Here is a 144,179-nt window from a genome sequence, read left to right on the forward strand (position 1 = left end):
ATCTTAGTGCCTGTGGTCATTGATGAAATCTAATCTGGAACCTTGCTGCAAGGAATTCTGGGAAATGTCATTCCCAGGCTCCAGCCTCTGTGATTTAGGGGAAAGCATGATATCTTCACCCTAGATGGGTGAGAATGGTGCCTACACTGACAGCAGACTCTCCTGCCCAGTCAACTCACTATGATTTTCAACTGATAAATGTAACTTGTGCAACAGTGGTATCCCTCCCCCACTATCCCAGCTAAGCACTCCGAGAGGCTCAGTTTAGCATCTCAAGTAGAGTGACAGCACTTTTATCTCCTAGGTCTCCTGAGTCTCAGTTGTCCTGAGGGAAGACAACAGATAGAATTCTCCCAGTGGCAGAACTTAGCTCCCTGTGGGAGTGGTCAGCTGGTGGGCTATTGACCCAGCACTGTTCCCACTCAGACAGGAGAGTTGACCAGCGCCTGAAAGAGGACACCCTACATTCAGGTTCTCTCCCTCTTCCTTGTAGCTCCATCACCCCATCCCATCCCACTTGACATCCCACACAGAAAGCCCTGGAGTTTAAGATCTCTCTCCATGGACCCTGATGGGCCATCAGAAAGGGGTTCAGTGGAGCATTAAAATAGATCTTCTAATTAGTAGAAATTAAAGCTCACTCCCTTCTCCTCAAGGACCCCATCTACACAAAACATTGTCTATTTCCATTCTCCTGGGGAGGTGTTTTCTATCAATCCCGGGAGAGATTACCTGCCTCTGTAGAATGACCTAAAATATCACTTCTTTCAGTTCCAAAAAGGAAGACAAAACAAGTTGAGTGTCCATGTAATTTTGTAAAGGTGCTGAGCCCCTGGTATGTGCACTACAATAGGGTTCCCAGGCACTGAGAGTGAGGGATGCAACAATTGTGCATTTGAGAACTCCCCAGATTAGGACTCTCCTGAGTTCTGACTGTTGGAAATTATGGTGAATTTTCAGGGATGCACAGTCAAAGACAGTCAGACCGTGATAAAATCACATGGTGTGAAATTTACATTTTACAGAGCACAGAATTGTTTTTATTTGTTCCAAGTAACTTGGAATGACTTTATCAGTAGACTGTGCAGATGAAATAAATCCAAACGCAATATGTCTTCTAAAAAGAAACTGAAATCGCAAACACACTTAGTTTGCAGAGCAAGTACTCAAAGCACACTTGTGTGGATGAAGCAAAAATGTATTCCTGTATAAAAACCAAATGTTCCATCTTCTCAAGTTAGGCCAGGAGAGTGTTTAATGTGACCTAGTATGAAGTCCATGATATGGCCTTTGGCCCTAAGAATACCTAAGGTTCTTAATCTTTTTGATCACAGACCCTTTTAACGTCTGGTGAATGGTGGCCTATGTTTGCTATAGTTTTACCTGCTCCGTGTGTTTACTCATCTCCCTTCTTCTGGGGCCTGTGCAGGACTCCTCTCCCACTCCACGTGGTTCTGTAAGACTGTCAATATCACTGTGGGGCCACAGGGTGCAGATGTGACCCAGGTAGATCAACAAGAGTGGCTCAATGCCCTAAACTCAGTGAATGGTGAAGGCAGGTCTGAGTGACCCAGGCAGGGAACTGAGAACCATTCTCTTTCTACTCGGTAGTACTAAGCTGGGAGGTGTGAGTGCAGGGTTGCTGGCAGCCTTTATGTTCACCAAGTGCAAAGAACCTTGAATCAGAATGAAGTGAGAGGCAAGCTGAGTTGAGGGGTGGAGAAAGTGAGAAACAGAACAACCATATTCAGCCATTCTGGAAGCTACTATTGTCCCGGGTATGAACCCATGGAAAATAAGCCAATAAATTACCTTTACGCTCAAAATTTCTCTCTTATCCAACTAAGAGTTCAGGATAAACAGATCCTCTGCCAACACACATACCTACAACCTGTGTGCATAAAATAATTCATATAATATCAGAGGCTGAAGTCCTTCCAAGGACTCTAGGTAAAGAGGCCCTGCCCATCCAGTTTTCTAGATGGTCTTAGAGTAGAGCTGATTTTACAGTCAAAACCATCTTCTTCCTACGCATCAATGTTCTGTTACACGTTAAAAGGTTAGCCCCTGGAAAGGTAAATACCACGAGCCATTACCAGTTGTAACAGCCATTAGCAAACAGTCCAAGGGTCATAACTATAATTCAGAACTACCTGCATAGGCTTATTTGGCCACAGATGACAGACAAGTGGCATTTTACTCTTAGGATTTGAGTTCAATCAACTCATTTTCCCCATTTGTGCAGTTTCCCTATTTGTATAATGAAAACTTTGGACATGTTTCCAAAGGTCCTTTCACTACCGGATCTGTTAAATTAACCACAAGTGCTTCTTCCATTTTTGATTATAATATCATCTAAAGCCAAGTCAAAAAAGGAAATATTTCTTCAGTGAGCACAGCACTTTGCTTTCCCCCATCTGTGAGTCCTGATGTTATACAGACTAGCTTTGGTTTCCTCTCTACCAGAGCTGTTTATTAGAATAGTATGCAGAGGAGGCTACAGATTAATAGAGACATCCCATTACCCTTTAATAGTTGCTCTTTTAGTTATTCCAGAAAGACTCCAAACTCAATTAAATTCTCTAGGTTCACAATCTCCTTGGGAAGGTTGGGAAATGAATGTGTTAAGAGTTATATTTATTCATAATATTTTAAAACAGATATATATGTATAATTAATATATATTGTAATTATATACATATTATATATAAATATATATTTTAAAATAAGTTCATATATGTGTGTGTATATATATATATATATATATATATATGAACAGAGCAAAACATTTTAAGATACAATGCCCAAATACATGGGATTATTCTCATTGGAGGAATAAAATTTAGATCTTGCAATTTGAAACATGGAAACACCTTTGTGCTAGAATCATCTCCAGAGGAGAATGTGTGAACGAATAACTATAGCCGAAATATAGTGTTTTTCTCTTTGAAATAATGTAATGGGGGTACCAGTCGGAGCCTCATCTATGCCCACCCTGAGGTTTATTCACAGCCTGCAATCATGGATGCACAGTGAGGTCCCAATGAGATTTATTTCAATAAGGGAGAGAGAGAAGAGTGCCCTGGTAGGGAAAAGCTTATGAGTGCCTTTATACAAGTTTGACCAGAGAGCAATGTGTCTGCACCTGTGGGGTGAGTCTGGGTACAGCTCACACTGTCAGTCAGAGATCCTTGAGGTCCTCTACACAGGATCTGAGCCTGATTTGTGATAAGGGGGCTACCATACAAAAGCAAATACAAGTTAGAAGAATGGGATACATTATGTGTAAGTTACCCGCAACCTTGAAGCCAGCAGCTGAGGCACCGTTGGATAAGGTGTGTTTGAGGTCAGTTTCAGTGGCCTTGAGCAGGCACTGGTAGGCACCAGCAGTCCTACTGAAAGCTTTGACAATCAATGTCCAGAAAACATATTGCGCTAGAAATCAAGACTGGGAGAGGAACGAAGCTAAAGCCACACAACTCGAAAAGGACAGGTTCCTAGAGGAGAGAAGATGGACCCACTTCTTGAGATTCTCAGAACCATATGGAAGGCTTTGGAGGATACTTGGAGGCTGGAGTTTCTCCCCATTCCACTCCCACCCTCCCCCTGACCCGTGCAGTAAGGCGGAGTTTCTTTATATTTTATGTTCTGCATTCTATGCAGAAAACCACCCTATCTCCCCTCAAGATGATATGGCCTGGGCAGCAGAAGTACCAATGAGGTAGGCCAAATGGAGCTTTGCCCTACAGTGGTCAGAAGATAATTAGAACATGGAAATTCTGGGCTGGGTTCTACCATTTCAGGCCCTCTGCCCAAGTCGACATTATAGATTCAAACTGAGACCAGCTGCCAGATTTCCAGTTCTCCTTTCTCTGGATTCCCTATTTGTAAAACAATGCTACACCATTTGGATACCTTTGAACGGAAATATCCAGTGATTGTCAAGGTGATGAAATGAGATTGGAATAGTCCAGAAACAAATCTATATAAATGACACTTGGAAATCTTGGGCCTGAAATGAGGAAAGAGTGGGCAGACCTGTTTAATGGTGACTGACTCTAAAAATCACAGTTCACTGTTCCCTGGTCTGTTATCCAAGAAACTATACTGTATACAACTCAACAACAAAATCGAAACAACATGGTTTAAAAAGGGGCAAAGGATATGAATTGACATTTTTCCAAAGAAGACACACAAATGGCCAAAAAGCACATGAAAAGATGCTTAACATCATTAATCACTATGGAAATGCAAATCAAAACTGCAATGAGATACCACTTTATAACAGATGGGTGGATAAACAAAATAGGGTATATCAATGGAATATCATTTGGCCAGAAAAAGGAATGAAATTCTGACACATAACAGGATGAGCCTTGAAGATATTATGCTTAGTGAAATAAATCAGATACAGAAGGACAAATATTGCATGATTCCACTTCTGTGAGGTCCCTAGAGTAGTCAAATTCATAAAGAGCAAAGTAGAGAGGTGGTTGCCAGAGGCTAGGAGGGCAGGAAAATGGAGAACTATTGTTTAATGGGAACAGAGTTTGCATTTGGGAAGCTGGGAAAGTTCTGAAGATGGATGGTGGTGATGGCTGAACAACAATATGAATATACTCAATGCCAATGAACTGTACACTTAAAAAATGATTAAAATGGGGCTTCCCTGGTGGCGCAGTGGTTGAGAGTCTGCCTGCCGATGCAGGGGACACGGGTTCGTGCCCCGGTCCAGGAGGATCCCACATGCCACGGAGCGGCTGGGCCAGTGAGCCATGGCCGCTGAGCCTGCGCGTCTGGAACCTGTGCTCCGCAACGGGAGAGGCCACAACAGTGACAGGCCCGCGCACCGAAAAAAAAAAAAAAAGATTAAAATGGTCAATTTTATGTTATGTATGTTTTACCACAATTTTTAAAAAAGAATCTGTACTTGCCACCCTTTCCACGTGCCTTTGAGCAACGATCACGTGTTCAGGTTGAGTGTCTCTGGCTCTCGCTGGCACCACACCATTTGCCAAGTTGGATGCCCTGTCACGAAAGGTGGCTTCAAGTACTCTGATGAACAAAGTTTACACTCCGAACACTCCCCTTTGCTGATGTGACTAAGTGATTCCACAAGATCCTGTGCAACCCAGGCTACCACCGTGTGGCAGAGAACAGGAAGGGACAAAGCAAAATCGGACATCAGTGTCAGAATGTCAAGCTCCTGCTGTCTCAAGTGGCTGGAGGAGCCCTTAGAGGCACCAAGCCCACTGCAGGGGGGCCGTGTGTCCTCAGTCCGCTCAGTCCCATCTCAGAGAGGCTGGCTTCATTTATGCAGTGCATGTGGTTTACAGAAAAGAGAAGCAGCAGCACCAAAACCACACCACTCCATATGCATATGAAGCCCTTGTTTAGAGAGGCTCAAAAGGGAAGTTCTTAGTCTATAATATCTCTTCCCTGAAAATTCCTTCCGGGCCTCCTCCGACCTCAGCACTATATAGAGATGTCAAGTGTTTATCCAAGTCGCCTCCTGCTTTCTGTGGCTCAGCCTATTCAGAAAGAATGTGGCTTCTCTGTTCCCTGCCCCTCTGAATCTTCTGGCTCCCCTTGGATTCCCATAGCTGATTTTCTAGCTTTCCTCTTGCTCACCCATTCTTCCGGTTTTCAAATTGACTTTTACTTCACTTGCTTGCGCAAAGGACCGGTGAAGCACATATATACATAAAGATTAGCAAAATGACACAATCAGGATTGAAGAAGAAAAGGAGAAAGAAAATACTTAAGCTGTAAAATTTAGCGTAGCTACTGTAGCTTCAGAGAGATGCATTGTTACACCAGCTCTCCGTGCCAAAACGAAGACGCCTAGAAGTTTCTAAGGGAAACAGTGCTTTTGAGGATAGTAAATTTTGAAATTTCTTACTTTATAAAAGGGACATTGACAGTGAGACATTGTCACACTTTCATGGGATATGAAAAATTTCATATGGCTTTGTCGTGTTCCCATTTTTACTGCTTCCGGATCGGTTAGACCGTTTTCTCTTGGGTTCTATTCTCTTTTCAGTGGCCAACTTGGAGATCAAGAGTTCTTCAAGTTACAAACTTTTCTATGCCATATTTCCTATTATGTGGGAAAACTCAGGTCCTATGGCAAAGCCAGTGAGGAGCTATGGTGTCAGCCTGCACCAGGAAGTCCTTCCTCCCCTATAGATTACTCTCTAAGTCAGCATATCTGACCATCAGATGCCTTTGACTACCTAACCCCTTACCCACTGCCCCGTCCCATTACTGTGTCTAAACAGTTGAAAAGTGGACAGAAGAGCTTTGTGGTGTAAATTTTCCAACATGGTTAATGGTGGATCAGTGACAGCAACTGGTCACAATGCTGCATCCTATCCCCTCCTCCTTGATGTGAAGGGAATAGGGGTCAATCTCTCATCCACCCTGTGTAAGACACAAAAGCAAGCACGCAAACTCATCTCCTTTAACTACTACAGGACAGAAAACAGGCCAGGACACCTGAGATTAATCCACAGAGGAAGAGAGAGAGAGGAGAGGAGAGCGCAAGCAAGAAGCATGCTTGAACAATGACCTTTAATATGGTAGACCCACCAATTACTAATTTAAGACAGTAGTCTTTTTTTTTTTTGCAGTTCGCGGGCCTCTCACTGTTGGGACCTCTCCCGTTATGGAGCCCAGGCTCCAGACGCGCAGGCTCAGCAGCCATGGCTCACGGGCCCAGCCACTCCGCGGCATGTGGGATCTTCCCGGACTGGGGCATGAACACATGTCCCCTGCATCGGCAGGAGGACTCTCAACCACTGCGCCACCAGGGAAGCCCAGTAGTCTATTTTTTAAAAAATAATTTCATTGAGTCAAGTGAGACTGTAAGGTGTATTACCCCCTGGATAGACCTGCTTGGCTATTTGTTAATTATTTCCCAGTGTGGCAGACACTGTTGGTTGGCTGTCATGTCTCAGTGGTCATTTCCAGACCCTACTACATTATCCATATTTTCTATATTGTTCTAAAAGTTAAAACTTGATCTCCTGGCCTGCCCTGAACTAGGGATGGCCTTGTGAGAGTCCAGTGGTGGCCAGTGAGAGAAAGGAAATAGCCCCTTGGGGAAGCTGTCTGTGGGAGGCAGAATAATGGTCCCCAAAGTTGTTCGTGTCCTAAACACTGGAACTTGTGGATGTTTCCTTCTCTGGCAAAAAAAAAAAAGACTTTGCAGATGGGATTAAGGCAAGGATCTTGAGATGGGGAGATTATTCTGGATGATTCAGGTGGGCCTAATGTTACCCCAAGGGTCCTTATAAGTGAAAGAGGGAGGCAGGAGAGCCAGAGAAGGAGATGTGACACGGAGCAGAGTGAGAGTGATGTGATGAGAGAGTCAACCAGCCACCGCTGGCTTTGAAGCTAGGAGGGCTTCACAAGCCAAGGAATGTGGGTAGCCTCTAGAAGCTGGAAAAATCCAGGAAACGGGTTCTCTCCTGAGAGTTTCCAGAAAAAAAAACAAACAAACAAGCAAACAACAACAAAAAAACGCAGCCCTGCCCACACTTTAACCTTAGCCCACTGTGAATCCTTTTCGACTTTTGACCTCTAAACTTGTGTTGTTTTTAGCCACTGCTGCTTCGGTGTTAAGTTTGTGGCAGTTTGTTACAGCAGTAATTAGGAACTATACAGTGTCTCTTCCCAAATGCTTCTCTCTTTTTCTCCTTCCCCCTTCTTGCTGAGTGGGATGTAGATACAGGGTCTGGAGGGATAACAGGTTTCTTGCAATCTTGCAGCAATACCCATGAGGATGAAGGACTCAGACTCAGGATAGCAGAGCAGAGTCTGGGTCTCCAAAGGCTTCACCAAGCCACCAGCCCTGGGCTGTCCATCCCTGAACTTCATGTCACATGAGACAAATAAAATGTGATATGTTTAAGTCACTATTGTAGGACTTTGTGCAGCGGTGTGCTGGAGCTGACTCAACCAGCCCCTGAGAGGGAATTATTAAATTTTCAGGAATTTTGTGAGCCAGTTTTTAAGTACAAACATTATTAAAACTTGTTATATAGTCTTACAATCAAATAAATTATGTTAAAAATAAAGGTAATACTCTTTGATTTCTAAAATATTTTACAAATTTTACTATTACCTATGCTCTTGAGACTATGTATCTCTATTGTATCTGAATGATGTTTTTATTTCCCAATTCTATATTATGTGCATAGTATATACTATACTAGATACTATATATCTTCACAATTCCATATCCCGTTCCATCACACTCATAGCTTAAAACCAGCCATGATGGGAGTATTTCCACTATGGAAATCAGCAAACACTACAAGTCAGGGTTTTATTTTTTTGAGCGTCAACTGTTAATCATTTACTTATCCGACATTGGTTTTGTATTTCTGCAGCCAAATACATTTCTAATTGATGCATCCCTAATGGTTTTTAATGCTACTTATAGTAAGAGAAGAGCCACAACTTGTCAGTTCAAATTATATTTGTAGGGAACTGGATTCTCCTTGTTTCTTTTAAATAAAGATTTAGGTACCAGGCACTGTCCTAGGCAGGTTCTTTCATATTCTACCTTATATAATCCTTCCCGTATCCCCAAAAGGTAGATATTATAACCCCATTTCACACATGAGGAGACCAAACCTCAAGGGAAGAAGGGATTTGCCAATGAACTGTGGCTCGTTAGAGGCCAAGAGAGGACTTGAACACCCTTTCGACTGAATCTGTGCTCATTCTTCCACAGTACGATGGGCTTTGAACATAGCAGGCACTGAATAGATATTTGTTGAGTTATTGAAACAAATATTAACTCTTCCTTCCAGATAGCTGGGAACCCAAGATGCTGGACTCATGTGCAAGGCGGCTTTCACACCATATGTGCAAAAGACATTGGCACCAAGCAACTTTTCCTGAACATCAAAGAGAGCCCTGAAACACTTATGGTTAGAAGATTGAGTTTCATGAAAGTATTAAATTTATGTTTTTTTGAAAAGCATCACTGGGGGAGGCACCGTGGTTACAACTCTCTCATCTTGAAATAGACACAGAGTAATTTCCTCCTTTGCTGGTTGTCAGCCTGGCTCCCAATCATTCCCCCCAGAGCTGGCAGAATTTCAATGACTCTAAAATTAATCTGTGGGGCAGAGAGTTTGTCCAGTGCCTTGAAACTCTGGGAGCTTTGCTGTGGTCTCAAAGTCAGTGCCTGGGATGGAAAGTCAGGAGGTCAAAGGTGAAATCCCAATTCTTGGCCCAACTGGAGACTTTGAACAATCCTGTGGACACACTTCTTCCCTAGTTTTATGACAGAAAGCCCCACGAATTATTCTGAACTAGAGTGATCTAGTAACGAATAGAATTGCTAGGCACATACATGGAATTTTTAACTTAATTTTTTCAACATTTATTTGAATTCCTAAGGAAGACAGGCATGTGAACAGTTAATGTGATGTGTGTAGTGAAAAAGACATGGACAGGCTGCTATGATTGCACAGAACTTCAGGGTGACTAAGTCCAGTGAGGTGGGGAGGGAGAGATCAGGAAAGGCTTTTTGAGATGATGATGCCTGAGGATAGGTTTAAAGAAAAAATGGAACTAGATAAGTGCGAAATTGGGGTGGGGATTACAAGCAACGGGAATCATGAACCTACGAAGCAATTAAGATGGCTAAACTACAAGCAGCTCAGTGTTATAAAGTAACACACAGAATGGCAGAGAAATAGTTACAGGAGTAAGCAAAGGTACGGACACATAGGGAACATGGATGTTACAGTAGAGTACCTGTGGTTTATCCGTTATGCAGTGAGAAGCCATCAGAAGTTTTAACCAGGAGTTGACACAGTCCTGTTTGTGTTTAGAAACTATCCTGAAGGCCCCAAGATCCATGAAAAAGTTCTTGCAAAAGAATAGGTAGGAGATGAGCACCAAGGATGGAACTGTGGTTAGAAGGTAGAAGGTCAACATACACATTCAGAAATATTCATTGAAAGAAGCATAAAACGTACAGATTGAGGTTAGAGCTAACCTAGGGTAATGCTGAGTTTCTGACTGGAGCAACTAGCCGGATGGTAATACCATGAACTAAGCATGGGCACTGGAACAGGTCTGGGTGAGAGAGAGTTATAGAATGAGTTCAATATGAGTTGTGCGTGTGTCATCCAAGTGGAGATGTCCAACAGCAAATGGACATATGAGTCTTCAGAAAACAGTGTGCTTTATTCATGTCTGAATCCAACTAGAGCAAATCCTGGCATACGCAAAGCTCTTGACATGTATTTGTAAATTGGAAGGATGGAAGCCTGAATCAAACTTAGGAGAAGGGTTCAAGGTAGGAACAGAGGTTTGATGGAGTGAGGTTAGCAACTTACTGAGTGTGGTTTAAACTGAGAAAGAATGAAACTCCAGAGAAAGAGAGAGTCTCTATAGTGAGTAGAGGGCCAAGAATGAGATCCTTGGGAGCACCAACAAGCAAGGGAGGGGCAAGACAGACCATGGAAGGAGATGGAGACTGGGGGCACAGAGAGATTGGACGGGGACAGAGACAGACATCCCAGAAGCCAAAGGAGTCAGGTGGAGAAGCAAGATACACCCTGAGAAAGGTCCATGGGAGTTCTGTGGGAGCTTTTGCAAAAGCAATTCCAGTGGAATGGAGGAGGTGGAAGCCAGAATACCCTGAGATGTAACACAGAGGTGAGGGAAGGAATATTAGATAGGGTAATAGCGGGACTCAAGGTCAAGGGGGTGATGTTTTAGGACAGGAGAGCCTTACACATGCTGGAAGTGTTAAAGGGCTGAAAATATGAAAAAGAGATGGGATTATCTACACTATAAGATCCCATAGGAGGTGCCCGGGTAGGAGACTGGCAATAAAAGTGGAGAGAAAGGGAGATGTGGATTTGTCTGAGACTGAGAAGATATAGGCTAGGCATGGAGATTCCTTTGAAAGTGCATCATTTACTTACATCATTTACAGAGGATGCAAAGTGCATCATTTACTGTAGCTAAAATGTTGGGGAAACCCTCTGTGTCCAAAAAAAGGGAAACGGTTGTATAATTATGATACACCTACCCAATGAAATATTTTACATTTATTAAAAGCAATAGTTATGAAACCATGTGGTCATATGAAAAAAGGAGTTATAAATGATGCTAAATGAAAAGGATGGAAGATTGCCAATTCAAGAGTTACAATTATTTTTAAAAGAAACTTCAGAAAAACTTCTGGAATATTAACACCAACTATGATCATGTTATAAAGATTTTGAAGGTGCTTCTTAGTACTTTGTGTTTGATTTTCTACAAATTTATTTAATTTATCTTGAAAATTAAAAAAATAAAGTTAAAGTAGGACTTACTTGATGATAGCCAAGTTTTTCCATTAGCAATAATTCTCATTCTTCTGCGTTAATCCAAGAATCAGAGCTCCAGATAGCATTTCCCTCTGCTAGAAACCTTTCCTCCATCTCAGCTGCCTCATAATTTATTCTTCATCTTTTCCTTCACAGCCCTTCCCCTGGAGAATCTGAAGAATACCACTGTCATGGACATAGGTTTTCAGTTGGAATGTCCAAAGAATTATGTCCAATCCACAGGACAGCATCTGTTCTCACCATAGGGCAGGTGGCCAGGGTGCCAGCCAGCCCTGAAGTTAGCATATGTTTCATTTGACACTTCACTTAAGGCCTCACCTAATTCTGAAAATGTAATTGAGACACAGAATTTAGGGGGAGAACTCAGGGGTTGGAATAAGACAGAACTGGGTTAGAATCTCCATGCCTTCTTCCTATTAGGGCAAAACAATTATGGAAATGGAGCTTCAGTCTCTACATTTGTAAAATGGGGGTAATGAAACCTACTTCACAGACTTTTGAGAATCATAAAAAAGGCATCACCTATGTGTGTGTACGTATATGTCTTATTATATCTATATAGGACAGTATCTATATCTATGTATCTATATTTAAATCTATATTAACTTTAGAATTTCTTAGGTTGGGTTTGTATTTCAGTGTGGTCACTTACAAACTATGTGAGCAGGTTACTTAACTACCAGTGATTGAGAATGAGACAGGATAATGGAGGAGGAGTATGGTAGTAAAGGTCAAATGGATCAGCCTCTAAAAAGCTTACAGAATTTGCTCATGACCCTGGGGAAAGATGGGACAGACCACTCAAGAGTAAATGGGACTTGAGACAAAAATTGAGTTCATTGTAGAAAAACAAAGGTATATTTCTTGCAGCCCTGAATTTGTGCAGTGAACATTACCTGGTAATTTGGGTGAAAAGGTAGTAGTGGAGATAACTGGCAAATGTGGAAGGAGATAACAAGACAAACTTTCTGTTCCATTCCTGGTCTAATAATCTCATTTTACAAACCAGTCAACGGAGGCCCAGAGAGATGAAACAAATTGTTCATAGCAAACTAGAACTCAGGTCTTCTGGCTCTCAGACCCATGCTGCCTCCCAAAATAGTTTTGTTATGGTTTTACCAAAAAATAAATTAATTAATTTAAAAAATTTTAAAAATAAAAAAAACCCACACAGAATAGGAAGGCCATGTGACCATGCTCTGGGTTAGAATGAACCAAAGCATTGAAGCTGAGCCATTTTCCCAAAGTGCAATTGCTCGAGGGAAGAGAGTCTTCATGGGAAAGGCAAAACCAAGTCTCTACATTTCATCTGATTCCTGAGTTATGTCTGATGACACATAACCAGTGCATCCTAACTGGTTGGCCTGAGAGATTTTCACCTATAGAGTACACTTATATCAGGTTTGGCTCAAGCCATGATGGCCCAGGCTGATGACTATCAACTAATTGCTTCAGCTCTGGGGCCACTCCAAAATCTTCCAACAGGGTACATTCTTAAGTTCAGATTGCCTGTGAGAATCTGTCAATTAGCCTATCTTGAACTGATCCAAGTGACATGGGGTCATTTTCTAATCTAAATTATTGTGTTGCATAAGACTCCTTTGGCTGCATGTGACTGAAACCTGCTTTGAACTAACTTAGGTAAGTGTGCGAGTTTCTTATAAGGATGCTGGGTCTCACTCAGGGACAGTATTGGGACTCCAGGACATATTGGAACCAGGGGCTTGAATGCCCTCAAAATATCTGCCTCCATCTTTTATTCCTGAGCCACTGTGTCCTTCCTAAATTGAGGAATCCTAAAGAAGGAACTCACTGGCCTGTTTGGGTCAGGAACTCACTGCTGATCAGATCAACTTGGCTAGAGAAGGTGAGTCACAATAGTGTCTCCGTCTCAGCTTCTATGTAAGAGTGAGGTGGGAATAGATAGGCACCAAGTGTTAATTTTAGTATTTACTAAGTGTAGGGCTCTATACTAGGTTCTAGGAAACAGGAAGCAAGGGCAACCAAAAGTTGGAGAAGAATCAGATTCCCCCTCAAGGACCCTCCCACCCTGGAAGAGAAAATGACGTAATACAGCCTAGGCACTGCCCCCACCATGTTGGGTAGAGAGAATAAAATTCCATCTTATACAGGGCTTGGATTCCAAAATTAACAAGCAAAACAAAAGAGGTCTATAGTTAAACGCATTTGCCCTAAATACTTGAATCACACCCCACACAAGATTCCCGCGGCACGAGAGACAAGCAGAGCCAACACTGACTTAGACAACTCAGGTCCACATCTCCCACCTCTCACTCCAGGGTACGTGCTCACTGAATAGATGGGCAGGCAAAATCACCCCCACTGTTAATAATCATCTCTCTTCTTCTCGTGCTCTTTTACCAAGCTTGCGGAGTTAAATCTATGGAAGTTAAACACACATAGGATGTGACTCATTAACTTACCAAAGCCACACAGCACCAAGTTTGAGAACCAGGATCCAAGTCCAGGGTTACCTGACTTTTCAGTCCATGATCACACCCTTACACTGGGAAGGCTGCTAGAATTACTTCATGCTGATTCTCTGAGCCTTTTAAAGATGGAGGTCCCCACCTTCTCCTCCTTGGAAATCCCTGGCCCCCAGGATGGAGCAGCACAGAGCTCTGCTTAGGTGGGTCCACATGTGTAGGATTGGGCTGGGCTAGGCTGGGCTGGGCTGGGGCAAGCTGAATTGGGAGGTCATCTGGACAAGCACAGGGGCACAATGATTCTAGGGCAGCTGGTGGGAAGCCATTCATTTTCCTACATTGTATATGCTATAAAGGGCTTATCAAGGAGATGTTTACAAATGGGGAGCCTTGCTGTTTTTAACAGATTAACTGTAACATATTGATTCAGTGACCTGACAACCCATTTCCATGAACTGCTGGTTTACATTTGACTCTTTTCCTGGTCGGTAGGCAGATAAAGAGGCCACCAGGTTGACAGGGAAGAGGCTGGCCATGCCCAGAGTTTCCATTAAGCAACTAAGCCTGGGCTCTGCAGGCTCTGATACACCCTAGGATCCAGCCAGAACTCACACCTCACTCTTTCCTACATGGTCACCGAAACCTTCCACCCAACCCTGCCTAGGGCGACGTTGTGACCAACTCTGTGCGAAGCCTCTGCTCCAAACAACACAGAGGAACGTTGCTGTTGTTGCTTTAGTCAATCAATCAGGTTGCAACCACGTTGGACAGGCCAAAAGGCCTCCAGGGCAGGTCCAATTATATTTTCTGGTCTGGAACAGGAAAATCTGACCTCTAGGGACATTAACTTGCATGTACTGAGCCCTAATCCGTGTCAGCTGTTGTCACTGCTTTGATCTCATTTAACCTCAGAACTACCCCAAGAGGTAGGTAGTATTCTCTTCATTGTTTGGGTAAGAAAACTAAGACCCAGAGAGATTAGGTTAACCAAACTGATGCAATTTACAGGTGGTAGAACTGGAGTTCCCACTCAGGTCTGTCAGATTTTAATGTATTTTTTTTCACAATACCATGTGGCCTAATCCAGATACCCTTCCTGTACCTGTACTGGCAGATGCATTTGGATAACTACTACACTGCCCTTTCTAGAACTTCAGTTGGCTCAGATGTCCTATAGCCATGTTTTTCACTGAAGACTAGGATGCTCCCCACCCCAAGGAGGGTCTAAACCAATGATTCTCAACCCTAGATGCTCATCAGAGCTCTTTGGAGTGTACACACACACACACACACACACACACACACACACACACGTGTGTGTGTGTGTGCACAACAGGGCCCCAACTGAGCCCAGTTAAATCAATCTCTAAGGGTAGAACCTAGACATCTGTATGTATTTTAAAGACTCCCCAGTTCAATCTCAGCCAGAGTTGAGAATCACTGGCCCTAATCATTTCCCTTACCACTGGTCTGGGATGAGCATCTGATAAAAATTCTGGCCAACAAAAGGGGTGGGAAGTCTTCTGGACCCCTGGGCTTTGAGTAAATTATTCTTCTTTATTTAAAAGAGGCATGGGTTGGAATGGGCCCCCTTTTCTTTTTCTGACCTTTGGATTTCCTGCTGTAAAGATGTGAGGCCTGGGGTTATTGCAGCCATCCTGAGACCACAAGAGAGCCAATCTAACAGCCAATAGGCTGAGGATGGCAAAGAAGAAAGGTAAGAATCTAGGAACTTGGTAGCATTTTTGAGCAGCTTAACCCCAGAATCACCTTACCCTGAGAATACTTGTTGTGAGAGGTGACCGATATTAATTTTTAAGACCCTTTAAGTTGGATATTCTGTGGCTTGCAGCCAAAATGATCTCAACAGATAACACCCCCTAGTGAGCTTCACCTGCCTACTGCCTGGGCTATTTCTAATAGGGGCAGAAGTACATCAGCAGCTGGGGCCCACTAGACAGTAGGGCCTAAACTCAGTCTTGCTGCCCAAAGGACTAATAACTAAAGCGAGCCCTGGGTGTGTCATTAAACAACTAGTTACCATGAGAGCCATTCCAATAATAACCATGACATTTATTATGCACTTACTTCATGCCAGGAACTGTGTGAAGCAAAGTGCTATAAGTATGTCATCTCATTCCATCCTTATAAGTACCCAGTGAGATAAGTATTGTTATCTACATTTTACACATTAGGAAACAGAGACCCAGAGAAGCTAAGGAATTTGACCAAGTTTGCATAGCTAAAGAGTGACAGAGACAGGATGCGAACCCCAATCTGTCAAACTCTCAAGATTTTTCTTAGTTCCAGGAGACCATGTTGTTTCATTTCCCTGTGACTTATGATGTTCTGTGTGCTCACACATTCACTGAAGTGCTTAACGATGCGAATAAAAGGCATTCATCATTGTAATCCCTAATGGAGATAACAGAAATATTAGCAAAGGCTGAAGTGAAAACAGTTCAAGTGAGGCCTAATTTTTCCAAGGCCAAGGGATAATTTACTTTATCACAGCAAAGAATTTTATTTGACAAATGCACACTTTATCATCTCTGGTCTGCTGAAAACGTAAGTTTACATTTTTCCTAGCCATAAAATTAAAATAATTTTGGCTCCAAAAACGTAGAAGAAATCCCATTCTAGGTTCAAGCATTTGCCTGGAAATTTAAATGCTAAATATGGAGCTTGAATAAACACCATTCCCGTCAGGAAGTGCAGACTCCTGAGTCAATCAGAGCAGGGTTCAAATCCTAGTCCTGCCTCCTGCTGACCAGGTGACATTGGACAAGACGTTTCACTTCTCCATCTCAGCTTCCTGATCTGGAAGATGAGAATCACAACTCCCACTGCAGGCCTGGGATGAGGGTTAAACTAGATGCCCTACGTAAACTGTATGGCAAAGGAGATGTGCTATAAAGCTTGGCTATTATGAAAAATATGTACAAAGTGCCTAGAATGGGACCTGGTGCAGAGTAGCTCCTCAAGAAATCTTTGATGCCTTCCCTCTCTCTTCCCTCTCTTGTTCCTCATCATCAACAGTCTTCAGGGGTGGGCCTTCAAAGAGAGCACCAAAAACAAACTAGACCAGGTCCCCTCTGTTCCTGGTTGTGGGAGGAGTAACGAGACAGCACCCACATCTTGGTTCACTCAGCTTCTTGTCAACTTTTACAGCATCATCCCTACACCTCACCCAAACACAGGGCAGCCAGCCAATCTGTGAGTGGGCCACCTGCCAACTTGGAAGACAAATTTGAGAAAGTGTCAGAGGATTGGGATAAGGGACAGAACAGGCGGTAGAGGTGGGGTGAGAGGAAATGGTTAAGCTGGCTCAAGAGCCAAGAGTTTTGGGGAAGCTGGAAAGAGAAGGTCCCCCACTCTCAAGTTAGAAACAAATGAGGGGATTTCAAGAGAATCTGGACTGCTAGTGGGACAAGCAAAACATGCAGCCTCAGCAGGGCATTATCTAACATGGGGGGCTCTATTGCTGCTCTGTAAGGGTTGGTTAGCCAAAACTGGACTCCAAATCACACTGAGAAAAGCAGACAGAAAAGGCCAATAGTTCATGTACATGTTTAGAATTGTTATAAGTTTTTAAGGTCCTCCCCAACCATGATTAGAGTTTCAGTTCAGCCCCATGGAGTTCTCAGGGCAGTCACCATAGTTATCATCCCCATTTTACAGATTTGTAAACTGAAGCTTCAAAGCTGGCAATATGCTCTTTGTCATATAAAGGAGAAGTAGATACACAGAGAAATGAGCTTGTCTGGCGGTTCCCAAACAGAATCCAGGACCCTAGATCTGGGGTGGAGCCCCAGAATCAGTATTTTTTTTAAGCTTCCCAGGTGATTCTGATCATAACCAGGTTTGGGAACCACTGATAGCATCTAACAAACTCACTGCAGATAAAGAAATGGAGCCTGACAGAAGTGGAGGAATTTGCCCACATTCACATAGCTGGTTAGTGGCTAAGACAAGGTCAGTAGTCTCTTAGCCGACAGTCTCCAGGACAGAGCTCCTCCCAGCTCACCCACTGGGCTGCTTAGTTGCTTATGACAGCCTACAATACAGATGGGTTTTATTCATTCAATAAACCTTTATTGAGTGCTTCCTCAGTGCCAGGCGCCAGGGAGATACAAACAATAGGGTTGTTGGCCTTAGAACCCTGGGTGTCCTGGTGGTGCCATAAGCTCAGGGCTAGTGCTTCTAGCTCAGGGCCTCTGGTGAGGCTGTGGTGAGATGAAAAGCTGGAGGATTCACTTCCTTGTACAAGCAAAGGGCACAAGAAAGCTTGGTAACTTCTGTTTGGGGGGGTGGAGGGTGGGCAGGGAGACTTATAGGGAGGATTGAGGCTTCAGAGGAAGGGAGAGAAAAATAAGGAAAACAGAGGCTCCTTATATGGAAGGTGGGTTACTTTTGTTTTAATAAGCCACTTGTGTGCTGTGACTTTATACAATTCAAGTTAGAATAAACAATTCTGAACTAAAGCTTTCTAAGGATATTTACTGGGTATAAGAAACAATTTGACATTACTGAAATATGTTAAGACCAAAATAGAGGCACCAGGAAAACATCCCTGTAGGCATGAGTCTTCACTACCACACAGAGATCATATCTGCCTTTGCTCACGGTTGCTGGTGAAAGTCAGTCCACACCAGTGCCATGTAGAGGACTATACAGGTCAGGGAACCCACTACATTTGCATGAGGAATTTATCGTCTCTAATGCTGCCAAGGTCATGCGGAGGTGGGCATTTTCATTTGCCATGAGCAGGATAAGTTGTACAACATTTCTGAAGTGCAGTTTGGCAAATTTTATAAAAATATAAAATATTTTCAAAATACCCTTTGAACCCAGCAATTCTGCTTTTAGGAATTTATCTCAAGGATAAATATATAAAGGAAAACATAGAAAGAGATACATAGGATGTTCAACAAAGCATACTTTATAATAATAGTGAAAACTCGAGGGGAAAACAAATGTCCATAGATTGCAGAATGACTAAATTATCCTGTTACACACTTGAAAACCATGAAACCATTAAAAATGGTGATGTGTATTTATGTTTATGGATGTGGAAAATGTCTATAACATCACTTTTATTGACAAAAGCAAATTTCAAAATGAGTTATTTAATATAATGCAATTTATTATATGTATAGCTTCTGGAAATATGCATTTATGCATATTTGGAAGATGGCTTTTCACCAAAATGTCAACAATAATGAGCAGGGGAGGGGTGATTTTAATGTCTTTATTTTTCTCTGTATTAAGTATTTTACAGTACTTCTATAGTCAGAACAAATGATAGAGTTATTTTCATTTGGAGATTAAAATGTTTAAAGAAACTAGGTTAATTCCAACCTGATTTAATAGAGACTGCTAATATTCATTCATTCTTTATTTTTACAGGCTCCCCTTGTAAATATATATTCATGTAATTCATTTATATATTCAGTCATGAAAACAGTTGTTCATTCATTTGAAGTTGTTTAATAAGCACCTACTGTGAATGAGTCACAGGAATGATAATAAGTAAGTATAACATGATAGCTAAGAGGTCAGGCTTCTGAGCCAGGCAGACCTGGGTTTGGATCCCTGTTCCACCACTCCCCAATTATACAACCTCAGACAGGTTATCAAACTGCCCTGAGCCTCAGTTTCCCTATCAGAGATAATACAAGTACTCATTGTATTAGCCACCTATTGCTGTGAAGCAAATTACCCCAAGATTTAGTGGCTTAAAACAATAATAATGATTTATTATCTCTCATAGTTTCTGTGGATCAGGAATTTGGGGGTACCTCACCTGGGTTCTTCTACCTGGAGGTCTCTTGGTGAAGTTGCAGTCAGATGAAAAGCCAGAGGGTTCACTTCCAAGCTGGCTGCATCAGAGGGCTGGCAAATTGATAGCAAGAATCATAGGGGTCATCTTAAAGGCTAACACATATATCAAATGAGAGGAGGTTTATAAAGGGCTCAGTATATCTGCACTGCATCCATTGTAAGCCATGGTGATGATAAAGAGCACATAGAACCTTATTCACAAATGAGCCTCAGGAAACAGCCCAGAGACATTAAGTGGTTTGACCAGTCACACAGTCAATTGATTCTTGAGCCGGGAGAAGAAGCACATTTTCTAACTTGTCTCTGCAGGGTCCCTTTTTCCCTGCAGGAAATCCCAGTGGAGACACAGAGGTGAGGAACCACTTGCTAGAACAAAGTAGTCACCAGAGTTGAAGATAAACAGATGTTTCAGAAGGAAGGATGGGGAAGCTGTCAGAGGATTCTGAATGTCAGGCTGAGGAAGTCATTTTCCTTTGAAGGAAAAGGGCATGAGGAACCATGGGGGGTTTGGAACAAGAGTGACTTAATTCAAACCTGTGCGTCAAATTCAGCAGGCTGTTGGAGCAACCCAGGCATCAGGGGATGAGGGCAGCAGCAGTGGAAAAGGAGGGGCCCGTGGCTGAGTCCTATCCGTGTGCAACCTGCGGATCTAGGTTAACTAAGGATTAAGGAGGCTGGGTCACAAGGCTTCCATGAGAATAGCTAGCTGAGCTGGTACGTGTACAGCACTGACGATACTTGCCTCCCTCGGCCCGAACACCAGCCCTGAGTCTCTTTCAATCTACAGTGTAAGAGACCTAAGAACATTCAATATGACTTGGAAGCAGGGCTTTAAAACAAATAGCCTGCCTTTCCTCTCACTTCCAGCTCTCCAGTGTGGAAAACTGATGAAATGAAGGGCGAGACAGAATGGAATGTATGTGGTCTGAGCTCAGCCCAAAGGCCCTGCTCTACTGAAAGGCTCAATTCCTGGGGATGAAGGTGCTGGGAGGGTTGTCTCACTCAAGGCTGTCAGGCCAAGCCTCACTTCCCGTCAAATCGGTTCTGACCACTCCTTCACCCCTGTCTGGAGGCACTGAGCTGCTCTCAGCATGCTGCCCACCATTTTACCAGGATGGATTCTCTCCTGATACCTAGGATGCCAGGATGCCCTGCTAACTTGAGGGCAGAGACTGTGTCTCTAGGCACATCATGTCCCAAGGGCTTAGCCTGAACACTATGATTCCGCTCTCCAGATGAGTTTGACAAATAATTTTCTCTCCTAATTTCATCAGCTTTACATCCAGACACTGCGGTTGCGAACTAAAGCGCTGAATTCATCCCATCAATAGGGTTGCCATTCATATCACAGGTCTTATAGATTCAATCACCCATTTTCCAGGATAATTAAGTGACCGGCTCTAACAAAACAGTGTGACAATTTTCTAGAAGAGGGAAATAAAGCAATGTGAGAAAGGAACGTGTTTTTTTTTTTTTCTAATTGGCACAACGATTCTAATATAGGGCTTAGCAGTAGCCTTATCCATACAGATTTTATTTGGCCAATATAACTTTAAAACTTGGATTGGAATGGCTTTAGACAGGCAAATGCTCTCCAAATCACTGCCCACCCCCTACTGTCTTATGCTCTTTAACTGCTTTGTAGTCATTCATTTACCTACCTAGCCCCTGATGCCATATGAGTTTGCAACCCTGCAACATGACCCAACACTTCATAAAGCATAAAGCAGGGGTTTGCAAGGTTCTTTCTTAGGCTGGAACAAAATCTTCTTTGTATAGCTTCTATCTATCCCTCCTATTTCTGGAGTTCTATAGGTTCTATATTGGAAGTTTAACCTTTTTCTAAAGCGTGGTCTTTCACCTATTTGGAGATGACCAACAGAGTATCTCTCAGGCCCTCCCTTTTCCATCTTAAGCATACTGCCTTCCTTCAACTATTTCTTATGACACTGGATCCCCTCACCATAATCAGAACGTGCCCTCTTAAAGAGGGGCATCCATAAGAGGAAAGATAATGCAGGCATGGTCTAATCTCTTCTAATTCAAAGTGTAATCCAAAAGCCAGCAGCATTAGTATCACTTGGTAGCTTGTTATAAACGCAGAGCCTCAGGCTTTCCTGGTGGCGCAGTGGTTGAGAGTCCTCCTGCCGATGCAGGGGACACGGCTTCATGCCCCAGTCCGGGAAGATCCCACACGCCGCGGAGCGGCTGGGCCCGTGAGCCATGGCCGCTGAGCCTGCACGTCCGGAGCCTGTGCTCCGCAACGGGAGAGGCCACAACAGTGAGAGGCCCGCATACCACCAAAAAATAAATACATAAATAAATAAATAAAATAAATGCAGAGCCTCAAACCCCACCCTAGAGCTACTAAATCAAGATTCTCCAGGTGATTCCTATACACAAAACAACTCAGAGAACAGAGACTCTTTTGGTATTAACATAGCCTAAGATTACGAGTCAGTCTTTTAAGAGGCAATTATATTGTTGACCCTGATTCCTGTTATCTGAAATCCCTGTTTTTTCACTCACTGCTAAGCCACATCTTCCTATACGATATTAGGGTTTTATTGAAGCATTTAACAGTCTGATTACAGAGTCTGGTACCTCTGTTTGATGAGTTATACATGTACCTAGACTAAGATTTTAAGGATAAAACACAGATCACATTCATCTCTTTGATGCCAAGCAAAGGCCCTGATACATGACAGTTGCTTATGTAAGAAGTAACAAAAAAATAAACTAACACTTGCCAAAATGATAAAGGAAACTGAGTCACGCTGTTAAACGATTCGTGGCATGGCGTGATCTGGGGCTCAGTGTTGGAGACTGGGATTCTCCCCACTTCTCACCTCTGCTCCCTCGGGGTCAGCTCTGTACTTGGGCAGGGTCGCCCTTTGTGTCCTCAAGACGGCTGCCAGTGTTGCTCAGAGCTACAGCCTTCTCAACCTATTTCAGCGGGCAGAGTCATTTGGAAACTTGAGGGGGTGGGAACTTTCTTCTTTTCTCTTTTCTTTTTCAGAAACCTCAGCAAATGTACCCTCCAGTTTCATTAGCTCGGATGGAATTAACCACTCATTTCTGAGCCAATCCCTGAGGCCAAGAGGAATTAATATCCTAATAGGTTTAAGCCAATGAGAATCTACCCCTAGAGCCGTGAGAGGCTGAAAATGGAGGAGGGCTCCATCAGGAAATCAGGAAACTGTTGCTGGGAGAAGTGGTGACATGATGTTGGAGAGGAGGCCGACAGATGTCTGCCACAATGCTCAAAAGGTCTGCATTTCCATTTCCTCTGAATCTTGCGACTGTTTTTCAGGATGTCCAACATTATAGCAATCACCAGAATGGGTTATGGCCAGAAAACTTTTCTATTTTTAAACGGCACACAAATTATTATGCCCCATCACATTGTTTCAGTGATCGACTTTAAAGGGCCCTGGCTTACCTCCTCCTGGAATAATAAAGCAGTCACAGGAGGAGTTCTTTGGGCCACTCCAAAAACCACTCCAGAGTGGTTTGCCACACATAATAGAGGGTGCATTTGAAAGGCAGCATCCAATGACCAGTTCTGGCTGAAAACTTTTGTGTTTTCAAAAGTTCAATAAGCAGAAGTGACCACAATGTGTTTGAAACTTTATAGCATGCGTCTTCAGGAGACAAAGTGCCTAAAACTAGATGGAAAGACTTGTAATTTTTTAAATTAAAAACTGTAGACAGGAGAGGTAACAGTCAAAGTAAAATAAGCATGAATCCTACGTTTTTGTTTCAAAAATAAAACCCGAGGTATGGGGAAAATTGTAATATGGAATTCAGAAATCTGCTTTGGCCATATGCTCTATTGCATGTTCACTGTGCTTGCTTTCCTTGAGCCAAAGGCTCTCAATGACTGGTCAAGCTTAGAAGGGAGAGACATAAAACCAATGAGACCAAAGGCAGGGGGGGTATTTTTCTGTCCTTACCTCAGCGATCAGAGGGCAAATTTACAACCACTAGCCTCTCTGGACACACAGCTTGCTGGTCTAGATGGTCGGTGTGAGAAAGTGGTGATGGCCAGCACTGGCCATCACCACTTCTCAAAAGAACAACATAACACCCAGGCCTGGTCAACCCCCAGGAAGGTCAGTTGTGATCTTCACAATGGAAGGCAACCTAATTCGGTACCCAGCCTAGGCCATCCCATCTCAGAAACGGTTTGTGTGGACCCTGGCTTTACCACGTACTCGAAGAGGGACTTGGTGGAATCACTCACTCCCACTTCGATGTCCTCATGTGCATGACAGGAACAGTGATAGCCTTCTCATAGATAGGGGTGAAAATATAATAGCTCATGTGATAAGGGCCTGGAAATGTCCCAGGCAGAGCAGGCCCACAAAGGCCACTCTCTTGCCTGCCCCGTTCAGGCCCATTCGGTGCTCTGACTTTATAAACACGTAACTAAAGTATTTTGGTCTGATCATAGACCCTATATAATTTCTCTCAGCCTTCTCCAGATGCCTGTACAATCATATATATGTGTTAAGTTATACCTTTTAGTTCTGCAATAATTGGGACTGAAAAAAAAGAACTTTTGAAAACTCTTCAAATTTTCACATACATATATAAATGACATGAAATGATCAAAAGGGCATGGCCTCACCCCTTACTGAATGTAAAGCCTTGGGTAAGTTTAGTTCAGTAGTAGACTTCAATCAGTCACAGCTTTAAAACAGCAGCAACAATAACAAACATCTCTCCCACTAGACTGTAGGGTCCTTGAGGGTTGAAATCTTTTACTCAACTTTATATTCTGCTAAAGGCCCTAGCAGACTGACCAGCATATATTAGAAAGATGTTGAAAGGAAGGATAAACTGAACTATCTTGAAGGGCATGCCACCTTGAAAGGCTTAAAAAGGCTGCTTAGTTGCTATAAAATGAAAAATACAGAAATCAAAGTAATGAAAGACTGGACTCAATGTCTAACAAGTACAGCAGTCACGATTTTTTTTTTTTTTTTTCAGTACGCGGGCCTCTCACTGCTGTGGCCTCTCCCGTTGCGGAGCACAGGCTCCGGATGCGCAGGCTCAGCGGCCATGGCTCACGGGCCCAGCCGCTCCGCGGCATGTGGGATCTTCCCGGACCGGGGCACGAACCCGTGTCCCCTGCATTGGCAGGCGGACTCTCAACCACTGCGCCACCAGGGAAGCCCCACAATTTTAAAATTTCAAACCACTCTTGAAAAAGTGTCACCCTGGCTGAGGGACAGAAGATCTCCTATGGGGTCTACCTCTGTGATTCCATGACCTCTTGCAAGTTCCTTTATTTCTCTCTCTTTTTTTTTTTAATATGATTATACCAGAGCAGCTCACGGCCCTGCCTGCCCCTGCCCAGGTCCTGGGACAGCAGGGAGAACCAGAAGCAGTCCTGCTCACCCAGCACCAGAACCACCAGGGGCTTTCCCACCTCTGGCAAGTTCCTTTTTCCCTCCAGACTTCGGTTTCGTTAGCCACACAAGATGTGAAATAACAAGTTTTCTAAAATCCCTTATGGCTGTAAGATTAAATGTCCAAAATTTCTACACACACCTCTGGCAAGTCTCCTATGAGGAACGCACCCTGATAGGCACTCCTAAAGGACATGAGAAAAAAGAGACCCAGGACTGTCCTTCAATAAGCTCATGGTCTATGAACAATAAAACACAAAGACACAAATAACTGTGATGCAAGGCTGGAAGGTGTAATGGCCATCCAAGAGGTGCTCATGTGGAATTTGCAGCTGTGGAGACAGGAGTGGTTTTGCAGAGGAGAAGCATTCATCCCATTTCGATGTGGCCAATACAGAGCACCCATATGCCAGCCTGGCACTGTGCCTGCACACAAAAAACGCAACACAACTGTTACCAAGACAGAGAGAGCCCTGCCCTCATGGTGTCTAAAGGCTGACTGAAAGAAGGCAGACATTTAGAGAGGGGGAAGGAATTCCAGGCAGAGGGACCTGTGCAGCAAAGACAGGAAGGCAGAGCATCAGAAAGCATCAGTCACACAGGAGTGAGCCGTGGCTCCACTGGCACAGAGGCAGGCAGTACACAGAAGAGCAGCATGAGAAAAGGTAGGCGGGTAAGATGCAGCTGATATGGAGCTCCTGAAATGCCAGGCTATGGGGTCTGATTTTAACTAGTCCAACAAATACCCTAACAACTCTAAGGGACTGAATGTTTATTAAACTTCACATGATCAGTGATTTGTATCCAAAAACACTTTGTTTTTCTGTAACTAAAGGGAAGATGGCTGAAAGAAAATTCTCCCCCCAAAGTAATTTAAATAAATTTATTTGCAGGAGAAAAACATCTGAACATCAGGTACAGTCTGATCCACGATGATCCAACAATAGTCATAATTCATTCTGGAAGTACTCTTACACAGTTGGCAGGAGAAAGTCCACATGGAGCATCAGCTGAACGTTTATCAGAATTCACAAAGCCATCTAACCTGAGTATTACACAACACGTAGTAATGATCATGATACAATAATAAAAATACAATATCCAATACTCACTACTTTGTGAGCTACAGCTAAAATATAAAGTATTTAGGCTCGTTTTAAAAAAATGAAAAAAATATTTCTATTATAGCTTTATTTCAAGCATTTTCAGTTAGATACAGCTTTATATATTTTCACTCACGATAGACAGCAAAAGAATGCCTTCTTAAGTATCTGTAGATAAAATATATTACTCGTTTAAATGTTTGTACTCTGAAGCATACTTTGCCAGGTATGAGTTCAGATAAGAGTATGGAACGGTGCTGTGGCAAAATCCTGGCTGATGATCAAGACTTAGATAGTTTTCTTATTTGTTTAAAACAACTTACATCAGGGAAAAAAGAAGTGAGGACATAAAGAGAACCAACATTATTCTTTTTCAGTGAAGCAGTCTAATTCCAGAGAACGGGCTTTCCATTTTGAATTCAAAGTGTGTGGTCCCAAAGTTGAATTTTTTCCAGTCCAAGGAGCTGCCTGCGGCTGAGGCAACAGGCAATGATGAAGCGAGTTGAGAGGAAAGCGTTAACTGAACTACAGAGATGGTCACTGATAAAACAAGTTTCTACAGGTCCTCGAGCCCACACAGAGGCGAAGGGGAGCCAGAACTATCAATACAGAAGAAAAATGTGCTCACTGAACTGCACACACAGAGCTTCTAGGAGGGTTAACAGTTCTTGACATAGGTTCCTGGTTGTAGTTTACAATATCTGCCTTCACCACCCTCTGTCATAAAAGAAAACAAAGTTATTATCAGGACATCAGAACATTTAGAAGGAGCTCCTTAAAGTATATTTTTATTTTCTGAACTTTGGTGAACTCCTGATGATAGACATCATAAATGAAGCAGGAGCTGATATTAAAAGAACCAGCCAGGACCAACTAAGGTCAAGCTGGGATATATTTTGGTGGAGGGTGAGGGAGTAGCAGGGCAGGGGTAATTCTGTTAAGGATGTAATAGCATTACTTTTACTGAGTCTTCTCTGGTTTTATGACAATAATAACTTGAGGTTACCAAAAGTCTAATAAAAAATTGGCAAATCAATATGAAAAATTAAGCCCTGGTTATAATTTAAAGCAAAGGAATTAAAATTAATCATTTATATATCTCAATAGATAAGATCTCACCATTTCAAAGAATATCATTATTAATATTTCCATAAATCATTATATCCAGTCATAACTTTTTAAAGAATGTTTATCAATTTGTGAGTTAGTGAAGAGATAAAATGTCAGAGAAGTTATATATAAGAAGAAATGTTTTAAGCAACCCAATTTTTAAAACTGTTCTCCCAAATCCCTAACTTACTTACAAATAGCTCACTATTGGTTATGAATAATGACGCTAACAAAATATAGAATAATGAGAAAGTTAGAAAATTACCTCATATTCATGTTTTTAAAATAATTTAAACCAAAAGACACTTTTAACTCTTCCTTCCTTCCCTCTAACACACACTTCAAGGAATATCTTAAACAATGAATTTAGCAATATGCCCTAACATTCATCTCTAAGTAATTATTTAAAGTAAAACACATCCTTTATTGTTTTCAACTCTTTTACTAACTCTGCACACACAAGCAGACAAAGAAGGGTAACTCAAGGCAAATTTTAAAAATACTCTTTCAATTACCAGGCTATTTCAGGAAAAAATGGTAAGGAATGAATAATGAAATAACTGCCTCAATTCTCCACTTCACTGCACATGTAATAAACACAACCATAAAGACAAATACGTTTGAAAGTAACTGAAATATTATTTTAATTTTTTCCCAATTCCTTGTGTAAGTAATAAGTCTCCCAGCAAAGGATCAGTTTTTCAAAGTTCTAAACCAGGACTTATGCAATATTAATTCCCAGTAATGTACAATAATCATTTGAACTTCTCTATTCATAAAGAATAAAGAACAAGACAGCATTCACTAGTTCTCCCCACCCTCCTCCCCCAAACTGCAACAGTTTATCAATTAATACCTGCACTACTGTACTGAACAGATTCTACTCTGAGCAGAGTTGGTATGTTGATTATCTTCTTCCGGGTACTTCACTATTTCTGCCCTGACAATATGCTGTCAATTCCATACAACATAAGATGCAGAAGAAAGAGGAAAAAAAGAAAGAAAAATGGAAAGTTTACTCAATGACTGAAAATAGAAGGGAACAAACACCAAAGGAGAAAAAGAAATACACACATAAATTTAAACATGTCACAAAAGAAACAGCAAAATATATGCATATAAAAGTAAAGAAAATGAAAAAAGATCCAAGAAACATTGTTCTCTACAATTCTATTTAATTACTGAAATAGACATGTCTACTGAACCTCTCAGAGAAGCTGTGGGTTCTATTTTTGATATCACAATTACACATAATATATATAACGCCCAATATTTCAGAGGGCAACTAAGAATTTGGGGGCTTTTCTATGCTAAAGTGCAGCCAAGGTACCAATTCAATTTCTTTTTACAAACATTACTGAGGATCTGCTATGTGCCAGTTGCTCTACACTAGGAACAAATGATGAATTACACAGGATTTGTTCATAAGTTGCTATGGACCTAACGGGAAGAGAACATGTACACAGCTAGTTGTCATACCAGATAAGTGCTTTACTAGTGGACTTAAAAATATGTTGTGGGAACAAAGAAGGAGTGATTCATTTTCTTTGAAGGTGGGGAGAGGATGCATAAATCAGAGGAAGCTATATGTCATTTACAATTTTGACATTTAATAATATTTATTACTTTTCAAAGACTTTCTTTTGAAGCTCATTCCCCCACCCCTCACACAGCCCTAACCTCCATGTTTCCAAATTCCATACAGAAATAAATAAGTTCAAAACACACTTTTCTATCATTTAAAACAAAAATTCTGACATACAATATTTAAGCACAACAGCTGTTGTTTTCAAATATCTAAGAGTTTCGCTAAATAAAGAATCAAAACTAGTTAGGTTTTTTGATTGCTATAACCCTTAAGATGAAAAGACCACATATGACAAATATGATAGAGATAACACGCTCCCCCAGTTTTTTGGACTTGAAACTATCCTTGCTTTTAATGAGTTCAAATATTTATTTCAGAAATATCTTCCTTCATAATAGCATCTATTAATTAGCACATACAGAAAAAAACATGTTAATCAGGTTGCTGCTTGTGATAATGTTTATAAAGACAGGATAAACAACTGAGAGTGAATGAACAGGACACTACAGTATATTAGCCTTGGATGGGCTCTGCTTCAGTTCTCTAGCAGGCAGTATTAACTTCTGGATAAGACTCATGATTTACTAGGCACTCAGCCTGATGCTATCAACAGAAGCATTACCAACTGCTACATGACGTATGAGGGGGGGTCCATCAGTGAAACGCTGAACACCAGCACCTGGCCTCCCCAAAACTAATTGTTTCACATCAAACTATGGGTTACAATAAAGAGAAGGGATTTTCATAATCAGTAAGCAACTCATTAATCCTCCAAAATGATGGTTTAAACCCTATCCTATAAACACAACCGGGTTACTGACCTGTGGTCAAGACATTCTGGTCAAAGTTATTGACTAACATAAATGACTTGGATTTTCACCATTAATTCTCATCAAATTAATGAAGAACTAACAAGGCAACATCTTTCTTGGGGGCCTTGGCTGTTTGACATAAAGCTTTGCACAAAGTTCCTGAACTGGAAGCCAGAACCAAAGCTCTGCATATTCAGAGCTTTGCTTTCTATGAGTAAAAAAAGCATAATTTCCATGTCATAAACTTCATGAGAGGTGATTTCACAGTAGTCGGCTTGTTTACAAGTCATTCATTCATTGACATTTTCAGAGAAAATGTTTCCTACAAAACACCCACCTTTATTTTTGGAGCCACAAAGTACACTCAATTACTCTCTGCTATTAGTCAGTTGAGTGAAAATAATGCAGTGGCCCTAAGAGGAAGGGAGCTGTGTGGCTGAACACCAGCTTAACCCTTGTTTTGTCAAAGAGTTGTGAGCGGATACTGGAAATGGTAGCTCTCCATAAGGGTAAGAAAGCAAGCAACCTAGGAGTTGAGGTAAGGTATAAGCAGTAGAGACTGACTCTTCGGAAGACACTAAAGATAAATTTGGTCAATTCTACAACTGTGTTTTAGTCCAGATAGTAGTAACAAATTTACCTTTGCGAAAGTAATAGTTTATCATGCTCAGGATATGGAGTAAACATACTTTGACAGCTGAAACACCTGTCACTATCACTCATTCAAAGCAAACCACTATTCTAGGTATTGGAAATATTCATATAAATAATACATGATCTCTGTTTTTTGAGACGCATAAGAGTCTAGCATGGAAAACAGATGTGTAAACTATTAAAGAATATTAAATAAATTAAAGAATACTATGATTGATACAAATTCAAAGTGCAGAGATTATAGGTTACCATTTAAAAGCATGGATATAACATTTTGAAAAGCATACTTTACACACAGTGGGAGCTTTTTTTTCTGTATAATGTGCCATTATAGGCTGCCAGTAACATTCACAACTTTGGGCAAGTTACTTCACCTCTTTGGTCTTCACCATCTCCTAATCTGTAAAACGCAAGGTTTATTTACATGGTTTTATCCCATCTGGTTTTTAAACTATATGAAAAAATAAATTTTAAAAGTGAATAGTGAAAGAAAAAAATGGAATATGATCTATAGGTCTTAGCAATATTTTATTGGAACTGTCTCCTCAGGCAAGGGAAGTAAAAGCAAAATAAATAAATGGAACCTACTCAAACTTAAAAGCTTATGCAGAGAAGCACAGGGAGATCAGCTCAGTGCTTTGTGACCACCTAGAGGGGTGGGATAGGGAGGGTGGGAGGAAGACGCAAGAGGGAGGGGATATGCGGATATATGTATACGTATAACTGATTCACTTTGTTGTACAGCAGAAACTAACACTACATTGTAAAGCAATTATACTCCAATAAAGATGTTAAAAAAAGAAAAAAAAAAGCTTATGCAGAGAGAAGGAAAGCATCAACAAAAGGCCACATTAAATAAGCATTAAATAATGAAAAGGCCGCCTAATGAATGGGAGAAAATATTTGCAAATGATATATCTGATAAAGAGTTAATATCCAAAATATAGAAAAAGCTCATACAACTCAGTATAAAAAAACAAAAAAACAAAAAAAAACAGATTTAAAAATGTTCAGAGGACCTGAATAGACATTTTTCCACACAGAACATACAGATGGCCAAGACACATGAAAATATGCTCAACAATGCTAATCATCAAGAAAATGCAAATCAGAACCTCAATGAGATTATCACCTCACACCTGTCAGAATTACTACTGTCAAAAGGACAAGAAATAACAAGTTGGCAAGAATGTGTAAAAAAGAGAATCCTAGTATACTGTTGGTGGGAATGTAAATTGGTGCAGCCACGATGGAAAACACTATGGAGGTTCCCCAAAAAACTAAAAATAAAAATACCGTATGATCCAGTAATTCCATTCTTGGGTATATATCTGTAGAAAATGAAGACATTATTTGAAAAGATATATGCACCCCAATGTTCATAGCAGCATTATTTACAATAACCAAGACATGGAAGTCATGTAAGTGTCCATCAACACATGAATGGATAAAGAAGATGTGCCACACACAAACATACACACATACAGACACACAATGGGATATTACTCAGCCATAAAGAGAATGCAATTTTGCCATCTGCAACAACATGGATGGACTTGGAGGCTATTATGTTTGGTGAAATAAGTCAGATAGAGAAAAACAAATATTATGTGCTTTCACTTATTTGTGGAATCTAAAAAATAAAACAAACAAACTAATATAACAAGATGGAAATAGACTCACAGATATGGAGAACAAACTAGTGGTTACCAGTGGGGAGAGAGAAGAGGGAAGGGGCAGGATAGGGGAAGGGGACTAAGAGGTACAAACTCCTAGGTGTAAAATAAATAAAATACAAGGATGTAATGTACAGCACAGGAAATACAGCCAATATTTTTAAATAACTTTATATGGAGTGTAATCTGTAAAAATAACAAATCACTATGTTGTACACCTGGAACCAATATAATATTTTAAGTCAACTATAATTCAATAAAAAAGAAAAGAAACTAATGCATACCTAGTTCAAACCAAACAAAGTCATAGTTTATTAACTGGCCAGTGAAAATGCCACTAATTGGGAATTGTAAAAAATGCATCTAGAGCATACTTAACATATTTGTCTGCCTTCATGTATTCTGGGAGTCCTTGAGGACAAGGACTTTAACTTATTCATCTTTGTATCCCAGATTCTAGTGTTCTGGCACAAAGTAGACTCTCAAAAATTGTTTGCTGTATTAATAAGCTGAATTCCCTTTCTTTTCTCCCTCTTTCTTTCCTTGAAAAGCTTGTAAAGTGTGTTGATAACTCATTTTATATGACTCCTAAACAGGAATAATCTAGGTTAGAATTAAAATAGCAGAATCTCTTTAAATAATCAGTGAATGGAACTAAGACTAAAACCTTATTATAAACATTTGTCACAAATGAAATTACTATAGTGTCAACTTGTGTGTAACTGGTGAGTCTATAGTATAGCTCCTTCTGTATAAAATAATACAAAACACTTTATCACTTTGTGACACCGAATTCCCTCAGGAATCTTTCAAATGACATAAAAACTACAGAAAACAGGTGCATAAGCTCTCTCTCTCTCTCTCCCTCCCTTTCCTCCCTACTCCCCCACTCTCTATAGATATAAAATCTGAACTTCTTTGGTTTTAAATGGACTTTCAGAAGACATCAAATGGCCAACAGGTACATGAAAAGATGCTCAATATCACTAATCTTCAAATTAAAACTACAATGAGATAGCACCTCACACCTGTTAGAATGGCTGTCATCAAGAATATAACCCTGGTGGCACAGTGGTTGACAGTCCGCCTGCCGATGCAGGGGACATGGGTTCGTGTCCCGGTCCGGGAAGATCCCACATGCCGCAGAGCGGCTGGGCCCGTGAGCCATGGCTGCTGAGCCTGTGTGTCAGGAGCCTGTGCTCCGCAACAGGAGAGGCCACAACAGTGAGAGGCCCGCATACCGCAAAAAAAAAAAAAAAAAAAGAATATAAGAGAGAGGTGCTGGTGAGGATGTGGAGAAAAGGAAACCCTTATGCACTATGGGTGGGAATGTAAATTGGTGCAGCTACTGGAAAACAATACGGAGTTTCCTCAAAAAGTTAAGAATACAACTACCATACCATCCAGCAGTTCCACCTCTGGGTATTTATCCGAAGAAAATGAAACAATAACTCAAAAAGGTATATGCACCCCCATGTTCATTACAGTATTATTTATAATAAGTAAAATATAGAAACAACTTAAGTGTCCATTGATAGGTGAATAAAGAAAATGTGGTGTGTGTGTGTGTGTGTATATATATATATATATATATATATATATATATATACACACACACACAATGTAATATTATTCAGCCAGGAGAAAGGAGGACTCTCGTTTGTGAAAACATGAAGAGACTTTGTGCATATTGTGCAAAATGAGATAAGTCAGACAGAGAAAGACAAGTACTGTAGGATATTACTCATATGTGGAATTTTAAAAAGCCAAACTTGTAAAAACAAAGAATAAAATGGTGGTTTCCAGGAGATGGGGGGGACAAGAAAGATGTTGTCCTGTCAAATGTTGTGTCAAATACATTTCAATTAAAAAAAAAACTGTGCTTAACACAGCTTGCAAGTATGTTCTTAGAAACATCTTTTAAAAATAATGAACTTTAAAAAGAAATAAAAAATAAATAAATAAAATTTAAAAAAAATAATGAACTTTCAAAAATGTTTCCACTGTGAAATAAATAATTTAACTGGCAAAAACACCAAATTCATTGATCTCAGGAATGGAGAATGAGGTTTTCCTATACAAAGGATTCTGACAAACACAATAAAGGAGGGCTCTAGCAGCTTGAATTCATCTTCAAATGAATGAATTCAAAGTCAACACCAACAAACTGAAGACAGAATTAAACTTCATAGCATAATAAAGAAGATGGGGTACACTAACAAACAAGGTGGGGTGTATAGGGAGGCTGGGGCACTATGTAGTTAACACATCTGATGCTGCTTTTGTTAAAATATGCCTAGATGTTAAGTCCATCTCTAAAGTCCAAACAGTAACTCTTTGGCTCTTGTGACTAAGAGTGAGCTACAAATATTAATAAAGTTCCCCTAGAACTCTGTCTTTCAAAAGTATCCCAATTACTCTCCATCTCTCTGGAGTTGTCACTGAACCTAAGCACTGCTTTGGGGCTCAAGCGATGTACACTCCCTTCTCAGTGAAGCCTTCTGTGCCACACCAGTACACCTTCTCCTCCAGGGGGGCCTCATCACTGGGTCTCCCCTGTTCTCCATTCCTCAGGTGAGAAACCTCAACGTGATCTTGGACTTCTCCCTTTTATCCAGTCATTCCACAAGTCCTATTGATTCTTCTGTGAAATGTCTCTTACATCCATTCTTTCCCTTCCACCCCAATTCTGGTCCTTATCACATGAGGACAGTAACCCAGTCTCCTTGCTTTCAATCTCTTTCACATCCATACACACACACACAAATCCCATTAGATTAATCCTATCTAAAAACTGCTTTCATTTATTTCCCTACTTAAAATTATTTTCCACTGTCAATACATGAGATAAAACTTATCAACTTGGCATTCATAAATCTCCATAATCTTTTTCTCAAATTCCCTGCACACTCCAACACAAATGGTCATTTATTTTAACCAAACTACTCTTCTGTTTCCAAAATACAACCTAAGCTTTCAACTGTTTCATGCCAGCTTCTTTTTCAACTCCCTACTACAAACTACGCAGTAAATCTTCCCCTAATATGGCAGAATGGAAACATTAGGGGCCCTGCTATCAGACAGGCCTGAGTTCAAATCCTGGCTCCACCACTGCCTAGCTGTAGATTAATAGATCAAGTTACTTAACGTCTCCACAGTCTCAGTTTTCTACCCATAAAATGATGAAGTGCCACCTGCCCCACAGAGTTATTATAAGGGCAAAATGAGATAACACAGTGCCTAGCACATATTAATTTTCTTCACTGAAAGCAGGGACCGCATCTTTTTTTTTTTTTTTTTGCGGTACGCGGGCCTCTCACTGTTGTGGCCTCTCCTGTTGTGGAGCACAGGCTCCTGACGCGCAGGCTCAGTGGCCATGGCTCACGGGCCCAGCCGCTCTGCGGCATGTGGGATCTTCCCGGACCGGGGCACGAACCCGTATCCCCTGCATCGGCAGGCGGACTCTCAACCACTGCACCACCAGGGAAGCCCGGGACTGCATCTTAAACTCTTTTAATTCTCCTCTGAATCCACCACTAAGCCACACTTATATGACCAATAAATCATTTATGATTGTTTGATAATCATTCATAGACTATCTAACCAGGGAGAAACATCATTTAGGAAGTGAAGCTAAAAAGCAGAGGAATCACTTGACCTCTGGGGTCTGCCAAGGTCAGTACTATCAAGCAAATCATGGTAATTTCTCTTTCTTGTATCCATCCTCCTAGGCCAAAACGAAGTAGCTATTTTTGTGTCTGGGAGCAATTTATATGGCACAAATATCGGAACACTGTGCCTGGCCACAGTAAGTGCTGAAATGTCTTTTGAATAATGAGAAATAAAAGTAGCAGATTTCCAGAGTTCCAAATATTTTAATGAAATTCTAGAAACAGCCATATCAGCATAACAATTTTCTTTTGTTTCTTTTATTTTTATTTTATTTTTACATCTTTATTGGAGTATTATTGCTTTACAATGGTGTGTTAGTTTCTGCTTTATAACAAAGTGAATCAGTTATACATATACATGTGTTTCCATATCTCTTCCCTCTTGCGTCTCCCTCCCTCCCACCCTCCCTAAACAATTTTCAATTGATATCTGCTCAAGTTATTTAAACACACACACACATGCACACACAAAGAGCGACCATGACAGAACTAACTCTAAAAGAATTAAAGAAAAATTTAACGATGGGGAAAGATTGTTATACCTTTTTTAGCTTCACAGAGCAGGGAAAGAGTGGAGGGGATTAAGGGAAAGTGTAATTTATATGTTGCTTCTAAGCAAATCACTTCCGAAGCCTGACTTTAAACTACAGACTCTTGCTCTGATTTTTCATTCAATCAAACATGTGAATTGGTATGCTATTGTAGCGGTATTTTTAAATGCTTGATTATTGGTATTCATATTTATTTCTTAGTCTAAGAGAACTGTCTACAAATAGTGAAAGAATTCAGAAATCCTCAATAATTAATACCATTATTAAATTAACAATAAAATAACATGAAGAATTAATATCATTACAAGGCAGGACCTTTTAGAGAAGAACAGAGAGCAAGACTTTAGAAAAATTAATGTTTTACCAAAGCAAATGTGGAAGATGCCAAATGGGGTAAATTCTTACTAGTTAAGACTAACCTTTGATAAATATTATAGTTGGGATTTTGTATAAAATATAAAAAGGATATTGTACAGTAATCATGGAAGAAGAACTTTAATAAAGAAGTACAAAATAATACAGTCAGTTCCTTAACCCATTATTTAACCACTGATGAAATTTTTATTGCATTAATCTCATTTTTCCAACAAAAAGGACAAAATGAGGATTCAATGAGGTTCCATCATTTGGCAAAAAGTTAACATCCTCCATCTTCTGCAATAAACACTGATTCATACACACAGTCTATTTTTAAGGCTTTTAGGAATATGTACATAGGATGCATGAATGTAAAAGGATTCAGGGTGAAAATTAATGTCTTTTAAGAAATAAATTATTTTTTAAAATATACAGTTCAATATAATCACCTGTGACTGTTCTATTTCTGCTTTGTTTAACTTGATTCCAAGGATTTCAGCAGCAACTTTCTGAAAACACAGGAAGACCTACATAACAAAAACAGGTTTAAATGATTTAAAACAGGCATGTTTAAGTTACTTTCAAATAAATTGAACTTTCTAAAAAGTGATAAACAGCAAAAACTGCAAAAAATATGATGTACCAGGTTATTCCAAAAATAGCTTTATTTGTCAAATACGGCAACATTTTAAGTATAATAATTTTTTAAATGATTAAACCATAATTTGAAAAGCCATACACTTCACTGAACTGGTCTAAATATACATTTATCCCTAAAAACTTATGCTTTTAAAGATTTAACATAAGATAATTAATTACAGCTACCAAATTAAAAAAAAAAACTACTAGCATAATAACAAACTCCTATAAGTCCTGAAGAAAATGAAAATAAATTAGTCTATACTTTACTACCTGGGTAAAGTTTCTCGCTGCCAGTTCTACAATAGTCTTTTGATCTGGCATTAGCCTATCTTCAAAGGTCTTACTTTACAACTCTTTAATAATCTTTGTGGTTCTCATCAATTTTAATAAATTCTCCATATCTCTTGAGCAAAAAACTTATAATCTTTACTGTATTTTATCAAACAGAAAATGAGCAGTATACTCCATTATCATTAAACAAAAATCTATAGACACGAATCAGTCACCGACTCTAATGCATAACTTGTCTTTGTTCTGTAAGTGCTCTATCATATTCTTATCCCTACTTATCTCATGATTACTTACTGAATATTTATCACAACTTTACTAATTTAACTTCGATCCCTAATCAAAAACAGATACATATCCCCAAAAGGTTTATGTCATTTGTACCCCAAAGAGCATTATATATTATAGTTCACTGATGGTCAATGTTCAAGGAGAAATAAGAAAGCTAGTGCGGTGGAATGGAGAGAAAAAGGGGATTGTAAGAAGAAAACTAGCAGAGAGATTAAGAGTGTACAAATCATGTAAGATCTGGTAAACTATGTGAAGAACTTTGGCTTTCACTCTGAGTGAAATGGAGGGTGGATTGATGTGACTTCTATTTAACAAGGTCAACCTGGTTGTTGTATTGAGTATTCACTATAGAAGATCAAGGGTAAAAAAGAGAAATCATCAAGGACTCTAATGTAAGAGATGATGGAGGCTTGAAACTAAGTGGTAGCAGTGGAGATGGTAAGAAACAGTCACCAGATTATGGATATATTTTGAAAGTAGAACCAACAGGACTTGGTGATAGATGTGGTATGTCAAAGAAAGACAGGAGTCAAAGATGACTCCAAAATTTTCTTGGTCTTAGCAACTGGTAGAAGATCTGCCATTTATTTAAGTGGGGAAGACTGTGAGAGATCTGAAGAGGGAATACCAAGAGCTCAGTTCTGGACCTGAATTAAATTGAGACTGGCTGTTAGACACCTAAGCAGGAGTGCTGGGGTATATGAATCTGGAGTTCAGGGAAGAGGTCTGGCCAAAGCCATGAGACTAGATGAGGTCACTAAGAGACTAAGTTTAAAAAAGAGAGATATCCAAGGATTGAGCCTAGGGCACTTCAATATTTAGAAGTTGGAGAGATAAGAAATTAGCAAAGGCGACTAAGAGAGTAGTTAGCAAGGTAGGAGGGAAACCAGGAGGTGTAGTACTCTAGAATCTAAGTGAAGAAGGTATTTCAAAGAGCAGAGAGTGATCAACTATTTTATATGCTGCAACTAAATCAAGTAAGATAAGGACTAAGAACTGACCACTGAATTTAGCAAAAAGGAGGTCACTGGTAGACCTTAATAGGAGCATTTTGGGGTGAAATATTGGGGGCAAAAGTCTGACTAGAACTGCTCAAGACAAACTGGGAGGAGAGAACTGGAGACAACTCTTTCAAAACATTCCACTGGTAACTGGGGGGGAAGTAAGCAATAGCTAAAGATGTGGGATCAAGAGTTTTCTTGTATTTAAGATAAGTCATAATATTTTGTGTGCTGATAGAATAATCCAGTAGATAGAAAAAAAATGATGCAGGAGTGAGAATTGCTAAGCAATGTTTGTTAGGCAAAGAGAAACGGGACTAATGCACAGTGGAGGAGTTGACCCTAGCTAGGAGTATAGATCCATAGTAACCTTGGAGGAGACAGAAGATACGGGAAGGGATATGGGGTGGGAAGGAGAGTTGGGGTAGATGTGGTGGCAGGAGTTATGTGAAAGTTGTCTTCTGTTTGTTGCAAATATTTTATAAAATAAGAAACAAGGGCATCAGCTGAGAGAATGGACAAGGAAGTTTTGAAGATCTGAGGAGAGAAGAGAAGCTACGAAACAGTGGTATAGGTGAGGGGGAGAGATAATGGCCTAAGGACATGCATAATTACTGAGCAGCATTAAGGGCCCACTTGAGGTTAGCTACTGTGAAATGTAAGTGAAACCTCCAGCATGCCTCTGGGTTTTTTTCTCTGACCACGTTCAAATACAAGAGTGTAACCATATAAAGGCAGGGGCTTGGTTAAGGTTTATCCAAATGAGTCAGATAAAGTGAATGAGCAGAAAGGGACTTGACAGTATATGCATGGTAGTGACTTGATTGGCCATGAGATTAAGTTACAAAGAAAGGAAAATGAGGACATGAAAGGAGGACATTGAAAAAGTGTTAGGATCAATGTCTTGTAGGTCCTGCTGGGGTTGCAGACTGATTGGGTTAGGGCATTCAAGGGTGTGAGCCAGAAAGACAAGATGGTCAGTGATTAGGATGCCTGATATTGCAATATGGGATAACAGAAGGGCTGCAGTAATTTGTAATGACAATGCATGGGAGTTTGTGGCTGAGGTGGGGTGGAAAACAAAGATACTGAAATCACTAAGAATTATGACAAAGGTAGTATTAGAGAAAGTACAGTAAGCCAGGAGCTCAACTCCCTAAGCAATGAAGCGAAGTAAACTGGGATTGGAGATGACTGCAAGTCTTAAAGTGACTTCACAAGAACAAACCATTTCAAAGTTGAATTTAAGGGCTTCCCTGGTGGCGCAGTGGTTGAGAGTCTGCCTGCCGATGCAGGGGACACGGGTTCGTGCCCCGGTCTGGGAAGATCCCACATGCCGCGGAGCGGCTGGGCCCGTGAGCCATGGCCGCTGAGCCTGTGCGTCCGGAGCCTGTGCTCCGCAACGGGAGAGGCCACAACAGTAAGAGGCCCGCATTTAAACACAAGCTAAAATACTGGAAGTTAAAATAATTCTAAAATGACAAAAGACCCCCAGGAAGATACATGAGGGTGAAAGCCTAATCCATGTATGGATTTATCAAGGAATATTGATATTATATATTTTTTAAATGACACATGTGGGTATGTGCCCGTGTTTGCATTATCCTGGGGAAAGGGTTCCAAAATGTCACATTTTTAGATGAGTCTGACCCCCCCAAAAGATTAAATACCCTTTAAAATATTTAATATTTACCCTAAGCATAAAAACCATCAGTGAAATCATACAGGAAGAACATCAAAAAGATTAAACCACAGAAAAAAATTCAAACTTCCTTTGGTTGAAAATGTCAAGAAAATTAACGGTCAAACAAACACCTGGGCAGTGGAAAATATTTGCAAAAATTATGACAAATGGCTGTTATCCCTAACATAAAAATGGTCATAGGAAATTTTAAAAAGCAATAGAAAATTATAAACAGATAATAAGCAGAAAATTAATAGGTAATGAAATTTTTAAAATTTCAACCTCAACAGCAAAGAAATTCAAATTTAAATAGCAAAATACCTTTTTTTCCTTGTCTACCAAATTGACAAAGAGTTAAAAATAAATAAATAAATTCTGAATGTTAAAAAGAGTACAGTGATATGGCACTCATACAATGCTGGTGGTAGTATAAATTAACGTAGGCTTCCTGGTGGTAATTTGGCAATAGGTCTCAATTCCCTTTCAAGGAAATAATCAGAACATCACAGCTTATGGACAAAATTTTACATTAGAAATTTTACAAAATTTTACAATGTGCTGAACTTAGAAATAATCTATATACCCAACGATAGGGACGTGGTTGGATAAATTTTTGAACATTTATTTAACGGATTATTAACTCTAATGGATTATTAAATCTATTTAGTAATATTAAGTGACATAAAATTTTCTACAGATTAATATATTAAATTAAAAAAACAAAATTATTTCTATATTATGATCTCAATTTTCTTTTTAATAAACATTTAGCATGATTAATATGGTGAACCCTGGAATGTCAATCCTTAGGTTTACAAATCCTATCTCCACCACTTATTCTGTGTACCCTGGACCCCCACTACATAACCTCTCTAAGACTATTCTATAAAATAGAGATAATCAGTTAGGATTGCTGGAAAATAAATCTAAATTATATGTGAAGATATTTTGGACTATTTCAAAAATATTTTAACATCATTCTAAGTTTCTTGTTTAAATGGTTATGGCGATTTACACAATAAACATCCAGTCAAATATGAAAAAATAAATTAATTTAATTAAATAGAGATAATCAGAGTAGTACAGTGCCCATCACAAAGTAGGCACTCAGTAAATGCAATTCACTAGCACTAGTGGCAGAAGCACTAATATTTGTGAGCATCAGAAAAATAAGACTAGAAGGAATCATATGAGGTTATGAATGGTCATCTCTGGATGCTGAGATTATGAGTGATTTATATTATTTTTAACTTTTGTATTTTTTAATTCCCTAAAATAACCATGAAATTATGTTATATGAATTATAAGAGGACCATAAATAGAATAAACATGTTATATCTAACCTGATATTTTATGTCTTTAACAGGAATTAATTTGTTCCAAAAGTTAAGTAATAGAAGTATACTTCCTATGAAAATAAAAGTAAAACATCACTTGTAATATTCAGTATTCATTATTTTACTTACAGAGTCTCCCGTCTTTGCTGAGACAAAGTGGCTACTAAAACCATTTTCCTGGCAAAACCTTAAGTGTTTTTCAGGTTTTACTGTTCGCATATGCTCCAAATCAACTAGAAAAGTGAACAAAAACAGAGAACAAAATTCAATATTAGTTAATCAATACATTTTTAACATGTTTAAATTTGACTTATTTTCTAGTACTGTACCCCAGCTTAGATATGAGCTGTGTAATTCTGGGCAATTTCTTCAACCTCTTTATGCCTCAGTCCCTAAATCTAAAAGCTGGGAATAACAAATGTATCTATCATATATAGAGTTCTTTGAGAATTAATCCATGTTTACTGAATAAGGACCAGCACACGATAAGTGCTCAAAAAACTGAAGGCTATCATTCCTATTATCTATATAGCTTCAGGCACATTGATGATACTCAAAAAAGATCTACTTAGTATAATGTGTTTAAACATAGTGATTAATTGCAACATGCACTTACTCAAGCATATCTGGTTTGATAGTTTAATTACTTTAATAATTACAATAGTTCTGTAATCTCTGTAAACGTTAATGTTAACACAAATGCATGACTAATTTTCTGCTAAAAGATACCTATATTTCATTGTATATTTAGTTTATTTACAGCCATGGTTTAATTTCACAAAGATACAGCTCATTTGCTTTCCAAAACTAAAAGTATCCATTTTGAAAGTAGTAATGGGCCAGGATATATTTTCTTGAATAGTTGTAGGTGCTTTAAAGCAAAGCACAGTACTCATATCCAATACTGGTTTTATCCAGCACAGTCTAATTTTTTCAAATGTGATCTTTTATTGAACAGTTTCTCTTTTTACAGCACTACAGACCCTATAAGCGTGTTCACTCAATGCTGTCAAATTATAAGGCAAATATATTCACAGGATTTAAGGACAACTAGGCTCTTTGAGTCAATATAGGAAAAAAAAACTTAAACTGACTTCCTGAGGAAGGGACCCAACCAACTTGTAAAAACTTGTAAATTTGCAAATCTAGTAAGCCTACATAATAGTGGCAATTGATTATCAACTAAAAATTGCTCTCATACTACATAAAAGGCTTTATTTAAAATTATATTGAAGGTCTTTAGTTTGTAAGCTCAAGAGATCTTTCTCTAGGAAATTTTTGATCTAGTGGGGGATTCCTTAGCCCCATTTATATTGCTTAGCTTGGATAATATGCAGCTTTTTTTCTTTTCTGGCCACAAGTTGCTATTCCTTAAACATCACTGAGACTTTATTTACAAGAAGAGGCCAAAAAATGTCCAGATACCACAGGCATCAATTTGTAGAAGACTAAAATACTAAGCTATTAGCTCTGACATTTATACATCTAGTTTATCATAATATTGAAGTTAAAATACTTTCCTAATTCAACAAGAGTAAGAACAAATCATGTCACTAGGAAAATTCCCCAATGAAATTACTGTCCAGTTAAAAAAAATAAAGTCTGTCATTCAACATGTATGTGTATTTGTCTTTTCTAATGGAAGAGTCTATCATTGTGTCTTTTCTTCCTTTTTTCTTCTCTCCCTCCCCCTCAGCCCCACCCCACAACTCCTCAACTACTTATATAGATAAACTACTATAAGCATTGGGGGATTTACTAGCCAAGCAAAAGTTTTTCTCCTAACAAAGATAACCATGAGAGACTAATACGAACACTGATCAATTGATAAAAAATTATTCAATAAACATTTATTGAGTACCTATTATATACCAAGCACTGTGGTAGGCAGTAAGAACCCAAAGATGAAAAAGATACAATCCAGGTCCTAAAAAAATCATCACCAGTATTATGAACATAAAAGACCATTAAGGATCATAAAAGTTATTTTAAATAACCAAGACTCTGAGAATTAGCAGATATAGGAAAAGCCCTCACAGAGCTTGAGTATAAAGTTTTCCTCTATTGTGTTAGAATTTAGTGAGCAACATTTAAGAGGACTTAGTTACTAGAGTACTTCACTCTAATGCAGAAACGTAAATTCTGAAGATGAAATTACAGTGAGATACTGGTAAATCCTTTCATTTCTTCTATTTTTAAAAGCATCCTTAAAATTATTATACAGTATTCATCTAACATACATGTGATAACAATCTTACTGCTATGATTTAATTTCCCTTATGTCCTTCAGTGAACAACATCATTTTGCTAGTTCTTGTATTTTATTTTTGAAAATGGAATTAAAATCTGAAAGACAATTATGAAAACGATATAAAAAATGCCACTAACTAGAGACAACTACTGTTAACATTTTGGTGTATATACTTCCAATACCTAAGCAACTGAAGGACAAAGGCATTAACGTTGTAACATGCAACTTCTTTTAGCGCAACCATACTACACCCTGCTTAAAGTATGCTTAACAATTTCAATGGATAACCACTTTATTGATCATTCATTGATCATTGATCATGATCACTGATCATTGATCAATCAATGATCATTGATCATTCATTGATCATTCAAATATTCAACAAATATTTGAGTGCCTACTACGGCCAGGCACTGTCCTAGGGGCTGCAGATACAATGAACTGACATTTTAATGAAAAGAGACGAACAAGTAAATTACAGTGTATGGCAAATGCTGATACATCTTATGAAAAAAATAAATAAAGGGTACATGAGAGGAATTACTATTTCAAACAGGTAGGTCAAAGACCTTAACAAAGCTAAGAACAAGGAAATCTGGGGAAAAGCCTTCCAAGCAGAGGGAACTGCAGTGAAAAAGGCCCTAAAGGAAGATTACACTTAGGAGATTCAAAGAAAAGCCAGGAGGCCAGAGTGGCTGAAAAGAGTTAGCAAGAGAAGGAAACAGCAAGAAATGAAGTTTAAAAACTTCAGGAATCATACAGGTCACTGTAAGAGAGATGGGAAGCTATTGGGGGGTTGTAAGGAAAAAGAAAAAAAAAGACGTAATCTGACTTACATTTTAAAAGGTTTGGGCTGCTGTGATGAGAATAAACTGTAGTCAAATGTAAAGCAGAGAAGCCATCGAGGGGGCTATAATAAAAATCTAGGAAAGAGAAGATGGTAGTTTGGACAAGAGTAGGAGCAAGAGAGGTGGTAAAAAGTGGGGCAAATTCTCAATATATTTTTGGAATAAAAAGCGAATAAGAAATGCTAATGGATTTGACATGGGATGAACAAGATAAAGAGAAATCACTTGAAGATAGTTAACTCGAATGTTAAATGAGACAGTATATTGTAGGTTTTGTTCCAGGTACACTCAGCTGCAATGGATGGAGGTATTGAGCAGATGAGGATTTGCATTTAAGTAGAGCTGGGGTTTTCTCAATCATGTACAATTACTGAAAAGAAGGGCAAGTAATTGAATATAATAAATGTAAGGGAGTGATTATATTGATAGACGATGGAATTTAAGTTGGTAGAAGGGGGGTTCAGGAAAACGAAAAATTGGTAAGATCAACTGATGTTAAGGTCTTATGTGGGTTTAAAAATTACTGGAATTGGGTTACCAAAGGATGTGAGGTGGAAAGACAGGAAATAATAGACTGGGATACATGAAACTGATAACTGATATTATGAAGAGAGTATGGAAACTAATATTGACTAGGTCTCCAGAACAAATATGTTAGTGGAGGTGGGTGGCAAGATTATGGCAGATGAATTCAAGGAACTGAGACACAAAAGTATTAGAAGGATAATCTGTATGTGTACTAAAATTACCAAGAATCATGATAGCAATATAGTGGAGTGACTGTGACCCAAAGCCAAAATCTTCAAGAAATTCAAGGCAGTGATTCAGGGGTTGGCTGATAACTCCAAGAAATATAAGTAGCAGGAGGTATAATCCTATGGCTTGATATTCAAATCTAAGGGTTTTTAGGGAAGATGAAGGAGAATGTTCTGGAAAGAGCAACATGTAACAAGAAGGTAACTACCAGTTACCACTACTCCAGTACTAGTGATAAAGTAGATATAGAAGGGGACGACAACATTTGAAAGAGCTTCAGGGGACAGCAGCACTGTCATTATGGGAGAGCTAAGTGACAGAAGTAGTTTTAAAACTTTTGTCAAGAAAGATGTTGAGGGCTTCCCTGGTGGTGCAGTGGTTGAGAGTCCGCCTGACGATGCAGGGGATGTGGGTTCGTGCCCCGGTCCAGGAAGATCCTACGTGCCACGTAGTGGCTGGGCCCGTGAGCCTTGGCCACTGAGCCTGAGCGTCCGGAGCCTGTGCTCCGCAACGGAAGAGGCCACAGCAGTGAGAGGCCTGCGTACCGAAAAAAAAAAAAAAAAAAGATGTTGAGAATATGTACAAGAATTTTATCAATACCTTATTTGTAAGTTCCTGAAGCCCAATGGAACGATCTCAGAAGTTAAGAAAGAACAGAAACTGGGGTCTGAAAAGTGAAGGACAGAACTGTATAGGATAAGAATGCAGGAGGTAAATCAACTACATCAAAGGCTTTCTTGTGTAGCTGACATAAATGGGGATAAAAAAACATGAAGGTGAAAAAATTCTAAGACTGTGTTAGACAGACAAGAAAATCCAAATATTTCACTGTCAAAACCAACTGTGCAAAAAAAAAAAAATCACTTAGCTCACTTACCCTGACCTGGAAATTAAAATGGAAAGAAAGAAAATAAGTTATCAAGATACTAAGTCTATCTGCCATGTTCTTAAAATCACATGGTACGTGAAATAGAAGTCTTAAGAGAAGCCAATTAACTTTGGCTAACAAGAATAATTTTGATAACAACTTGGAAAGCTGTTTGAAAGAGTAATATGTACAATTTTTAGTTTAATAAATTTAAAAAATACAAATTACAGTATTTCATATTTTATAATTTAGGTTTACAGCAAGGAAGAGATACTAACAAAAGCGCATTTCAGGGATTCATGGAATATTAACAATCCACTAAGAAGTAACATTTTCTCAGATATGTAACTAATAATGATATTTTACAGAATGTTAGACCACCTTAAATGGCCTTTTATAATGTTTCACATAAACCTGTGAAAACATTATTCAATCTCAGTATGTAAAGAAATGCAAGTGAGAAAAATGAAGTACTGAGTTCACCTTTCAAAATGAAAAAAGAGAGAGAGAGAAAGAGAAAGAGAGAGAGAGAGAAGAAACCCGGTGCTGCTGAGAGCTTGTACTACGGGCTTTCTGAAAAGCGACTCAAAAATGTGTGTTGAGCCTTACAAACATTTCTACTCTATGACCAAGTAAGACAATTTGGAAGAGTTTATCTTGAGGAACACATTAGGGATGTATAAAAAGAATTATAAATTAAGAACTTCACCACAGTCATTTGTAATATAAAAAAAATACTGGAAGCAATGTAAATGTCCCAGAATAGAAATACAATTAAATTATGATACAACCCCACAATACAATACTCTTTGGCCACTAAAAATTATGAACTTAAAGGGAATTCCCTGGCGGTCCAGTGATTAGAACTCAGCACTTTCACTGCCATGGCCCGGATTCAATCCCTGGTTGGAGAACTAAGATCCTGCAAGCTGCGCGGTCTGGCCAAAAAACAAACAAACAAACAAAAAAACAAATCATGACTAGTAAGTGAGGCCTTGGGGATGATTTTTTTGTATTTGATACCAAAGACAAAGGCAAATAATCAAAAATAAACAGTGGGACCACAGCAAATTAAAAAGCTTTCAACAAAGAAAACCATCAACAAAATGAAAAGGCAACCTATGGAATGGAAGAAAATATTTGCAAATCATATACCTGATAAGAGATTAATATCCAAAATATATAAAGAATTCATACAACTCAATAGTTGTATGAAACAAACAACCCGATTAAAAATGGGCAGAGGAACTGAATAGATATTTTTCAAAAGAAGACATACAAATGGCCTACAAGTACATGAAGAGATGCTCAACATCACTAATCATCAGGCAAACGCAAATCAAAACCACAATGAACTACCACCTCATACCTGTTAGAATTACTATCATGAAAAATACAAGAGATACCAAATGTTGGTAAGGATGTGGAGAAAAGGGAACTATTTTGCACTGTGGGTGGGAATGTAAATTGGTACAGCCACTATGGAAATCAGTATGAAGGTTCCTCAAAAAATTAAAAACAGAACTACCATATGATCTAGCACTCTTACTTCTAGGTATATAACTAAAGGAAGTAAAAACAGAATCTCAATGAGATATCTGCACTCCCACGTTTATTGCATCATTATTCACAATAGCCAAGACATGGAAGCAACCTAAGTGTCTGTCAACAGATGAACGAATAAAGATGTGATACATACACATATATAACAATGGAATATTATTCAGCCATGAGAAAGAAGGAAATTCTTCCATTTGTGACAACATGCATGCAACCTAAGGGCACTATGTTAAGTCAGATAGAGAAAGACAAGTACTGTATGATATCACTTACATGTGGAATCTAAAAAAGCCAAACTCACAGAAACAGAGAGTAGAAACGGTGGTTATCAGGGGCTGAGGGTTAGGGGAAATGAGATGTGAGTCAAAGGGTACAAACTTCCAATTATAGGATGAATAAGTTCTACGATCCTAATGTACACATAGTGATTATAGTTAACAATACTGTATTATATACTTGAAAGTTGCTAAGAGAGTAAATCTTAAATGTTCTCACCACAAAAATGTTAATTATATGAGGTGATGATGGTAGTAATCATTATGAAATATATGTGTATCAAATCAATGTACTGTATACCTTAAACTTACATCATGTTATATGCCAGTTATATCTCAATAAAGCTTGGAGAAAGGCTATCAAGTGAAATACACAATAGTACAGGATGTTAAAGAGTATAAAATTGCATATAATAAAACTCCTACTCTGTAAACATACTATATATGTATATATGTGCATTAATAGATGGCAAGGAAAATACTCAAATTTTTAATAAATTTTTAAAAATTAAAGTTGAGAAAAATAAAATTTTTGAATGACAGCTTTTTTTTCAGACTATTCTTTCAAGGATGTTTGTATGGCAACTTACAAAGAGAGAGTGTCTCCCTCAGGAATAAAGTGTATGTTTGTTCGTCATCTGGTATAATGAAGATAATATCTCTCTCCAGAGCAAAGTTCAGAGATTTACTTGGAGACCATTATAAAAGAGATAGATTTCCTAAGTTCAGGATTCCTCAGCTGTGAGACAAACCGCTAGATACAGATCATCTGTGTGGGTTCCCTCACACTGTCCTAGCGGAACCAACACAAACATGGAGCTCACCCTACTTGCTATGCTGGGAGTAATAAATTCCTTTATCTCTGATCCAGGAGCCTCATGCCTTCTGCCAGTATCCATGGCAGTAGCAGGCTAACTTGTTAGCTTCTAAGTAGGGTAAAATCTAAGATCCTTCACTGTTTTTGACATAAAGAAGAGTAGAACAGACACGTAAGTATAAGATGAGCAGACTGGATAGCTGTTCATAACCTATACTACATTTTCCAGTACGACCTGCAGTTAGCTGTGGCCATAAGACTAACTTCTGACCAAAGTAATGAATAAATGATATGCAACACTACTAGGCTTGACCCATAAAAACCTTCCAAGTATGGTAGTCCTTACTCTCCTTTTTCATGGTAACCCATGAAGCCAACTGTTGAAAATGGCAGTTCCAGAAAATGGAAGGAGTTTGGGTTCCTGAAAAGGAGATGAGCCACTGATAAGCAATACCTGGTTTTGGTCTTTATGTAAATAAGAAATAAATTTCTATTGTGCTAAGATATTGAAACTTTAGGGACTGTCTGTTTATAGCATCTAGCATTACCTTAACTAATACAGATTGCCTTAACTAATATAAAATAATATAGATTTTTATCTTTCTTGTTAACAATAAACCTCTCCCTGTATATACTGGGTCTTGAGTTATTAAAAATGATAACATGAAGTTATAACTAGCAAGATAATAAAATCTAAGCATTACAATTGTCTCTGAGATTTTGGTTATGTCATATTCAATTAAACAGTTACAAATTATGTTAAACAATTATAAATTGAGAGGCACTTGCATTTCTAGTTACCAGGGAGACAAAAACAAACAAAACACAAACCACTGGAGAAATTTTCTTTCTTCCGCCATTAAATGGTTCAAGTAATACATGGAAAACAGTATGAAAACAAAAATGCATTCTCCTTTGTTAATACATTTTGCTGGAAAATATAAAATGCCTGAACAATAATCAAGTCATGACCAATCTTGTTCCATCCATATCCCCACTCTTAGATTATTTTAAAGCAAATCAAATATCATTTCATCCATAAATATTTTAGTATGATATACTCTTAAAACACTTTGTTTTGGTTTTATTGAGGTACAAAACTTTGATTTAGAAGCAACAAATTAGAATTCTGAATCTAAAGCTGTCACTTTCATCCTTCATTTGGCCCTGCTGATTCCAATGGAACATTAATTCCCTAAATTGATGTGATGGTTCAAAATTTACTTACGTGGATAACTTTCAGGATAAAGTGGCCTGTATATCAGGACACAGAAACAGATTTTGATGAGTAACAGAAAGTAAATGATGTTTAATAAACAATACACGATTCTGATAAAAATGACACTATGTCAAATATCATCATAAAGAAGGTGTCATTACAGCAATTTTTTCATATCCCAATAAATGATCTTTGGTACTATTTTACTATCTAGAGTGGTAGCTTATATACAAACACTAGTCTCATACAAGAAATAACTTTTCTGAATTTCTCAGTTGTCTGCATTATGGCAAATGTAGAAGAAACAATGGTTCCTCAATAATTCACTGATTTATTTGGAAAGGAAATAGGACATGGTAGTAAAGAATGCAATCTCCAGAGCCAAAATGCCTGGGTTTGATGCCTTGTTACTGTTTGTGGAACCCTGAGCAATCAATCTCTCTGTCTCAGTTTTCTCATCTATAAAATGGGGACAATAATAGTACCTCATAATGTTATTGTAATAGATAAAATAACCAAATACATATAAAGCACACAGAACAATGACTGGTACATAGTAAGGTACATAGTGTGTGACTGGCACATACTCAACAAGTATTAGTGTTATTGTCATTTGTCTATCCATTTATTCATTCATGAACTATTTACCCAGGGCCTTCTAAGTGCTAACTGCTAGGAAGGCTGAGAGGAGCACATGTAGAAAAATATTATACAGTGAAATTCTAAGACCAAGAGAACAAAAGGGGTCTGTACAAGACAAGGTAAAACAGGAGTAATAGGGAAAGGAAATTTATAGAACTGCATAGGGGGACAAGAAAGATCTCACAGAGAAGACGATGCTTCAGCTAACTCCTGAAGAATGAGGAAAAATTAGGCAGACAACCTTGGAGACAGGGTGGATGGACATTCTTTGCCAAAGGAATGGGTGCAAAAGCATCTGAAAGAACCTGGCTTCCAAGAGATGGTGAAATCAGCAGGGATGTGCATGAGGGTCTTGTATGGGATGTTGAGAAGTTCATATGCATGTAGGTAACTTAAACACCGATACAGTTTTCACCCAGCTTACCTCACATATTTCAGTCCACCTGAGCAAAAATATAAGCACAGGAAGGAAATCCTACAGGTGATATATACTGGAAAGGCTTTAACTTTCCCCTGCTGGATTGAAAGCACTTCCATTAACTACACAGTGACAACTTTTGTTTCTAAATTCAGAGAGTATTCAAAAGAAAATTACAAATGTTAAAAAATGTTGCACTCCTATAGATTTCAGGAATATGACTTTTTTTTTCTGTTCAGGCATCTTGTATACATAAATAGTTGCCATTATCTACATGACAACTTTAAAAACAGAAGATGGCAAGTTTTATACTTACACACATGCAGCTGATTATTCTTTCTCCAAAAGTCATTACAGTTATTACACTGCATATTAATCAACCTAAAGATGGTTCAGATTAACTGTGTAGTTGCAAAAGTAACAGCCTCCAAAAAAAAAATAGTTCATGTACTTCTTTAAAATAAGTAAAATAACACCTTAAAATTCATTTATTAAATGTAAACACTTATTATGTGTCAAGTATTGTGCTAAAAGCATAAGCAATCAATTAGAGAACAGACACTATCCTTACTCTCACATTCATGAGGGAGAAAGACTGATAAACAAGTGAACACATAAATAAACAAGTCAATGTAACAATTATAATCAGAAATTGCCGGGGGGTTGGGGGGATTGTTGTTGAGCAGATAGAGAGTAAGAGAGTGACAGGAAGCAAGACAGAAATTATGACAATTTTATACAGTAGCTCTGAAAGACTTCTTTGATCTGAGATCTGAAAGATGAGAATAAGCCAACCAAGTTAAGAGGAAGTTGGAAGAGAAAAATGTTTCTGTCCCTGGAACAACTAGGATGCAATCCAGAAGAGGAAAATGACTGAGTGCAATTGAGGAAAACAAAGAAACATAATGAGCAAGAGTGGGGATGTGCAGAATAACATGAGGATATCACTGAAACACAGCAATGCAAAGCCATTGGAGGCTTGTAAGCAAGGGCACAATGTGATCTTTGCATTTTGAAAAAAATTACTCTGGCTACTACGAGGAGAAAGAATCCAGAAGGGTAAAACAGATGCAAAGAAACCACTTTAGGAGACTTCTGAAGCAACTTAAAGTCTGTTTCAAAATTTACATAACACTTTGGGTCCTCATAACATTCTTGACAAATAGATAAAGCATTTATCTAAATTCACACACAAAAAACCTGAGGCTCAGAGTGACTTAACCAAAGTCCCATTGCTAGTCACCTTTAGCACCAGAATTAGAACCAAGCCATCTGGTTCCAAATCCAGTTAGTGTCTCACAAAGAAGAAGGAACATCAGCTTTGGGGATGACCACTTAACGGTCTTTTATTTAGAGTTTTAATTAAAAGAATAAAGACATACAAACTTTAAATGCCCATTATTATAAAAGTGAACTATTATATACCTGCTTATTGCTTACTGGTACTTTAAAAGTATTTATTAATAACAGTAAATCATAAAACTGAGCCCATCAGCATTATAAAATAAGATACTCTGCCTTAGCACTTGATTACATAAAGTCCTTTACAAAGTACTTGCAGCTGTACATACAAGTTGTGAAATTACATAATGTTTAAAAATGATCCATCATGATTAGCCCACACATGACAAGTAAAATACCCTTAATAATTTATTAAATTTGATTTACATGTGCTTAAAATTATGTATATATTTTGACTTCTAAAATACACACACTAATGCTAATAAGCCAAGTACATGACAACATCTCTTTTTAAGTCCTATATTTTTATAAGTCCTATTTGTTTACTGGCATCCAGGCATCCATATTCACAATCTCCACTCTATCTACTTATAGGATTACTGGTATAATGAACAGAATTGTCTTCCAATATACAGTACCAAATTTAATAAATAGCTTAAAAACTATATATCAAATGTATAATAATCAGAGCTACTGATCAAACTAAATAGAAAATTTTAAGTTAAGTAAAATTTTTAAATTCTGAAAAACATTATGATAGTTTCTATATTATTTTTATATTGGCCTAAGAGTTTACAATATTCCTGTTTTCCTAAATATTCACTTTTCAACATGCTATAAGAACATATTCTATAATGAATATGACTTTTTCATTCAAACTAGAATGTATTACTTCACATTTTTTTTAAAAAAGAAAGTATTGTATGATGCTAGCTTATTATATTATTGTCTATACCCTGTCAATGGAAAGCATTAAAAGTATAAACTATTTAGGCTTCTTAGTCCATATATGGCAAAAACAGAATATTCTCTGTGAAATTACTGTAAAATACGTTGCTGCCTAACTTAAAGAAGCAAAATACAAATATAGCACTTGTACAGATTTTCACAGTAATTTTTGGGTTATCAAGGAAACATCTAGAGTGTTGATCTGGTTATACTCAATTCAAACAAACTACTTGTCACATTAACTACCTCCAGGAAGTTACTCCAAACACAAAATAAACTGTTTATGCCCCTACTCAGATAGATAACATGACAGATTGTTATTAGTTGAAGACAGATGAAATACATTAATTTGATTGTGAGCATATGTTTAATTTTACCCTGCCATGTACACTCTCTAATGCTGTCTTTCTATGATGACATAGTAAATCATACTGTATTAGAAGGATTGCTAATGCAAGAAAATAAAAAATTACCAGAACTTGACTTCAACTATGTAGATTCTTAAACCAAACTTCTTAAAAAAATACAACTGCCTGAAAATCACTGGGTTCCACAAACACATAAAGAAAAAAGGTGTCATCAAAGAAACTAATTTCTATTATAAATCTAAAAACCTCAATGCAGTTTAACATTTTTCCTATATACTACTTTTTATATATCTTTGTGAAATGCTTCTTCTCTCCTTTTTCCATTTTCTGTTTTTAGTGTTTATCTTGTTAATGTGTTTAAGTGTTTTCTATAAAAAGGGCATTTGCTATATTTGTTCCAACGTTTGTTTCCCTCAGGTTAGGATTTTCCTTTTCATGATGCTTTACATAGAAATTAAGATTTTATGAAATCAAAGACACTTAGAAAATAAGCTCATTATTATTTAAGCTGCACTTACTTGGTTCTTCTGTTATAGGCAGCTAAAAACAAAAACAAATAAATGAAAAAGCACATAACACAATAGCCACTCAAAAGTACTTGTTGAATAAAGAAAAACATTTTTAGGCTCTTAAAAGAAATATTAAAGGTGTCTAAAATAATATATATCCTTCATTTTACAGGAACACTATACAGGACTGAAAAATTAATGAGTTAGAGTCTCACACCACAATAAGAATGAATATCACAAATGTTTTGAGCAAACGAAGAAAGACATTAAGGAATACACATAAATGATGGCATCCATAGGAAATTTTGTTTGTTTATTTAATTTTTGGCTGCATTGGGTCTTCGTTGCTGCACGCAGGTTTCTCTAGTTGTGGCACATGGGCTTCTCATTGTGGTGGCTTCTCTTGTTGCAGAGAACGGGCTCTAGGTGCGGAGCACGGGCTCTAGGTGCACAGGCTTCAGTAGCTGCAGCATGTGGGCTCAGTAGTTGCAGTGTGTGGGCTCAGCAGCTGTGGCTTGCGGGCTCTAGGGCATGCAGGCTTCAGTAGTTGTGGCACACAGGCTCAGTAGTTATGGCTCGCAGGCTCTAGAGCACAGGCTCAGTAGTTGTGGTGCACGGGCTTAGTTGTTTTGTGGCATGTGGGATCTTCCCGGACTAGGGATTGAACCCATGTCCCCTGCATTGGCAGGCAGATTCTTAACCACTGTGCCACCAGGGAAGTCCCCATAGGAAACTTTAAAATGACAAAATTTACTATTACTTCGTAAAGCATACACAGATGATAAACTAAAAAGAACAGCAAGGAAAAGATCAGGCCAAAGGATAGTAGTTAACTCTAAAGGTAGAGAGAGGGTTGATAAAGGTGCCTGGTTGGCCTCTGGCATGCTTGCCAATGCTCTATTTCCTGACCTAGAAATAGCTATTCTTTATACATAAATTTTACATACTTTTCTGTGTGTATATTTCACTATATTAAAAATTACTAATAAAATAATAATATAACAAACTTCTCTTTAAATCAAATTTTTCATATAATCATAAAGAAGGGTCACTGTTACAAAAATATTCATGGTTTTCATAATCTTTCCCAAGGATCTCTAATAACCCCTTATTATCAAATCATACTCCTTTGACCTACCTATATATGTCATGAATCTTGTGGATTTTCTCTTTAATTATTTATCACCTGACTCTAACAGATCCTCATTTGTTAATTACTTTTGCTTCTAGTAATTCTCCAACACTTTCATATTCTCTATATTGCTATAAGATTTACCTAATCACTTTTCATTGTATTTCTATTGCATAGTTATATACATATCTACAAACAGACCTATAAGGATTCTTAGGGGATAATGATGCGTACCGTTAACTCTGTAGAGTCACCAGAACAACACCAACAGCAGCCAGTGTCGAAAGGGCAAAAAGGAGAGTATGTAAAAATTCATATTATTTCAACTTATTTAGTACCATTAATTACCTAAATTCCCTCTGGTGGTAGAAAATGACTAACTACCACTCTTCTAACTTCAGGATAAAATGTAATAATAGATCTAAATGAGGACATAACACCATGGGGTAGGTAAATCTTTCTGTATTTGTGACTGCCTATAACTTTTATTGCTTACTGACATTTCTTATTTTGCTTCATGTTTTGGGCAGTCTCCACAGGAATTCTTACTAGAGAATTTCATACTGGCTCAGTATGGCATAGGTTTAGTTGCAAAGTCTGCACGATAGATGAGTAAATAGTATAATAAGGTCCCAGTTCACTTATGCCTTTCATACATAGATTTGTATGAAAAAAAGAAGTGTATTTGTCTTCCCTAGGCAACAGTATACCCTGGGATTGTAGAAGGAACAGAAGCTATAGTAAGAACGGCTTCAACTGGCAATTATATTATGGTTATTTATTATTTTTTATATTTTCCTCTCTTTTCTAATTGCCCTCAATGACCATACACTAGATCCATTGGGAGAGGCGGAATGATAAAACATGATTTTAAATGACAACAAAAAGTAAATAATAAAGACAAAACTGCCCAATAACAATAGAATTCAGAGTAACAAGAATAGCTAACATTTATACAGCACCACACTGTTTTATAGGCACTTTACACATATTAAATCGTTTAATACTCACAACAACCATCATCTGACAGATGAAAAAACTAAAGCGTAGAGAGGATAAATGACTTTTGTAAGGATACACATCTAGCAAGGGGTGGAGCCAGAACTCAAACCCCAGGCAGTCCAGCTCCAGAGTCTGCATTCTCAACTCTGACACACATGACATTGTTTCATTCATGTCATCCCAAATGGAAAATATCATTCACTTTCACTGTCATATAAAATATCTCTGTATGAACACACCACAATTTATACAACTTTTCTCCAACTGACGCTCAAATTCTTTCCAATTGTTATTATCAACAATGAAGCACCATGACTACTCTTAGTATATGCCACCTGATACATATGTATAGCAATCTGTTTAAGATATAAAACTGTTGAACTGTAGGGTCTATGAATGTTCAACCTTACAGAATGCCAAATTATTTTCAAAGTAGTTTATCAATTTATAATCCATCCAGCAGTGAATATAAATTCCTGTAGATTCACATTATGTCTCTGTAACTTCTTAGCTTTTTTGATTTATACCTTATTAGTTACCTGTGGTCTATTTTTTTAAAAAACATCTTTATTGGCGTATAATTGCTTTACAATGGTGTGTTAGTTTCTGCTGTATAAAAAAGTGAATCAGCTATACGTATACATATATCCACATATCCCCTCCCTCTTATGCCTCCCTCCCATCCTCCCTACCCCACCCCTCTAGGTGGTCACAAAGCACCGAGCTGATCTCCCTGTGCTACGCGGCTGCTTCCCACTAGCTATCTATTTTACATTTGGTAGTGTATATATGTCAATGCCACTCTCTCACTTCATCCCAGCTTCCTGTTCTCCCTCCCCATGTCCTCAAGTCCATTCTCTACGTCTGCATCTTTACTCCTGTCCTGCCCCTAGGTTCATCAGAACCATTTTTTTTTCCTAGATTCCATATATATGTGTTAGCAAACAGTATTTGGGGTTTTTTTTTAATAAATTTATTTCTTTTATTTATTTATTTTTGGCTGCATTGGGTCTCCGTTACTGTGCACGGGCTTTTCTAGTTGCAGAGAGGGGGTGCTACTCTTCGTTGCGGTGTGCGGGCTTCTCATTGTGGTGGCTTCTCTTGTTGCAGAGCATGGGCTCTAGGCGTGCAGGCTTCAGTAGTTGTAGCATGCAGGCTCAGTAGTTGTGGCTTGCAGGCGCAGGCTCAGTAGCTGTGGCTTGTGGGCTTAGTTGCTCTGCAGCATGTGGGATCTTCCCGGGCCAGGGCTCAAACCCGTGTCCTGTGTTGGCAGGTGGATTCTCAACCACTGTACCACCGGGGAAGCCCATGTTTTTCTCTTTCTGACTTACTTCACTCTGTAAGACAGACTCTAGGTCCATCCACCTCACTATAAATAACTCGATTTCGTTTCTTTTTATGGCTGAATAATATTCCATTGTATATATGTGCCACATCTTCCTTATCCATTCATCTGTTTATGGACACTTATGTTGCTTCCATGTCCTGGCTATTGTAAATAGTGCTGCAATGAACATTGTGGTACATGACTCTTTTTGAATTATGGTTTTCTCAGGGTATATGCCCAGTAGTGGGATTGCTGGGTCGTATGTAATTCTATTTTTAGTTTCTTAAGGAACCTCCATACTGTTCTCCATAGTAGCTGTATTAATTTACATTCCCAGCAAAAGTGCAAGAGGGTTCCCTTTTCTCCACACTCTCTCCAGCAATTATCGTTTGTAGACTTTTCGATGATGGCCACTCTGACCTGTGTGAGGTGATACCTCATTGTGGTTTTGATTTGCATTTCTCTAATGATTAGTGATGTTGAGCATCCTTTCATATATCTGTTGGCGACTATATATCTTCTTTGAAGAAATGTCTAATTAGTTCTCCTGCCCACTTCTGCATTGGGTTGTGGTGTTTTTTTGTTTTTTGTTTTTTTTATTGAGCTGCATGAGCTGCTTGTGTATTCTGCGGATTAATCCTTTGTCAGTTGCTTCCTTTGCAAATCTTTTCTCCCATTCTAAGGGTTATCTTTTCGTCTTGGTTATGGTTTCCTTTGCACTGCAAAAGCTTTTAAGTTTCATTAGGTCCCATTTGTTTTTGTTTTTATTTCCATTTCTCTAAGAGGTGGGTCAAAAAGGATCTTGCTGTGATTTATGCCACAGAGTGTTCTGCCCATGTTTTCCTCTAAGAGTTCTATAGTGTCTGGTCTTACAATTTAGGTCTTTAATCCATTTTGAGTTTATTTTTGTGTATGGTGTTAGGAAGTGTTCTAATTTCATTCTTTTACATGTACCTGTCCAGTTTTCCCAGAACCACTTATTGAAGAGGCTGTCTTTTCTCCATTGTATATTCTCCCCTCCTTTATCAAGCATAAGGTGACCATAGGTGCGTGCGTTTATCTCTGGGCTTTCTATCCTGTTCCATTGATCTATATTTCTGTTTTTGTGCCAGTACCATACTGTCTTGATTACTGTAGCTTTGTAGTATAGCAGGAAGTCCGGGAGCCTGACTCCTCCAGCTCTGTTTTTCTTTCTCAAGATGGCTTTGGCTATTGGGGTCCTTTGTGTTTCCACACAAATTGTAAAATTTTTTGTTCTAGTTCTGCGAAAAATGCCATTGGTAATTTGATAGGGATTGCACTGAATCTGCAGATTGCTTTGGGTAGGATAGTCATCTTTCACAATATTGATTCTTCCAATCCAAGAACATGGTGTATCTCTCCATCTGTTTTTGTCATCTTTGTTTTCTTTCATCAGTGTCTTATAGTTTTCTGCATACAGGTCTTTTGTCTCCTTAGGTAGGTTTATTCTTAGGTATTTTATTCTTTTTGTTGCAATGGTAAATGGGAGTGTTTCCTTAATTTCTCTTTCAGTTTTTTGTCGTTAGTGTATAGGAATGCAAGATATTTCTGTGCATTAATTTTGTATCCTGCTACTTACCTGTGGTCTTATTTTGCACTTCCTTGATTAGTGATGAGACTGCACTTACTTTCATATGTCTTTGGGAAGTCTGTCCTTCTGTGAAATTTCTGTTCATGTTTTATGTCCCTTTTTCTACTAAGTTGCCTTTCTTGTAGATTTGTAAAAGTATACTAATCTTTTGTCAGTTATTTGGATTACAAACACTTTCTCCCAGTTTGTGGTTTATCTTTTTGAATTATTTAATGTCACTTGATAGAAACAAATGTGTTTATCTTATGTGGTTGATATATTCAACATTTAAATTTAGCAATTACATCTTGTTTAAAAAATCCTTCCACATCCCAAGGTAGGAAAGATATTCTTTCATTTTTTTCTTCTAAAATAGCTGTGCCATTTACATTTCAGTCTTTAATCCATTTGGAACTGATTTCTGTGTATGGGAGTATTATCGGCACCATTTTCTTTTTCTCCATAAAAATAAACAACTATTCCAGGACTACTTATTAAACATTCTCTTCTTTCTTGAAGATCTTCAATACCTCTGCCATTATAACAACAGAGCTCCCTTTATGTGAGGGTTTGTTTCTAGCATCTCTATTCTATTTCCTTGAGTGAATTCCTCATTGTCTTTATTACAAGCTATTTATAAAAACTTTTGATCCCTGGCATAGCAAATGCTCCTGACCTTGTAATTCAGGAACATATTAACTATCCTTGGCCCTTTTATCTATCCATATACATATTAGACTCAGTTTGCTTAAATACCACACACAGATAGCATTGGGTTTTGAAATTATGCTGAATCAGTAAATCAATTTGAGATGAACTGCTCTTTATAATATTGACTCTTTGCAGCCTTGAACATGGGAGTTGTCTTCTTTTATTTGGGTCTTATATTTATAGCTTATATTAAAATTGTATACTTTTCTCAACGTGGGGATTTTTGATATAGCTATTCATATCATCTGAGAATTTGGTAGTTTTATCTCTTCCTTTTTAATCTGTATGTCTTATATATCTTTTTTCTTCCTGTTTTACAACAGCTAGGACTTCAAGAATGATGTTGAATAGGAGTGGTTAGAGTGGACATCCTTGCCTTGTACCTGACCTCAGGAGGAAAGCATTCACTCATTTGCTATCAAGTATGATGTTAACTGTAGGTTTTTCATAAATGCCATTTATCAGGTTGAAGAAGTTACTTCTCATTCCTAGTTTGTACGGAGTTTGTTTTTTTAATACCATGAATGGATGTTAAATTTTATCCAATGCTTTTTTTTTTATGCACTTATTGAGATCATCATGTGGCTTTTCTTCTTTAGCCTATTTATATAGTAAATTATATTAACTGATTTTGAATATTTGAACCAGCCTTGCATTTCTAGGATAAACCCCACTCGGTCATGACATAGTATCCTTTTTATATATTGCTAAATTCAATTTGTTAATATTTTGTTAAGGAGTTTTTTGTGTCTATGTTCATGAGGGATATTAGTCTGTAGTTTTCTTACATTGTCCTTTCCTGGGTTTAGTATCAGATTAATGCTGCTGTTATAAAATGAGTTCAGAAGTGTTCCATCCTCTTTGGTATTCTGAAAGGGTTTACATACAATTGGTATTATTTCTTCCATATGTGTCTGGTAGAATTCACCAATAAAACCATCTGGGCCTGTAGTTTTCTTTGTGGGAACATTTTAAATTATGGATTTAGGGGGTCTTTTTCATAAATATAGCAATATTTAGGTTATCTATTTCTTCTTGAGTAAACTCTGGTAGTTTGTATTTTTAAAGGAATTTGTTTATTTAATCTAAATTGTCAAACTTATGGAAGTAAAACTTTTCATTATATTCCCCATTCTCCTTTTAACTACCCACAGGATTTGTGGTAACTTCCCCTCTTTTATTCCTGATATTGTAATTTGTATCTTCTCTCTCTTTTCATGGTCAGTTTGGCTAGAAGTTTATCAATTTTATTGATCTTTTCAAAGAACCAGCTTTTGATTTCACTGATTTCTCTATTACCTTTTATCTCTACTTTTAGCTTTACTTTTTCCTTTCTTCTGCTTGCATTAGGTTTAATTTGCTCTTCATCTTCTATTTTCTTGAGGTGAAGACTTAGGTCACTGAGTTTGGGAATTTTTTTTCTTTTCAAATACAAGCATTTAGTAACGCTAAACATTTCTCTCTAAACAACTATTTGAGCTGCATCCCACAAACTTTGATATGCAGTGCTTTCATTTTTATTCAATTCAAAATATTTAATTTTTTGTGACTTCCTCATTGATTTGTAGGTTATTTAAAAGTGGGTTGTTTAATTTCCAAATAATAGGGATATTACAAATATCTTTATGTTATTGATTTCTAGTTTAATTCCACTATTGTCAGAGAACATATTCAATTCTTTTAAATTTGTTTTTATAGGCCAGAATATGGTCTCTCTTGTTCCACGTGCACCTGAAAGCAATGTGTATTCTGTCCTTGTCAGATTAAATGTACTGTAAATGTCAGTTAGGTCCAGCTGGTTGATGCTGTTCATGTCTCTGTATCCTTATTAATTATTTCCTACCTGTCCTATCCATATTGAGAGGAGTGTTGAAATCTCAACTGCAATGGTGGATTTATCTATTTCTCTCCACTGTTCTGTCAGTTTCTGCTTTAAGTATTTTGAAGTTCTGTTGGCAGATTTATATACATTTAGGATTGTGATGGCTTTTTTGTAAATTGACCCTTTGATCATTATGTAACGTCCTTCTTTATCCCTGCTAAATTCCTTGTTTCTGGTATTAATGTAGCTACTTCAACTTTCTTTTGATTAGTGTTTACAGAATTTATCTTTTTCCATCCTTTTACTTTTAACCTAACTGTATCTTCATATTTAAAGTGGATTTCTTTTTTTTTTAAACATCTTTATTGGGGTATAATTGCTTTACAATGGTGTGTTAGTTTCTGCTTTATAACAAAGTGAATCAGTTATACATATATATATGTTCCCATATCTCTTCCCTCTTACGTCTCCCTCCCTCCCACCCTCCCTATCCCACCCCTCCAGGCGGTCACAAAGCACCGAGCTGATCTCCCTGTGCTATGTGGCTGCTTCCCACTAGCTATCTACCTTACGTTTGGTAGTGTATATATGTCCATGCCTCTCTCTCGCTTTGTCACAGCTCACCCTTCCCCCTGCCCATATCCTCAAGTCCGTTCTCCAGTAGGTCTGTGTCTTTATTCCTGTCTTACCCTTAGGTTCTTCATGACATTTTTTTTTCTTAAATTCCATATATATGTGTTAGCATACAGTATTTGTCTTTCTCTTTCTGACTTACTTCACTCTGTATGACAGACTCTAGGTCTATCCACCTCATTACAAATAGCTCAATTTCGTTTCTTTTTATGGCTGAGTAATATTCCATTGTATATTGTCACATCTTCTTTATCCATTCCCCCGATGATGGGCACTTAGGTTGTTTCCATCTCCGGGCTATTGTAAATAGAGCTGCATTGAACATTTTGGTACATGACTCTTTTTGAATTATGGTTTTCTCAGGGTATATGCCCAGTAGTGGGATCGCTGGGTCATATGGTAGTTCTATTTGTAGTTTTTTAAGGAACCTCCATACTGTTCTCCATAGTGGCTGTACCAATTCACATTCCCACCAGCAGTGCAGGAGTGTTCCCTTTTCTCCACACCTTCTCCAGCATTTATTGTTTCTAGATTTTTTGATGATGGCCATTCTGACTGGTGTGAGATGATATCTCATTGTAGTTTTGATTTGCATTTCTCTAATGATTAATGATGTTGAGCATCCTTTCATGTGTTTGTTGGCAGTCTGCATATCTTCTTTGGAGAAATGTCTATTTAGGTCTTCTGCCCATTTTTGGATTGGGTTGTTTGTTTTTTTGTTATTGAGCTGCATGAGCTGCTTGTAAATTTTGGAAATTAATCCTTTGTCAGTTGCTTCATTTGCAAATATTTTCTCCCATTCTGAGGGTTGTCTTTTGGTTTTGTTTATGGTTTCTAAAGTGGATTTCTTATAGACAGCATATAGTTGGGTCTTGCTTTTCTATCCATTCTGACTATCTCTATATTTTAATTGGTGTATTTAGACCAGGTGTCACAAACATTCTCTGTAAAGGGCCAGACAGTAAATATTTCAGGCTTTACAGGTCCTATGTTCTTCACAGCAGCTACTCAACTCTGCTGTTGTAGTAAAAAAGCAGGCATAGACAAGATGTAAACAGATGAGTGTGGCTCTTTTCCAATAAAACTATTTATAGACACTAAAATTTGAGTTTCATGTAATTTTCAGGTGTCAGAAAATATTATCTTTCTTTTGATTTTCTTCCAACCATTTAAAAATGTAAAAACCATTCTCAGGTAGTTAGCCATACAAAAAAAGCAGCATGGGCTGTAGTTTGCTGACCCTTGCTCTACACCACTGCTCAAATCATTCTTCAGCTTACAATCCCTTAGTGACTTTCTATAGCTCTTAGAAGAAAATCCAAACTCCTTAAAATATTGTCTCTGCTTCTCAACTCTTCCTGCCTTGCACCCTATACTCTAGCATGACAAAATGCTGTAAATTTCCCTTACATTTCAGACTATTTCCTAGCTCCTGAGGCTTTATTCATTCTTTTACTTCTTCCTGAACTGTTATTTCTTGTCCTTCTCTGTATGGCACATTCCTGCATATCCCTTAAGATTCCTGTTAAGTATTTACTTCTGCTGTAAAGTCCTCCAGTACACCAAGTACTTTACTCTAGGACAACACTATCATACCATCTCCCCTACCATTGTGCTTAGTACATCAAAGGCACTCATGAAGGAATGACTGAATGAATGCTTTAAAATGTAAGAGGAAACAATGTGCACAAATGTTTACAATAGTAAGAACAAAGTCAAATTCTAAGAGGTAGCTATGTTTTTATGGTCATCAAAACATTTTAACTAAATTGATTATAGAAAATTTTTTTTAAATTCTCATAAAAACTGAAAGCATTTTCTTAACTATAAAATATCTATTAGACTTTAATATTAAATGTAATATAACAAACTCTCAGAAGATGGTGCTAGCCCAATATGTCAATAAGCCAAGAAATAAATAAGACAACTGACCAAAAAAAAAAAGCTTCATCTAAAAAAAATAATGGAACTACTTAAGGAAAAGGCATGAGTACAGATAATTCCTAACAAAAACTTTTTTCTGAAAAAGGAAAACTTCATTCCTGAACCTAAGACTAAACATAAAATTTAATCAATTTTCACCAATTCTTATTAAAGTATAGAATACCAGTCAGTAATCTTTAATGGTTCAGAAAGAGATCCTAAGGAAAGAGTGAGCTTAATTGTGAGCTTAAATTGCAAACATGAAAACATTCATCTCCACTGATAAAGAATTCAATTCATAGTTTCAATATATTAGCATATCAAATTAAAACTCTATATATAAATGGCAGGGGTAGGGAAGAAGATGGAATAAAGAAGGAAACAAAATTATACACCCATCTTTGGTATTCAGTTTTAAACCAATGTCTTACACTGCATTACACAAGTGATTTTTTTTTTTTTTTTTTTTTTTTTTTTTCAGTATGCAGGCCTCTCAGTGCTGTGGCCTCTCTCGTTGCGGAGCACAGGCTCCAGGTGCGCAGGCTCAGCAGCCATGGCTCACGGGCCCAGCCACTCCGTGGCACGTGGGATCCTCCCGAGCTGGGGCATGAACCCGCGTCCCCTGCATCGGCAGGCGAATTCCCAACCACTGCGCCACCAGGGAAGCCCAAGTGATATATTTTAAATAACTCACTATGCTAATACTTCAATATGTGATATAAATACATGGAAATAAAAGTGTTTTTTAAAAACCATATCAATGGTAATTGTACTTTAAAAAGTTATAAAATTATTTTACCAATATTTAATAATATATTTTATTAAAATGTAATAATACTTTTGGACCTCTCCATTTGGCATAACTCATCCAACAATTATTTATTTCATTGTCTTTTATATATAAGTGTCTTGTAAGAAAATAAAACATTATAATAAAACCTCATTTGGGGCCAAAAGCAGGTCAATTAACCTGAATGGTTAAATAATTCTGTCTACTGCCAACAAAAGAAGTCAACTTCAAAAATCAAAACTATACTATCTCTGATATTAAATAAACATGTTGAAAACAAAAGATCCACAATCCAATTCCAATGAAGAATCACATGTCACTGAAACAGGTGATCAAACTTTAAAGCTGCCAAAAAGAAAAGTTTAAGACCTTACTTCTTAATTGATCACATCACATCACATTACCCATCTAGAGCATAATGTGAAAATGAAAGAGGAGGGAAGGGGGTAGGGCACAACCTTTAAAAGAATGATATAGCCATAAGACATGACGAAGACTGGTTAGAACTGGGTCCACTTTGGCAGAATATTCAACTTCCAGTGGACCTTGAGCCTCATTATATGCTCATTGTAATACATTAGCTTGCTAAATGACACACACACCAGCACCATGACAGCTCTGAGGCTAACCATAAAAGGCCAAAAAGTGGGCGGCGGCCCAATTCATGAAAATTCCCACCCTTTCCCCCTGAAATAGTTGGAATAATCCTCCCACTCATTAGCCTATGAAATCACCCAGCCCATAAAAACTAACCACACCATATTTCAAAGCTCTCTTGCCTTCTGAGATGGCCCACACTCTGTCTGTGGAGTGTGCTTCTCTCTAAATAAATCCACTTCTAACCTATCACTTTGTCTCTCACTGAATTCTTTTTGCAATGAGACATCAAGAACATCAAATTCACGGAGAACAAAAATATGTCTCAACGTTGGTTGTCAAAAACCTCTCACTATGTCTTTGCCATAGTGCTGATTTAAAATGACACTTCTGTCTCAATCTAGGCCATTTAAATGTAAAAACTAAGTGGGTCTTTATGGTAAGAAGACTTCAACTGTTGTTTTCTTTTTAATCTATTTATTTTTATTTATATTTGGCTTCATTGGGTCTTTGTTGCTGCGCACGGGCTCTCTCTAGTTGTGGTGAGCGGGGGCTACTCTTCATTGCAGTGCGCAGGCTTCTCATTGCGGTGGCTTCTCTTGTTGTGGAGCACAGGCTCTAGGCGCACGGGCTTCAGCAGTTGTGGCACGCAGGCTCAGTAGTTGTGGCTCACGGGCCCTAGAGCGCAGGCTCAGTAGTTGTGGCACACGGGCTTAGTTGCTCCGCAGCATGTGGGATCTTCCCAGACCAGGGCTCAAACCCGTGTCCCCTGCATTGGCAGGCAGATCCTTAACCACTGCACCACCAGGGAAGCCCGACTTCAACTGTTTATAAGAGATTGTTACATTTGTTTAAATGTTTTTAAAACTAATATTTAAGCACAATAAGGATTTTTTAATCTAAACTATTAAAGGTTTAAAATACCATTGATATACTGAAGAAATATTAAAAACGAGAATACATAGCAGCACTAGGAAAAAAAGAAACTAAGGAAAAGGTGCCAAGAGTAGAAAAATTTCTGGAAGATAAAATGAGCTGGTAGAAATAACTCTCTAAATACGAGGTCTAGTATTAACATTTCTACTATGAACCCTGGAATAGGTAGGGTGTCTCAGTTAGGGTTCAGTAAATGAGGCAGAACCAGTATGGGTGATAAAGAAGAAAGATTTATTACAATGGTTAGACTTTACATAACTGTGGGAGCTGTTGAAGCAGTAGATGTAGGCTACCTACATTAGATGCCGCTGCATCTAATCTTGAGCCTGAAGTCACTATAGGTCAGCCAGACCAACAGTCAGGAAGGGAACTGGATAAGGAGAAGAGCAAGGACAAATTGAAACCTGTAAGGATAAGCTGGAACTGATAGAGACAAATGAAATCTGCAAGAACAAACTGGAACCTGTGAGGATGACAGGAACCGGCAATGACAAACTGAAACTCGCATCTGTCTCTCGCCAACCCAACCCTGAGGCCAAGGGTGACTACAGGAGAAGCATGCAACCTTCACTACAGAGCTGTACATGCAGGGCAAGTATTCAGAGATGCTGGAGGGGGAAATCTGACAGGAGCTGAAGGAACTGCAGGTCCACATGCTATCCCACAATACAAGATGACCCAGCAAATCAGTGATACAGTGTGAGAGCTGCCGCAGTGCCTAGTACTCGGCGCTGACCCTCAGAGTCAAAAAGCATGCCTGCCGCTTCGCTTCCCTCTTACAAGTCTTCCACAAAATGTCTTTTGTAACCAATGCTAACTGACCAATATACGGAGGGAAATTTTGGGAAACACGTTTCCAGTTTAGCCAAGCTAACCTAGTACACTGTCACCACAGAGAGAAACAGCAGTGCACCCACATAACCTCAAGCTGTCACAAAGGTATAGAGAGAGAAAGGAACGACAGCTGTACAGAGTGGTAAACTCTAACTCAGTCCAAAGTAATTCCCTTCTAACTTCTACAATGGACAGGGGTCTCAGTTATTGCCTGTCTATCTACCCATGTCAGACAAGCCTGACTGTCAATATATATACTCTATAGTAAGGGTGAAATATATTGCAAACCCTGAAGATTGTCCTCATGTTCAAGGTAAGAACTACTAAGAAAATCCAATAATGACCTTCATCATAAATTTTAAAATCCAGATCAGCTACTAATACTACTCAATTCTATCTTCATATTTAAATAGGAATAAGCAAGAGTCTACAGAGCTTAAGAAATCAAAAACATGAATGGGAGGACACAGAGCTATTAACCCTCAAGAAAACAGTCAATAAAGAAAATGAAGGACAATGAAAAAAAAAAAAAGCAAGCATCCCATTCTTTTCATCTCCAATCTCTTCCCACTCTGGCAGTGGAGGCTACAGCAGTGGCAACAGATGCTGCTGATTCTGTTTCTTTCATTTCAGCTTTGTGGTTGTAGCAATGGCTTCAGCAGGAATTGGAGGGCAGTGAGGAAGGCTGGGGCACATCTGGGATGGTAATGTTCAATATTTTGATGAGGATAAAGGTTATATAGGTGCATAATTTGTCAAAATCAACAAATGGTACACTTAATTTTTTTTTCATTTCACTGTAAGTAAATTTTACCACACCAAAAAAAAAAAAAGAAAAAGATCTCTAAGTAACGTACAATGAAGTGTTTAGGTGTAAAGTGTACTGCCTACAACTAATTTTGAAATATATCAAAATATAGATGAACTGCTTAGACTGATAGAGGGATGGATAGATACGTGATAAAGCAAACAGAACAGAATGTTCATTGTAAACTCTAGAACGGGGTCAGCAAATTATATAGCATGTAGGCCAAACTGGTCTGCCACCTGTTCTTATGGCTCATGAGCTAAGAACAGTTTTTACATTGTTACAAAGTTGAAAATAAATGAAAAGAATAATTCATGACATAAGAAGTATGAAATTCAAGTTTTAGTGTCTATAAATAACATTTTATTGGAACACAGCCACACCCATTCATTTACATATTGTCCATGCCTGGATTGGTACTACAATGGGACAGTTGAATAGTTACAACAGATGCTGTATGTCTTGTCAAGCCTAAAATATTTACTATCTGGCTCTTTTCAGAAAAAGTTTGCCAAACTTCTGCTCTAGACAGTGAGTATACAGGTATTTACTGTAAAATTCTTTCAACTTTCCTGTATGTTAAAATTTTTATGAGAATGTTAAAAAATAAAAAACAGAGCAATAATCATAAACTGACTCTACAGTGGCTCATGAGGAGGGGAAGAGAGGGTCCATCAGTCCTGAGTGCTGCAACCAGCTTTTCTAAATCCTACCTGCAAGAAGTCATGTGCTTGGAATTGCAAAAAGGTGAGAAAACTAAAACCAAGTTTGTAGTCTTGAAGAGATGCTCTGTCCCTTAAAAATCAGTCTAGTAACACTCTACCCACCAGCCAATGAAAGTGTCAAGGAAGCTTGATGTTATATGAAGTCTTAGGTCAAAGAAAGAAAAATTTTAAAAACATCCATGAGAAATCAAAACATCAAGCCTTCCCCCATTCTCACTCTCAGCTGAAGACTGGTATCAGTTTCCAAGGGTGCTGAAACAAAGTACCATAAAATAGGTGGCTTAAAACAGTAGTAATGTATTCTCTCAGAGTTCTGGAAGCTAGAAGTCAGAAATCAAATTGTTGGCAGAGCCAGGCTCCCTCTGAAGGCTCTGGGGAAGAATCCTTTCTTGCCTCTCCTTAGCTTCTTGTGGTTACTAGCAAACCTTGGCATTCCTTGGCTTGTAGCTCCATCACTCCAATCTCTGCCTCCATCTTTACATGGCTTTCCTCCTTAAGTGTCTGTATCTCTGTCCAAATTTCTCTGCCTTTAAAAGGAAACCAGTCATTGGATTTACAGATAGCCCTAATCAAGTATGACTCATCTTAACTTGCTTACATCCACGAAGACCATATTTCCAAATAAGGTCACACTCACAGGTACTGGAAGTCAGGATCTCAACATATCTTTTAGGGCAGGGGTCCCCAATCTGCCGGGCCGTGGACCACTACTGGTCCATGGCCTGTTAGGAACCAGGCCACACAGCAGGTGGTGAGCGGCGGGCAGGCGAGCGAGCAAAGCTTCATCTGCCGCTCCCCAGCACTCACATTACCGCCTGAGCCATCCCCGCCCATTGCTCGCATTACTGCCTGAACCACGTCCCCCCACAGCCCCCATCCGTGGAAAAATCGTCTTCCAAGAAACCGGTCGGTCCCTGGTGCGAAAAAGGTTGGGGACCGCTGTTTTAGGGGAAAACAATTTAACCCACAACAAGGACTGTGCTTCCCATTTCACTGAGAAACTAGAAACAGTCAAGAGTCCTTCTACATGTCACCAGATCTACACATCAAATATAGTATAGGCAGTCATCTATACTCCTGTTAGCATGAATCAATAAATGATCCATGCTCCTACCCAAAGTCAAACCATTTATTTGTACACTGAATCCTACCCCCCTCAACTACTTAATGACATCACTCCAGGAATTCTAACATCTGTCTCCTACATCGTCAATTTTACTCACTCTATTTCATTTCTATCAGCATACAAACATATTTTTCCCATCCTAAAAAATGAAAGCAAAAACAATTCTAAAACTCCTGACCCCACTCCCCCCTTCCATTTCTCTGCTTTCTTTACAGCATACTCCTCAGAAGAATCATCTATACTTATTAATTCTAATCTCACTTTTGTCCTCACCACTTCACCAAAATTGATCTTATAAAAACAAACCATGAATGGTTGCTAAAGCCAAGAGTCAATTATTGATCCTCTTCTTACTTACCTATCAGCAGCATCTGACATAGTTGATTCCTCCTTCCTTGGAACATTCTCTTCAACTAGCTTCCAGAATATCATACTCAATACTAAACACAGACAAGTAACATTCCATGAAATGTCCTATAGGTACATTGAGATATAGGACTTTTAAGGCATTCTTCGAAATTATATCAGTTTCATCAAGAATATCAGCAAGGGGCTTCCCTAGTGGTGCAGTGGTTGAGAATCTGCCTGCCAATGCAGGGGACACAGGTTCGAGCCCTGGTCTGGGAGGATCCCACATGCTGCGAAGCAACTAAGCCCGTGAGCCACAGCTACTGAGCGTGCACATCTGGAGCCTGTGCTCTGCAACAAGAGAGGCCGCGACAGTGAGAGGCCTGCGCACCGCGATGAAGAGTGGCCCCCGCTCGCTGCAACTAGAGAAAGCCCTCGCACAGCAACGAAGACCCAACACAGCCAAAAATAAATAAATTAATTTTAAAAAAAAAGAATATCAGCAAGACTGCAGGATACAAGATTAATATATAAAAGACAACCACATTCCTATATATCATCAATGAACAAGTAAAATGTGAAATTAAAAACATTATGCCATTTACGTTAATAACCCCCCAAAATAAAATACCTTGGTGTAAACCTAACAAAATATGTACAAGATCTGTATCTTGTAAAGGAAATGTACATATAGAGAAAAACTACAAAACTCTGATAAACAAAATCAAAGAAGAAATAAATAAATGGAGAGAACTAAAGAAATGGTGATATATTCCATGTTCATGGGTAGGAAGACTCAATATTGTTAAGCTTTCAGTTCTATCCAACTTGATCTATAGATTCAATGCAATCCCAATCAAAATTCCAACAAGTTATTTTATGGATACCGACAAACTCATTCTAAACTTTATATGGAGAGGCAAGAGACCCGAGTAGCCAAAACAATACTGAAAGAGAAAAACAGAGTACTGACACTACCCAACCTCAAGACTTACTAAAAAGCTTCAATAATCAAGACCATGTGGTACTGCAAAAGAACAGACAAATAGATCAATGGAACAAAATAGAGAGACCAGAAGTAGACCCAAATAAATATAGCCAACTCATCTTTGACAAAGAAGTAAAGATAATACAATGGAGCAAAGATAGTTTTTCAATTGGTGCTAGAAAAACTGGACACACATGTGCAAAAAAAAAGAAAAAAAATGAATCTAGACACAGACCTTACACCTTTCACAAAAATTAACCCAAAACGGATCACGGAACTATTTGTAAAATGCAAAACTATAAAACTCCTAGAAGATAACATAGCAGAAAACTTAGATGACTTTGGATATGGCAATACCTTTTTAGATATAACAGCAAAGGCACAATCCATGAGAGAAAAAAGTGTTAAGCTGGACTTTATTATCAAAATTAAGAACTACTCTGGGAAAGACAACATCAAGAGAATGAGAAGACAAGCCAGAACTCACAAAAGAAGACACACAAATGGCAAATAACATATGAAAAGATGTTTCACATCATACTGTCAATCAGGGAAATGGAAATGAAAACGTCAATGACATAGCACTATAACCTACTGGAATGGTCAAACTCTGGAACACTGACAACACCAAATGCTGCTGAGGATGAAGAGTACAAGGAACTCTCATACAATGCTGGTGAAAGTGCAATCTGGTACAGCCCTTTTAGAAGACAATTTGGCAGTCTCTTACAAAACTAAATATACTCTTACCATTCGATCCAGCAATTGCACTCCTTGGTAATTACCTAAATGACTTGAAAACATGACCACACAAAAACCTGCACACCGATGTTTACAGCAGCTTTATTTATAATTGCCAAAACTTAGAAGCAACCAAGATGTCCTTCAGTAGGTGAATGGACAAATAAACTGAACTAAAAAGAAATGAGCTATCAAACCATGAAAAGACATGAAGGAGCTGTAAATGCACATACTAAGTGGAAGAAGACAATCTGAAAAGGCTACATACTACATGATTCAAACTATATGACACTATGGAAAAGGCAAACTATGGAGACTGTAAAAAGACCAGTGGTTGCCAGAAGTCGGGAGGAGGGGATAGGTGGGGAGCACACAGGATTTCTAGGGCAGTAAAAAATACTCTGTATGATATCATAATGATGGATACATTCCATCACATATTTGCTCAAACCTTCAGAATGTATAACAACAAGAATGAATCATAATGTAAACTATGGACTCTGGGTGATTATGATGTACCACTGTTAAGTTCATCAACTGTAATAAAAGAACCACTCCCGGGGGTTATTAATAATGGGGGTAGGGCTATGAATATGTGGGGGCAGGCGGAATATGGGAAATCTCTGTACCCTTCCCTCAATTTTGCTGTGAACCTTCAACTGCTCTAAAAAATAAAAGTCCTAATAAAGGCATTATTTTTAAAGAATATCAGCAAGCAGGCTGATTGGTTCTGGAATTAAGCTCCTTTGGCTATTACTAAAATTAAGGACTGAATCCCATATAAAACTATGTCAAGAAATGTTTTCCTCAAATCCTTCAATCCTTCACAGTAATTTAGCAAAGAGTTTTCTACTTCAGAAGCTGTAACATTAGCAAATCTCTAGCATCATCAAAAGCACTCAAGATCCTACTTTAGAGCGCTGTGTGTGTGTGTGTGTGTGTGTGTGTGTGTGTCTGTGTGTACAAATGAGCAGGAGGAATTCTCGGAGAAAGCCAAATTTGGTCCATATACACTTTTCTAAGATCTTGATGAATTTGGCATCATAGGAGAATTAATAGAAACTTTCAACATCTGACAAAGTTCTTGGCTTTTATAGGTCGTGGCAGTTTGGGGGATTTTGTTTAATTTTTTTTTTAACTTAATACATGTGCACAGAGTTCTGTGGTAAGAAAAATTTGACAGTACAGTAGTCATACTTTGGAGCAGCATCGATTCTAAACAGCACACAAGTGATTATATTCATAGGATTATCACTTTGAGGTACTACTCTCCCTTTCCATTCCCTCTCAACACCTGCTTGTATTATAGCAGTGAAATATAAAAGAAAAATAAAAGCTTAGGTTAAAGGCAAGATGTGATTTAAAATGTCACATTGACAACTTTATCATATTATCAAATTTATTATCTCTGGTGTTTTAAACTTGAGATAATGTTCAAACTGAAGAGTACAAAAAGTGTACCTGATTGCTTAGCTCAACCTAAAGAACCCCTCTTTGCCATTCTCATCTTTTGGGAAAAAAACTTCCTGTGAGACTTTCATAAAGATTCAGTGAAAAAAAAGCCTTATTGGGAAAGACAGGGCAGAAAAGAAATCATCCTCTTCTTAACCTCAGGTTATCACCTAGCTTCATCCAACCTGATAAGATTTGTGCACAAAAGAGAATGCAACTTTGAAAAAGAATCTCTGAGGAGAAGAACAAGAATTGAGACCCTGATACAATGAGAACCATGAGGAAGAAAATGAAATGCTTTTATAAGATCCTAAATGATGCTTCATCTACATCTATGAATTTGACTTTTATTCCACAATCTGCACATGGTACTGATCCTTTACCTTGATCTCCATTTAATATCCCACCTTCCCATGACTGTGCATAAACTGGTCACTATCCATTTTTAATCTTATAATTCAACCTTCCTCATAATTTTATGGCTATATCTTGAAAACTATCAGGTCTTTAAGGGTAAGGACCATATCTTATTCTTTTTGTATTCCCAGTATTTAGCACGATTCCTGGGCAAAACAGGCCCTTAACAGATGTTCGCTAAATACACATATTACCTTACTTTTATTGATGAGATTATTCTCGTGCTACTCAACAGCATTAATCAAAATATTTGGCTGACTTTTTAAATATTTTAGTGTTAGTTTTAGTCTTGGTAACCTTTACTCTCAAGATTATGACTAAGGAGAATATTTTCACCCTATGGGCACAACACATACTTTAGACATTTGGATTTTCAAGACCAATCCCTAAAAAGAAAATTTCAGTTTATTTGTTTTTTAATCATCAACATTGTCCTTTTCCTCCTTACTTTGCATGAATCAAGATATGTATGGTGTAAGAAAATGGTTCAGTCTCATGATCCAAACAATCAGGATTCCCCACAGATCTGATATTCTGAAATGAACTGATCCATTACTGAGTTTCTCTGATTATTTCTAATTTTTAAAACTCTCTTCATAAAAACAGCTAACCTAAAACACTGGTAAGTATAATCTTTATCTTATTTAGTATACAAATATGAAGATACAAAACACTTTGGAGATATAAAATACCTGAAGACTGGGGCTTCCCTGGTGGCGCAGTGGTTGAGAGTCTGCCTGCCGATGCAGTGGACACGGGTTCGTGCCCCAGTCCAGGAAGATCCCGCATGCCGCAGAGCGGCTGGGCCCGTGAGCCATGACCGCTGAGCCTGTGCGTCCGGAGCCTGTGCTCCGCAACGTGAGGGGCCACAACAGTGAGAGGCCCACATACCGAAAAAAAAAAAAAATATATATATATATATATATATATATATATATATATATATATATATATATATATATCTGAAGACTAAAAACCTCTTAAACTACTACTGCCTCAAGCTCTGTCAGAACAGCTGGAACAAGATTTTCCTCCTGCCATAAATAACTAGAAAACCAAACAAAATATATAAAGCAGACACTGAATATCAGGGAGGATGATCCCTGAGAGATGAGAAACAAATAAAATGAGCTTTATAATCACTGTGACTTTCTACCTGGAGGAACCTTCTAAACTATATAAAGGAGAAGAAGAACACAAGGAAAGTATTGAAAACCATCAGCCTGTAGACTAGAGGAAACTGAGATTGCAGTTCAAATAAACTGAAGCATTTGGGATCTTGTGAAGCAGAGTACCAGAAAGAAGACAGCTACAAAGAGGAAAAGGTCCAGAAATCTTTATGAGAGTCTCCTTGAGTCTGTTCTTGACTACTAAACTACACATGTATAGGCAAAACTCCATGAGACTGGGCAAAGAAGAATGAGAAAGCTGCAACTAGAAAAATTCCCAGAATGTGAACAGAACTGGGAGATACTCAACTTCCAACCACTAAAGAGGAAAGAACTCATTAAATACCAGGGCATTCAATGGAAGAACACAAAAGGGTAACACCTTAGGAATAGGGCTAAACGAGCTCTAGAGTATGGTCACGCTAACAAAGCTTATAAACTATCAAGTTACAAATAATTTAAGTGCCTACCAAAGTACAAAATAAGATAACAAAACCCAGGACTCAAGAATGTAAAATATCCAAAGCCCATTAAAAAAAAGTATTAGATATATGAAGAAACTAAAATACAAGTAATAACCAGGATAAAAAATCAATCAGAGAAACAGATCTAGAAATAACAAACATCATGGAATTTATCAAGCACTTTTTAAATGAAAAATTCACTAGAGGGGCTCAGTAGCAGACCCAAGCAGACAAAAGAAATAATCAGTGAACCTGAAGGTAGGTCAATTGAGATTATTCACAATCAAACTGGAATAGAGGAAAAAAGCAAATGATTATCTCGATACTGAAAAAGCATTTGACAAAATCTAACACTCTTCATGATAAAAACATGACAAAGATATCTGTTCTCATCACTTCTGTTCAATGTAAATTTAAGCTGGGGCAATTAGGCAAGAAAATGAATTAAAAAGTATCCATACTGAAAAGGAAAAAATCATCTCTACTTGCAGATGGCATAATCTTGTATGTTGAAAGTCTTAAGGAATCCACACCGCAAAAAAAAAGAAACTACTAGAGCTAATAAACTTTTTCAGCAAGGTTGTAGTATATATAAATACAGAGAAACACATGCATTTCTATATACTAGCAATGAATATGAAAATGAAATCACAAAAACATTTCCGTTTATAATAGTACAACAGCATGAAAAGTACAAAATACTTTATAGATGGGTGAATTTTATACCCTGAAAGCTACAACGTTGTTAAACTTCCATGTTCCTGGATTGGAAGACTTAATATTGTTAAGATGGCAATACTCCCCAAATTGATGTACAGATTCAATACAAATTCCCAGCTGATGTCTTTGCAGAAAATGACAAGCTGATCTTAAAATTCATACGGAAATGCAAGGGACACAGAATAGTCAAAACAATCTGGAAAAAGAAGAATAAAGCAGGAGTATTAGATACTTCCTGATTTCAAAAGTTACCACAAAGCTACAGTAATAAGACAGTGTGGTAATGGCATAAGGATAGAAATACATATCAATGAAATACAAGCAAGAATCCAGAAATAAATCCATATATCTATAGTCAATTGATTTTTGACAAGAGTGCCAAAACCATTCAATGGGAAAAGAACAGTCTTTTCAATAAATTATGCTGAGACAACAGGATATCCAAATGCAAAATGAATTTGGACTCCAACTCACACCATTTAAAAATTTACTCAAGGGACTTCCCTAGTGGTCCAGTGGCTAAGATGCTGCACTCCCAATACAGGGGGCCCAGGTTCCAGCCCTGGTCAGGGAACTAGATCCTACTTGACGCAAATAAGAGTTTGCATGCCGCAGCAAAGATCCCACATGCGGCAACAAAGATCCTGTGTGTCACAACTGAGACCCAGCGCAGCCAAATGAATAAATATATTAAAAAAATTTACTCAAAATGAATTGAAGACCTAAACTTAAGAGCTAAAACCATAAAACTCTTTAAAAAAATACATAGGTATAAATCTTCATGACCTTGGCACTTCCCTGGTGGTGCAGTGGTTAAGAATCCACCTGCCAATGCAGGAGACATGGGTTCAATCCCTGGTCTGGGAATATAACACATGCCACAGAGCAACTAAGCCCGTGCACCACAACTACTGAGCCTGCGTGCCACAAATACTGAAGTCTGCACGCCTACAGCCCGTGCTCTGCAACGAGAAGCCACCGCAATGAGAAGCATGCACACCGCAACAAAGAGAAGGGTAAGCTGGGACAAAGTGAGAGAGTGGCATGGACATATATACACTACCAAATGTAAAATAGATAGCTAGTGGGAAGCAGACGCATAGCACAGGGAGATCAGCTCTGTGCTTTGTGACCACCTAGAGGGGTGGGATAGGGAGAGTGGGAGGGAGGGAGATGCAAGAGGGAAGAGATATGGGGATATATGTATATGTATAACTGATTCACTTTGTTATAAAGCAGAAACTAACACACCATTGTAAAGCAATTATACTCCAATAAAGATGTTAAAAAACAAGGGTAGCCCCTGCTCTCTGCAACTAGAGAAAGCCCACATGTAGCAATGAAGACCCAACGCAGCCAAAAATAAAATAAAATTAAATTAAATTAAAACTTCATGACCTTGGATAAGGCAATAGTTTCTTAGATATAACACCTAAAGCATAAGCAACCAAAGAAAAAAATAAATTGGATTTCATCAAAGTCAAAAACTTTTGTGTATCAAATGACCTAAGAAAATGAAAAGCCAACCTGCAGAATCAAATAAAATATTTATAAATTGTATATCTGATAAGGGTATAATATCCTCTAAAGAACACAACACAACAATTAAAGACAACAAAACTTAAAAACGGGCAAATGATTCGAATATGTATTTCTCCGAAGAAGATATACAAATAGACATTAAGAACCTGAAAAGATACTCAACATCATTGTTAGGGAAATGAAGATCAAAATCATAATGAGATATCACTTCACACACACTAGAATGGCTATAATTTTTTTTTTTAAAAGTAAAATAACAAGTGCTGGTGAGAATCTAGAGAAACTGCAGCCCTCATACATCACTGGTAGGAATGTGAAATGGTGCAACTGCTGTGGAAAACAGCTTGGTAGTTCCTCCAAAAGTAAGTTACCATATGACACAGCAATTCCATTCCTAGGTATCTTCCCAAGAGAAATAAAAACCTATGTCCATGCAAAAACTTATACATAAATGTTCGTAAAAGCATTATTCATAATAGCCAAAAACTGGAAAACCCAAATGGCCATCAACTGATGAATGGGTAAACAATATGTGGTAAGTTATATCCATACAATGGAATATTATTTAGCCATAAAAAGAAATGAAGTACTGATACATGTTATAACATAAATGAACCTTGAAAACATTATTATAAGTGAAAGAATCCAAACACAAAAGGTCACATATTTCATGATTCCATTTATATGAAATGTACAGAATAAGCAAACCCATAGGAACATAAAGTAGAATAGTACCTCGCCAGAAGTTAGGGAGGGGAAATGGAGGGAAGGAGAAAGGGCAATAGTGACTGCTAATGGGTACAAGGTTTCTTTTTGGGGTAAAGAAAATGTTCTAGAATTAGATAGTGGTGATGGCTGCACAACCCAGTGAATATACTAAAAACTGTGTACTTTAAAATGGTGAATTTTATGGTAGGTGAATTATATCTAAATTTTCTTTAAAAATCCCATAACTACAGCATCCCATAACTATGACAAAATTTTTTAAGTATAATATGGTCAACAGTCTCTTGAGGTGATAGAAAGTGCTTTGTTCCTATTTCACCACTCTGAATTAATAAAGCCAATAAAACTTTTGATCATGCATACAAAACTCCTAAACCCTCTCTTAATCCCTAAATTTTGCTCCAATATGATACACAATGAATAATGCCCTCGAACACAATTACATATATACAATTCCAAAAGCACTAACTATAGCTCCACCCATTCCTCGCTCTTTAGAAAGCATATCAGAATATAAGCTGTAATCATATATATTTATCACATTATTATATATATTTATAATACAGAGCCCAACTGATCACATCAAGTGTGTCATGATTGCCTTGTTGCACCTGAAAATTTTCTCTGTAATGATCACTTGAAAAACTATCAATAACAAATCTTTGATTATATGGAGACTATATGATCGATTATAACAATACTAGGTAGAGCTTCTTATTAAAACTCAGTTACTTTTTATATGTGTCCAACAGATTCCTGGATAGTTCATTTGTTCCTCAACATCTTCCAAAAATTTTAAAGTTTATATTTCCATATGCATCATATTTTTTAAATTTGAAAAAAGTCAACAGAAAACCATCAGTTCAAAAAAAGATAAAATAGACCATCTTCTGTAATTAAGCCTAGCATATTCAGTAAAAAAAGAGAGTTCACTTGAATGTTAGATACAGGCATACCTCATTTCATTGCATTTCACTTTATTGTGCTTCGCAGGTATTGCATTTTCTAAAAATTGAAGGTTTGTAGCGACACTGCATTGAGCAAGTCTATTGGTACCATTTTTCCAACAGCATTTGTTCACTCTGTGTTTTTGTGTCACATTTTGGCAATTTTCATGATGTTTCAAACTTTTCCATTATTATTATATTTGTTAAGATGATGTATCATCAGCGACCTTTGATGTTACTGTTGTAATTGTTTGGGGGCATCACAAACTGAACCCATATAAGACTGCAAACTTAATCGATAAATATTGTGTGTGTTCTAACTGCTCCATCCACTGGCCATTTCACCGTCTCTCTTTCTCTCTTCATGCCTCCCTATTCCCTGAGACACAATATTCAAATTAGGCCAATTAGTAACCCTACAATGACCTCTAAGTGTTCAAGTGAAAGAAAGAGTCACACGTCTCTCACTTTAAATGAAAATCTACAATGATTAAGCTTAGTGAGGAAGGCATGTCAATAGCTGAGATAGGCCAAAAGCTAGGCCTCTTGTGACAAACAGACAAGTTGTGAATGCAACGGAAAAGTTCTTAAAGGAAATTAAAAGTGCTACTCCAGTGAACACACAAATGATAAGAAAGCAAAACAGCCTTACTGCTGATATGGAGAAAAGTTTTTATTATACTTGATTTACAATGTTGTGTTTAATTTCTGCTGTACAGCAAAGTGACTCAGTTATATATATATATATATATATATATATATATATATATATATGTGTGTATATATATATATATTCCTTTCATATTCTTTTCCATTATGGTTTATCATAGGATATTGAATATAGTTCCCTGTGCTATACAGTAGGAGCTTGTGGTTTATCTATCCTATATATAATAGTTTGCATCTGTTAATCCCAAACTCCTCGTCCTTCCCTCCCCCACCCTCTCCCGCTTGGCAACCACAAGTCTGTTCTCCATATCTGTAAGTCTGTTTTTATTTCACAGATACGTTCACCTGTGCCATATTTTAGATTCCACATATAAGTGATATCATATGGTACTTGTCTTTCTCTTTCTGACTTACTTCAGTTAGTATGATAATCTCTAGGTCCATCCATATTGCTGCAAACAGTGTTATTTCATTCTTTTTAATGGCTGAGTAATATTCCATTGTATATATGCACCACATCTTCTTTATCCATTCATCTGTCAATGGACATCTAGATTGTTTCCATGTCTTGGCTACTGTAAACAGTGCTGCTATGAACATAGTGGTGCATGTATCTTTTCAAACTATAGTTTTGTCTAGGTATATGCCCAGTAGTAGGATTGCTGGGTCATATTGTAGTTCTATTTTTAGTTTTTTAAGGAAGCTCCATACTGTTCTCCATAGTGGCTGTATCAATTTGCATTCCCACCAACAGTGTAAGAGGGTTCCCTTTTCTCCACACCCTCTCCAGCATTTATTATTTGTAGACTTTTCAATGATGGTCATTCTAACTCGTGAGAGGTGGTAACTCATTGTAGTTTTCTTTTAATAACTTTTCTACTACTTTCTAAAATTTTTATTTTATATTGGAGTACAGTTTTGATTTACAATGTTGTGTTAGCCTCCAGTGTACAGCAAAGTGATTCAGTTATACATATACATGTATCTATTCTTTTTCAAATTCTTTTCCCATTTAGGTTATTACAGAATATTAAGCAGAGTTCCCTGTGCTATACAGTATGTCCTTGTTGTTTACCTATTTTATATATAGTAGTGTGTATATGTTAACCCCAAACTCCTAATTTATCACTCCCCCCCACCTTTCTTCTTTGGTAACCATAAGTTTTCCTAAGTCTATGAGTCTATTTCTGTTTTCTAAATAAGTTCATTTGTATCATTTTTTTAGATTCCATATATAAGTGATATCATATGATATTTGTCTTTCTCTGTCTTACTCCACTTAGTATAATCTCTAGGTCCATCCATATTGCTGCAAATGGCATTATTTCATTCTTTTTTATGGCTGAGTAATATTCCACTGTATATATGTACCTCATTGTAGTTTTGATTTGCATTTCTCTAGTAATTAGCAATGATGAGCATCTTTTCATGTGCCTATTGGCCATCTGTATGCCTTCTTTGGAAAAATGTCTATTTAGGTCTTCTGCCCATTTTTTGATTGGGTTGTTTGTTTTACTGTTATTGAACTGTAGGAGCTGTTTGTGTATTTTGGAAATTAAGCCCTTGTTGGTTGCATCATTTGCAAACTTTTTCTTGATACGGAGAAAGTTTTAGTGGTCTGGATAGAAGATGATCCAACCAAGACATTCCCATAAGTCAAAGCCTAATGCAAAGCAAAGCACTCTCTTTAACTAACGAAGGCTTAGAGAGGTAAGGAAGCTGCAGAAGAAAAGTTTGCAGGTAACAGAAGTTGATTAATGAGGTCTAGGGAAAGAAGCCATCTCCATAACATAAAAGTGCAAGGTGAAGCAAGTGCTCATAGAGAAGCTGCATCAAGTTATCCAGAAGATTTAGCTAAGTTAACTGATGAAGGTGGCTACACTAAACAACAGATTTTCAATGTAGATAAAACAGCCTTATATTGGAAGAAGATGCCATCTAGGACTTTCACAACTGGAGAGAAGTCAATGCCTGCCTTCAAAGGACAGGTTGACTCTCTTGTTAGGGGCTAATGCAGCTCATGACTTAAAGTTGAAGCCAATGCTCATTTACCATTCTGAAAATCCTAGGGCCCTTAAAAATTATGCTATATCTTCTCTGCCTGTGCTCCTAGATGGAACAACAAAGTCTAGATGACAGTACATCTATTTATAACATGGTTTACTAAATATTTTAAGCCCACAGTTGAGACCTACTGCTCAGAAAAAAAGGATTCCTTTCAAAATATTATTGCTCACTGACAATGCACCTGGTCACCGAAGAGCTCTGATGGAGATGCACAATGAGATTAATGTTTTCATGCCTGCTAATACAACATCTTTTCCATAGCCCAAAGATCAAGGAGTAATTTTAACTTTCAAGTCTTATTATCTAAGAAATACATTTTGTAAGGCTGTAATTGCCAAAGATAGTGATTCCTCTGATGGATCAGGGCAAAGTAATTGAAAACATTCTGGAAAGATTCATCATTCTAGATGCCATTAAATAACATTAGTGATTCTTGGGAAGAAGTCAAAATAACAACATTAACGGAAGTATGGAAGTTAATTCCAACCCTCTTGGATGACTCTGAAGGGTTTAAAACTTCATTGGAGGAAGTAACTGCAGATGTAGCAGAAACAGCAACAGAACTAGAAGTGGGGCCTGAAGATGTGACTGAATTGCTGCAATCTTATGATAAAACTTTAATGAATGAGGAGTTGCTTTTTACAGATAACTAAAAAATGTGGTTGCTTGAGAGGTAATCAACTTCTGGTAAAGATGATGTGAAGACTGTTGAAATGACAACAAAGGATTTAGAATATTACATAAACTGAGTTGATAAAGCAGCAGTAGGGTTTAAGGGGGACTGACTCCAATTTTTTTTTCTTTGTCAGGTGACTATTTTTTGTTGTTGATTTTTTACTGAAGTATAGTTGATTTATAATATTGTGTTAGTTTTAGGTTTACAGCATAGTAATTCAGTATTTTTGCAGGTTATATCCCATTATAGGTTATTACAAGGTAACTGGTATAATTCCCTGTGCTATACAGTAAATCCTTATTGCGTATCTATTTTATATATAGTATTTTGTATCTGTTGATTCCATACTTCTAATTTGTCCCTCCTCCCTTCCCTCTCCTCTTTGGGAACCACAAGTTTTCTGTATCTGTGATTCTGTTTCATGTATACATATATATTCCTTTGTGTTATTTTTTACATTCCATATATAAGTGATATCATATAGTATTTGTCTTTCTCTGTCAGGCTTATTTCACTAAACATAATATTATCTAGGTCCATCCATGTTGCTGCAAATAACAGTATTTCATTCTTTTTTATGTCTGAGGAAAGAAGTTCTACTGTGGGTAAAATGCTATCAAACAGCATTGCATGCAGAAGAGAAAGTGTTTGTGAAGGGAAGAATCAATCAATGAGGCAAACTTCATTGTCTTATTTTAAGAAATTGCCACAGCCAGCCCAACCTTTGGCAACTACCACCCTGCTCATTTAGCGGCCATCAACAATGAGGCAAGGCCCTACACCAGCAACAAGACAACTTGCTAAAGGCTCAGATGATGATTAGTGTTTTCTTAGCAATAAAGTATTTTTAATTAAGGTATGTATGTTGTTTTTTTAGACATAATGCTATTGCACACTTAACAGACTAGAGTATAGTGTAAATATAACATTTACATGCCCTGGGAAACCAAAAAAATTGTGTGACTCACTTTGTTGTGATATTCGCTTTACTACGGTAGTCTGGACCTGAACCCACAGTATTTTCAATGTATGCCTACGTGGTTCTAAAAGTCATATGTGATATTCTATTTCTGTAAATCAACTCACTTTCCTTTCCTTTGGCTTCCATTATAATTTTAGAAGTACCAGAACAGAACAAAAAGGAGGAGGGCACCATTTGCTTTTAGAAACATTCTTCCAATAATTTGCATAGTATGTGCATTTGATTCTGATAACAAACAAAAAGTTATTCAAATAATCTAATCCACAGTTTCATATATTAAATATTCAAAGGTGGTCTACAAATTTAACGTCCATTGATTTTCATAACGTTTTCAAAAGAGCTCTTATTTTGTTTTCCTCATTAGTAAATAAAATAATAAAATCAGAAGATTTCTGTATTATTCTAGCTTCAACTTCTATGATTCTTTGAGATTTACTTCTAACATATTAAAAGCATAATGGCTCTGCTTTGGGCTGAACTATGTCAAACCTGCTCTCCCTCAAATTCATATGTTGAAGTTCTAACCCCCAGACCCTCAGAATGTGACTTTATTTCAATATAAGGGCCTTTAAAGAAGTAATTAAGGTAAAATTGAAGGTCATATGGATGGGCCCTAATCCAGCATGACTGTGATCCTTAAAAAAGGAGATTCGTACACAGATATGCCCGAAGGAAAGACCATGTGAAGATAAAGGGAGAAGACAGCCATCTACAAACCAACCCTACAGACACTTTGATCTCAGACTTCTAGCCTCTAGCATTGTTAGAAAATAAATTTCTGTTGTTTAAACCACCCAGTTTGAGGTACTTTGTTATGGCAGCCCTGGCAAACTAATACAGGCTCTAATATTTTTTGTTATTTAGATCCTCCTAGCATGGAAACAAACACCAAAATATGGAAGTGGGACTCATATTTTAAGAAACTCTAAAATGAGTTCTTAGGAGATTTTTTTTTTTTTTGTAAAAAAAGTCAACATTTAAATCTTCTGCCCATTTTCTTTTTTCTTTTTTACATCTTTATTGGAGTGTAATTGCTTTACAATGGTGTGTTAGTTTCTGCTGTACAACAAAGTGAATCAGCTACATGTATACATATATCCCCATATCCCCTCCCTCTTAAGCCTCCCTCCCACCCTCCATATCCCACCCCTCTAGGTGGACACAAAGCATCGAGCTGATCTCCCTGTGCTACACAGCAGCCTCTCACTAGCCATCCATTTTACATTTGGTAGTGTATATATGTCAATGCTCCTCTCACTTCGTCCCAGCTTCCCCTTTCCCCCATGTCCTCAAATCCGTTCTCTATGTCTGCATCTTTATTCCTGTCCTGCCCCTAGGTTCTTCAGAACCATTTTTTTTTTTTTTTAGATTCCATATATATGTGGTAGCATATGGTATTGTTCTCTTTCTGACTTACTTCGCTCTGTATGACAGGCTCTTGATCCATCTCTTTCACTACAAATAACTCAATTTTGTTCCTTTTTATGGTTGAGTAATATTCCATTGCATATATGTGCCACATCTTTATCCATTCATCTGTCGATGGACATTTAGGTTGCTTCCATGATCTGGCTATTGTAAACAAAGCTTCAATGAACATTGTGGTACATGTATTTTTCTGAGTTATGGTTTTCTCAGGTTATATGCTCAGTAGTGGGATTGCTCCTTCTGCCCATTTTCTGATTAGGTTGTTTGTCTTTTGATACTGAACTGCATGAGCTCTTTTTGGAGATTAATCCCTTGTTGGTCACTTCGTTTGCAAATATTTCCTCCCATTCTGTGGGTTGCCTTTTTGTTTTACTTATGATTTCCTTTGCTGTGCAAACGCTTTTAAGTTTAATTAGGTCCCGTTTATTTTTGTTTTTATTTTCATTACTCTAGGAGGTCTCCAAAAAAGACACACAGTTGGCCTAAAAGCACATGAAGAGATGCTCAACATCACTAATTATTAGAGAAATGCATCATCAAAAAATCTAAACAACAAATGCTGGAGATGGTGTGGAGAAAAGGGAACCCTCCTATACTGTTGGTGGGAATGTAAATTGGTACAGCCACTATGGAGAACAGTAAGGAAGTTCCTTAAAAACTAAAAACAGAACTACCATATGATCTAGCAATCCCACTCCTGGGCATATATCTGGAGAAAACCATAATTTGAAAAGATACATGCACCCCAATGTTCATTGCAGCACTATTTACAATAGCCAAGACATGGAAGCAACCTACATGTCCATCGTCAGAGGAATGGATAAATATGTGGTACATATATAATATGGAATATTACTCAGCCATAAAAAAGAGCAAAATAATGCCATTTGCAGCAACACAGATGGACCTAGAGATTGTCATACTGAGTGAAGTCAGACAGAGAAAGACAAATATCATATGATATCACTTATATATGGAATCCAAAAAAAATGGTACAGATGAACTTATTTACAAAACAGAAATAGAGTCACAGATGTAAAAAGCAAACCTACGGTTACCAGGGGGGAAAGGAGAGTAGGAATAAATTGGGAGATTGGGATTGATAGGTACACACTACTATATATAAAATAGATAACTAATAAGGACCTACTGTATAGCATAGGGAACTCTACTCAATCCCTGTAATGACCTATATGGGTAAAGAATCAAAAAAAGTGGATATATGTAAAACTGATTCACTTTGCTATACACCTGAAACTAACAGAACAATGTACATCAACTATATTCCAATAAAAAATAAATTAAAAAAAATTTTAAAGCCAACATTAAATTCCAAATGCAGAGATAACCCTGAATTGGCTCAAGACTTACCTGTAACAAGATGTATCCAAACCCTACCAGTTTTGCAAAAACTCCGTTTGAGGTCTACATTCCTCTTAATCCTTTCCCTCTCATTGAAACAGTAGTGCTAAACTATATGTTGTTTTTCTTTTGTACCTTTTGTCCATTATGTTAATCTTACTTCCACAAAAAGACAAGTTTCCTGAAGGCTGGATTCATGATATATGTGCCTAGGAAGCAGCCGTGTGCTCACAGAAAGAGCTTATTACTTTATGGATTGACTGTCTTAAATACAATAGTTATATTAAGTTTGCTATTATCTTTCTATGCTGCTTAATTTTAAGGTATTTCAAATTAGAAAGAACTGAGAACATGCCTTTAACACATGTATAGAATCACACATAGATGTGAAAACATCCTACAAGAATTACCTAATTTAGCCTAATTAATCATCTAATTAATTCTCTAATTATTAGAAAAATACAGACCATAATATTTATTCTTATTTTTTCCACTGTTAGCAATATATATCTTTTACAGTATACAGTGGTTAATTTTTACCATTCCCTGAATGATAATGAGAATATATTTTCACAGTAGCAATTGGTGACATTTCAATAAATCAATCTGCTGCAGTGATACCTAAATAAAAGCTTATTTCACTATAATGATGCTTCCAGGCTTCCCTCAAGTCAGGTGGTTACTTGCAGTTAATGATCTGTGACATGCCACACAAGTAGTCCTAAAAAGACTTATTATCCACCGCATGTGCAACAATATTTGCTTTATGGATGGCTAAATGAATGAAGACATTCAATGTAACTGTAAAAGTAAAATCAAAAGAAAACTTACAAGTAACATGTTTTCTTTAAGTAAAAGGGCTGTGACCATTTTCCATTAATACTTAACCTTTTGCTGGAGCAGTGCAACCACATATAATGCTCAAATCCATAAAGCCCAAGAGCTGTTCTGGGTTAATGCTAATTAACTGCCCCCAATCAAAAGAGCAGTAACTTTCCAAAAATGTGATATCATCAGCCTTTATTACTGACGTCAAAGTCACATCACAAAGCTTAATGAACAATAAAAAAAGACAAATATGCTTAATACATAAGTTGAGAGTATGTCTTTCAGTCGAATTTACATATAAATATACAACAAAAACACACCAAGAAAAGAATTATTACTATCATGCTTCAGAGAAAATTTGCTAATCTCAAACAATACACTATCTTTTATAGCTGCCAGATTTTGTAAGCATTCAAATCTTTACCATTTATAATTTTATTTCATTTACTAGACTCGGCTTTTGTCCACCATATGTCCACTGTGGATTAACTATTCCCTTAGGTACAATTAAGGCCTTTCCATTTGTTGTAAGAAGAACTAAGTATGAAGGACACAGCCAGAAATAACATTTATACCTCAACCAAAAACAGAAGTACATTCAAACTCCAATGATGGTTTATGCAGCATCTTTTTTTTTATTAGACACATGTCTACAAAAGCAAAATAAACTTGAGATAAAAATTCATGGCAACTTTCACCATTCAGATTGAATATCAAAATTATATCACCTCCATTAATAGAATTTAAATATTTTTTCAGAAAAATATACTTCTAAACTACAAGTTAAGTGAAGGGTGGCTTCCAAACAATAATTATAACCAAAATTTTAATCATTTTTGATGTATTTCAAAGACATTCCACAAAATTTTTAATGTTTTTGATTTTTAAATCCTTAAATTAAAAATATACGAGACTTGGCAATACCTCCTCCCAGTACCCATAACTAGAAGAAAGGATCTGGAGAAAGAGTGGGAAATACAATAATAACAACTAACACATACAGCACCTATATATACCAGGCACGGTTTTAGGAGCTTTACATATATTTAATTTTTATAACGACCTCCTTATAAGGTAGGTGCTATTGTTATTTCCATTTTACAGATGACAAAACTAAGGTACAAAGAGGGTGAGTACCTTACCATGGTCACACATTTAAATAAGTGAGCCCATATCTGAGCCTAAGTGGTCTTACTTAGAAGTCTGTGTCCTTGACCACTACTCATACTGCCTCTATATTAAAGATATTAAGGTGCTAGAACACACTATAAAATAAATATCCATAAGGGAAAGTACCACTTCTCATCTTTTTAAAATTAAAATTTTGAATGAAAATTAAGCGATGAGGGCTAAGAGTTTCGTTTTCAAAAGAACTATGTGTGTAATGTCAGAGGCATTTTACATGATCTTATGTAGTAGTAACTCATAAGCACCAAGTGAGGCTGTTATTATATGCCTCTTCCAGATGAAAAACCTAGCCTCACAGTATTACAAAAGCTAGGGGAAAAAACAGTATTATTTTCTCTTTATCATCTCAAAATTTCCATAGTTTCATCTTTTACTAAGGTAGAGAATTAATAATTTTCTAGTCATTCATAGCAAGTATTTATTGAGCATCTTCTGTGTGCCAGGGACTGAGCTTGATACTAGAGACACAGCAGTGAACAAGGTAGACAGTCTCTGCATTCATGGAGCTTTAGTTACAGAACACCTACATAATTCCAAACAGTAAAAAAATAAAATAAAAAACTCTGCTCTAAAAAAGGTGACTTTTTCAGAACATTATAGAGATCAAACTAGTCACTACCAGTAAAGAGAGGGAAGGGAAGAGGGGCAAGATAGGGTAGGGGCTTAAAAGGTACAAACTACTATGTATAAAAGAAATAAGCTACAGGGATATATTGTACAGCATAGGGAATATAGCCAATATTTTATAACTTTAAATGGAGTATAATCTATAAAAATATTGAATCATGATGTTGTTTACCCTAAACTAACATAATATTGTAAATCAACTATACTTCAAAGAAAAATAAGAAATGCTATTTTTAGAGCCCCAAAAAGCACTTGAAAGTTGGTCATATTTCCAGGGTGTGCCTGGCAAATACTAAGAATTCAATAAATCTTGGTTATATTTATTGTTATTAGGTATATGCACCTATTCATGTATATAGAAAATGGATACTTAATAATCTAATAACTGAATGATAAAATGAGCCTAAGAAATCATCTCTGCAAAGATAAGAAGACAGGATTTCAATCACATGAAAAGTTAAACTCTCTTAAAATTGTATGGCAACAAATATGTTCAATTAATCAGACTTACAACTAAACATAGTTTGGGTCATCATATTTTAGGAATAGAAGGTGCTCATGATTGCCTAGTACAATCCCCTTATTTTATACATGAGGATCATCTTAAGTGATTAAATAAATTGCCAAGGTAATGTAGCTAGATAAAATGACAGTAGCAGGACAAAGTTTTCTGATCCCCACTATAGTGTTCTTTTAATCTATATTGGATTTATTAAACAATCACAGCAAATATAAAGTAAATCATTAAAGGGGCTTAAATTACATTAATAAAAATCTCAAATCTTTTCACAAAAAGTTTTTATAGCTGTATTCTTTTTTAATATTTAATTTTTAATTTCTTCTAAAATTTAAAATCAGAGAGTCATCATAAAAGAAACAACAGGTGGATTATGCTTTCTTTAGCATTTAATACACTTTCTCTATCATGACAATGAAAGACAGACAGAAATCATATAAACAGATTGCTATGACCGAAATGCTTACACAATTCCCCCAAAACAAACAAAACAAAACCACAAAATCCTTAAACTTCTCAAGCTAAGTAAACTGTAATATTGCCAAAATGGTTTAAAGTAGGCCAACTAAAAAAAAGTAACTATGAAATGACATAATAACATCACTGCAACAACTGTCAGGTGAAAAACAGTTTCTGATTAGTATTATGAAAAAGCACTTATTTGACATTTTCTTCCCCAATGTATCAGTCACAACACCAGTGTGAATGCAAGCTTATGCGTTTAATTTGATAAAACTACTCAACCAATTAAATTTGAAATACTATCAGTGTTCTTAAAGTACAGTAGGAGTGTGAAATACCACATAAGAGAACAGCTGTAAGCGTACGTATTAAAATACTCTCTCACTCAGTATACAGAACACTGATGCTATCAATAACAGAATAAGATGCTACCAGCATCCTCCAGTATGTAAATAGTCATAGCTCTATTTGACAAATTTACATATAAAGAGAGGAAAAAGAAAAAAAAAATGAAGCAACAGAAACATTAGGTCCATCTGAAAAAGACACTTGGGTCTGATACTTTTGGGATTACTATCACCAGAACAAAAAGAACCATATTAAAGTAAATGGGTAAGGGGCAGAATGTTATAATTTAGACTGTATAAACAGAATGAGCTTTTCAAATCCTCAAAAGAGTTTTTGTTTATGCTTTATAAATTGTAAACTCTTTTAAACAAACTGGTAATAATGACTCACTTGTTCACTTTTATAGAAGTTGATATGAATCCTTCAAAACAGGAATCAAAGTAAATGTTACTTACTTCATAGTTTCACATTTCCACTCTCCAGATACAATAAGAATTTTTGAAAACTCAAAAGAGTCGCAGTATAGGTAAGTACTTTCATGTAAATTCCCATAAAGTTCTTAAAACTGGACATAAAGCCATCTCATACTCATCTATTATGAAGAATAAAGAAGAGTCTTTAAAAGCCTTGTGATAACTTTACTGAGAGCATCAGTAAAATTTTCAACTTAAAATTTACTTGTTTTACTAATACATTTCCATGGAGTTCAGGGAACACAACTTACAGGGTACATTAAAATGTAACCTTTGAACCTCACAGTGTAAAACATCACTTCCTGGGCAGAGATAGTACTCCAAGAACAATCAATCACTGTTAAGAAGAATATACACTCAACATTGTTAATTAGTGTTGATGCACTCTTCTCTATGCCCTCATCTGTCATGAAGATTGTTTAAAAATCTGAGTTATTAGTCTTTATTTGGGAAAGGATCTGTTTAATATCTTTAAGAGTAGAAATCATTCATCCATCCACTCTATACTGGAGCATGATAATTCCTACTCCCAATACAAGTTACTGATAACCACCACCCCTCCACTAACTAAGATGCTATAAATCAGGAAGGGGGCAGCTCCTATGCAACCCTGTTAATTTCTGTTTACAATCTATTCAACTGAGAATGTTAGCTAGTCAGGGGAGAAACTAGGTGATGGATCAGATAGTAGGAAAACATAACAGCTTAAAGATAGAAAATAACAAAATGACAAATTAAAATGCCATGTGGTTATAAAACATGGACTGAATATAAAATTAATCTTTAAAAAATTAATATTCCTGAGTGTTCATTTCATTTTAATCTGAACTTTCCCTGAAACACTAAAAGAAAACCTAAAAGTGTATTTGAGTGCAGACTCTGATTTTTAAATTAAACACACAAATTTAAAATTTGTAAATAAAAAGTTGAAAGTGTAAGTTTCTACCAGTATGTAAAAGTCACAATGAAGCAAAATTCTTAATTTTTTTAGATTTATTTAACCTAAAGTCATGATATAAAATCTATGACATTTTATCTCTAACATGACCCAGCATAATATAACTTCAATGTGTTTCTTAAGAAACTCTGACATTATTCACCAGAGTGGAATTCACTAGGCCAGTTGGGCCTGAAGGCCATCTAATAAGTTCTCTGTTACCTACTCATTAAGAAAACCATTTTCCCTGAATAACATATCCCAGGCCATATACACTTTTAATTTCAAGAGAGTCTTCCTGAAAAGGCTTTTATTCACTCATTTGGTATTCATTCATTCAGAGATTGTTCTAAGTGATGAGGTCCCTAGCTTTCACAGAGCTTAGACAGACAAGAAACAAACAAGAAATGATATCAGATGACAATGAGACTATGCAAGTAACTGAAACAGAACGTCCTGACAAAAAGGGACTTGATGACTCGTTTAGATTTGAGCGGTCAAAGAAGGCAACTCTGAGGAGATGACATTTAAGATGAGATCCAAATGACAAAATGGAGCCAGCCAAGACAAATGTGCCTTACACATATAGTGGACAAGGGAGCATTTAGTAGAAAATGAGGTCTGAGATGTAGGTAGGAGTCAGATAACCCTGTGCTTGATGAAATTGGATAAGGAGTTTGGATTTCATTCTAGTGTGATGAGAAAGCACTAGAGGGTTTTAAGGAGAGAAGTCATACAGTATGATTTGCCATTTGGGAACTGGATTTAGGAGATCAAAGCTAAGAGCAGGAGGAAGAGTTAGGAAGCTAGTGCCATAGTTCACATGAGAGTTGATGATTGTGTGTTGGGCCATGGTCAGGTGCACCTGTAATAAGTGGTCATATATTGAAAATCCCTAGGTTCTGCAGCGCAGGCTTTGATCAAGTGAGAGTGCCCCGATGCTGGGAGAGCAAGACCTTCAAGGCCAGGAAATCAGGTATTAAGCCTGGTGCAGAAGTTGCCTTAGATGGTAATATAATTGTTTCCAGGTGCTTATGTGGCTATATTCATAGCCGATCAGACAACGCACTGTACTTGGAGCTGCAGACATCATCAAACTCCAATGGAACTTCCACAAAACACACAGAATAAGTAGATGACTTACCCCTTTCCCATTTTTCTAAATAAATTTATTTATTTATTTATTTTTATTTTTTTGGCTGCATTGGGTCTTTGTTGCTGTGCACAGGCTTTCTCTAGTTGCGGTGAGGAGGGGCTACTCTTCGTTGTGGTGCGCAGGCTTCTCATTGCGGTGGCTTCTCTTTGTTGTGGAGCATGGGCTCTAGGTGCACAGGCTTCAGTAGCTGTGGCACGCGGGCTCAGTAGTTGTGGCTCACAGGCTCTAGAGCGCAGGCTCAGTAGTTGTGGCACACGGGCTTAGTTGCTCTGCAGCATGTGGGATCTTCCCGGACCAGAGCTTGAACCCGTGTCCCCTGCACTGGCAGGCAGATTCTTAACCAATGCGCCACCAGGGAAATCCTCCCTCTTTCTCATTTTGAAAGTTACTACCAGGAATATTTTTTTACCTCACTAGGGAAAAGTAGGGCCTTCCATGGAAATTTGAACATAATTTTATTTATTAATCCCAACAACCAGACAAAGCAAAAGAAAGTCAAATTCCTAGAAAACTTGAAGATGGTAGAGAAAAAGAATAAAATTAAGACCCATATTAGCAGGTCCCAATCACTCCTTAAGCACTCTCTGTGGTTCAACCCTTTGCACAAATTAACAATGGCTAGCTGAATACACATAGCTGGCACTCGACAATGTTTTCTGAATGAATTGCCCTACCCAACACATAGCATGAGAACTATCGTGGTAAAAAGCAAGGAATAAGATGGTGACAAAGGAATTCTCTAGGAACCATTTTCTTCAGGCTACTTTTGTAAAATATCTATGTCAGCTGTACTAATTTGTAACTTGTGATCTTTCTAACTGAAACTATAGTCCATGCTTTTAAAAGGCTATTATGATTAATAATAATAACTAATAGTTATTGAGCACTTACAGTGTACAGGAGATGTGTTCCAAGTGTTTTTATGTAATAGTTCATTTAATCCTTAAACCAACTTTATCAGACAGAAACCATTATCCTTATTTCCAGATGAAGAAATTGAGACTTAAAGACATAACTTGTCTGATGTTACACTGCTGATAAGTGAAGAAATTGGGCTTGTAAGCAAAGTCTGTCTAAATTTAAAACCCTCTGATCTTAACCACGACTCAATACTTCATTTAAAATCTTAAACAGTACAAAGAAATAACACTACTGTTTTATAACCTTTTAGAATTGAATATAAAATAAAATAAATTAATTTGTTTTAAGTACAGTTGACCCTTGAACAACACTGGTTTGAACTGTGCAGGTCCACTTACATGCAGCTTTTTTTTTTCAATAGTAAATACTACAGTACTACATGATCCGAAGTTGATTCAATCCATGGATGCAGAACCGTGAATGAGGAGGAACAGAGTTTACAGAGGGATGACTATAAATTAAACGTGGATTTTTGACTGCAGGAAGGAACTATGCCCCTAACCCCTGTGTTGTTCAAGGGTCAAATATATTATATACTTTTAAGTATTATATACTGAAATAATTAACTTACTAATTATCAATTCTATTCTTCCTCTGCTGCCTATATCATTAACCTACACTAGTTAAACCATAATAAAATGTAATTTTTACAAAAATAAACCTGTAATTCATCTTTACCTAAAACTATTCTCAATCCTCAGCCCAAATTTCTGAGAGTTTACCATATTTTAATAAAAAGTACATGATTTTATAACTTACTAATTATAAGCTCTTACTATGGAACAAATTCACACACTCTTTGTATGGAAATTTTCTCTGTATCCCATCTTTTTGCTAAACTTTGGCTAAAAGTTGGCTACTGCTGCCAATATTTTCACAGCCTACACATACTTCTTTTCAACATATGCTTTCTATTCAAGCAAAGAATACGACAGAATAACGAATTTTTAAAAGATCATTTAGGCACATGATGACTCTGTATAGATAATGATCATAATAATTCAGCTTCAAACGTCTTCCCATCATGCTTCTTTTGCTTTGCCTTTAACCAGTATCTAAAGTCTTTGCTTTTAATTGAGGAAATTCATTGTCAATAGATTTACTCTAAAAGAAATGTTAAAGGAAGTTCTTCAAGCAGAATCTGCTATCAAACAGACTCTTGGATCTAAACAGATAAATAAAGAGTGCTGGCAATGTAATAAGTAAATGTAAAATAAAATGTACCTTTTTTTCTTATTTTTAATTGCTCTTAAAAGCTAAATGACTGTTTAAAGCAAAAATTATTTATAGAATATGTAAAAATATATCTGACAATAATAACACGAAGGATTGGGGCGGGAGGTAATTAAACACTAATGTTTAAGTTCCTTATACTACACACGAAGAGATATACTATTATTTGAAGGTAGACTAATTAAGGATGTATAGTGAACATCTTAAGGAAACAACTAAAAATATAATATATAAATATATAATGTGTATAAGTTAATAGGTGAAATAAAATGTAATAATAAATGATCAATTAACTCAAGAGAAAGCAGAAAAAGAGGAATAAAAAGAAACAATAGATTGAACAAATATAACACTCATCTGATGAATGAAAAAAGTCAGATGAAACAACTGTGAAAGCCTTGCCATCTGGAACATTCTCAGATTCAGAGCTGCTTCCTTGACTTGGAAAACGTTCCAATGTTTCATGAGGCCCTTGATATAGAAACTCTTAATAAAATCTCTTTAACTAGTTTGGTGTTGCTCAAAAAAAAAGTCTTTGCTTTTTAATATATTCCCAAAAAAGAAAATGAGTGCATACTACTATAATGTAACATCAACTTGTAAACACAAATTGTAAGATTATTCACTACATGATCATATTGATCATATGAAACTGGGCTGGTGACAGAGAGCAGTAAATAATATCCAGGAAAATGTTCATCTCTAATCACTTAATTTTACACATGTAACATTCTGTGTGTCTGCATACTCTATTATATGATCATATTCTGAAAGAAAGTATTATAAATACAAGAAAGGGGTTAGAGCTAAACCAAAAGTGAAAAAATTCTTTTGACTTTCATGCAATTATATCTCAAATATAGCACTGTAACAGTTTTGTGCATAAATTCATATAATTATATAAATGTTTGTTTTTGAAACCCAGGAATGGCATCACCAGCACAGTCCAATAGCCCATCTAGCCTGACATCCTGTCTTAGACAGTGACCAATGGCGGAGGCCTCACAGGATAGCATAAACACATAACATAATGTATATAATCGTGCACCACTACACCATTACTCCAGATGTAGTTAGATTATATCCTGAAAGAAATGAAAACAAATCCCAACCCCCATCACTCCCTTACTCTATAATTTCCCAAAAGGTGACGGGAAACCTCCAATAAAGCACAAATCTAACTATAATATAAACCAATGCTTTGGTGACATGACGAATGACTAACAAATGATCTCCTAAAATGAAAAGCTGCACTCAGAAACAGAACCTAAGCTCATCAAAACTTATGATTTGTAAAGGGGGATTTCAATGAATTGAAAAGCATCTGATTCACTCAATTAGATCTAAAAAATAGATGAGCAAAATTTAACTAAAGCTTTAAAAAAAAAATGTTTCTTTTACCCAAGCCATCCATTTTGTGATATGTGATACTGTTTTCTAGAAAGCATTATAAAATTTATATTTTTAACTCTTCAGAGAAATGATATTCACACCTGTTTTGTAATGGTTTTGAAGTAAGGCTTGGATTTATTAAATGTTCATCTAAGTGTGCAAAACCACATAATGAAGAAATCATGGCTTGGTCCTTCAGGAAGTACTATTTCCTAAACAATTATAGACAAAAAAAAATGCACTGCATTTTTAAAGACTTTTGGAGAAGATAATTCTCTTGGTAGTATACTTGGGTATTGATTTAACAAAGCTTATAGTCAGGAAACAGTTCCTGACCTGAATTCTCCATGGTATAATTTAAATTCATTTTCTCTTTTTCTGACCTCAAATAGGTTGTAGAAGATTAGGTAATATCATATCTTATATATTTGAAAACTCTTATTAAGGTCCCCTTTACCAGGGTAAATGCACTGCAGGACTATGAACCAAATAATAATCCTGTACTGAATTCAGTCTTATAATTTTTATATGCTGTATATCATAGCCCAAGAGAGAGATCTCAAAAATTACTTATCCATCATTTTTACCAAGCACCACTCCTCTCCCAATATACTCTTTCTCCAAAAAAAAAATCTGTATTTAGGAACAAACCTCAAAAATTTAGAAAAGGAAGTTTATGAGCGCTGAGAGCAAGGAACAATGCACACAAAATTCCACGCAGACACTGCTTCCTTCCCTAGAACAGGGTATCATTTAATGAAATGTATCTCTCAAAATCTCTGGGGCAGAGCTGAAGCTGCAGTGTAATATCATAAAATCTGCAGCTGTGTTGCTGTTCTTAATAGTCCACGCTGCTTCCTTAGACAACAGGAAGCCAAAACACACACACACCGCAGAACAGAACTTACCTTAACAAGGAATTGGCCAAAGTGGCAGAGCAGTTACGACAGATCAAGCATCAAACTGTTATTGAAAAGACTGTACACATCTTTAGGAATTTTCTCCTCAACTTGCTCACTCCAGGAAAACAGTATCTATTTATGTTTCCAAACATCATTTTTTTTAGGAATAAAAACTACAGGATAGACAAATAAAGTTTCCTATATATAAATAAACATTAATAACTTACTTTTATTGCCCACCAAGGCAACCAGTGGCTGAGTTTCAGACTCCTCACTCACTTTCTTCACCACAGAATACCAATCTTCTAAATTCTCAAAGCTTTGATAATTTGTAATATCATATACCAAGAGGATTCCCTGTCGCAAAAGAGTTACAGAATATTTATAATATACTACTTTAAAAAATATTAATAATGAACACTGTTACGTAATAGATATGTTGAATAGAGTATAAAAAGTACAAACGTGGACTGTTTGTATCTGACTTCAATTTAGGTATTAGCAGACAGATAATACTGAATGTCTTCATTCAAGATAAATCCAGCAATTAAGATACAATGCAAGCTAAAGAATAATTTTATCAAACTATAAGTGGTTTTCCAATGAGATATCTGGGATATGCTTAGTAAGTTTCAATAAAATATAAGAAAATCATATCATAGAGGTGAAAAAAGCTTCAAGGTCTACAATTCTGCCTGTCACTTTCATGAGGTCAAACATTTAAACCTTTCAATAAATAACCATCTGCTGCTGCTCTTTTTAAATATTTTCAAAAATGGAGATTCCATGACATCCCCTGACAGTCAATTTCAGTGTTTAACACAATTTTCTTTAAATGAAATAAGTCGATTTCCTCTTTCGGTCCTCTGTGCATTTGCAGAACAACATGAGAGTGTCCTCCTTATAATAACCCTTCATGTACTTGAAAATAGTTAAGTAACTCCTTCACCATCTCCCTTCCAGAATAAACAAACTCAATTCCTTAAACTTGCCTCAAAGGACCTATTTTCTATCCCTTTAATCATAGTTGTTGGTTCTTCCCAGGACATGCTACATATAGTTTTTTGACATCCTCTTTAAAATGAGCAATGTAAAACTGGACATGATACTGTAATAAGAGCCTGAACAAAGCCAAATACAACAGAGGGATTGCTTCCTGCCTCTTATATATCATATTCCTTTTAATATATCCCATTATTTTGTGTGGGAAGGAGAAGAAGTATGTACACTCACAAAAATAACACTGCCACATTCTTGATTCTCATCCAATTTGTAGTCAAATACTTAATACAAAGCTCTCTGCATATTTAAGTCTGGACCCTAATGGCATTTATGTCTCCTTCTTCTTAAGTTATAATCATAAATGTTGACTACTTTTTTACACCTACTATGTACCAGACAGATATCTGGATCTTTTCATTAATCCTCACAAAAATCATGCAACACTGGTATTATTATCCTCATTTTACTAATAAACACAAAGTCACATGGAGCCAGGATTTGAATCGAGGACTGAATGAATATAAAGTCCACCCATTCAGTCTACAAAAATTTGTCTGCCAACTATATGCCAAGCATTGTGCTGGATACCAGGGATATGAGGAACAACCTCAAGGAACTCACAGTCTTGCAGCAAAGCCAGGCACATAAACAGACAAGTATATAACACAGAAGTCATGGCCAATGATATGCTGGTAAATATTAATTAACCAGCTTGAGGCATGGCAGCAGTGGGGAAGGGATGAGAGAGTGTTATTTGTGGCATCTGCCAATTTCTGTAGTGTAAATACTCCCCTGTGGTCATTTTAAAGCTATCAATGTCACTTCACTGAACAGAGTTGGGTAGGACACCACTACACAGCACTTCCACCATACAGATACACTAGATATAAATAACCTCAAGAGCGTAAACAACAGAAATATATAGTAAAATAATCAGTAAGTGATGCATTTTGATCATATAAATCTTTGTTTTTAATATAATTTATGAGTTTTTATATATATTTTTAATCATGAATATACTCAATAACCGGCTCACAAAAATTCCTGAAAATTTAACAACTGACTCTCCCAATGTGGCTCTAGCTTACTACTATTATGAACTTCCAGTACTATGCTCTTTTCTTCCAGTTTTATTAAGAAATAGTTGACATGCATCACTGTACAAGTTTAAGGCATACAGCATGATGGCTTAATTTACATATACTGCATGCTCTTTTATTAAACTACACTGGCCCCCAAGTCACTTAGCTTCTCTGGGTCTCAAGTTATTTGCCTCTAAAGTTAGATCATTGAATTAAACACTCTATATCCCTTTCAACTGAATTATTCCATAATTTTTATGCAAAATTGTTTGTCTGATTTATTTTAGTAACTTATAAATCTATTTCTGCCTTCCCAAATGCTTTGAAATAATGCCCAGCACAGAATTATTTGAAATAATGAACATAATCCTACTTTTCTTATTAAGAATAATGTCCCAGAATTAGCCTCTGAACAAAGCTAATATTCAATCTATTGACTCCACCTCCAGTTGACATGAGTGATACAATATATTATGTTGAAAGAGCTCTGCCCTAGAAGTCAGGTTGCCTTTGGATTGTAGTCCTGGCCCTTCCATCTACTGATCTTGGGCAATGCTTCTGTCACTCACTTTCATAATACCTGTCATGCCTAACTGATTATGTAAAGTAATAAAAATAGACAATTTAAAACCAACAAACTACACACTTACTGGGAACTTTTTTATTATTATTCTGAATCAATATGAATCACATTTTCAGGGCAAACGTGAGATTGTTTTCACTCTCATAAACTGAGCCTTGACCTATGGTGCCTCTTAAACCTTAAAATTTTTAGAACCCTTCTAACTAATATATTAAAATATTCATCGCAACATGGTTCAATATCTGAACATAATAGAATATATGCAAATAAAACATGGCCAGCATCTCTTGATAATCAGCACTAGACCAGAGCTATAGAATAAAAATTAACTATCACTGATCTAGACCAGGAGTTGGTAAACTATGGCCCCCAGGTCAAATCCAGCTCATAGCCTATATTTGTAAATAAACTTTTACTGAAACATAGTCACACTCACTTAAGTATTATCAATGGCTGCTTTTGCACTATAATGGCAGAGTTGAGCAGCTGCAGCAGAGACAGTCTGACCTGCAAAACCTAAAATATTTTCTATCTGGTTTTTCAAGGAAGTTTGCCAATTTCTCATCTAAACTGATATATCCCAATATTCTTCAGTCAGCAATACCTATGAATTGTCCAGGAATCATAAGAAAGATAGAAGGATAAACACCTTTTCATTAATCTAGCTATCTACCAACCCAAACATCTACAGTTCATATATCCATTTCTCAATACCATTTAACACAAAAATTATGATTTTTATTCTTTGCTCCTAATATGACAATTTTGTACCAGTTTTGACCTACACCCATCTGGTTAAAAACTGAGAAGGAGAAATGAGAAAACCAAAGACATTAACATACAGAAGAAGTTCTAGGACTTTCAGTTTCAGCTCAGACATGTAAAGAGCTTGGAAGTCATCACATCTGTTCTTACAGCAAGAACATAGCTGGACAAACTGAAAATCCATGACTTTTCTTGGACACAACAGAGAGTTGAGTTTGCAGGGCAAACTGCCACCCTGAAATCCGGGGTGATGGGTGAATCCAGAGAGTCACAGCCAAAATCTGCTTACCTGGAACAAAAGCCACTAGAGCCAGTAAATAGTAGAAACATTTAAATGGTCATTTTGATGAATTGTTGGAGGCTGAGTGTGGGCTAGCTTGAAGATGAGAAACTCCTGGGGGACACAGTCTTTGGGATACCCCCAGACTTTCATGTGTTTTACCTCTAGGAACCCCACAAGATCCTCACCGTGAAGAGACAAGAAAAATCCCCTCATGGCTCTGGCATGAGAAGAGAGCAAGTAACCATTGTAAAATATGCCTAGAGCATTATCTGTAAAATGGCATCCTCTCCAGGAAAAAAGCTCAGAGTCTTCTACCACATGAGAGAATGGCATTTTCCAACTCCAGCCCCTTCTAGTCATCCTGTCTCACCTAAAAGGATTGAAAAGCTAAGAAATATCTAAGAAGGTCACAGCCCAGGGACACAGATGCTTAAGTCACACAAGGCTGTGACTTAATCATAAGAGTATAGAATGTTTCCCCTCGTCCATACTTAAACACACCAATAGGGCTCCAGTATAATAGTAGACTACATTTGAAAGAGCTGCAAGACACAAACTCCAACTAAGGAAGAGTTCTTTGAGATGCCCAAAAAGACAGGGGAGGAAAAACACAAGGATATTAGAGGAATTTGATGGCTCTGCCATCTAAAGATTCACCAAACATTAAACACAGACCAACTTCTGACCAAATTAACATAAAACCTCACACTAAAAGCCTATTTATTTGAGTTCTTATTACTCGATACATCATGTCTAGTTTTCAACACAAAATTAAAAGGCACACTAAAAGGAAGTTTGAAGAGAAAACGCAAACATTAGAATCAGATTCAAATCAGATTTTGGAGTGATCAGAACAGGAATTTAAAATAAATGTAATTAACATTTTAAAGATTCTAATGGAAAAGGTAGACAACATGAAAGAACGGTGGGTAATATACACAAAGAGATGGAAACATTAATGAATAATAAAAAGGAAATGCTAGATATCAAAAATACTATAATAGAAATAAGGCCATTGATGAGCTCATCAGGAGACTGGACACAACCTAGGAAAGAAACAGCCAGCTTTAGGATAAGATAATAGAAACTTTCAAAACTGAAATGTAAAGAGAAAAAAGAATGAATAAAATAGAATACAAAAGAACTATGGGACAATTCTGAATGTATATGACACATGGAACTGGAATACCAGAAGGAGAAGAGAAAATGGAACTTAAGAAATATCTGAAGTAATAATGGCCAAGAAATTGCCAAAATTAATTAGACACCATCCACAGATCCAGGAATCTCAGAGAACATCAAGTAGGATAAATACCAAAACATCTACACCTAGATATCATATACTTAAACTCCATAAAACAAAACACAAAGAGAAAATCTTGAGAAAAGGTAGGGGGTGGAAGCCAAGGGGAGGGAGGGAATACCCTATCTATAGACCAACAAGGATAAGAATTATAGAGAATTTCCCATCGGAAACTAAGCAAGTAAGAAAAGAATGGAGTGAAATTTTTAAGGTGTTGAAGAAAAGGACCAATCTAAAATTCTAGATGTAAAAAATCCTTTTCTAAGTAAGGAGGAATAAAGACTTTCTCAGATAAACAAAAACTGAGGGAATTCATAGCCAGAAGACCTTCTCTGGAAGAAAAGTTAAAAGAGGTTCTTCAAGAAGGAAATGATACAGGTCAGAAACTCAGTTCTACATAAAGAAAGGAAGCGTATCAGAGACAGAACAAGAAAAGGTAAAAGAAAATCATTAATTTTTCTTATTCTTAATTAATCTAAAATATAAATATTTAATAACAGTAACAAGGTATTGAGTGATTATAGCATATGGAAAAGAGAAATGAATGACAGTGATGCCATCAGGGACAGGAGGGATGAACTGAGAATATTCTTTTATGAAATATTTTATGAACTACACAGGAAGCAATGCAGTATCATATGAAGGTGGACTTAGATTAGTATAAGATGTATATCGCAAACTCTAGGGCAATTGCTTAAAAAACAAAGTTTTAGTATAATTGACAGACTAAGAGATAAAATGCTCAAAAAAACCAGAAAAGAAAGAGAAAAGGGGGGGCGGAGGGAAGCAAGCACAAGGATCAGAAAACAAACATGAAAGATATGAATCCAACTATATCAATAATCACTTTAAATGTGAATGGTCCAAATATACCAATTAAAAAATATTGTCAGAGTGGATGAAAAACCAAGACTCAACTATATGTTGCCTACAGGAAACACGCTTTAAATATAAAGACACAGGTTAAAAGTTAAGGGATAAAGAAATATCATGCTAAAGGAAGTGAAAAGAAAGCTGGAGTAGCTATATTAATTTCAGAGAAAGCAGACTTCAGAATAAGGGAAATCATGAGGTATAAAGATTGGCATAACGGTAAAGGGGTTAATTTTCCAAGAAAACATAACAATCCTTTGTGTATATACACTTAATAACAGAGTATAAAAATATGGAGCCCAAAACTGATAGAACTTTAAGGAATTCAAAATCCACAGATCCACTAATATAGTTGGAGATTTCAGCACCCCTTTTTCATTAATTGATGTATCAAGCAAGCAGAAAATCAGTAAGTTGACCTGAACAGCAGTAACAATCAGCTTCATCTAATTGACATTTATAAAACAGTCCATCCAACAACACTAAAATGTACCCTCTTCTCAAGCTCATATGAAACATTCACCAGATAGACTACATTCTGGACCATAAAACACACCTTGACAAATTTATAAGAATAGAAATCATACCAAGCATGTTCTTAGATTACAATGGAATTATCAGAAATCAATAATAGAAAGAGCTGGAAAAACTCAAAATATTTTGAAATTAAACAACATACTTCTAATAACACCTGGGTCGAAAAAGAAGCCTCAAGAGAAGTTTAAAATATCTTAAATAAAATACAACCTATCAAAACTTGAAGATACAGCAAAAACAGTACTTCGAGGAAAATGTAGAGCACTGAATGAATATATCAGAAGAGAAGAAACATCAAAAATCTAAGCTTCCACTTTAGAAAACTGAAGAAGAAGAGCAATTTAAACTTACTGCAAGCAGAAAAAATAGTAATAATAAAAATTAGAGCAGAGATCAATGAAACTGGAAAGAGGAAAACAACAGAGAAAATTAATAAAAACCAAAAGTTGGTAACCTCTAGCCAGATTAGCCAAAAAGAGAGACAGAGACAGAGTCAGAGAGACAGAAAGATAAAGAAAGAGAAGGCACAAATTAATGAGGGGTCATGACTACTGATTCCCACAGACATTAAAAAAATAATGAAGGAATAATATGAACAACTCCATAGCCCAAAATTTGAAAACAAAGATGAAATGAACCACTTCTTTGAAACACACTAACTACCAAAACTCATACAAGCTGCCATGGACTCCCAGGGCCTCTACCCACCAGCTTCAGCACACCAAAGCCAGACCTCTAAGTACTCATCTCTTTGGGAGCCTATAAGTACCCTCAAACCCCTGAGTCTCTCACCCCATCAATCAATCCAGTTCTCTTCTGATTCCTTTCAAAAAACTATCAGAAAGTACAACTCCCTCGGAAATGCAACACATCTTGGCAACAACTCAAGTCTAAGAAGAATCTACGGGGAACTGCTGGAAATAACTGTTTCTTGGCAACCTTGTGGCCATCCAAACCCACCACCATATCTCATGTCCCTGATACCCTCTTTTATCACCTATCCACCATTTATCCTTCTGCTATGTCTTCATCCCCATACTGTCCTGTGCTTCCTCTTCCTAATTTACCCTCCACCTGCTCCTCTTTCTAAACCTTTCTGCCATGACTTTTGGAAATGAGACTTCAAGTTTAATAAATCCTTCTACATCTTTGAATTCTTCACAAAAATTTCCTCCATCTTCTATGCCTTAACTTCGCTTTCCCCACCTCGCCCCTGCAACTGCCAAAAGATATTACCACCCCTTCTCTTTATAAACCTTAAGACTTTTAGTAAATATTACATAATATTATATAGTACTTTGTTTTCATCTATTTCACTTATCACCATATCTAGTAAGCATGATGAGTCAGTAAACCAAATGGATACCATTTTCAAAGGAATAACTGACAGCAGTCTTGAAGGAACAAACACTGTGGCAACACTTAACAGTATTATAAGGTATTTCAAAATTTAGTTCTAAAATTTAACAGATACAGTACATACAATTTAGTGAAAGTTACCCATTTCCAAAATACAGGTATTTTTTTCTCCTTGATTTGTACAACAAATAATCTACTTTAGTTTTTAATTATATATAGAAATCAATTAAATCATATAGATTATACAATAGTCATAACAACATATACTGTACTTTGCTGTATAAGTACAACCTGTAAGAAGGAACACTAATGCAAGAGAGGTCTGTAAATATAATAAGTTATAAGTTGACAAATATCCAATGAAAAATTCATGGTAAAAGACAGCAGAGTCTCAGGGAGTCCAACTTTGAGATATGCTCTCTCCCCAGTTGTCATACTGGCACCACAGGCTTTTGTTGGTGGTTAACAGGGTGACTCATCTGTGTGGGGCACTGGTACACAATAGTAGTTATGTTCTACCTCACAAATGAGTACACTTCATTGAGTTTATACTCAGTAGGGTAGTGTTTGCAAACCACTTAGATTCCAGGACGGAAAGAGCTACAAAAATGAAACATCCAGTCCTTCTCTGAGGCTTGTTATTAGCCTCTGTTAGCCACAGGTTACAGGGCACTAAACACTATGTACTGTGTGTTTGCTTGTAACCACTATGAAAAATAGCCTATAACATCTTTCTGAAGACTCCTAGAAAATTTTAAGTTAATTTAAACTCTGGGAATTTAACTGGGACATACTTCAGTTCTTAGAACTAGTTTCTGACAAAATACCTCACTAATTCGTTCTTCGGTGTCTATTCAATATTGTTTCAACCAACACTATTCAATACACTATCACTAAAATTTAATGCAACTGGTGGGGAAAAAGTGAAGAGGGTAAAATAATCAGCTTTATTTGAAGCTAATTCCAGCCTACAAATAAGCTTCTTCCTGGATAAGAAATGCTTTAGAAAAATGAATTCACATAGCTTAATAGCCCAGATACGTGTAAGATAATTCTTTCCATACACATTACATAAGTTAGAGAACCTAAAACAAAATCCTAAATAAGACATTATACTGATGTCCTCAAAACAGCTTGTCAAAACACTTCTCAAAGATTTCTATCATGTAGCATGTGCACAAAAATCCAAAGTATTCGTGAGATGGGCAATGTACAGCATCTACAACAACTCTAGAAACAGTATAGATCTACTTTGAAGAATAGTTATGTAATTATATAAAATTATTAAAAGCTATTAAAATGTTTATGAAAGCACTGTATTTTTTAAAAGTAACGTTTCTCCCAATTTATGGTAGTGAACTGTAGTCTGAGCTTCTCTGGCCTGGGTAAAAAATTTACATGTATTTTAACAAAAGAAACTAGTGGCAAATGTACTTAACTGTATTTTACATAGCATTTAATTTAGAATCTCTGGAAAGCAGAGAAAATTTATGACAACTCATTTTATCATCTCAAAATTCCTACTTTCCTGGGACGCTTTCATGAAAATGTTCATGAAATTCCTAGAAATACTTTATTACATTGTTTTTTAATAAAACAGGGTATATGATTTACAGAGATTGTAAAGTATAAACAATGTAAGACACTGTCAAAAGAGAAAAAAATCAACATGTACCTTCGAAATAGAAATCTCATGTGACATTCTCTTTCTCCCAAGATGTGAAGTACATTAGAAAAGAACAGAGACATTTCACTAAACTCAAGTATCCTCAAAAATGATGGAATTTTTTAAAATTTCTACAAATTTGCCCATTAATGTCTGCTGACTTTAAGCAGCTATGTAATAGCATAAAACATACACTGTAAAGAAATGATTTGACGGGATGGTCACACAACATTGTGAATGTACTATATACCACTGGTTATATACTTTAAAAATTGTTAATTTTATATTATGTGAATGTCATATCAACACTAATGTTTATATAATAATTTTGTATTAATAAATTTAAATTTTCTATAAATCAAACAATAAATTTTTTTAATGATTTAAAGTAAGGTAAAATTAAGAGTCTAACCCATAAACATTACATTCCCCTAATTTTTAAGTGAAAAAAATGTATTAATTGAATGTTTTATTATTATTTACTCTGAAATGCATAAAAACTTCCCATTCTCCACTAACTTTAGATATATCTATAAACCATAAAAAGCTAATCTATTTGACATTCAGAGTCAAATATCATTAGAAGCTTGACTAATCTAGTTTTCATTTTTTTTAAATCCAATATGTGTCTATGAAGATAGATTTTAATGGAGCAAAGAGGAAAGAGATTGTTATTTTCAAATCCCCTTTTACCAACTAGGTGAATGAAACAAGGACTGTGGCTTCCCACAAATCTCTGTCCAGCAATTTTTCTTTAGCTTAATATCACTTTAAACATAATCAGTTTAAAACAGAAACAAACAACAATGAAAAAGCCAGACACAAAAATCTGAGAAATATTTTTTAAGAGAAAAATGAGCAGTCATAAAATATTAAGTCATATGGTCACAAGTGAAAATGTTAAGTGAGCAGAAATGTTTTCCAGGAGACAAAGAACAATGTAGAAGAAGAGGCAAAGAAGGTTCTCAGAGCCAAATCTATATATCAATAACGCAAAAAACAAAACCCTAGAGCCTTCATACATGATTAAGAACCATATGAGCCTCATCCTTCTCTGAATATTTTATAATTCAGAATCTATTTTCCATCCAAAATTAAGGCAATGGTATTTGTTAAGTATCAAACTTCATACAGCAGAGTGCTTAATATTCTGTCTTCATCTTCTAGATTCATTTCTTATGAGCAACCCAGCTCCACATAACCATGTTATGATTCTCAACTTAAAATATCGAACTCCAATGAAAAACTAAGTGAGGATTATGAATATTATCCCCCCAATACCTCATGATCACATGAAAGATACACACTAACTCAAAGTAGAAAAGCGAAAATAAACAGCATGTCAATAATTAATTTGTTAAGTATATTACTACTATGTATAATTTCTATTTGTATAATTTAATTTTAAAACTTATAAATTATGTCTATATAAGCTAATATACCAAAGAATTTTTGTTATATAATCATTCAAGTGGTTTTCTTACTCTACATAGATTTTCTTCTGAAAAGACACCACACATGACTATCATGTTAAAATGCTGTATGTGCTTCATATATATAATTAGTCATATTTAGCTTTCTGATACAATATATTGATATATCTGTTAAATCTGAAGAACTATAAATATTTAATAGACTAATTCACGGCACAAAAATATATAGGCATATATGTATGCTTTTTGTCCTTACAACTTAAAATGAAATTAAATTTTCCTCTCTAATATTTATCATTCAATTTATGTATTCTGTAAGTAGTCCATAGAACCAAATCAGTTACTAAATATCAAAATATCATTTATCACTGCATGTATTCAACTGCTGACAATAGTATTAGTAATATAAGTAGCGTATGAAAGCTATTAGAGTCATCCAGTTCCCTGACCCAAATCATTCCAAGCATGATTTTGGGGGAGGATGAAATCAAAGGATTAGCACAAATGTAAAATCAGTCTCCTTACGTATCAGATAAAAATCAAGGTAGAAAGAGCATGTATGTGTGTGTGTACCTGCTTGTGTGTTTGTAAGGAGAGTATCTTCAGTACTGGAATAATCATACAATTTGTTTCATACCTGTGCTCCATAGATATATTTATCCAACATCTTGCCTCCTATTGTCTGCCCTCCTATGTCCCAAACTTGAAGAGTAACATTCAAGTTTCCTAGAGTACAAAAAAATGAATATAAAACTAAGAATACAAAAAAAGTTAAGGAACAATATAACAATTGAATACAGTTTCACAGAACATTAAGTCACAGTGATAAACTCTGAACCTAATTTGTCTTTTATCCTGCATGTTCACACGGTCACATATTTGGAATTGTGAAATAATGTTGTCAAAAGAGATAACAGTGGGAAATTTAGATTTACACTTTACCCCATTTCCATGAAACCACATTTATAATCACCTTCAAAACAGAAGAAAATAAAAAAAGCTTTAATTCACAAACTTCTTAAACCTCAAAGAATTTCTTTTCTTAAACAGAGCATAAAATAAAGCACTTATATGTGGAATAAGATATATAATTTAAAAATTAAAAGTGGGCTTCCCTGGTGGCGCAGAGGTTGAGAGTCCGCCTGCCGATGCAGGGGACGCGGGTTCGTGCCCCGGTCTGGGAAGATCCCACGTACCGCGGAGCGGCTGGGCCCGTAAGCTGTGGCCGCTGGGCCTGCGCATCCGGAGCGTGTGCTCCGCAGTGGGAGGGGCCGCAGCAGTGAGAGGCCCGCGTACCGCAAAAAAAAAAAAAATTAAAAGTGAACTTTATATACTAATGTACCTTATTGCACATAATGAATTTTCCTGTAAGTTCTAAACTCCATAGGTTCTAAAACTCACAGATTACTAATAGACTACAAAAATGGTCCCACAGTTTCAACTTCAATGAATTTTTAAATTTGAATGTCAGCTACTATATACAATAGTGAACATAATTTTAAAATTATATGTTTTGAAATTTAACCTATAAAATATGAACATTTTGACAGCCCTCTTCAGAACTGATGTAGGTTACATACCCAGTATATCACTAAATATTATGATGCATTTATACCTGTTCAAAGCGTTCCACTGAAACAAATTATAATATGTGCTTCAAAGCCCTCATAAAATAGTCTAACAAATCTCTTCCCCATACAAACATATAAAAGCATTCTAAAATACTAAAGGGCAATCTTTAAAATTCTTTTGTCCATTTTGCAAAATATTTACTTATTAAAAAAATTATGTTATTCTCTATTATCAATGCAATTACAAAATTTAAAGATCAAGTTCGATATGCTTTACAGTTTAACATTTCAAACTATTTCTCCTAATAAAATTATGCAGCTTTCTCCAAAGGCAGACAAAATCTACCTTCAAAATGAGCTCCCACACCAAAAATGTATCTTTCTGAATGATTTGCAAATCAGGAAAACTCAAAAACTTAGACACTAAGAAACTAGTCTCACTTCAAATACAAACCAGAAAAGGATTATATAGATATGAATTTTTATGCCAATGCAAAACACTAAAACTGGAGAATGTTAGTCACACCATTCAACGTTGCAACTGAAAAGAAAGTACGACACTGGATTAAGCAGCCAAGTTTTACCCTTAACTCTAAGTCTTGTTGGGTCTGTATTACAATCTTTCCATTATTTGGATGTAGGTCTGTTCCATCTGCCAACCTGCAGAGGATTTACATGAGCAACTTCCATTAGCGTTAATGAGAGCTACTAAAGTTCATTACCCATCATCATTCCCAAATATACACACTTTCAACGCTCACAGAGTAATGACCGAAATGTTCTTAAAGGTCTATGAATAAAAAAATCAAAACGTCACAGACTAAGACTTACGCAACAACTTATGTAAACCCAATATCTTAAAAATCTAAATTTTTCGATACTCAAAATTCATTCTCCTACAATGCTGTCTCAAATTAAGCAGGTGAGAAGGGGCTAGTCGACACTATATCAAACAGTTTCAGAAGCCCCTAGATAAACAGGCAGTACTCTGTTCATTTTACTCTCAAAATTCTTGTTATTTGTTTACTCAAAAAAACAGTACTCAACAATATTAACTTTTTTAAGTAAGATTTTAGGCAACACTTAATAAAGGGCATTTAATCCCATTTTCTTCAAGGTCAATAAATCCAATCACTTAACTTCATATCAAGAAATATGAAGCTTTTTTCCTTTAAGTTCTGATATTTAGTTATGATATTTAGATCCTATCCTATCTGTAACTTTAGAAACATGATCTTCATTACATGTTTTCAAATTCTGACTACATCATTTCAAGACTGACCCTAAATCGTTTATAACTATCTCCCACCTGAGAGGTTTATATTTGTGTGCTGAGGGTATTTTTTAAATCCATACTTTTCCAAATAAACACTGTTTGTTGTTCTTGGCTTGTTTTTCTTTAATACACATATTCTAGTGCCTCAGATAAAAACAGCTATGCAATACTAATAACCCACTAGTACACAATGCTAGCCAAAAAATAAACTTTTGCTATCGTTATAGCTACAACAAATGATATTAACTTCATAGTTATTTCATGTATCTAGAAAAGTATTTTTAACTTCCACATGTGAATTTTAGGCTTATTAACACATAAAAATAAAAATAAATGGGAGTTTCCTATTTGGGAAACAAAATAATATAGAATTCAAATTAATATTCCTTTTAGTTTTTGCAAGCAAAAACATATGAAGGCTTCCAGTATATTTTCAAAATGACATGCCTATAAAGCTATATAAGAATTTTCAAATAATCAGCATTGAAAAATTTTTAAAAACCAAGAATCCATCTAATATAAATTTGTAACTAATAAAGAATGTTAAGGAGGAAACTGTCAGCAATCTAATCCCAAATGCAAAATACTAGAAAATTCCTGCTCTTCTGTAAGCAATGACATTTAACTAGGGAAAAAAATAAATAAATGAGGTGACAAAATACAGGTAAGTTGCTTTTGGTATGAATCAAAGCCACCAAGAGGATTCAACAGTGACCTTGTATAAGTACACTTGGTGCCTTGGTTAACCTTACTTAAAGTGCTGCATAGTCAAGATGGAACTAAAAACACAAGTCTGCCCACTTCTTGTACTAAAGACTTAGAAATCCTTTTCACAGTAGAACACTGTTTACTGACTGTACCCACAAGCTTCCTGAAAGTATTTTGACTAAGGCTCTTAAGAAGCTCTATCAGCAGAATCTCTGACTAACAGATACACTATTTTAAGCAGTAAAATCTGCACAGTGGTTGCATCCAGACTATACAGCATACCAGATCATGAAATATACTAACATGGATGAGTATTTGCAGAGTAATGACCTTGAAAACTTGCATGAAGAGAATGTCAATAGATGAACAGGAGGTATTACACCTCTAACAATCTGAATGGACAGAAGACTTACTAGAATACTAACAAATATTAGATTTGCCTCCTATGCTGCTGTACCATAAATTCAATTAATGCTGCCTGTAATGTTTTAGCAAATGATACAAATATTAATCCTTAGATACAATGAATTAAAGTTAAAGTATATAAAGGGTATAATATAAACCTTTTAATTTATTAACCTCATTTCTTAATGTACCTATTAATATAAAATCAAGTTACATTAAAAAATTTTTTCTTACTGAAATTTCTACCACAATTTTGAGTCAATTAAATAGAATAAAACCAACTGCCGTTTTATAAAAAAAGATATTTTTCTGGAACTCTGCCCATCAAAATAAAACCTTAATCAGGAAAATTAAAATATATATTCATTAAGAGTATATATTTCCTAATGTTATTTTTAACCTAAGTACTTTCTAACTCTAAAATATATTATAAATTTGGATTTAAAAAATACCAAATATTTTTTACAAAGTCATCAAAATTTAAAAATCAGTAGTATTGTGCAAAAAATCAGAAATTATCATATATATTACATATATAAAATGTCCAAAACCAGTCTTAAAATGTTTTTAATGTTTGCGTAGATGCTTGCTCCTTTATTTAAGTCTTTGAACTGAAAAATCAGAAAAATTAAACAATATTAATAATATAGAAAGTTAGTGCTTTTGCTAATTAGCATCGAAAACAAAACAGTCAGTAATTAAATACACTTTGAGGCTCTCTGTGTACAACTGGCATCTCTGAAAAAACTGTTGCAAAATAAGTTTTCAGTATGTATATTATGTGATTTGTACATGTATTCTACTAGTGACTGTTGTAAATATTCTGAAAGCAGTATTAACCTATCCATAAGAGTGAGAATAATAAAAATGAGATTTTCAGTTTTGAATACATTAAAAGAAAATACAAATGAAACAAAATACACGTTTCTCATTAAACCTCTTTATGAATAATAACTTAGTAATGGCAAACTGGAATTCTTTTCTCAAGCTATATCTTCTAATTTATTTTTCATTGGTAGCCGAATACCAACCATCACAAAATATAAGAGAGTATATTACTAGTGAGATATGCAGAATACCTTCAATTACCAAGAGTTTTCATTAGCTGTTCTAAAACATTCATAGAGTTGTTTGATAGATGGAGTATTTGAGAGGTTAACATATTTCAAAAATATTATAATTTATTAAACCGTTTCCCACTATATCACTCACGTTCCAGTATATGAATCTGACACTACACTTGCAACTGTTTTTATTCAAATGTGTTTCCTCAGAGAGGAGAAAGATGGACTAGTTTATGAAGTCAATCAAGATAAACTGCTTTTAATAAAATACTTTAAACATATAATTTAAGCACAAGTGAATAGACAGAGCATTTTAAAGCCCCAATTGTTCAGAAACTAACTTAAAACAGAAACCACTTTTTTTGTTATTATTTCCCTGTATTTCCCACAAAATGTGCTGCAACTGGCATCTAAATAGTTTCTTTGCATGGTGAACTGAAACATCTTGAATGCTCAAACTGTATTTTTATGAGTGCCTAGGGACCCTAAATTTTAGTGGTCTATTAAATGCCAGCAATTTCATGCTGCCTTGCATAAAACAGCATTCACATATTAGAGCACAGAAGTTCCATAGCTACATTATACTTCTGTTCCAACTTTCTCTCAAACAAAAAACTGAAGCAGAGGTTAATCAAAATAATATTTAAAAAAATAATCCTTTCCAGTCTTCTCACATTTAGTTCATACAATACCTGTTGATAATTACATGGCATTTGATTTTGTTTTTAACTTTAGAATTTTATAAGCAACTATTGTTTATCCACAAAAAATGTGCAGTGGTCAGAAACAGTGGGAGAGTGGGGAGGATATAAACTTTTTCCTTACACACATGGACAGTATGTCTTCATGGTAGATGCTAATGAAAGTTAACCTCCCTAAGATAGATTTACTGATTATATATATTTTCACATTCAAACAGCCCCAAAATTTATTTTACACATTTCTGCTTATGTCTCTTATTGTCAGATATGGACAATTTTCTATGTTAATACATTTTAGTCTCTTACCTGGTAACATTATTCTTCTCAAAAAGAAATCCAGTCCTATAGTTTGTTTGTACTGTTTCCCAAAAGTTTCTTGAGCAAAACACGTAGCTAAGGAGGTCTAAAAAATTGATGCACAGAATATCAAAATTAATGTGTTTTAGAAATGTAAACATAAAATCACTACTAAATCTTATTAAGTAATCTTAATATTTATACTCCCATTAATCCATCAAGCAACTTTAAGCAGTTCTAATCAGTTACAAGGGGAAGAGGGACTTAACATTCCACCAGGTAAATTTCACTTGCCAACCAGCTATCAGTGGCAACAACAGACTAATCAGCTAAATCTCTTTCAATCCCCTGATTGTCAAGCTCCCTACACCTTACTGGAAATTTGAATTTGAGAATTATCAACAGAGAAAACTAAACCAACATGATTAAAGATCTGAATCTTATATGTCCCTATATATCAGTTCAATACAACTTTCAGAGATGTTTCATTTCTGAGGTTAAACATCTGAGTAGTTTGTGCCCTCAGCCAATAAGAAGTAGAACTAATTAAGGAGAGGAAAGCCTGTTTATAGAATTTCCTTTCTTTTCTCCCCCCCAAGAAACATGTCTAATTTTTCTCTATATTAAAAATGTTGTACTTCCCTGGTGGCGCAGTGGTTGGGAATCCGCCTGCCAGTGCAGGGGACATGGGTTCGAGCCCTGGTCCGGGAAGATCCCACATGCCATGGAGCAACTAAGCCCGTGCACCACAACTACTGAGCCTGCTCTCTAGAGCCCGCGTGCCACAACTAGTGAGCCCACGCGCCTAGAGTCCGTGCTCTGCAACAAGAGAAGCCACCGCACCACAACAAAGACCCAACACAGCCAAAAATAAAATATAAATAAATAAATTTATTTTTAAAATTTGTTAAATGAAAATTATTCTATAGAATGACTGGTAATATTTATCTTTTAAATTAAGAAGTTGATATTTTTAATATTAATATTAAGCAGACAAAAATAAATATATTCCATCCAAGAACCATAAAGCTTAAAAGTCACAAGAATATTATAACCAGAACAAATATATATCTACATTTTTTAAATAACAACTCTAAGTTACATTCAAAACTCCAGAGTTTCTTTAGGGTATCATTTCTTACCAAAGCAAAAGAATAATCGAGTAACAACTGAAATAACTCAATAACTCAAAAGCTTCTTAAACATTTTAAATGTATTATTTATTTATTTGTAGACTTCCCCAAAAAGAAGAGAAAGGGAGTTTCATGAAGCTTTTATGCTCTTCAAGACAGATTCCTAAAGTTAAGGAAAAATAGCTCTTTCTTATTTTGAAAGTTAAAATTAGATGTCAATTCCTAAATAATGAAAACTAAGATAAAATCTCCAAGATAGCTTACTATAATTAATTACAACATAAGTACAGTAGTGCAAAAGAAAACTTGGCCAAACTTCAATTCCTTTAAACAAAAGACCTAAAATCCCTTTGACATAAGAACCATATTTTTCATATAAATGGCAATTTGCACACACTAACGCCAATTCTTGTAATATTTAAATACTCAGCATTTGTAAGAAATCACTAAAATATTTGGTCAAATATTTATTGAGCACCATAAGAAAGATGTTCTGCTAGACTCAGAAATAAACTCACTACACCAAAATGAAAATTCATTTGGCTTCCTTGATAATATAAAAGCTAAGAGATTAGAAAAAAAAAAGTAAGCATTCTTTTTTAAATCCTTTTTTCATTTAGCCTTGTTTATGCCATTGAGCTTATTTAACTTAGAGCACAAAATCATCTGTGAAGAGGCTCAGAATTCTAGAGAAAAATAATTAACACTACTTATACTATTACAGATATTTCAAAATGTTTAATATATGGATGGCTGAAACACTTTTATAAATCTAAGACAAACTCAAGGCACATGTAACTTCAGCTTAGTGTTTCTTTTCCTAAAAATCGGACTTCTAGATTTTGAAATCCTCACACTTTTGAGGCAAACATAAAGCTAGAATTTTCAATTGGAATAGAGTACAATCTGTCAAAAGTATAGGTCATTGCAAACAAAGAATATTAAAATGGGTTCTTATACCATCTCCAGACATCTCACTATAAAAATTAATCAGAGAAGCAACTGAATCAGTGGGAAGGAGGCACATCCTCTTCAATTATCTAGATATTACGCTATCTTTCTCATTCAATAATTTCTCAGAAGTCATTGTATAAATAACCTTTTTAAACACTTATGAAGAGAACAACCATCTTTCTTATCTGTAACTCTTTTTTTCTGATTCTTTATAGTTTTTTTGTTTGGTGAACTTTTGCTAACAATTTTAACCGTACTACATTTACTAATACTGAAAAGACACCATAAAAGAATATTTTGCCTCAAAAAAAATCTTAAGAAGTATATAATAAAATCCAAAGTATGACTCAAAACAGGAAAGAAATAGAAACACGTGTTAATAGCAAGAGGAGCTAAATTTCTCTTGAATAAACTGTTAGTGGTCATCTCAATATTCTATTGCTTTTGTAAGGGTGTATAAAAATGCCCTGAGTTAGAACTAGCAAGAAAAACTGATACTAGAAAAAATGGCCAGGAGTTAAATCAGGATACAAGTAAGAATGAAAGAGAGGCTGAATTCATAATAGAAAAGAACAGTAAAAGAAATAGAATGGGAATGTTGGTAGCTGCCAATAATACGGCAATAATCTGAAAACTGAATAGGGTATGGAAAAAAACAAAAGCTGATATATGAATAATGAAAAAAGGTTAGATTTCTGATGCTGGTATCCAGAAATTTCTGGCAGAAAACAATCTTTACAATTTTAAAATAGATTAGTCAAGATGACAAAGACTAAATCAGAACGCCATAAACAGTATCACTGTTATCCTTTGAAGCAGAATGATAATCCTAATTCAATAATATAGAAGGAAAAAAGTATGCTTTGTTGTACACTAGATAAAATTTTTGACAGAGATGAAAAATCATAATTATTCACACTAAATTAGTAACAAGAGGAAAATGTATGACAGGCTAGATGAAAAACCTAGATAGAAATTATGAACAAATTTCAACAGAAAAATACATGTATGATAATGGATGAATATTGGGAAAAAAATTAACAAAAATTTAAAGAATTATGATAGAATGTAAGATAATGGAAAATTTTTGTGTCTTTTTATACATGTATTAGTGTTATAGACAGTCATTATAGTTTTAAACAGGAAATAAATTCAGTTATGAGTTGACCATAAAAAGATTTAGGAAATGAAAAATTAGAAGACATTCAAAAGAAAATACGAATAAGAAAACTATAAAAATAGAACTTAAAATTTTTACTGAATAAGGGTGTTAGAAACAATGCTGATTCATTTAAAACAACTCATCCATTCAAAAAGTTGTTACAAGTGTACAAAAAGTCATATAATTAATACTTTATAAAGAAAAGTGATCCCTAGTTCTTTTCTTCCTCAAAATGTTTAAAAGTAATCAGAGCATATTAAGTTGTTTTTCCTCAATAATAAAAATCAATAACAAAATATCAGGGATGACAAGAAAGAAATTAACAAGAATCCTCCAAATCCTGCATATGAATGACACCTTTCCCTAGGGCCCTAGGAACTCAAATCTCAGAACGAAAGACAGGAGCAGCTGTGCAGTGCCAACTGCCAGGGAAGATGTATCGAGCAGTCGTCACCATAGGAACCAGGGTCCAAACTACACCAGGAACATGAAAACGTGAAGCCGAAGACGGGAAACTGGTAACAATAATAACCAGCGTTTCTGAAGCCTCTAGTTGAGAAAGCGGATGGAAGAAGAAAGGAGACAAACTCTTAACAGTATTCCCAGAAACAGTGTTGGCGCCATTGATAGGAGCGACAGGTGTGAAGGTTGGCCGGGCAGAGGCTCTCCACCTTATTTGGGGCATGGATCAAGAACCCTTTAAGATCTTATGGACCATCTCCAAAGAGCAAGCACCGGGCAATGTTTATTCCATCTCAGGAGCTCCACAACCCTGGGTTAAAGACCTGTGCCTACGAGGTAAGGGGACTGGCTGCCAGATATTCTCACGCACTCACTCTCATTCATTCAACCAACTGTCACTGAAAGACAGACTTTAAGGCAATGATCCCCTCTGTCATGTTAGCAGCTCTGCCCTCAGCAACGAGTCCAGAATAGGAGTTCAATAGATATTTGTTGAATGAATGTTTGTGTTGACAGGTGCTGTGCTGGGCACAGAGATGAACAGATATGATGCTCTAAAACTGCAACTAACATTTACTGAGTGCACACCATGTTATGAAAGCTTTATGTAGATTTTCATATTTAATGTGGATTTGCACACTTCACCCTTCGAGGAGACCCCTATCAATATACCCATCTTACAGATGAAGTACAAACAGGATAGCAATTTGCCCTCCAATGATCCGACGAGTAAGTGATGGAGCCCCAATTCTCTCACCCAGGGAATCTGATTCCAGCGTCAAGTTCTTGGGAGATCCCAGTACAGTGGAGCCATCAGAAACGGTAAACGGGGGGAAAGGAGCAAAGTGTGACCTGGACTAAAGTAAAAAGAGGTAAGGTGCCTTGGCAGATCCTTGCCAGTCCTCAGAGGCGAGAAGCTGGAAAGATTCCCAGGGAGGCGATACTGGCTCGTGTCTTAAAGAAGCAGGAGTTCGAGATCCAGGCAGGGGTTAGGCAATGACTTTTTTTTTTTTTTTTAATTTAAGAGGAGCTGGACAGCTCTCGACGAACTTCACCAAGCGCCTGTTAGTGTCGAACCCCAGGCCACGACCTCGCGGGCCCAAGCCCAGACGCCCCGGGGCTCGGGGACATAAGGCGACGCCGGGGGGGCGGGGAGGAGGCTGGAGGGCGCCAGAGCCGGCCGGGGTTCCTGCAGGCCTGGCACGGCGGGCCCGCTCGAGGACTGACCTTCCCGGAGGTGCCGTCCCCCAGCACGACGATTTTCAGTTGCCGGTCCTGGCTCTCCTCCTCTGAGTCCGACATGGTGTCCCAGGAACCAGGCCCACCTCCCCTCCCTCCCCACCGAGGTAGAAGGAGGAAGGGAAGGAGGGGGTCTCTGGGGGCGGGGGAGAGGAAGCAGGGCAGCAGTGGGGGCAGCACCCCCCGTCCCGGTGTCTCAGCGGTGGCCGAAGGTATCCAGGCAGAATCACTCGCCAGAAGCCATCTTGCCCACCTCCCCTCCCCCTTGCGCGTTGGCCCCGCCCCCTGAGCGCGACGTCGGGCGCGCTCCCCTGCATCTGTGCCAACGCACGCAGACCGCTAGCCTTCCTGGCGGGCCGACCCATCCGCAGGCCTGGGAAAAGGAGGCGTCCGAACCGAGCAGGCGAGACACAGCGCCACACTCGCAGGGACATTTGGCAAGAGAAAAAAAGATGTGTATAACTTAAGCTAGGTAGAAAAACGGGGTCAGAGTAGCGCGCAGACGTTCTATTAAATTCCCTTGTTTCCATCTCCCCCTGTGAAGGTTCCTGAAGCGAATGGTTTAGCCCGACGAGGAGGGAGGGTGGAGTGACGCCATGGCCGCGCGCCGCGGTTGCCATGGAAGCCAGGACACAGGAGAGGCAGCGGGGCAGGGCCTGCCTCAGGGCGCCGGGGACGCAGGTTGCCCGGCGGAACGAGCTGGGAAGGGGCCTCTGGAGCAGTGTGGGCGCCGGGGTTCGCGCCCTGGGAAGAGCGGCGACTTGGTGGTGGAGGGGGCGGTTGCTAAAGACGTAGCTGCTGCACAGCGAGGCTGCCGGGCGGCGCGAGGCGTGGAACGTAGCTCTGGTGCTGCTTTGTTTCCTCCTCTCAGACCTTGGGTTTCCTTGTCCAAACAGCGGAATCTGATCATTCATGAAGCACTTAAGCTAGAGCGGCAGTTCTCAGAGTGTGATCCAGGGAACCCTGAGGGTTCCGATAAAGTCAAAACTATTTTCCTAATAATTCATTTATTTTCTTCCTTTCTCACGTTCATGCCCTCACAAGTATAAGTAGAAGTTTTCCAGAGGATGCATGATGTGTATATCACTCTGACAGCTAAGGGAGCAAACATTTCTCAGTATTCATTTCGATGCAGTAATGAAAGCTACAACTTACATAAACAAAAACTATTTGGGGTACACAATTCTTAAGAGTGTAGAGGGGGCCTTGAGCCTCAAAAGTTTGGGAACTGCTGTCCTGGATGGATGATCTCAGTCTAGTAGCGTAGGTAAAAGACATAATTGGAAATTTAAATATAATGAGATAAATTCCACTATATAAATATATATATATATATTTTTTTTTTTTTTTTTTGCAGTACTCGGGCCTCTCACTGTTGTGTCCTCTCCCGTTGCGGAGCACAGGCTCCGGACGCGCAGGCTCAGTGGCCAAGGCTCACGGGCCCAGCCGCTCTGTGGCATGTAGGGATCTTCCCGGACCGGGGCACGAACCCGTGTTCCCTGCATCGGCAGGCGGACTCTCAACCACTGCACCACCAGGGAAGCCCAAGTTCCACAATATTAATGCCAGACTACTATATTTGTCTCCTTGTTAATTACTTTTCGTGGATTCACGTTCACTCCTCATGGGAACCCTATAAAGTAGGTAGAATTATGTCATTTTACAGATGAGGAAGCTTAAGTCACAAAAAGCTTAGCTCAGAGGCAATAGTCCTGGAAAGAATATGGGAATTCATATGGGAAAGCAGTACAGTTTAAAGAAGTACCCATCCCTGGCAGCAGCACTGAAGTTCTTATCACAGACCTGCGCTTATTAGATGTGTGACCTTGAGCCACAATTTCCTTATCTATCAAATAGAGGCACTACCTCCTTCATAGGGTTGAGAATTAAATGAAGTAATCACTGTAAAGTAACATAGCACAATGCCTGGCATATAATAAGCACCCTCATCGTCACCATTAGACATGGTCCATATTGGAGCATCACTGCTTTCTACCCAGGTTATCTTAAACAGGATTCCTATGCAGAGCTTCAGTCCCTTCATCTGTAGATAAGGTTATCCACAATAGTCGACACCCAGTTTCCAGTTTTTCCAGTTCCAGTTCTTCCAGTTCCTAGTTCTTTCCCTACTCCCCACCACCACCACCATCACCACCACCAACTCTCTACATCACTGGATGTGTTAATGAGAATTAGAAGAAAAAGTTAAGTGAAAGAGCTTTGCAAAGTCCATTGTAAATGTTAGGTTGAGGAATCTGTTTTTAATGAGGACAGATTGAACCCCTTCTTGTCCATGAGGTCAGTTAATGTGGCAGCAATTGGCTTTTCCACTCTTAATGGAAATGGTTATGTGACCCAGTTTGACCAATGAGACAGAAGAGGATGTCCTTTGGGAAACATCTGGGAAAGATTTTCCTCTCTGATTTAAGAAAAGAAGAAAAGAAACAATACAAGAGATGCAGAAGGAAGGCTCTCCCCCTTCCTTCCTTTGCTGTGATTATTTGGGTGATGACATAATTCTTGGAGCAGCTACAGCCTTCAACACCCTACCTTCCAGGCTTCTTGTTATGGGGAATAAATCTAAGGTACTTTAGTGATGTATTTCATTACTTGCAGACAAAAACATCCCAATTGGCACAAATATTTGGCTAAAAACTAGGTTTACTTAAGGCCATTTAAGTGACTTTTATGTGTGATTTCAAACTTTGCATTTTGTAATCACCAATTTCCTGGACAACGGCTTTGATGTAGAGACATCATTTATTTGGATATGGATTCATCCCTGAGACAGTATTGCTACATGAAACAAAAAGCCAATTGCGTTCTTTTAATGACCATATTTTCACATCTATCACAAGATTCCATGTTGAAAATTAGATTTGAAGACTAGGAGCCATATATATATATAAATTAAAGAGAAATGGGAATCTTTTTCAGTGGTCTTAAAACTAATACCTTAACAAAGTGCTTAGAAGGAATTCTCTGGCAGTCCAGTTGTAAGGACTTCGCATTCTCACAGCCGAGAGTCCGGGTTCAATCCCTGGTCAGGGAATTAAGATCCCACAAGCTGCGAGATGTGGGGTTAAAAAAAAAAAAAAAAAAAACCTTAGATAAGAATTCTGGAAATTTCAAAAAAGAATTGGGGTTCTTTAGATAGAAAGAAGTAAGATTAGTTACACAAGATAAACCTGTCTGTTATCTGTAAAACCGCCTTCCCACCTAACTTTAAAATATATTTTCTAGTATCCCTAACAGGTGACAAAACAATCTTTGTTGGAATATATCCTGATTCAAGGAGTTTATTTCCTCATGAAGTAACTTGGACTATGGACAGATAGGCCTCGTTATTAGAATATTCTTTCTGAAATGAGCTGAAGTCTCTCACTAAAAATTCCAACTAATGGTATTGGATGTGACTTCTGGAATAAAACAGAAATTCCCAACTCTAAAGGAAGCTCTTCAAATTGATTCCCTATAATTAATGATTGCTTTGACAAATACTAAGTGAATGCCTACTGTGTGCCAGGCATTCTTGCTCCCAACTCTTCTGAGCAATGAGCACACACATACAAGGGCTCTGCTCCCATGGAAATTGCAGTTTGGTGGGGAGGTATAGTAGACTAAAGATATCAGGTCCCAGTCCCTGTTTTCTGTTTGACCCAGACAGGAAAAGAGAAGGCAGTGTGACCACAGAAGCAGAGACTTGAGTGATGGAGCCACATGCCAAGGAATGCTGGCAACCACCGGCATCTGGAAGAGGCTGGGAATGAATTCTCTCCCTGGAGCCTCCAGAGAGAGTGCAGGCCTGACAACAGCTTGACTTCAGTCCAGTGAACACTGATTTAGGGCTTCCAGCCTCCAGAACTGTGAGAGAATACATTTATGTTGTCTTAAGCACCAAGGTTATGGTCATTTATTACAATGACCCCAGGAAACTAACACAAGGAGGAACATAAAAATTTAATAAATCAACAGGAAAATGTCAGATTCAAGTAAAAAAGGTACTAAAACAGCCAATGGTTGGGATAAAGAGTAAAAATATCCAAACATTTTTATTCATCACTAATGAATATGAGAAAATACTAAGTGGGTCAGCAAGTAAACTGATTTTAAAAACCATGGATCTCTGCTGTCATCTCAACAAATCCAATAGTCATCTGTCAGTTTTCTTTCACTTTTTTCCAATATTTCATAATTTTGAAGATTCAGAGCTTAGGACTAAAATTCTAAGTAAATACGGATTTGGAAATAAAGATAAAATATGATTAAGATCACTAATTATTAGGGAAATGCAAATCAAAACCACAATGAGATATCACCTCACACCTGTTAGAATGGCTATTATCAAAAAGGCAAGAAATAACAAGTGTTGTTAAGGATGTGGAGAAAAAAAAACCCTCATACTTTTTTTTGTAATAGTTTTGTTGTTAAATTTTGGGGTTTTTTGGCTGCATTGGGTCTTCGTTGTTGGGTGTCCGTTGCTGTGCATGGGCTTTCTCTAGTTGCAGTGAGCGGGGGCTACTCTTTGTTGCGGTGCGTGGACCTCTCACTGTGGTGGCTTCCCCTGCTGCAGATCCAGGGCTCTAGGCTCACGGGCTTCAGCAGTTGTGGTACGTGGGCTCTAGAGCACAGGCTCAGTAGTTGTGGCTCACAGGACTAGTTGCTTGGCGGCACGTGGGATCCTCCCAGACCAGGGCTCGAACCCGTGTCCCCTGCATTTGCAGGCAGACTCTCAACCACTGTGCCACCAGGGAAGTCCTCCTCATACATTTTTTATGGAAATGTAAATTGGTGTGGCCACTATGAAAAACAGTATGGAGATTCCTCAAAAAATTAAGACTAGAAGTACCCAGTTCCGGGTATTTTTTTAATCTTTTTTTTAAATTTAATTTTATTTTTTTATACAGCAGGTTCTTATTAGTTATCATACCACCATATCATACCATACCATTAGTATTCATACCACCACCACCGCCCCCCACGCAGCAATTCTGGGTATTTATCCAAGAAAAACAAAAACACTAAGAAAAGATATATGCACTCCTTTGTTCATCGCAGCATTATTCACAATAGTCAAGACATGGAATCAAATTAAGTGTCCATCAATGGATGAACCAATAAAGAAGATGTGAGATAAATGTCACAAGTGGAATATTACTCAGTCATTAAAAAAAGATGAAATCTCTCCATTTCTGACAACATGAATGGACCTTAAGGGTACTACACTAAGTGAAATAAGTCAGATGGAAAAAGACACATACCATATGATTTCACCCATATGTGGAATATGAGAAACAAAAAAACAAAATAAATGAACAAACCAAACAAAAGCAAACACGTAAATACAGAGAACAGACTGGTGATTACCAGATGGGAAGGGGCAGGACGAGGAGGGTGGCAGGGAGGGTGAGGGTGAAATGGTTAAAGGGGATCAAGTGTATGTTAAGGGATGGAAACTAAATTTTTAGTGGTGGACATGCTGTAGTATATATAGAAGTCAAAATATAATGTACACATGTAACTTGTATAATGTTATAAACCAACGTCACCTCAATGAAAAAGAAAAAAAACAAAAAAGAAAAAATATATTGAGTAAGGGAAAATAATGGTCATGCTCCCAGCTTGTACACTTGATATTGCTGTAGTTCTGCTGAAAACCTAAGAAGAATATAGAAATTAGCCCCAAAATTTATTGGTTTATTAAACTCCTAGAGGACAAAAATAAGCCTCTCTTCCTGAAATCCTGTTCTCCCTTGATGGTATATATATATATATATATATATATACACACACACACATATATACGTGTGTGTGTGTGTGTAACCATGACCTAGATCAAGATATAGAACAATTCAGAATCCAGCAATCTCCCTTGTGCCATCTCTCAAGTCATTACCTCCTCAAAGGTAACTACAATTGTGACCTCTAGCACTATAAATTAGTTTTACCTGTTTTTGAACTTTATAGAAATATACTCCATATAAGATGTACTCTTTGGTATGTAATGACTCTTTTCACTAAATATTATGTCTGTGAGAGACATCCATGTTATTATATATAGCAGTAGTTTGTACTTTTTCATTGCTGTACATTATTCCATCATATGAATTAACCACAACTTAGTTATCTACTCTGCTGCTGATGGACATTGAGATTGTTTCAGGTTTGGTGACGTTATGAATAATGCTCTTTAGCCCCCTCCTCCAAAGGAAATCCCAGTTCACAAATAGCACTCTCCTCACACACACAAATTCTTCTATCTACATTTTATAGTCTTGAGATGATTGGAGCATTTAATAATCATGAAGCTGACTTTTGGATATACCTTTTTAACATCTACATTTGTTGATTTGCTCATGGAGTGTTTCACCTATTGTAACTAGCGGTCTCTACTGAAACTTCAGTTTACACGTAGTGTTCTGTTCAGCATTGTAAAGACGTCAGTTCCACACAAACAGATTAAACTCACTTTCAGTCAAAACCTCCCTAACTTTTTTTCATTGACAGACAATGCTAAATTTTATCTGAAAGAATAGACACGTGAGGAAAATTAAGGGAAGGGGCAAGAAATGAAAAGATCATCAACAAACAATATAATTTTTCTAAAAGATACTAATTACAATTGCAACTATATCATGCAGTACTTAGGAATTCATCTTAAAATATTGTATGGAAAGACATTACAAAACATTGAAAGAAATCAAATAAATACTAAATAAATGAAGAGCTATCCCATGTCTCTGCATAGAAATACAATATTGTAAATGTATCAGTTCTACCAAATGATGTACAGAGACAATACAATTCCAATAAAATTTTTCATGGAATTTAAAATGATGCATCTGGAAGGCAAAGATCCAAGATTTCAAAGATATTCTAGAAAAAGAACAAAAATACTTGCTTTACCAGATATTAAGATATCACATAAAGTTATAATAATTAAGATGTAGTGTATTTATTGTTTCAGGAATAGACAAACTGACCATTATAACAAAATGGAGAGCCATGAAATAGGCTCTCACATGCTTGGAACTTTGATATATGACAGATTATATATGACAGTAGATAAAAAGGGGAGATAGTTGGAAAGCATATATGAAAAGAATTGAAATTGGAACTCCTACATTTCATCACACACACACACACACACACACACACACAATTCCAGTGGAATTAAGAATCTAAATGTGAAAAACAGAAGTTAAATAATTTGAGGTGACTATCTTTCTTATCTTGGGATAGAGGATTTCTTGAACAAGACCAAAATAATTAACAATAAAGAAAAATATAAAGAAATTCACATTAAAATAAAAAACTCCCCGATCAAAAGATACCATAAAGAAAGTGAAAGTGTGAGTCACAAACTAGGAGAAGATTTTTTCAATACATAAAATGTACAACCAATTGATATTCTGAACATACAGAGAAGTACAAATCAATAAGAAAAAAATCCAATAGAAAAATGAACAAACAACATGAAAGGCATTTCACAGAAAAGGAAACATGTATGTTCAATGAACTTATCCAAAAAAAGTTCAGCCTTCTTAATGTAACTGAGAAACACACACAAAACAGAGCTTAATGAGATACCATTTTATATCCAGTACATTAGCAAAAATTAAGAAGTCCAATAATATCTTTATCAGCCAAGAAAATAGAAACCACATAGTTATGTCATCAGAGAGAATTTAATATAGGGAATTGGTTCTATGGTATTAAAAGACTGAAAAAAAAATAAAAATAAAAAACAGAAAGGGGACACTGCAGTAACACAAAGTTAGTTACTATAGGAAGCAGTCACTACCCTCAACACTGAAGAACCAAGGGAAGAGGTTAGGGGCTACCCTAACATTAAAGCTTGAAGGAGAGGGCCTGAGGAGGTGGGATTCAGACTTTTGCCTCACTGCTGCTGTTCTTCAGGAATGTAGAGGAAGGACTCAAGGAACTAAGAGTCAAAATTCTGAGGAAGGAACTCCACTAGCTGCTACTGGCTGTGCTTCTGAAGATCAGTAGAGGGACTACACCTCACTTCTGAGGAGAGAAAACTGTTCCACTGCTTTTGGTGCCTCTACGTGAGTACAATGAGGCTGATTCTAGGAGTGTAGAAAAAGCTGGAAACTGGAAATAACCACCCTTATAACCAGCTTCTGCTACTGAGGTGAAATGCCATTGTTGGAAGAACATCGATTGGAAAATATCACACAAACAGAAAAGAAAGCCCCTTCTGTCTCTTCCTACTTTCCAAACTCCCTCTAGTGCCCCTTGCCATTGGCAAAAACTAAAAGGAAGCAAGCTAGAAAAAGAGCAATGTCGTTTTCAGAGTACTAGTTAAGTCAGTACAGAAGGTGGGTTTGGAGCTTAAAGACAAAACCTTTACAACCAACACAACACCAATTGTTGAGGAGGATGTGGACCAACAGGAACTCATACATTTCTTGTGGAGAGTGCATGGAACCATTTTAGAAAACAATTTTTCATTATTTTGTAAAGTTAAAGATCTCCCTAACCTGGGGTCTAACAATTCTACTCCTAGATATACTCCCTGAAAAATCCCATACATAAATGCACCAGAAGAAATGTACAAGAATTTTCATAAGCTCATTTCATTTGAGAAATCATCCAAAGGTCCTTCAACAGCAAAATGAATAGATTTTGGCATATTCACATATGGAGATATTATGCAGCAGGGAAAAATGAATTACAGCTACCTGGATTAAATTTAGAAATATAACATGGAGTAAAAAAATGCTAATCGTAAAAGATTACATAGAGCATGATACCATATTTATAAAGCTCTAAAACAAGAGCTCAAAACTAAATGTATATACATCCACTTATGAACATATATGGCAAAAATTATCCAAAAATATAATAGTAAACTAAAATTCTAGTTAATGGTAAGCTCAAGATGGGAATAAGAATGTGGATGGAATAGGAGAAGAACGTCACATTGGAGATTAAGTCTTCAACATATGAATTGTATATCCCGCCCCCAAATTCATATGTTGAAAACTTTACCCCCAATGTGACTGTATCTGGAGACAGGGCTTTCAGGAGATAATTAAGGTTAAATGAGATCATAAGGGTGAGTCCTAATCCCACAGAACTGGTGGCCTTACAAGAAGAGACAGAGAGAAAGCGATCTCTCTTTACACCCACACATACTGTGGAAAGGCCATGTGAGAACATAGCAAGAAGGCAGTCATCTGCAAGGCAGGAAGAGAGCCCTCACTGGAAACTGACCCTGCTAAATCTTGATCTAGGACTTCTAGACGCCAAAGATAAATTTCTGTTATTTAAGCCGTGCAGTCCACAGTATTTTATTATGGCAGTGCAAGCTGACTAAAACAGATTTTGGACACAATTCAGTCCAAAGCTAAATCTAGAAGAAAAATAAGTGGTAACTGCCTAATTTTTAAATATTGGAAAGAGGTTAGAACTTCCAGATTTTTTAAATATTATTAAACTATCATAATTAAAATTATGTAGAATAGGTACTGGAATAAATAGCTGTATTCCTTCAACAGAAAAGTTTAGAAATATTCCAATATATCAAGAAATTGAGCAGATAGTAAGGGGGGAAGTTTATTTCTAATCAGTGGGGAAAACACGGTGTTGCTCATGGTGTTAATTTTTAAAACTAAAGTCTACCTCATCCCTTACTCCAAAGTGAATTCCACATGAAATTAAAACATTTTTGAAGCCATAACAAACTAGAAAAAAAATAGGTAAATATTTATAGCCTGGAGTGGAAGTAACTCATGTAAGCATGGCATGAAGCTCAGTCAAAATATTAAATACTTATAATATGTGTACATAAAATTTTAAACATTCATGTGCCAAAGGTACCATTAGGATCATATAAGCTTCCACAAAAAGATTAGATGAGGAAAACTAGAAAAGCTACACATAGTATTTTTTAATCTATGTGAAATTATCAGAGAATTACCAAATTATGACATGAGTAAGTATAGGGCTAAGAGGAAGGAAGCCCAAAGATCAGAAGACAGCATTGAGGACCACTCTCCCCAGGAGGTATCTGCTGGTTCAAGAGCAGGGTTGAGAGACAGGATAAGTAGCACTTTTCACAGTCTCATAGAGCTGGGAGAAGAAAGGGTAAACAATGAAGGTCAAGGCACATCACAAAGGAGGAACCTTTATAAACCAAACCCCATTCTTTGGGTTAAGAAGTTCCTGAGAAGCTACATCTTAGGAGTTAGGGCGGGTGAACTGGAAATACATCACCTCCACAGAAATTGAAGCCAATTTTTGTGCTACCTCAATTCCTCATTGAACTAAGATGATCTGGGTTGCTAGTGCTCCTGGCTGAACTACTGGAAACAAATCTCTTTTCTCTCTGCAGGAGTATCAAATTATCTCTACAGTTTTTCATCATCAATATCTAACAATCAGAAACTTGGTATATGAGCAGTGAGACTTGGTGACTGAAAATCAAGAGAAATTGTGAACAATAGAAGTAACCCACAGAGATCCAGATAATGGAGATATAAAACATGGTCATTAAATAGCTGGTATGTGTAAGGGTTTATAAGACAAGACTGAGAATTTGGTCAAGAAGTTGAAAATGTAAAAGAGAACCAAGTGGAAATTAGCAACATAATAGCAGAAATTATCCCAATGAGTAAGTTTAATAGCAGGTTAGACAGAGTTGAAGAGAGAAATAATAAGGCAGAAAATGAATCAGAAGATAATATCTGGAAGGAAGGGCACAAAGACAGTGGGAAAGAAATAATAATCAGGTAAATGCCAAGGAAAACTACAATGAGCTACCACTACACCCTCACCAGAATGGCTATAAAATTGCAGACTGATGTTGCCCAGGTGCTGAAGATGTGGAGCCATTAACATTCCATGCACTGCTGGTCGGAGTATAAATTTCTGTAACCCCTTCAGCAACCTGTTTGGCATCATCTAATAAAGATGGATATATATATATGTCCTATAGTCCAATAATTTCATTTATTAGTATCTATCCAAGCAAGAGGCATACAAAGACATGCACAAGAATGTTCACAGCATCATTATTTATAATACTCTAAAACTGGAACATATCCAAATATTCATCAACCATTGAATTGTGGTATATTCACACAATGGGTTATCATGCAGCAATGAAAATTGCTGCATGTTACAATATGGAAGAAGTCTAATCAATACAACATAGAATGAAAGAATCCAGACATGAATGAGTACATCCTCCATGATTCCATTTATATAAAGTTGAAAAAAAAAAAACCCTATGGTATTAGAAGTCAAAACAATGGTTACCTCTAGGGAGGAAGAAGTGGGTAATGATGAAGACCAGGGCACAAGGGAAGCTTTCAGAGTACTGGAATCACTCTATTTTGTTTTTTACTTGGCTGGTGGAAATATGACTTTGTCCACTTTCTTATCTGGTGGAGATATGAGTTTGTCCACTTTCTTATACTTCACTAAGGTATAATCTTAAAATTAGTGCAATTTTCTATATGTTATTCTTAAATTAAAATTATAAATATACACATATGTGGTTGATAGTAAATGCATAGTAAAATTAAATCTATAAGAATATAAGACAAGTTATTTATAGCCATTAATAGTAGCAAGATTATAGAGAACTATCACTTTTCATGTTATGTATTTCTGTATTTTATGAATTTTTAAAATAAATTTATTCATTCATTTATTTATTTTTGGCTGCGTTGGGTCTTCATTGCTGTGTGCAGTCTTTCTCTAGTTGCGGTGAGCGGTGGCTACTCTTTGCTGCGGTGCACGGGCTCTAGGTGTGTGGGCTTCAGTAGTTGTAACAGGCAGGCTCAGTAGTTGTGGCTTGCAGACTCTAAAGCGCAGGCTCGGTAGTTGTGGCACACGGGCTTAGGTGCTCTGCGGCGTGTGGGATCTTCCCGGACCAGGGCTTGAACCCGTCCCCTGCATTGGCAGGCAGATTCTTAACTACTGCGCCACCAGCGTAATCCCTGTATTTTAAGAATTTTTTACAGTGTACATGAATGTGTGTTGTAATCAGAAAAAGGAAACATGAAAAAATACATGAATAACAACAAAAGACTAAATAGTTACCTACAGTCCTTTTCACAGTGAGCAGATGAGAACTTTGTGTGATAAGAAGATCCCACTATATGATATCAGTAAAATATTACTTTGGTCAAATAAGTTTGGGAAATTTTGAGTTAAAAAAGTCCAAAGAGAGTGCTTATTGCACTAATTTCATAATCATCTAAGACCCTTTGTTTGAAAAGAAAAAAAAAATATTGTTTGTAAAAGAACCCCAGGCTGGTGTGTGAGCTTCAATTTCCCAGCTGTCCACAGTTCTGCCTCATTGCTTGGGGATGTGCTTCATTGATTCCTAAAGCATAGCTCCAGACAAAACCCAAAATTTGTAAAGCAGGAGAGTTCTCAAATCACCTCCACAGCTGTGAAAACCAGACCTATCACAACTTACCAGTGAGTCTGGCATGGTTAAATAAGGTAATATGTGTGGAAATGTTTTGAAAAATTAGAAGTTATGGTATAAATGCAAAATATTATTTGAAACTTGATTGTGGAAGCTTTGGGGATGTGAATTTCCCTGACCATCAAGAACTAGCATAGAGAACTCAGTAAGTTTTAAGGAAACTCTGCATTTCCAGATTCCATGGACTGGCAGTGGTACAAATGTTCTCCAAGACATATTATCCTTTACTGTGACCCCTTCAGAAACCTTGTTTTACACAGCTTTCCTCTATAGCATAACTGCTTTACCTGTGATGGCCCCTTAGCTGGATCATCTGGGTTTCCGGTTTATCTATGTTTTGAAAATTAGGTTTCAGACATTCAGACAAGTAAGATGATATTATAAAATATTATCTTAACTTTGGGATAGCATTCCCCAAAAGCAAGTTCTTTGGGACACTAGTCCCATGAATTGCTGTTCAAATAAAGTTTGGAAACAGCTATAGCTACCCCACTTTTGGAAAGTGACAATGCACTTGAGCATAACATACTCTGAGAAATATTGCAATAAGCACTCTCTTTGGACTTTTTTAACTCAAAACTTCCCAAACTTATTTGACCAAAGTAATATTTTACTGATATCATATAGAACTAATGTTGTATAAAACATTATTTCAGAAACTCTACTTTAAAAAATTCCAGGAGAGAACGAAATCTCAAAAGCAGTTAAGAAGCTGATTTTCAACACTTAAATCTTCATTATACAAAGTTCATATGAAAAAGACTTAAATTTCTACTTACGTATATGGAGAGTCCAATCTATTGGTACACAAGTGTTCTGATTCAGAATGTATTTAAAGTTTTCTCAGTGCTTCTGTCATTATAACTAAAATAAATTAGTATAATAAGAACGTTAAGAGCTATGCAAGCAGAGTGGTTAAAGCACTGGCCTAGATTCAGAGATCTGATTTTTATTTGAAGTCACGTTTATGACCTTGAAAAAGTAATTTAAATTCTATGAGTTTCAGTTTCCTCACCTATAAAATAGAGATTATAGTGATACTTTCTTCATAGGGTTGTTATAAAGCTTATCAATAATATGTGTATGCATACAACGCTTAGTACAACAACAAACCTATCTTAGAGCCTATTATTAAAGTGTCTCATTTTGATGTCAAATAAGCACATTAGAATATAAATATGTAAATGAGTTTTGCCTATAAAACAAAGTCACCATGGCAAGCTATACAGTTAAACCAGTGATGCTAATATTTTTAAAATATCTTTTTTGGAAGGTGAGTAAACAGAGAGTACGCTTTCTGATTAAATATGGATAAATTAAACTTTGGTGTGATATGTGAGAAACATTTTTCTAAAAATATAACTGAATTCAATAAAAACATTTGATATAGTCCCTGAATGTGAAGAGCCATGGATTAATACTACACGCTGTATGATGGTTAATTTTGAAACACTGAGGTTTCCTGGTGCAGAGACTCTACCTCAAGACTGCAACATAGAAATCCTGCCTGAGTTTCCAGCCTGCTGGCCTACCTTAAAAATTTCAGATGTGCCAGTCTTCCACATTCACGTGGACCAATTCTATAAAGTCAATCTCTCTGTGTCTCTCTATGCACACACATGTGCATGTGCGCATGTGCACACATACACACACAAACACACACACACACGCTAATGGTTCTGTTTCTCTGCAGAACCCTGACTGATACACGTTGTGAGGGATACAAAGTGGAATTATGACTTCATGGGATTAGTATTTATGCTATCTTTGCATTTAAAAGAATTCCTCTTTTTTTGAGTGCCCATTAGGAACCAGACACTTTATGAGGAACGTGAATATACATGATCTAATTTCATCCTCATAGTGATCCAACTAAAAAGTAGTAGATCTTAAATTATTATAAACTACAATTTATTAATTGCTTTAAAGAACATAAGACCCTAAAAACAGGGGTAGAAATATAGAAAGAAACAGTAAGGAAACATGGAAATGAAGAAAATAAGGCAGGTCTGAAAATCCGTTTTCTTCTACTCAGGAAACATTTTGAGTTATCTTGGGCTGAACCTAAGTAGCTTTTTTCAAAGAAAATTTAATTATGATATACTGGAACAAAGTACACCTTTCCCTAATTACCCAACACTCTATTACCCCATGGCATAAACATAAAAATTGTTTAATATATACTGAAAAAGTATGGAATAAAATGAGTCATAAAACATGAGTTTAATTTCAGCTCTACTTATTACTAGCTTGGAGGCCTTGGGTATGTCTCTTAGCTTCAGCAATGGAAATAAGAGTAAGCACCTCACAAGAGTACTATGAAGATCAAATTAAACACCAGTATTTTAAAGAACTCTGTAGACTATACAAGGAGCTACAAGTACTTGTTTTTGTTGATTTGAGCTTCCTAGCTATTATATCTTCATTTATCCTACAGTTTACTTAATACAGCAGAGACAGACTTGAAAAGAGGCTAAATTTCTGCTTCTAGCAGTTTTGCAAACTATATAAAATCCTCCCAACACAAAACTAAAGACTTTCAAGAAATTACACTGTTTTTTTTTTAAATCGAAGCTTAAGAAGTGAAAGTTACAATCACTGAAATGAAAATTTTAGTGAGTGGATTAAGTAGTACATTTGAAATAGCTCAGTAACTGGAAGATAGAAATAATGACATTACCCAGAATGTAACACAAATATATCAGGAGATTTTTTTTAAATGAAAGAGGGTTTAAGAAACATGGAATATAAGATAAGAAGGTGTAACACAATTAGAGTTGGAGAAAGAGGAGCAAATAATGTGGAAGAAACAATATTCTACAAGGTTAAGCCTGAGGATTTTCCAAAACTAATGAGACATTAAAATGCAGATAGAGAAAACATAATCTACTAAATGGAATAATAGAAAGTGATACCCAGACTCATTGTGGTAACACTTCATAACCTGACAAAGACCAAAAACATTTTTTTCATATTATATTTTATATACTAATCACAGACTCACATTGGTTTATTTTCTTGTAATCAGGAAAGTACAAAATAATAATGTTTTATAATGATACATTTAATTGTTACTTTTAAAGTCTTTGGAGTTTCTCTTGTGTTTTGTTTCCTCTCTCTCTCCCTTTCTGTATCAGGCCAATTCATGACTTGCTGGAGCCCATACCACAGAGCATTTTTGCCAACTATTTATGTTCTTTCCTTACTTAGGTAAAGTAAATCCCATACTTTCTCAGTGGGGTTAAGGTCAAGACTCGGAGGGGAGCCACTCCTTCCTAATTAGTTCCCCAGACTCCTCTTCTTTTTTTCCTTTTTAAATGGACACAACAGTTTAGAAAAATGTTTGGAGTCATAATCCTCCTGATAAATGAATCCCTGATCAAGCAGCTGGTTTCCAGAAGGGACTCCTTGCTGTGCTGCAATTATGTTGAAGCTGAACTCCAGTAGTTCAGGTCAAGCTGAAGTACTTGAGGGGACCATACCTGTCTCTGAACTGTACTGCATAATACGCTAAGCTAAGAGACTCCAGCTTCTCCTCTCCAAAGCTCCCACCCAAAATATCAAATTTTTTTAGTCAATGAGAAAAATACTTATTGATGGGAATCCACGTGAAGGTCTTCTACTGGTGACCCAAGGTGGGGGAAGAGCCATGCTTTCAGAGAGTAATGACAATGTAGGACCATCCTAGAAATCTTGAAAATAATTTTCTATTTATATATAATGCACTTAATTTCTGAGCTACTGAATAGTCATGTACTAATAGTGGCACCATATTATCTGTCTGATATACTTAAGTCATTCTAAAGGGAAATATTTATTTAAAAAAGTTATATCTCAGACTAAGAAAAATAAACAGGAAATTACAAAAGGCTACATCTTGAATACTGTAAATAATGACACTTTACAACACATACACATGAATGCACACAGAATTTTTCACCTGAGCACATGCTAAATTTGTAGACTTTAGCTACTTTCAACTCTTACAGATTTATTTTCCCTCTCTGATCCTTCTAGGATAATAAAAATGTTGTCCATGGGCTTCCTTGGTGGCATAGTGGTTAAGAATCCGCCTGCCAATGTAGGGAACACGGGTTCAAGCCCTGGTCTGGGAAGATCCCACATGCCGCAGAGCAACTAAGCCCGTGCTTAGTTGTCACAACTACTGAGCCCGAGTGCCACAACTACTGAAGCCCGCACGCCTAGGGCCCATGCTCCGCAACAAAAGAAGCCACCACCACGAGAAGCCTGTGCACCACAACGAAGAGTAACCCCCGCTCACCACAACTAGAGAAAGCCCATGCACAGCAACAAAGACCCAACGGAGCCAAAAATAAATAAATAAATAAATTTATTTTAAAAAAAAGTTGTCCATGTATGCCATGTGAAAGTACAGTCTTTCATCACTTCCATCACTTTTAACACTTGTCAATAATGTTATATCAGTTACGAAGCTGATTTGTGTTTTTGCCAAGAGACAATGTTAACTTCCCTGCTGTCAGTGCCTTTAATAAGAAACATACCTTTCCACACCACTACTATGACTCCACCTTTACCTTAATTTCAGAAAAAAACTCTTCAAATTTTTCTGGAAAACACTCAGAGACATTTTGGAAGACAATGAGACTCAATGTGTGAAAAAAGATGATGATCACCCATATTCCACTAAAAGACAAGAGACAGGCTCATAGAAGACATTTGAAACATATAAAATAGAAAAAGATTTAATAACCAGAATGGTATTAATTTTCTAGGGGTACCATAAAAAATTGCCCCAACAGAAATGTATTGTTTCACCGTTCTGGAGGTCAGAAGTCCAAAATCAAGTTGTCCATAGAACCACACTCTTTCTGAAGACTCTAGTGAAGAATCCTTCCCTGCCTCTTCTAGCTTCTGGTAGCTCTGTGCATTTCTTGGAGGAGAAGAAGAAGACCTCCGTATGTCTCTTAGAAGGACTATTGTCATTGGATTGAGAGCTCACCTAGATAATCTAGGATGATCTTGTCTTGCGATCCTTAACATAATTACACCTGTAAAGACACCTTTTCAAATAAGGTTACATTTGCAGGTTTCAGAGGTTAGGATGTGGACATATCTTTTTAGAGGCCACCATTCAACTCACTACACCTAGCAATCAGACTCCTAGTTAAAACACTTCTAAAAGCTTTTGGGGACTTCCCTCGTGGTGCAGTGGTTGAGAATCTGACTGCCAGTGCAGGGGACACAAGTTTGAGCCCTGGTCCGGGAAGATCCCACATGCCACGGAGCAAATAAGCCTGTGTGACACAACTACTGAGCCCATGTGCTGCAACTACTGAAGCCCACATGCCTAGAGCCCATGCTCCCCCACAAGAGAAGCCACTGCAATGAGAAGCCCGTGCACCGCAATGAAGAGTAGCCCCCGCTCGCCCAACTAGAGAAAGCCCGCGCACAGCAACGAAGACCCAACGCAGCCAAAAAATTAAAAATAAATTCATTGAAACTTTTGATTTGAGGTAATTTCCTCTACTATGTACATATAAGATTGAATAAAGTATAAAATACTTTTATAATATAGAATTCAAGATACAAATCATGTCGAATCAGAAAGTTAAAGCAGTAGATAGAAATGAAACTATAGGCATAAATGACTTCAGTTCTTGAAAAGACAAAATAATTTAACTTTTTTCAAAATTACAGAGAACAAAAGCACATTCAACGAGTCCATATTCATTTATGATTTAGAAAAAGAAAACAATCCCTCTTAGAAAATGAGGAATAGAAGGGAACTTCCTTAATCTGATACAAAATTACTCTCAAACCTTTCAATAAACATTACACTAAATATTAAAGCATTTTCATTGAAGTATAGTTGATTTATAATATTCTATTAGTTTCAGGTATACAGCATTGTGATTCAGTATTTTAACAGATTGTACTCCATTAAAAGTTATTACAAGATAATGGCTATAATTCCCTGTTCTGTACAATATATCCTTGCTGCTAATCTATTTTATACATAGTAGTTTGCATCTCTTAATCCCATAACCCCAATTTGTTCCTGCCCCTTTCTCTCTCCCCTTTGGTAACCACTAGTTTGTTTCCTATATCTATGAGTCTGTTTCTGTTTTGCATATATTTCATTTGTATTATTTTTCAGATTCCATATATAATGATATCATATGGTATTTGTCTTTCTCTGTCTGACATATTTCACTAAGCATAATATTCTCTAGGTCCATCCATGCTGCCACCAATGGCAGGACTTTATTCTTTGTAGGGCTGAGTAATATTACATTGTATATATATACCACAACTTCTTTATCCATTTGTCTGTTGATGGGCACTTGGGCTGCTTCCATATCTTGTGTATTATAAATCTTTTTCAAATTAGTGTTTTCATTTTTTTCTGGATATATACTCAGGAGTGGCATTGCTGGATCATATGGTAGCTCTATTTTCAGTTTTTGAGGAAGATCCATACTGTTTTCCATGGTGGCTGCACCAATTTACATTCTCACCAACAGTGCACAAGGGTTCCCTTTTCTCCACATCATCTCCAACATTTATCTGTAGACTTTTTCATGATAGCCATTCTGACAGATGTGCGGTGATATTTTACTGTTGTTTTGATTTGTATTTCTCTGATAATTGCATTGTTGAGCATCTTTTCATGTGCTTGTTAGCCATCCATATGTCTTCTTTGGAAAAATGTCTATACAGATCTTATACCCATTTTTGATTGGTTGGTTTTTTTTCAGATATTGAGTTGTGTGAGCTGTTTATATATTTTGGAATATTAACCCCAGTAAGTTATATCCTTTGCAAATACTTTCTCCCATTCTAAAGGCTGTCTTTTCACTTTGTCATTGGTTTCCTTTGCTGTTCAAGAGATTTTAATTAGGTCTCATCTGTTATTTTTGCTTTTATTTCTTTTGTCTTAGAGGACAGATCCAGACAAATATTGCTATGATTTATGTCAAAGAATGTTTTGCCTATGTTCCCTTATAGGAGTTTTGTGGTTTCAGGTCTTACATTTAAGTCTTTAATCCAGTTTGAGTTTATTTTGTGTATGGTGTGAGGAAATGTTCTAATCTCATTGTTTTACATGTAGCAGTCTGGTTTTCCCAGTACTATTTGTTGAAGAGACTGTCTTTTCTCCACTGTATATTCTTGCCTCATTTGTCTTAGATTAATTGACTATAGGTGTGTGGGTTTATTTCTGGGCTCTCTGTTCTGTTCCACTGGTCTATATGCCTATTTTTATGCCAGTACCATGCTGTTTTGATTACTGTAACTTTGTAGTATAGTCTGAAGTTTGGGAGCATGATACCTCCAGCTTTGTTCTTTTTCCTCAAGATTGCTTTGGCAGTTCGAGGTATTTTGTGGTTCCATATGAACTTTAGTATTATTTGTTCTAGTTCTCTGAAAAATGTTATGAGTACTTTGATAGGGATTGCATTAAGTCTATAGATTGCTTTGGGCAGTATGTCCATTTTAACAATATTAATTCTTCCAATCCAAGAACACGAGATATCTTTCCATTTCTTTGTATCATCTTCAATTTCCTTCATCAGTGTTTCATAGTTTTCAGAGTATAGGTCTTTCACATCCTTGGTTAAGTTTATTCCTAGGTATTTCATTCTTTTAGATGTAATTTTAAATGGAATTTTTTTTTTTTTACTTTTTCTTTCTGATAGTGTATAGAAAAGCACCAGATTTCTGTATATTAATCCTGTAGCCTGCAACTTTGCTGGATTCATTTACTAGTTCTAATAAGTTTTGGGTGGAGATTTTAGAGTTTTTGATTTAAAGTATCATGTCATCTGCAGATAGTGACAGTTTTACTTCTTTTATTTCTTTTTCTTTTCTGATTGCTGTGGCTAGGACTTCCAATATGATGTTAAATAGAAGTGGTGAGAGTGGGCATCCTCATCTTTTTCCTGAATTTAGAGGAAAGGCTTTCAGCTTTTCACCATTGGGTATGATGTTAGTTATGGGTTTGTCACAAAGCCTTTATTACGTTGAGATATGTTCCCTCGGTACCCACTTTGGTGAGAGTTTTTATCACTTTCTATCTTAATAAATATTAAAAAGTAAATACAAAACTGTCTTTGTAGATGACATGATCTACTGCATAGAAAAGCCAAGTAAATCTTCTAATAAACTCATAGTACTAAAAAGGGTTCATTAAGATTGCTGGTTACAAAATTAACACACAAATAAATAATGATATTTCTAAACCAGCTAAATCAACTGGAAATTATAAAGAAAAAAAAAGACACCATTCACAAACACACAAAAAAATGATAAGGTAATGAGACATAGAAGATGTTCAAAAATTTTGTTGAGAAAATTATAACACATCTCAAAGAAATAAATGAAGATATATAGGCTATGTTCATAGATGAAAGATAATATTTTTTAAAGTTATTACTGTAAAGCAGCTCCAAGTCTACATAAATACTACCCAATTTCAATTAATTTTCAAACAGGTTTTAATGTGGTACTTGACAAGGTAATCCTAAATGTCCAAGTAATTTTGAAAAGGAAGAATGAGGCATGCAGACATTGTAGAGGTAAAGGCACTACTGGAATAGAATGCAGAGCCCAGAAACAGACTCATACATACATGGAAACATAGTATTTCAAATCAGAGAGGAGAGGATGAACTATTTAGTAAATCATGCTTGGACTACTGGATATTCATTAAAAAATAATAAATTTTCTATATTATACTATAAATAAAAATAATTTACAATTATGAAAATCAAAACTTCTTAATATTTTAGATGAAAATATAGAACATATGACTTGGAGTAGGAAAGAGGCTCTTAAGGAATAAAAACAAAATTACAAAAAAATGTAATGCTCCCCTTAAGATTAAAAAAAAACCCAAACTATAGTTCAATAAAAAACACTGTAGGGCTTCCCTGGTGGCGCAGTGGTTGAGAGTCCACTTGCCTATGCAGGGGACACGGGTTCGTGCCCCAGTCTGGGAAGATCCCCCATGCTGTGGAGCGGCTAGGCCCGTGAGTCATGGCCACTGAGCCTGCGTGTCCGAAGCCTGTGCTCCACAACGGGAGAGGCCACAACAGTGAGAGGCCCGCGTACCACAAAAAAAACAAACAAACAAACAAACAAAAAAACCACTGTAAACAAAGTTAAAGGGCAAGCTATGAGGGAAAACATACACAACTTATATAACTGATAAAATTCAAACTATTAATTTAGCTTAAAATGAGTCTGCAATCTTAGTGCTCCTAGGCACATGGAAGAAACAAAAACAAATCATCCCTGGAGGACAGCACCCTTATCCTATGCTACAAAGCATCCCCACAACTAACTTTCCATGAAAAAATGAGCAGTTCACAAAGGTAACTCAGAACACAAGGAAATAAGGTACTGTAAATGACAATCAGCTGAAATAACAGCATAAACAGACCTAAAATAATTAATATAATGAAATTATGAACACAAATTATGAAAAAATATGCTTACTATGTTTAAAGAAATAAAAGGCAAGTCTGAAAACTTGAATATTTTTGCATGGAAGAGGAATTTATTAAAAATAACATAGCAGACACTAAGAAATCAAGTAATATTTCTTAACATGAAAATTAAAATAATTGACATTAAAAACACAACACACGTATTTCACACAATTGAAAAAAAATTTGTGAATAAGATAGTCCAGATGACAGCATCCAGAATGCAGCACAGAAAGAAAAAAGGTGAAAAATATAAAATAAACATTGAAAAACATTGGATAAAGTGAAATGGTTTATCAAATATCTAATCTGAGCTCTAGAACACAATGAAAGAGAAAACAGGGCAGGTGCGATATTTTTACTGATAAGGGGTGAGAGTTTTCCAAGAACTTTTGAAAGACATTCATCCACTGCTTCAAGAATTGCAACGAATCTCAAACAAGTTAAATAAAAATAAATCCACATCCAGATACACCCTGTGGAAATGCAGAAGTTCGAAGGCAAAGAGAGTGTCTTAAAATTAGGTTATCATTAAAGGAGTGGCATATTGACCCTTGACTTCTCAACAGCCATAGTGGAAGTCCAAAGACTAGCAATTGGGTTCTTCAATGTCCTACAAGAAAATAATTGTCAGGCTAGATTTCTATACACAGAAATAATATTGTACAAAGAAGGAGATAAATTAAGCTAACAAAAATTATTTACCGCTATTAGAGCCACTCTGAAGAAAATTTTAAAGGATGCACTTTAGGCAGGAAAATGATTCCATATGGACTAATATGTAAGAAGAACAAAGAAAGTGATCAATATGTGGGTAAACAAAGGAACACTGAGTTTATAAACTAATAACAATAATAATAATATCCTATAGTGTTTAAAAGGGGAAAACTAAAAAACACGACAATAACAACAAATAGGTCTGGGAGAGGAAGGCATAAATGGAGTAAAATGGTCTAAAGTCATGATAAAGTAGGGCTTACTCGAGGAATTCAAGGCTGGTTTGACACTATAAAATTAAATAATGTAATACGCTACATTTAAGGATTAAAGGATAAAAATTATGACCATCTTAGTAGATAAAGGAAGAGATTATAATTCAAAAGAATCCAACATCCTTTCATGATTTAAAAAAATCATTTTAACAAACTGGAAATAGAAAAGAACTCCCTTATTTTGATAAAGAAGTTTACAGAAAGCCTATAGCAAATATTACACTTTGTGTTAAATAGTTCAAAGTTTCCATTTGAGCTTGGGAAGAAGATTTCTACTATCATTGATATTATTTATTGATGTACTGGCAAACTTAGCTAGCACCATAGCTCAAGAAAAAGAAGTAATTATAACGATCAGAAATGAAGAAACAACTCTGTCATTATCTGGCATTGATATAATCACAGATAAGTTGTTAGTTCCCAGAGCCCATCTGCATTCCTTCTTGTTTGGTTCCCTCCACTCCAAAGCCAGCAACCAAGAACCTTCCCCGCATCAAATCCATCTTGCTTCAAATTTCTTGCTTTAGGAAGAGCCCTTCTCAGGGTTCATCTGATTAGGTCAGACCTACCCAGGATAATCTCCTATTCTTTAAGTCATCTGTGCCACATAACCTAACCTAGTCATGGGAATGACTTTCCCATCGTAGTCACATACAGGCTGTATCCATCAGGAGTAGGGTTCTTGAGGACCATCTTAGAATTCTGCCCACCATACCAACTAACTTTCCTCAGTTATTTAGAGCCAAGCTAATGTATTGAGTTTTCTACTTCTTACTTATCTACTTGAGCTCATTATATGGACTAGACCCTTTGCTAGTCAATGCACATTAACTTATGTAATTTCTTAACAACTCTGTGAAGTCGGTACTATCATAATTGCCATTTTACAGGCGAAAGTACTGAATTTTAGATTCATGATATAATTTTTCTAGGGTTACCCAGGTGCAAATAGTGGAGATGAGATTAAAATGAAGCCCAGTCTACTATCAGAGTTCTTTTTAACACCTGTGCTAAACTGTTGCTTTTTGCCAGTATTCATATTTGTAGTCTATCAAGAAAGCATTCCTCTTACTCACAGACACAGAAAACAAATTTATGGTTACCAAAGGGGAAAGGGGGTGCGGGAAGGGATAAATTAAGAGGCTGGGATTACGTATACACACTACTATGTAAAAAATAGATAACCAA

At 36.8% G+C, this 144,179-nt stretch overlaps 1 protein-coding gene across 3 annotated transcripts; it reads right to left on the reverse strand.

Moving 5' to 3' along the window:
* Positions 1-25,942: 25,942 nt before the first annotated feature.
* RAB28 (RAB28, member RAS oncogene family) lies at positions 25,943-120,337 on the reverse strand. 3 transcript variants are annotated; one of them, XM_089911678.1, is made up of 8 exons: positions 120,046-120,336; positions 115,117-115,213; positions 109,723-109,811; positions 98,427-98,556; positions 41,969-42,072; positions 37,046-37,123; positions 31,638-31,672; positions 25,943-26,894 (listed from the first exon to the last, which is right to left on the reverse strand). In XM_089911678.1, the coding sequence occupies exons 1-8, from the start codon at positions 120,118-120,120 to the stop codon at positions 26,885-26,887; spliced, it is 618 nt and encodes a 205-aa protein (XP_089767804.1). In that variant the 5' UTR covers positions 120,121-120,336; the 3' UTR covers positions 25,943-26,884. The 3 variants fall into 3 exon arrangements, with proteins under 3 accessions (XP_089767804.1, XP_022422701.1, XP_022422703.1); XM_022566993.3 differs by lacking the exon at positions 31,638-31,672 and having other exon boundaries at positions 120,046-120,335; XM_022566995.2 differs by lacking the exons at positions 25,943-26,894; positions 31,638-31,672 and adding an exon at positions 26,905-28,238 and having other exon boundaries at positions 120,046-120,337.
* Positions 120,338-144,179: the final 23,842 nt, after the last annotated feature.

The sequence above is a fragment of the Delphinapterus leucas genome, chromosome 5 (assembly GCF_059928025.1).
Source record: "Delphinapterus leucas isolate spDelLeu-1000000601 "Yukka" chromosome 5, BTC_Dleu_Yukka2, whole genome shotgun sequence".
Taxonomy (NCBI): domain Eukaryota; kingdom Metazoa; phylum Chordata; class Mammalia; order Artiodactyla; family Monodontidae; genus Delphinapterus; species Delphinapterus leucas.

Excerpts from the sequence above, each read along its gene's own strand:
- RAB28 (XM_022566993.3), bottom strand. The coding sequence starts at position 120,120 with ATGTCGGACTCAGAGGAGGAGAGCCAGGACCGGCAACTGAAAATCGTC. Across the intron at positions 115,214-120,045 it reads GGGACGGCACCTCCGGGAAG|ACCTCCTTAGCTACGTGTTT; the intron begins GTCAGTCCTCGA and ends TCAATTTTTTAG. Across the intron at positions 37,124-41,968 it reads CAGCAAAGACGGGAGACTCT|GTCTTCCTGTGTTTTCAGAA; the intron begins GTAAGTAAAATA and ends TTTGTTATGTAG.